Raw genomic sequence first — 144,179 nt, 5'->3', positions numbered from 1 at the left:
TGTGGCATTTGATTTGGCGTGTTTGCAAACCAGAAAATTTTTATATGAGGTCTGACAATTAAGTTCGTGAACTCATCCTAGAAAAAACACTACATACCTCATTGCTGAATATCACTATAGTCACCTTTGAAGTACTCCCCTTGGGAAGCTATGCACCAATGCCAGTGCCTTGTCCAACCTTCAAAGCAATTTTGGAACTCTTTCTGGAACAACCATCAGAGCTGTCATTTTATTACCCTTGATGTCCTCAATGTCATCAAAATGTCTTCCTTTCAATATTTCCTGTACCTTTGGGAAAAGAAAGAAGTCACTGGGGGCCAGATCAGGTGAGTAGGGAGGGTGTTCCAATACAGTTATTTGTTTAATGGCTAAAAACTCCCTCACAGACAGTGCCGTGTGAACTGGTGCATTGTCGTGATGCAAGAGCCATGAATTGTTGGCCAAAAGTTCAGGTTGTCTAACTTTTTCATGCAGCCTTTTCAGCACTTCCAAATAGTAAACTTGGTTAACTGTCTAGTTGGTACAAATTCATAATGAATAATATCTCAGATATCAAAAAAGGTTAGCAACATCATTGCAACAAGTTTGAGAACTTAATTGTCAGATCTGATATAATCAAATTTCTTTATCTTTCCATTATGACTTTTGTTTTGGTTAGCATTGCAAAGACAAAACAATTGAATAAGATAACCACTCCTGTGCTAATTAGGGAACAGGCTAACTTAAAGAGACCCCAAAATATAAGATTACAGTGAACTTCTCTCTCATGAAACAGTCTGGTCTTAGGATGTAGCTCTGCACCTGAGTGACCCAGGCCTTCCTCTGTCATGGGAAGAGAAAGGGAGAACATGGACAAGAACATGGGAAGGGGAAGGGAGAGGAAAGAGAAAACAAGCAATTTCCCTTAAAAGAAATTAATTCATTTCCAATTAAATTCACTGGAACTTATTTACTTGGACACACCTGAGTGCAAAGGAAGCTGGGAAATGTAGTCTCAAGCTGGGTGGCCTGTGCCCTGCTGAAACACTGGGTCTGGCAGGCAGGGTCCTGGCTCTTGTTCTAAAAGAAAGGAGAGAGTACCAGGTAACAACTGGCAGTCAGGACCACACCTCCCCAAATCCTATGTCCTTGTATGTGAAATCTCTGTCTTGCTGAACTTACTTCTGAAAAACTTTTGCTCAGCTGCAAGAATTCCAGTTCTTATAGATGCAGGGCTTTTTTTTTTTTTTTTTCAAGCTCTTTTGTTGGGGATAATTATACGCGGTAACTCAGAGTTAGCAAAAGAAAAGAGAGATAATACTCCTTGCCTCCTGAGGGTCTTGGCAAATTCTCCTTCCTGGGCCTGGACCACCTTCCCAATCTTTCAGCCAGTTAATTGCTACCTATTCCTCAGATGCCAGCTCAAAGCCCCATCCTCAGAATAGTGGCCCTCACATCTTCCTTCCCCACCCTCCCAAAGTAGGTGAGAGGTCTTTTATAATCGCCTCTTGTTACTTTTTATTCATAGCAGTTTTGCATTTGGTAATTAAGATGTATTCATGTGAGCATTTGGTTGACGCTTGCACTGGTGCCCCTGCACTGTGGATTTCAGGGGACAGGGGCTGTGTCTATTTTGCTCACCTCCAGGCATGGAGCCTGGCACTGGGCACAGAGTGCTCAATAAATGTTTGCTGGATGAATGGATGAATGTTGAGAGGGGAAGATGGAAAGCTCTGAGTGAAATGAAGGAAGCTAAGACAAAAAATAGCTTACATCTTAGCATATCAGTGAAGGTCTGTCCGAGGGTCAGGACTGGGCTGAACTTGGGAAGGGGGCAGGCTGAGCTAGGACAGGCCTGTTGGGTGCCAATGAGCTCCATAAGCTCTGTACTCCAGTCCGAAGTTGCCCACAGGCAAGGCTAAGAATGTGAAACCCCTTTCTGGGAGGGGGGGTACTGATGAGAAATGCTTGCTCAACTCTAATGCCAACAGGCTTGAAACCTCTGTCTCTTTAGAAGAGGCATGGGCATTTAATTGATTGTCAAATTAGTGAAATGTTACATGCTGGAATTTTCCTAGCCTTTTTGGTGAAATAAAATTACTTCCCATGACTTCATTAATTTTTCTGGAATGAAGCTAAATCCTCTGTCACAGATTTATTTAGACAATTTGGTTTCTAATCCAAAGTGACACTGACATTTAAAGAAAATCTGTACGGTAGACTCCCTTATGTGAGGAGGATACATTCCAAGACCCCCAAAACCACTTTGGAAAGCATACAGAGAAAGTAGTTGATGTCGAATCACTTATAAGATGGAAACTTACGGAGTCTAACAAACGCGCACCTTCGGTCAACCTTTGCTTTTAAAAATTCCTCATTTGACTTCACGTCCCACTGCATATAGAAATGACAGCTGCTGAGAGAGGCACAGAGTTGGAGAAGATTCCCAGAGAATCCAAGGGTTCGGGTAATACTCTGGCAGTTTCTTAATCTTCTCTTCCTTGGTCTCACTTTCATCTCTATCACCAAGGAGTGTGAATAGCCCACGGCAACTGGCTGAGTGCAAATGCCCTCCAAGGGTTTCACTTCTTGAGCTGCGTCTACCTATCTATTATTGACGAACGATGAATTTTTGCATTTATTCAGTTTGGAACACTAAAGCATTTTGCAATAGACCATCTTACTGCCTGCTGTTCAGCTTTTCTCCTATTAGATGATCTCAGCTTCGAGAAAATAAAAGCCAGAATGGATGAGTCAGCAGTTCTTCAATCCTCAGTCTATTCCATTGCCTAATCGATGCACTGTTGGCTCTTGCAAAAATTATTCAAAAAAAGATGAGATTCTAACTTTCCCATATGAACACATCTCTAGATTTTATAATTGCCTGAATTTAGTCCATTTTTATTGTTGACGCTATTTATGGAGAGTACTTGGAGGAAAGCCATTTGAAAATAATACTGGTAACATTTATGTGATTCACCTGATGAGGCTGTGTCGTAAGTCTCTGACACAACATTTGACTTGCAGCCACATCAAAACAGGCAGTGTCTCTCCTACAAAGTCTGTGACAATGCATCTCAGTGTCACTGTATATTCAAATCTTGTCTGGCCAAAGACTTAGGTCTGAAAAGAGAAATAATATCAAGTTTGAAGAAAGCATTAGGACAAAGGCCAGGAGGACTAGGGCTGCAAGCACCAGCCTCAGATGATTTACACCTGAGAGCTGTCTTTCCATTGGCAGCTTTATGCAGTAAATCAGAGGCTTGGCTTAATCTGCATCTCTAGACTTGAAGGAAGCACAGAGACGAAGTTTCCCACTTGGCTCTTCACAAAGCTCAGAGAAACCTTGGCATTCGCCCCACACCTTTGTCAGCTGCGCTTTCTCTATTGTTCCCCAAATGGCCAGGGATTAAGATGAGGGGGTCAGAGTGGCAATTTTTTCACGTTTCTTCCTAAGCCAGAAGAGACACTTTTCTTAGAGAGCTGTGGAAAGGAATGCATGCAGACTGCTGAGTGCTTTGGGAAACTTGTTTCAAAACACCTGGAGTGTCTGTCTAGTCCATACTTTAAAACAGCTGACTTCTGTTTCCTCAAAGCCGAACCCCTACCCAGCCCTACCCCTTCCCTTTCACACTGCTATTCTTCTGGCCTCCAAAGCCTTGCTCTTTTCATGTTAGGACTAAAAGGAGTCCCACTGCCCACAGCAGAAAACAAGATGCACTCACGTTTATGAATGTGAACTGGAAGCTGAGTCACCATCCACCCCCACTGCTGAGGTTCCAGTCAAGGAGGAGAGAGTTCGATTTCCAAAATGATCTACGCCCAGCCTCTCAAACAGACAAGGTCTACAGTTCTGACTGTTTATGCAAATGTGGCCTCAGGATTCTGGGAAGTTAGGAGACTTGGGGTCTTGTTGGAATTATTATTCTTCTTCTTTAGCACCTTGAAGCCCTCAGAGAAAGGCCCTATAGAAATACAGGGAATGGAAGCTGGCTCCTTGAACTGAACATGGCCACATTTTATGGTCAGTTTACTCCCTCAGAAACCCTGTGAGCCAGAATAGAGATTACTGTATGACACACAACATCATTTTAAAATTTAAAAATGGATAGGATTTAAGGAATCCCTCCCCCGTCAATTTGAGGTTAGTAAGCTAGGCATGCAAATAAATCTCATATACAACTGGCTTCTCTATAAACCCTAAGAAATAATAGTTACCAACAGGAATGCTTAGGGATTTAAGGCTGCATTTAAAAAGGTTTTAAACTCCTCAGAACAATACTGGTTCCGCAACTTAGTATGTAAAGGATTAGAATCAGTCCTGCCTCAGAGAGGAAGTAAAGGAAGCAAGATGGCTTCCAACTGGTCATCTCTACTCTGTCCACAGGGTGCAAAGAAACTCAGTTTTCTTTGTCTTGCGAAGTTCCCTTGCCCCAAAAGGTATGTATGCAGTGCCCAGACAGCAGTCCAAGGTGGTTACCTGTGGAGAGCCCTTCACTCCCTGATTATCATGCTAACTGGAGGGCAAGCGCTGTGACTGCTGTGTCCCAGCTAACGCTGAGCCTAACACATAACCGGCCAACCCAGATTGCTTGTTGATTAAATGCTGCTGGTGTATCTTGTTATTAACCAATTAGAGGGACTGTTGACACCGTACCTCCTCAGGTGTGCTCATTTAGCTTGTGAAAAATCTGTTTCTGTGAAAAGCAAGGGGTGTTTATTTTTAATCCCAAGCTTATCCTTGAAGGACCCTATAATTGATGATGGCACTGAAGGTTGTGGTTTGCTTTTATTCAACTGTTTTCACCTACAAAATATGCATCATGGCTTATTTGATGATGGCCCTTCTGTGGCAGGCCATGGGCATTCTGTAGGAAATAGGCATGTTCAGATGTGTGAGAAAATTGCATGTTCTCAGTCATTTCTCCACTCTTGATCATCCCTATAAGTCCTAAGTCTTTTTGCTATAAAGATTTTATACAAAATGAGGAATATTAAAGCCATTTTCCTTCTCAGATCATTCAAGGTTTAAATTTTAAAATAAATACTTTCAATGAAATGAATAAACATTATTCAGTTAACGCAGTACTTTGTAACATATTCCAGTGCACACATAAGATGAATCCCTATGCATTGTATAAATTTACAAATGCATAGGAAGAAACTACTGTATTTAAGTTGACATAATGCAGGGCTCTGCCATCCATGGTTTAGGTTTGGATCCCTGGAGTCTCAGGAACTGGATGCAGCTGGGTTGCAGAACTCAAATCTAATTATAAATTGAAATGGAGAAGTGACTACTATACCCTTATCTCCTGTATAGAAAAAGAGAAAATGTCATTGTTAGAAAAAAATAACATGCAGAAACTATGAAAATGCAACCCAGTGGATCTCTCTTACCAAGTAGATCTATATTCAGTGTATCTCAACTGATGCAGTGTCTCCAGAGAAATTCAGAGAAGAGTTATAGATAATAACTAGTTTGTTATCTAATCAAAGTTTAACCAATAGTTCTGACATGGTCCTGCTGCCTCTACCTGGGCAGCGAGAGAGAGAGAGAGAGAGAGAGAGAGAGAGAGAGAGAGATCTGGCTTCTTCTATAAGGACAAGAATATTTCTTTAGAAATGTCTGAAGAAACAATCAACTTTGTGAAGCACCGTCTCTAAAATACAAAAGAAAAAATAAAAAGCAAACTGAGAAAATTAACTGTGTTTGATTGGCTAAGATGTGATATTCTCCAAGAGGCCTCCTCAGCTGAAAATGCAGAAGAAAATTCAAAAGTAATGTAGAAAGAGTGGTAGGGTCTGTCATCCTTCAGTAGAAATGTTTATCTCTTAAAGATGCTGATTGGGGTCAGAAATGGCAGTGTGAGGAAGAAAGAAAAGTAAAATACGTGACTGGGGAAGAAGTAAAAAGACACTGATGAGCAGTCTCTTACAAGGGACACAGGCTCTGAGAACTGTAATTAGCCAATATTTGAGTTCAGTATTTTCACGGGCTGTATTAGTAGCCTAGGAGCAGGCTCGGATTTGATGTAGAGCATGTCTTTTATTATAGAATGCATTAACATATTACAGCTTTTATTTTGTAATAAACATAATTATGACAAAAAGTAAATCAAGCTAGCCGTCCTAACAGCAAATTTGAAACATAGGAAAACATAACTGGCGATTCTGGGCTGATCACAGTGAGCAATGCAGAATACTGAAATGTACCGTCATTTGCTTCTATTCCTTACCCTGTGGGAGTTTGTGGCAAAGGATGACACAGATTGCCCCGAAATGTTGTGATTTGTCCACCTCAGTGCTCAAATCCGCTTTCATGTGATGCAAAACGTGGCCTGACTGTCATTGCAGCAGTGCAGGGGACTAGACCTGACAGACGGGGAGTAGTTTAATTTCCCCAAAGCATAGATGCAGAATCTCCGCACAGGTGGTAGTCCGTACAGGGACTCTGGGGATGAAACCTGTCCTTTGTCATCATGAAGTTTGAGTCCACTGATTAGCATAACCATAATACCAACAACAGGGTCCACCACTATCCCTATGGCTCCCTCAAACATTGACATGGGCTTTTACAGAAGAAAATTTTGCTGCCCTCCAAACAACCCTAATTAAGAGATTTGCCTAAGGGACCAGAGCGGTGACCGGTAGAGCTGGGAGTCAGAATGAGGCCTCCTGACTCCAAGACCAGTGGGACAGCTGCCCAGGGAGACTGGTTCCATGGGAAGACTAGATTTTATGTATTGTATTTGTTCTGCTTTTGTTTTTCTTGTTCCCGTTTCTTCTCTCTTTCCTCCCTCTCCTCTGACTCTTTTTCTTTCCTTTCTCTTATCTCTTTTTTCTTCTTGTTTTGCCATTGTAATTGACACCCATCAGCAGCACATATTTAAAAGGTACAATTTGGTCAGTTTTGACATATGTAGGCACTGGCAGAACTATCACCACAGTCAGGATGGTGAACTATCCTGCCCCCTCCCCAGTGTGTCCTTCAGCTTCTCAGCAGCTCCTTCCTCCCGCACCTCCTGCCAACCCCTTCCCAGGCCCCCACTGATCTGCTTTCTGTCACTATGTATTAGTGTGTACTCTCTAGAACTTTATATAAGTTGAATCATATAGTGTGTACTCTTTTTTTCTCAGTCTGACTTCTTTCACTCAGCATAATTATTTTTAGATTCATCCGTGTTGGTATGTATTTCAGTAGCTCCATAGTTCATTCCTTTTTATTATTTTATTGCCGAGTAGTGTCCCATTGTATGAATATACCACAATTTGTTTATCCTCTCACCTGTTGATGGACGTTAGTGTTGTTTCCAGTTTGGGGTGTTACAAATAAAGCTTCTGTGAGCATCCATGTACGGGTTTTTGTATGGACTTGTTTTTCTTTCTCTTGACTAAATACCTAGGAATGAAATGGCAGGTGTATGCTTAAGTTTCAGAAACTGCTCAACTCTTCCAGAGTGGTGTACCATCTACATTCCCAGCTGCAGTGTGTGAGAGTTCCAGTTCCTCCACGGCCTCATCAACATTTTATGTGGACAGTCGTGTTCATTTTAACCATTCTAATATGTGTGTAGTGGTATCTCACTGTGGTTTTAATTTGCGTTTTTCTGATGGCTAATGACGTCAACTCCTTTTTCTTTTGTCTATCACTTTTTCCAGTGCACATGCAAACTTATATTTAAAACTTGTTATGTAATTGGACTTCATGCACGTACATGCCTTTGTGATCTTTTCCAACTACATTTGAGGATCCTACTGGATGAAAAAAGGCAACACATTTTTCCTTTTCTGCATCATCCCATCAGATGGTAGTACCAGGAGGAATGTTTCATAGGAAATAGACATATATCAGCATTCCTAGGTTTCAGATGTTCAAAACATACTATGAACAACAAGTCTGGCCTGTTTCAGTATCCACACATAAATCCAAAAAGGGAATGACTTTTAATTCATTCCCATGAATATTTTTGAGTCCCTATATGAGCAAGATGCTTTTAGGAGGCACTTATGGAGATGAAAGCCTGACTAATGAAATAAGTAATAATAATGATAATAATTATTATTATTATAAAATAATAATAAAAGCATGATAATATCCTCTCTGAAAAAATTACCTGGTGAAGGTTTCTGTATATTTGTTGTTGCTATTTTAAAACCTAAAGAGACACATTTTCCTGTGTTCTGTGAAGTTGGGCACATCCTGAAGGCAGGCCATATTCCTGAACTGATGTAGCTTTCCAGGTGCTCTTGCATGGGAAGCGGGGTCTGGGGGCAGGGACACAGCCTTCACTGCCTCAGCCTGCAGCCTTTGAGGGAGCAACAGCTAGTTTCGTGATGATGGGGTCTGTGTTCATGACTGTCCAAGCTGGGGCAGCTCCCCGGTGGTCAGACTGATCATCAAACCCTAACAAGTGTGGCGACAGCAATGCACCTACGTGTGTGTTTGGGAGAGATGGGCTGGATGCTCAGATTCTCTAAGCAATATATGGGATAAAATAAATACCAACTAACCCCAGTACTAAGCAGAATGAGATAAGCCCTCCAGAGCAGTGCCAATCAAAGTAACTAGTCCACAGCTGTTTGTGATTGGTCTGCCATAAAACAGAGTTTATGATGGAATGTAAATCAATGCACTGCTGCTTTGATTGAGAAAGTATTGCTACTTAAAAAATAATAATAAAATAAATACACACATGTGTACACACACACACACACACACACACACACACACACACACACTGAACTAAAGGGCATGTTTAGTTGGTTGATTGGTTTGCAGTCCCCTTTGAGCTCCTCAACTGCCTCCTTGCAGACTAGTAAGGACCAGGTCGCACACGGCCCTGGTCAACAGACTTCATTTAAGGTGGCTTCGTTCTAGAGAGGTACAAACAGCTTTCAGTGTGAGCACAGAAGGGAGAGTGGTTACTTCTGAAAAGTATGAATTCACTCCCTAGCATTTATGACATTTGTTAATTGACCTCAGGGCAAGCCAGTATGTTTTAGGAAACTGCAAAGATCAAAGCACTTTAAAATTATATGTTCACTTTAAAGTTAAAACACATGAAAATTAACTCTGCATGAGTGTTGTAAACAATAGGGAATTAAGTATTTGACAAATGAAGTAAGTGTATAATAAACATAGTAGTATTTTTACTTATCAGCCTGTGAGGACTAAATGGTTTATGTCAATAAGACATTTTATCAACATCCTCCTCCTAGCAACGTGGGCACTGTATTTACCAAGCACGGGGTATCATCTCACACTGTACAGTACAGAGGGACAATGTTCCCACCAACCTGGCAAGAGACCTGTGGCAAAGATGTCCACAGACCCTGGAACCTGGGACTATGTTACCTTCCTTGCTAAAAGGGATTTTGCAGAGTCATTAAATTAAGGATCGTGAGGTAGGAGATTATCCTGGATTACCCGGATGGGCTCAATGTCATCACAAGGGCCTGGCAAGAGGGAGGCAGGAGGCTCAGAATCAGAGATGTGAGGACAGAAGCAGAAGCTGGAGTCATGTGTTTTGCAGATGGAGGAAGGGCCAGAGCCAAGGAGTACAGACACCTTCCAGGCACTGGAAAAGGCAAGGAAACAGATGAGCTTCTCCCCCAAAGTCCCCGGAAGGAATGGAGCCCTGTGAACACCTTCATTTTAGGATTTCTGACCCCACAACTGTCAGATAATCTGTGGAGTTTTAGGCCCCTAAACTGGTAGAAATTTTAACCGCAGCAATAGGAAACTAATAGCAGAGGGTAGGGGATACTAGCGTGCTTACTGACTGCTTGGCTAGGCCCTGCTGCAAGCACTTTCTGCATATTAACACTTCTAAATGTCACAAGCACAACATGAGTGGCTTTTATTATTAACTGCATTTTACAGATGAGGAAATTGAGGCAGAGGCATTAAGGACCAAGGTCCCGTGGCTTGTAAGGTCAGGGTCAGTATTTGAAGCAAGTCCCTCTAGCTTCAGAACGTGTGCTCCCAACCACCTCACTTCACCGCTTCTCCCGATAAAGTGAAAGGCTTCAGGGATGGTCAGCAAGACGGAGAGGAGAGTTACAAACCGTGTCACTCCTAGAGGACATTTACACTATACCTTTACCATCATTTCCCACAAAATATTGTATAGAACAAGACAAAAATGATAGTCAACTTACCCAAGTGACAGGATAGCCAAGTATAAAAGAACAAGCATGCTGGGACCTTATTATACAAAAAATAGATTATGTTATTATTCAGCAGAAGCTGCCTACAATTTAGGGCAGGTCTCTCTCAAGGATGAAAATGAGACAGCCAGGCAATGAGTTGGAGAAAAAACATTTTCAACTACACTGCACTGGAGGTAGGCACTTCACAGGGGAGGAATCCAGCTGCCGGAGGTTGAGATTGCTCAGGTTCTGCAGCCTTCAGGTGGCAAAGAACACCGCCACCCCCACCTTCCACCCGTCTTGTCCTAGCCATGCTCTGTCTGCCACCCACTGTGTCAGCTGGAAGTGAAACTGCAGAGGACCATGAAGTCAGACTGGGGAGGGAGAGGGATCCAAGTTGAACGTTAAAGGATAGGAAGGAAGTAGAAGTGGCCCAGAGAAACAGGGTGGGGATTTCAGCAGGGGTCTTCTTCATTCTCTGCTGTTCTCTGGTCATCTTTCCCCAGGCATTGCATTTGGTTGGAGAAGATAACCTCTCCAAAGAATGGAGACTTGTTCTTGCACCAAAAGAAGGCTTGAATACAACATGTTAGTGATTTTCAAGCATTTGGGAAGTGTGTGGGAAATATCCCTAGCCATGTTTGCTGGCCAGGGATGCTTGTATCTCCTTACCTGTCCTTGAAAAGCCAGTGACAGGTGGTGGAAACAAGCCTTTTTAGGTGGCCGAGGAGTGAGGAGGGAGGGAAAACACACACCTCTCCCTGCACAGAGGTAACAGAGAGGATGGGCCCTCATGTTGTGCCTGCAAACATTAATGCACATTCATAAAAAGCTGGGCTTTCACAAAGCGTGAGGCCCTCAGTCTGTCATCAGCCAGGCTGGGAAACTGGGATCCCACCTGAGCCATCCTTCTTCTTCAGGATACTTCACCAACCGGGCCTCTGAGAACCATAAATAAAGACCACTGCGAATGGCTTTTCTGTCTGACCCTTTAACCTGAAATAAAAATAAAGCTTGGAGAATGTAATCCTGACTCAAGGCTCCTTCATGGACCGTTCCTTCCCTTACCTGTTGACAGGAACCTGCCAGACCTCACAGTTACCTTTGATTTAGCTGTAATGGCATCTCCACACTTAGCTGAGGTCTGCCCTGTAAGCTTAAGTCAATTTATATGGTAACCTGAGAGCCATTTCTTGCTTCCAGATGATGTCACTGTCTGTTAACACATCCTGGAATGATCACTAAACCCATGCTTAGGGCAGTGGAGCGGTAGATCACTCTCTCAAAGCCAGAGATGGGTTGAAACAAATGTTAAATGAATTTTCAAAATAAAAAGGAAGCTTTATTCCCATACACCTTTTTGTCAACGCCTGAAAGATTTCAATACTTGTTTTCAGAGAACCATAAGTGGTTTTTCTGAATCAAAAATCTGTGCCTATGAAGTTTGTTTATGGAGATATGGGTGGAAAATTTGAAATTGGAGCAGAAAATCATGGTCATAATACTAATCAAAACCTCCAATTGAATATTAAAACATGTATTTTTCTCAACTCAAACTCTAAAATGAGTTTGCATTAGTAAAGTTACCCCTAGCATTTGTTTGTTTGAGCACAGTTCTGAATAAAAAAGGATTCTAAGTTTCTTTGTTCCCAATTTATATTTGGGGCTCGGGAGTGAACAGAGTAATAATTTCTTTGTGTTAAACAATATCTGCCAAACACAGTAAAATTATCATTTTGTTATAGGACAGATGGACTATATCGGTTGAACTACGAACAGAAATTTGTGTTTGTTCACACTGTATTGTTTTAAATGTTGGGAAATGATTAAAATAAGAATATTTGGCTTTAAATTAGATGGAATACATCAATTCCAAAAAATCAATGTTCTCCTGCCCTACCTTATTTTCCTATTGCTGCTGAAATAAATTACCAGAAACTTACTGATTTACAGCAACACAAATGTATTCTCTTACAGTGCTAGAGGTCAGAAGTCTAAATTCAGTGTCACTAAGGCTGAGCTCCTTCTGGAGGTTTCAGGGATAATCCACTTTCTTGCCTTTTCCAGTTTCTAGAGGTCCCTGCAAAGGAAGATGGTCCCTTTCTCCATCTTCAAAGCACATCACTCCAACCTCTACTTCTGTTGTCACATCTCCTTCTCTGACCGATCCTCCTGCCTCCCTCTTACAAAGACCCTTGTGATTACATCAGACCCACTGGATAATCCAGGATAATCTCTCACCTGGAGATCCTTAACTTAATCACACCTACAAAACTCCCTTTACCATGTAAAGTAACATGTTCCCAGGTTCCAAGGATTAGAACACATGCCCTCTTTGGGTGAATGGAAGGGGCGGGCGGGGGGGAGGACATTTTTCAACCTACAACACTTAAGGTCACAGGTATTTTCGACCCTGTGAACCGATCCTGTGATCCAGAAGTAGGGCTTCCATGGCAACAACTAAGATGCAGGTGAAGAGCTGTTGACACACTTGAAGTGCTCTCCTCACTCCAGAATGAGCTTATCTGTCTAACTCTTGGGCCCAAAGCCTTCTCCCTGATGAACCTGGTGTTAGAAATTGCTGTGGGATGGCTGAAAGGGTGTTGTTCAACTCAGAGTGACTGTTAACCTCTCTGAGAATAGTTTCCTCATGTGTTAAGGGGAATAACAACATACACTCTTCATCGCCTTGAAGGGTGAATGAGGTTGATGTTAAGAGTGCTTTATAAACCATAAGACTTTGTAAATGTATCTCCAATGGAATTATTTTAGGGTAGAAATTACATAACCAAGAAATTGTCAGACACTGAAGAGACCTGTGATCCATCGTTCCAAACCCTCAAGATAGATGTGATGTCTGGGGCTTGTCTGGCTTCACAGGACACACATCTCGTTACTGGTTGGCCATGATTGGAACCCAGATATTCCGATTCCTGGTTCCATGCTCTTTCCATTGCATCCCAACATAACGGTAACGTGTTGAACTCAGTACACAGTGATCCGGTCACTGGGCTTTTCTTTCCAGGTTTGTCCTGGGTCCCCGTCCACCATTACTGAAACTGCAGAGATAGCTCAGACTGGCTCTAACCTGTTTCTCACAAGATACACTGAATTGTTTATCAGAGACAACAGACCAAAACCACAGTCACGCAGTTGAAGCATGTGCAGAGGAATTTTGACCTCCGGTTGTACCTGGAACTAAAGTCTTGCCCCCTCCTCCCAGAACCAAGGTCCTGGGACTCAATCGGAATTTGAACACCAGAATCCTTTCAGAGTAAAGGGTGTGCCATCCAGGAAGCTCTGGTGCTGAACCCTCTGACTATATCTTACCATAAATGGCCAAGTTCCAGAGCCCCCCAATCAAAACCTGCCCAGCAGCACTTCCACATACCAGCCTGTTTCCCTATCCCCTTAAAACTCGCCCCAAACTCTGGATTGTGTACAGAGTTGAGCCTTGCCGCCTGTCTCCTTACCAGTCGACTTCTCAATGAAAGCCGTTTCTTTTTTCTCAGGAGCCAGTGCCATAGTATTGGCTTCTATACACATGGGCAGTGACATTACCACCACCCGACCTCTGCCATCACCCTCACGCAGTACTGACTGAGAGTCATCAAGGTCCCATTGTGGCAGCCCCGCAGGGTACTCTCTCAAGTCTGTGCCTCTCCTCTGTTTCTCACACCTGGCTTTTAGTCGACCTTCTCTTCTCCAACTCCTACTTTGCCTATTTCAAACCCTTACCTTGTTTTTCCCCATTTGCAGCCTCTCCCTAGCTGTCCCTGCCTCCAAACCACTTCAGTTGTCACCTATGAGATAATTAGTTCCTAATATAAATTAGTTGCTTTTACACAGCTCTGGTATTTGCATGTCAGACTTTGTTTTTGCATTTATTTATTTTTATTAAGTTAGAATTTATATACATGAAACTCACCATTTTTAGTGTACAGTTCTGTGAGTTTTGACAAACATATATAGTGGTGTAGCCACCACCACAATCAATAAATAAAACAGTTCTTTCATAGGTAGTGCTTTTAGTGTCATATCTAAGAAATCTCTGCCTATCCCAAAGTTACAAAGATTTTCTCCTATATCTTTTCTGGAAGTTTTGTGGTGTTAGGTGTTTCATTTAGGTCCATGATCCATTCTGAACTGATTTTTGCATAAAGTCCAAGGTGTATATTGAGATCTTTTCTTTCTTTCTTTTTTTCTTTTGGCATTGGGAGGTCCAGTTGTTTTAACACCATCTGTTGAAAAATTTTTTCTTTTTTCATTGAATTGCCTTTGCAGTTTTGTAGAAAATCAATGGACTATAAATGTGTGCTTCTGCTATTGTATTCTCTTTTGTTCATTGATTGATCTTGATTATTGTAGCTTCACAATGAGTGATGAAATCAACACTCCTCCAACTTTTTTTTTTTAATTTTGATTATTTCAGTTCCTTTGCCTTTCCTCATAAATTTAGAATCAGTGTATCGATTTTTATAAAAACTCTTGCTGGAATTTTAAGATTGAAATTGAGATGAAGCTATAAATCAGAATTGGCATCTTAACAATATTGGATCTTCCAATCCATGAATACAGTATTAATCTCCATTTATTCAAGTCTTCTTTGATTTCTTTCATTAGTGTTTTGTAGTTTTCAGCATACAGACATTGCATATATTTTGTAGAACTTATACCTAAGTATTTGATTTTTTTGATGCTATTGTAAATGGTAATTTTCAAAATTTCAATTTTGAATGTTTCATTGCTAATATATAAAAATATGATTGACTTTTGTACAATGACCTTATGTATTGTAACCTTGCTAAACTTACTTAGTTTTAGGAGCTCTTTGTATATTTTTTGGGATTTTCTCCATAGGCAGTTATGTTATCTGCAGAGAGCAACAGTATTATTTCTTGTTTTCTAACATATATGCATTTAATTTCATTTTCTTGCCTTATTGCGCTAGCTAGGACCTCCATTATGATATTGAATAGGAGACATGAGAGTGGACATCCTTGTCTTGTTTCCCGTCTTTGGGGAAAGACATGTAGTGACCCATGTTGTACATACATTGAGCAGGATGTTAACTGTAGGTTTTCTATAGATTATGTCTTTATCAGATGGAGGAAGTTCCCTTATAAGTCTAGCTTGTTGAGAGTTTTTGTCATGAATATATATTTAATTTTGTTAACTGTTTTTCTGCATCTGTTGAAATAATCATATCATTTTTCTTCTTTAGTCTGTCGATATGGTGAATTACATTAACAGATTTTCAAATGTTAAACTTTGTATTCACAGCATAAACCTTACTAATCCTGAAGTGTTATTATTTTTAACATATTTCTGGATTTCCTTTTCTAAAATTTTTGTAAGAATTATTGTGTCTATGTTCATGAGGGATATTAGTATGTTTTCTTTTCTTGTAATGTCTTTATCTGATTTTATTATAAGAGTAATGTAACCTCATGGAATTAGTTGGAAGGTGGCCTCTCCTCTTCAATTTTCTGGAAAAGTTTGTGTAAAATTGTTATTATTTTCTCCTTAAATGTTTGGTAGAACTCACAGTGAAGCCATCTGGGACTGGAGGGTTTTTTAATGGGAAAGTTTTTAATTACAAATCCAATTACTTTAATAAATATAAAGCTATTCAGATTATTTACTTCTTCCTGAGTAGCTTTTGGTAGTTTGTATCTTGCAAGGAATTTGTGTATGTCATCTGAGTTGTCAAACTTACTGACATAAAGTTGTTCATGTTATTCTCTTATTATCCTTGCCATATTTCTAGGATCTGTAGTGATGTCCTCTCTCTCATTCCTGATCATTGTAATTTTTATCTTCTCTTTTATTTTCTTTATGAATCTGGTTAGAGATTTTTCAGTTTTGGTAATCTCCAAACCCATCTTTGGTTTCTTTGATTTTTTTCTCTATTGTTTTTCTGTTTTATATTTCATTGATTTTTTTTTTTTTGCATTGAACTTTATTTTTTTCTTTCTCCTGATTATTTTGACTTTAATTTTATCTTCTTTTTCTAGCTTCTTAAGAGCAAAGCTGAAATCATTGATTTAGATAGGTTTTTAATGGAATACAGAATGCTTAATTAAATTTTAATTTCAGATAAACAACGAATAAATTTTTAGTATAAAAATAAGTATATTCCAAATATTGCATGGGGTATACTTGTACCAAAACAAAAAAAAAACAAAAAAATCTCTGTTTTTCTGAAATTCAAATTCAGCTGGGTATCCTGTATTTTTATCTACTAAGTCTGGCAACCGTAACTGAAGACTTTTCTTCATTTAAGCTATATATATTTAATGTTATAAATTTCTCTCTAAGCTCTATCTGTATCATATAAATTTTGATGTTATCTTTTCATTTTCATCCAGTTCAAAACACTTCCTTGTTCCCTTCTGGTCTCTTTCTGAGTTATTTGAAGTGTGTTATTTAGTTTTCAAATATTTGGAGACTTTCCAAAAATATTTGATTTGATTTCTAATTTAATTCCATTGTGGTCAAAGAGCATGCTTTGTAGATTTGAATCCTTTTAAATTTATTGAGATTTGTTTTATTGCCCAGAACATAGTCCACCTTGATAAATGTTCTATGTGAACTTGAAAAGAATGTATATTTTGTTGTTGTTGGATGGAGTGTTCTATAAGTATCAATTTGGTCAAGTTGGTGAATCATATAGATCAAGTCTTCTATATCCTTACTGATTTTCAGTCTACTTGTTCTATCAAATATTGATAGAGAGGTGATGAAATCTCTATCTTTAACTGTAGACTTATTTACTTCTACTTGTAGTTCTCTCAGTTTTTACTTTAGTATTGAAGCTCTGATATTAGATGCATAAACATTTAGAATTGTTTTATCTTCTCAGTGAATTGGCACTTTCATTATTATGAAGTGATTCTCTTTATCCCTGGAATCTGAAATCTTCTTTGTCTGATATTAATATACCCATAATGACTTTTATTTTTAGTGTTAGCATGGTATATATCTTTCCATACTTTTAATTTACTGTATCTTTATGTTTAAAGTGGGGTTTTTTTTTGTAGGTAACATATAGTTTTTTTTTATTCAATCTGTCTCTGACCTTTAATTGTGATGTTTAGTTATTTATCCTGTATTTACATATCAGACATTCAAAGTAGCTCTTTTGCCTGAAAGAAGAAATATCAAGATACATAAATTGGGTAAAAGTATTGAGTACTATAAAAAATATGTTTTTAAGATCCACATTTTATTCTTGGTGTATTTACAGGTGGTCCCCAACTTAGGATGGTTCAACTTACGATTTTTTTACTTTACCATGGTGGGAAAGCAATATGCATTCAGAAGAAACCATACTTCAAATTCTGAATTTTGATCTTTTCCCAGGCTAGCATTATGTGGTACAATACTCTCATGATCCTGAGTAGCGGCACTGAGACGGTTTTGCTCAATTGTAGGCTAACGTAAGTGTTCTGAGCACGTTTAAGATAGGCTAGGTAAACTTATGATGATGTTCAATAGGTTAGGTGTATTAAATGCATTTTTGACTTCCAATATTTTCAACTTTCAATGGGTTTATCACAATGTAAGCCCATTGTAAGTTGAGGACCATCTGTATTTATTTGCATTTGTTCTCAAACTTGAATGAATACAAAAATCACCAGGTTTTTAAAATTCAGGTTCCTGGGTCCCACCACCAAAAAGTCTGATGGGTCTGGGTTTAGTCCTGGAGCCTGTACTTTATGATACACACACTGCCTCTCCCTCTGCCATTATCCTGGTCACAGGAACCCAGGAACCTGAATTTTAAAAACCTGGTGATTTTTGTATTCATTCAAGTTTGAGAACCAATGCAGAAGGTTCTCATATCACAGCTGTGTGGAAAGCACCCAGGTCTACTGTGTGGAAAGCAGCCAGGTCTACTGAATGTGCTATCATCTATTTTTCTTTTTTTGAAGTTATCAAAAGATACTGAAGAAATATACTGGGGTTGACCTTCCCACTCTTAGCAATATGATAGCATGAGTCAATTTCCATTAAACTCAAGCCAATTTCTATTGACATAAATTGAGTCCTTTAGGGAGGTAAATTTATTCTTCAGGGTTCAATCTTCATCCTTTAGCAGAAACTATGATACCAAGAAATGGAAGAAGGCATCTATTCAAATGAAATCTGAATCTACTGAGGACAAAAGATTTTGATGAATTCATTGCAACAATAAGAGCATGTATAACCACAGGAAAGTATCCTGTATTCACCAGTCACCTATTTTGAAACTTTTTTCTTTTTTCTTTTTAAGTTAGAACTTTTTTTGCTCATTCTTATTCTTACCTCTGAATGTCCCTTTTGCCTCTCCCCTCTCATGGTTCATCGGAATCCTGCCCATTTTTAAAGATCAGCCTAACTAACTCCTTTTCCACAATTCTGCCTCTCAGATTAAAGCTAGAGCTTCAGCAAATTGGTTATCTGGTAAATTGATTTTCAGCCAGTTGGTCTCCCGGACTCATCATATCACAAGTCAACCTTGGAACCCAGATGTCAAATGAAGAGGAGAAATTATATCCCAGGCCTATAAATGGAAAAAAAATGTTCTCCAGAATTGGTTCCTTGGATGCTAGGATGGATGGGAAATCTCACCTGCCAGAGCAGGTACTGAGAAGAAGCAACAGGTATGAGGAGAGAGTACCCCCAAATGCAGAGCACTAAAGATTTTTTTTTAAATTATATTTTTCTGCTAGTAAATATATGTAAATAAATTCAATAAGCTTCATTTAACATTCCAGCAGCAAGAAATCATTTAGCATCTCAATGTTAGGAAGTCTCAGCCTATTTGGGACAGGAGGCAAATAGTAAGCAGACACTGCAGTGAAAATCTGGGGCAATCAGAGAAGACTTCTAGGGGAGGTGATACTTGAGCTGGGTGGCCTCCAGAGAAGGAAGGATGGGCATTTTGGACAGACTGAACAACACAGAGGCAAAAAAAAAACACACCACAAAACCATGATGACAGCTGGTGAAGAGAAAGAATCACTTTGTGGGGGTGTATGGAAGTGACAGATGAGACTGGAAAGGTGGGAGATTGGGTTGGGACCAGACCAAGAAGGGCCTTATATGTCAGAGGTTTAGAAGTCTTAAGAAGCCAGAGTCTTTCTGTTTGGTGGTAGGACCTCATCAACTCATCCAGGGTCTAATGGGAACTGTTCAGAGATACAGAGACAATATCTTGCATTGTATAGCAATTAAATAGGCATTTGATTTTTTTAAAATGTGTGTTGAGGTTTCTATGCCATTTCATGAACAATTGGCAGTGATCCGTGCACAAACCAAGCAGTGCAAGAAGATAGATCACTAAGAGAAGGGGCTCTGTTTATCGTCAAACACCTTGACAACTTGTAGTGATGGAAAAGGAGACACAGGCAAAATGGCTGGTAGAATAGGAAACAGTCAATGCTTCTTTTAACTCTCCCAACTTTATTTGTTCTTTTTCTTGCCATGTTTCTGCAGTCTTGTGACTGCTAATTTTCTATGTGAAAAACACGAACGCAGAGATATTTCAAAGCATTATTTTGAGCAATTGTTATGTGCTACTGAATATAAGCCAGGCAGTTTCAAATCCAGGAACACACACTGGAAGAGAAATAGGGATTTCCCCAGTTTCTGAACTGCATCCCTAAAATTTGTGCCTCGGTGCAGCATCTCCTCAGCTGTCATTCAAAATGGTGCCCAAGTCCTTTTCTGGTCCTCATATAACTCAGAATGTCTCACAATAGTCAATTAAAAAGGACTTCTTATGATGTTTTTTTGAATCTATGCCGGATAGTAGGCTACTCCTCATGGAAATATAAAATGAGGAAGACTACGGAAGAGAGTACTGGACAGAATGGAGGCTTATATATTTTAAATACTTAACATTGATTTAGATGATTAGTGAGTCGTTTCTTTAAAACTAAAGTCTATAAAGTGAAGTATTATAAACAAATACATGCACTTTATAGAAAACTTTTAAAAAATATTCAAATATTGAAGGAAAAGAAATAGCACATAGTTTCACCAGTCTAATACAATGATTAATATTTTGGCGATTTTCTTTCAGACTTTTGTTTTTCCACACATTGTTTTGAAATTTTTCTTAAATAAGAAGAAAATAAGCTTTTGTCAAAAATGTCAGAGGAGCAGTAGGAATCTCTGAGAATTGCTTTTTAAACTGTTCTTAGCCAGATGACATCCAGCTTCTGGAAATGCCAGTAGAAACACTTGAATATCCAGAAGTCTTAAATGAAAATGAATTTGGGTCCTTATTTTCTTAGCCAACATTGAGCTATGGTCTGACCAGTGCTAGACACAGGTAACTTAAAAACCACCAAATTCTCCAGATGGCTAAATGTGAAAAACAAGAAGATTCACTAAGCCAAAGCTTACAAGCACTAGAATTCAGGAGTGTTCAGTATGCAAAGCTGCCAGTTGAATGAGGAGTTGTGTGAGGACAGGGACGGTGATCAAATCTGGAAGATAAATGGAAACCATGGAGAGAAATATTTTCTTAATTAAAAAAAGAAAAACAAACAAACAACAAATAGTATGTGGTTAAGATATAACATGCTGTAAGGGCACAACCAAATTGCCCCGTCAGGTAGACTTCTTCCAGCTTCTGCCTAGTGAGTGGTAGAGGGAGGCCTAAGCTCGCCAGTTTCCTTCAGAAGAAGACTGCTTGTTTTCCCAACAGGGAGTGGTGTGGAGACGATGCAGCTAGAGCCCACCATCAATTCCTTCACCTCTTCCCACAGCTAAGCTGGGTATGAATAATATCACCCACGTTTATTGATGGCAACTGACGTACAGAGAGATCGAGAACCCTCTGCAAGCCCACAACATAGCCCAGGAAACGTGGAGGCCAGGATTCAAACAGCCCTTTCTTCTCTTGCAAAAAGAAATGTTTCACCCTTGGAGCAAAGGCACTGTACTGTTGGCAGGGCAAGAGAATGTATCCATCACATTATCAGGTTCCTGAAAAACCATATCTACAAATCAAAGAGCCTTATCTCCATGTTTTAGTCAGCTAGACCTACGGTGAATAGCTAATCGCTTGAATCTGTGTCACCTTCCAATCGTAATGGCAAATATTTTATTTCACAGTTACACAAGATAGTAAATAAAAGCCTGGAGTTCTACAGAGCCAATGTTTTGGTCTATAGTCTACTGCTTCCAGGATACGAGTGACATCTCTGCTCAGTTCTAGGACTTCTGATTTATAAAAGTACGTTTGACTCAACAAAATTAACAGTTCCTGGAAGAGTGGCTCTGGTTCCCTAGTGGCTTATCTCTGCTCTGCCTGATTACTTTGAAATTAATGGGGCCTCCAGGCCTTGCAGTTAGCTGTGGCACAAAGATGCACAAAGAGAGAATTTCAAATTTTACTGCTTTGCCTATGGTATGACGTGATAGGAAGGAAACAAACAAAAAGATAAGCTTTAAGACTAGAAAAAGTCATTGGAAACCATCTCCATTAGCCTTTCCCCTCAGTTCCCAAGTCAAATAAAAGCCCTCTTTTTGCCTAGGTGTATATGAGGATCTTCAATTTATAGTGATAGTCACAGATTAAGGGACAAAGGAGGAAGTTGTAAGTGAGGGGTTCAACAAAACGCTGTGATTTTCATTTAATATTGTTATGACGATGATTTTCAGTAGTACAGAGGTGTTGCATTTGGATTCTGGTACCAAAAGACTGAAACTTTACTACGTTATTAAAAAGTAAATCAGAGAAGCCTCCAAAAACAAAGCCCACAGCTTGTTTCAGAGCATGCCGATTTCGTGGTATCTCAGAAGGCAGTGACTTCATTTTGAGCTTCTTAAAGTTTTGGGAAGGGCAGCAGAAGAATGCCAGGGCAGCCTCATTAAGGAATAGTGAGGGTAGATTTTCACTAGAGAGGAAGTGAGACGGGATGTCTGGGGAAAAGCAAACACTTCACACTTCAAGGTGGACTGAAATTTCTCTCTTGCCCTGCCCCTCTTCTCCCATGACCCCTAAGATCATGATGAACCTTAGCTGAGTACAGATCAAAGGGAAAGGGTGACTCTTGACACCAACTGAAACCATCTAGTTGTTTAATTATTTCTTGATGCTGAAGGCCAGGTCTTGCTTTGCTTGTCCTTCAGTGTAGGCAGGTGGCTGTTCAGTACCATGGCGTTTATTTTCCAGGTTTATGTTACCTAACAGAGCAAAAGTGAGCCAATGGTAGAAAGCTTTGGACTTAATTACCCATTTTGAAATGAGTCTTGCAGACAAAAAACAAAAATTAGGTCTATGGAATGTAGGCTCTACACTTTCAATTTGTAATCTGACGCTAACTGCATGCTGAGATTTAAAAAAAAAAAAATTCTACAGTCAAGTTGCCAAATTCCTTACTTTAACATTAAACTAAAATATTCTCTGCCTGTTCTGCTTGCGCGTACCCTTCATCAGCTTCAAGTTTTAGGGATGTGAGGAGTTTCAGTATAGGCATCCCTTATGAAGGATAAAGGAACCATTTTTTTTTTTTTTTTTTTTTTGCATGGGGGGATACTCTATAAACATGAGTCTGAGTCCAAATTGAAGCCAAAAGCCAGAGAGCAATGCGGTAGCTGAAAAAGAGCATACTTTTAAGCCAAGTAAATCATGGGCCACTCCCTAGCTGTGTGAGCTTGAGTAAGGTATTTGAATTCTCTGGTCCTCAGTTTTCTCATCTATAAAACTGGCGTTGTGGGGATTGTTGTGGGGATTGGTGAGAATATCCATGGAGTAGGCAGCACATGATCGCTTTGTAAGCGACCTTGGGTAAAGATTATAATCATAGCATATTCTCAGCGTTATAGCCTATTATACCATATTATAATTCATCAATCAGCACCCTAATTTTATATGTAAATCCAGTAAATTTGGGGATCAAGAGTTGTGTATTCATATTAAATTTGGACCCCCCAATTAGGTATTACGCTGTAAGTGAAATGTACACCAAGTACTTTTAAATCCAAGGTACCCTGCAAACAGTAATCAGAAGAGATGACTATATTGTCAACGATTTGTATTTCTCTTAGCTGAACAAGTAGATTACTTATGTAGCAAGGGTGTAGCCTACCCCAGCTGCTCCCTCAAATGGCTCTGGTTTGATAGCTCTAGAACTACAGCAACACTGAACATAAGCTGCAGGAAATCTATAAATCGGTTCAAAGGCATGATCAGGTTGAAAATTAAAGGTCTGCACATTAGCTATGGCAACAGTGCAGCCAAATGATGTAGCTCAAATTTTGTTTAATTTATGTTTTGTGAGATTGAATGGTTTGTTATGGTAACATTTGGTTGAAACACAGTATATAAAAAAGGAGCTACTACTCTGGTGATAAAAAATGGTGAGGTGTGCCAATTTATGAGAGAATGTATTGTGATATATGTGTGTATGGAGGGAGACAGAGAAGAGAAGATAGTTATAAAATGCAAGTCGGAGAAAGAACATTTACTTCACAAAGGATTCCGCATTTGTAAATCCACAAAACAATTTCTTATCACTGGGGTCAGTGAACAGGCATCAGGGCCTCTGAGAACTCCTTAAAGGTGTAGGTATGATTTTTTGCATGTAAGTATCCACATTTCTGGAGAAAGAGTCCACGGCTTTCAAGACATTATCACACACACACACACACACACACACACACACACAAAGTGTGTGGAGGGTAGACAGTAACTGTTGCTTTAAATATTGAACTTTTAGAACTATTTCAAAGAGTTGTGTTACTTATTAATGGGGATTGTGAAAAATGACTGCTAATAGCCCTCAGATATGGTTCATCAATGAGCACTTTAATTTTAAATGCAAGCCCAGTGAATTTTGGGATCACAGGAGTTGTGCTCTCATATCAAGTTTGAGCCACCAGTTGGATATAATGCTGTAAGTGAAAAAAGAAGAGGGAAAATATATATAATAATGGTTTATATTGTTGCTGATGATACGTCAGATGATGTAGTCAGGACAAGCACACTTTTCTCAGCAATGGTACAGCATGGTGATCGAGACCCAGAGAGCTGAGATGAATTCCTGCCTCTGTTACTGTTGTGTGACTTTGGACAATGACTTCCCCTTGCCAGGATAATAATAGCTGGTTCTCATGTAAGAACACTGTGAGGGTTAAAGAAATAGTGCATGTGGATTGTTAGAACTGTTCCTGTCTCAGAGCAAAATGCTCATAGATGTCTGCTCTGTTTCCCCTAAAGCAGTAAATGGGGAAAACCTTGGGCAGGAAGTGCCTAGGAGAAATAGCAGGGCATTTTCCTTACTACCATCTTTCTCTGAAAATAAGACCGGGTCTTATATTAATTTTTGCTCCATTAGGGCTTATGTTCAGGGGATGTCTTATTTTTTCATGTACAGCAATCTACATTTATTCAAACACAGTCATGTCATCTTCTTCTGGAACATCGTCATAACATACTAAATGCATCCATCTGGCTGAGATCTTAACTGGGGCTTATTTTGGGGGTAGGTCTTGTTTTTGGGAAAACGTGGTATCTCCTGTGAGCTTCAGGGTCTAGTAAGCTGCGCATTCTCAGTTATTTTAGGCTGAACAAATAAAATTTAGTTAGTGGTGTGTAAAATGTAATTGTCCCTGCTGGAATGCCCACCGCCATCAGCAGCCTCGGCTTCTCAGCGAAGCTCACACTGGATTCTGAGTACACAGGGAGCAGTGCCCTGGACCAGCACAGAGACGCCTATTGACACTGGCTAGCAGAACGCAGGAACTGAATTCAACAGTGTGTTTGGAGGCCACATAGCAGAGCGGCGAAGTCAACCAGGTTTGACATGCAGTGCGACCCTTCATGCATTTTGCAGCTTAGGGAACGCTACATAACTCTCTCAGCCTCAGTGTCCTGCTCTGTAGGATGGGCTTGATAAGGGGAGCTGCTCCTCGGTGCTGTCCTGAGGAGGTGTCGTGAGGAGGCGAGCCTTGCAGAGTGCTTTGCAGTGTCTGGCACCTGGTATTAAATGGTACATATAAGTAGCATGAGTTAAAAAAGTGTTTACTGCTATAACAAGAGGCAGAGAAGGACCCAGTAATCCCACTTCTGGGTAATTATCCGAAGAAACCCAAAACACTTCTTCTAAGGGACACGTGCATCCATATGTTCATTGCAGCATTGTTTACAATGGCCAAGATGTGGAGGCAGCCTGGGTGTCTGTCGATGGAAGAATGGATGAAGAGGAAGTAGTATTTACAGAGGGTGCCAAAAAAATGTATAGACATTTTAAGAAAGGAAAAAAACTATTGAAACTGTAATACTCAATATATATGGATAACAAAAGATGAACACAAGTCACGTTTGACTTCTGCAATTACAAGAGGTGCTCAAAGTATTGCCATCAGCATCCAGACACTTCTGATTATGGCGAACTACTACTTGAGCAACGTTGACCAAAGTGTCCCCTTGTATACATTTTTTGGGGCACCCCTGGTATGTACACTGGAATATTACTCAGTCAGAAAAAAAAAGAGAATGAAATCTTGCCATTTGCAATGACATGGATGGACCTAGAGTGTATTGTGCTGAATGGAGTAAATCAGGTGGAGAAAGACAAATGTCATATGATTTCATTTATATGTGAAATCCAAAGAACAAAATAAATGTACAAACAAAATAGAAATAAACTCATAGATACAGAGTACATTCGGATGGCTGCCAGATGGGAGGGCGTTTGGGGGTAGGGAGCAGCGTGAAAAGGGAGAACGGATTAAGAAGTACAAATTGGTTGTTGCAAAATAGTCATGGGGATATAAAATTTAGCATAAGGAATATAGTCAATAAAAGTTGTAATAACGCCCAAAAAAAAAGTGTTTTCTGCATGCTTGGCCCAGTACCGAATTTTCTTATCTGAATTAGCATTTGTAAAGCACCTCAAGGTAGGTATTAGTAATATCCCTATTTCAAAACTGCAGAATCCAAGAAGAAAGTGTTTGAGAAAGTTGCCCAAGTTCAGACAGCTGGTGAAGGACAGAGGCAGATTCGTTTCCAATGATCCCCACGGAACCCACTGCACTCCCTGGCCTGGTCCTCATGACATCAAGAGTCTCTGTGCCCACCACCAGTGTTCCCAATTGTGTCTCCACTCAAGGTGGTGGGAAGGGGAGGGACCACATCCCTCGGCCCAGAAAACTGTCCCTAGGTTACTCCGATCTCACAGAATGTACCAAATGACACAAAACAGTGATGTCCTAGGTTTTTCTAACATTTTCTATGCATGGGCACGTACAAATATATGCATAAGACATTTGTGTGTTAGAGGGACCTGAGGAGGAGTGATGCTTTAAACAGCTGTGTGATGAGAGGGTCAGAGCACTTGGAGGAAAAAGATAACCTGCAGCATTTAGGTAAGAGTCTGACATCAAGGTGTGCTTTGCCTGGGGCACCGTTTGAAGGTTTTAAAGGAATTGCAGGAGGGGCTCCGCACACTGTCCCACAGCCAGATAGATCCTGGGTGCCCTCAGTTAACAGTAGGGGGTCTTTTGGTGACTTGTCCCAGGCCCACAATCCTATCTCTACGGTTATTAGTGGCACTGTCAGTGTAAATGCCTCACAGAGAGGGAGCCCTTCGTTTGACCACCTGGGCCGGCCTTGTCATTCCAATGAGATCAGTGCTGTCAGAACTGCAGAGATGACACCCCTCCCAGCCCTGGGTCAAAACAGCATTCCATGTTAGCTGTTCACATGCCCTGGTCCTAAAAACTAAAAGAACATGTACTTCTGCAGTAATAGATATTCTGCACACCCATTGATCTATTGCATTATGTTCGAGTTATTTTTCTGGACATATGTATGGAAATTAACTTGATATTTTAGACTCCAAAAGCAGTCAAATGAAACAAAGGAAGTAGCAAGGCAAAAAGGACATTTTAGCAGCAAGTCCTGAAGCATTTACTGTGTTCTTCAAATATTTATAATATCAAAGTATATATTATGTTGTCATGGATGTCTCTCCTTCCAGTCTCCAGAGGGGAAGATGTTGAAGGCTGTGAAGAGCTGGCCATATGCAACAGCCTTCCAAAGGTGCTAGAACAAACTTTAGAGCTCTTTGAATTCAAATATTCACTTGAGTGTTTCATGGCATCTCAAACTGAACATGACCGAGGCATACTTGGGGGGGGGGGCAGGGGGTAAACTTGAAAGAAAATCAAGGACACAGTACTCTAGAAATCAGGATGTCCGTTACCTCTGTGGGGATGGATATTTGTGATCAGGAAGAACCCTGGAGGGGTGGGTAACTGGCAGCACTGTATTTCTTGATCTGCATAGAGATTACATCCATACGATGCATTAGAATAATTCATTAAACAAACTGCATGTGTATATTTTAAGGATGTTTTTTAATGTAAACTTTTTATAATGAACAAGAAAAAAGATGTGTTATCCACACAAGCCTAAAGCTCCCCACCCCCCACCATTTCAGTAGTTGGTGGTACCACCATCTCTCCGGTTACTAAGGTCTGAGACCTAGCGTTCTTCTTGACTCTCTTTCCCTTCCTTTCCTTCTACCCTTCCATCAATTCCATCAGCAGCCCCCAAAGTTCTCTCCTCCCCCCAGGCCTCACCACCTCCACTGCCACCACTGTCCACCCTCCATCCTGTCCTGTGTGGATAGCTGGGCTCCTCACATCCACTCTTCCTCCCCACACAAAGACAGTGAACTTAAAAAAATAGTTTCTATTTTAAATGATGATAGATTCATAGGAAGTTACACAAATAGTACGGAGAGGTCTCATATACCTCCAGTTGCCCCAGTGTTAACATCCTATATTACACGACAATACCAGGAAATTGATGTGGACATAATTACAGAGTTTATTCAGATTTCACCAGTTGTACCTGCACTCGTTTGTGTGTGGCGTGTGTGTGTGAGTGGGAGGGAGCATGGCTGGGGTCGGTCTGTATAATTTTATCACAGGTGTAGATTCGTGTAGCCACCACCACCACCGAGACACAGAACTGTTCCATCGCTGTGGAAAACTTCTTTATGCTTCCCTTTATGGTCATACCTTGTCTTCCCCTCCTCACCCCTGCCTCTGACCCCTGGCAACCACCAATCTGTTCTCCATCTTATAATTTTGTCATTTTGAGAATATTGTATAAGTGGAATCATGTAGCATGTGGCCCTTTGAAATCAGCTTTTCTTTTTCACTCAGCGTAATGCTCTTGGATTCCATTCAAGTTATATCGATAGTTTTGTTCTTTTTTATTGCTCCATAGTAGTCACGGTGCGGAGGTAATCTTTTAAAAACAGAATCTGTCACTTCCAGCTTCAGATGGGGCTTTCCCATTGCACTGAGGCCAAAATCTAACTCCTCATCTCCAAAGCCTCCCCACTGGCCTGGCTGCTGCCTTTTCTCACTTCTCCCCCCACCGCCTCCCCCCACACACACCCCTGTCCCTCCTAAAACCCACCCAGCTTGTTTCTCTGTGCTGTTCACTTGGGGTGACCTCCCCATCTCTCCTTGTCCTGTGGGTCCCTGCTTAAGTGTCACCTCCTCAGAGAGGCCTTCCCTGCACCTTCCTATGTACAAATGCTGCCATCCACCTGTTTTACTGCTTATTTCCTGCCTTGCACTAATTATACCCAGTAACAATTTTTTTCTTCCTTTGCTTACTTATTTAGTGTCTGCCGCCTTTCCCCCAGCACAGTGATCAGTGTGTAACAGACACTAACAAACGAGTGAGTTGAATAAAGGAGTTAATTGGTCTCTGAAAGAGAATGTTGAAGATTACTTATGTACTTGTTTGTACCTGGCCTTCTTCCAGAAAGGGATCCAGGATGGCTTGTAAAAATATAGACAAGGCAAGATAAAAACTGATGAGAGGAAAGAACAATAGGAAAAGAGCCCACAGCCTGTGGATGAGAAGCAAGCGGGTTCCACGCCTGGCAGCCGGTGCAGGAAGTACAAGATGACTGCTCTCCTCACCCTTGAGCAGGCATTGGGACACCGTGGTGCCAAGCCCAATGGCAGCAGGACAGCAAGCGAATAAAAACACCAGCAAGGTAAAAAAAAAAACAAAAAAAAAACACCAGCAAGGTAATTTCAGGTTGTGATGAGGGAGATAACGAAAATAAAAGTTGGGCGGCCGGTTGGCTCAGTGCTTAGAGCACGGTGCTCATAACACCAAGGTCGCCGGTTCGATTCCCACATGGGCCAGTGAGCTGCTCCCTCCACAACTAGATTGAAAAAACAACAACTTGACATGGAGAGGATGAGTCCTGGAAAAACACACTGTTCCCCAATATTCCCCAATAAAAATTAAAAAAAAGAAAAGGAAAGTTAAACATGGTCATATGATTTGCAGGATCCATGAAATTAAAAATATGTCCTTTTATTTTTCCTGAAGGAAAACAGTTATTCCTGATTCTGAGAATTGAGAGAAAAATTCATCATGAGTCCTAATATTTTTATGCTATTTTTTTTTTGAAAGCAGCATGGTTGGACCCTAAGGATATAACGGAGAAGAAAAGGACCAGTTTCCCCTGCCCTCTAGGTGTTTATGTGTCGTAGGGGAGAGAGGTTCCAGGTACTGCCTTCTCTCATCACCAGGTCCTGTTGCTTCTTCCTCTTTCCTGACATCTAAAAGATTAAATGAGCCGCCCAGAGAAACATAGCTGGTTAGTGGCAAGCTGGGCCAAGAAAACCAGTGTCGGGAGAGTAGGTCCACTTTCTTCCCGTAGCATCCTCCGTTCTGGGCAATCCACTATTGGGATCTAAGCTGTTACAGGCCTGGCCTTGGCCTGTAATTCAGTCCACGTGAATATCAAATAGCCTCCAATGAGGGGGATGATTCAGCAAAGACTAGCCTTCCTGCTGAGGGGTGTGTGTGAAGGAGAGGGCCCTTGCCAGCCCACCCCACCCCCACTACCACACTAGGGCTCAGCTCCTCCAGGAAGGTGAGCCAGGCGTTGGGGCACCTGGTGGCAAGTTCAACGGCAGCTGGATGATAGACAAACAAATACACAAGCAAGGTAATTTCAGGTTGTGATGAGGGATATGAAGAAAATAAAAGATAAACATTTAACTTTTTGATGCACTCACCATCCCCACCGTACACAGTTATTCTGCGTTCCCAGCCCCTCCTCTGGGTTCCCTTTAGGACCCTGTGTCAGCCTTCTTTCTCTGCAGTGTAATTACCCCTTGAAGATGACCCTTTGAGGTCACTGTTTCACTGAGTACAGTTCAGGTAGCACCGACAATAGAATCCTCCGGGTGCCTGTTCAAAATGCAGACCCCCTGGCCCTTCTCCAGTCTCACCGAGTCAAATTCTCCGGGAGTGAGGCCCAGGAACCAGAACTTCTAAGAATCTCACTAGGCAATTCTTAGAAACTGTGTCTTGGTTTCTGTTTTATTCTCAGGTTCAGCTAGACTCTATGTAGTCTCTTCAGACATGCTTGTCAATTCATTGATTAGTAATAAATAAATGTGTATGGGGGATTCTACACAGACAGTGTGACGTGGAGTGTCATATCTTTTTTAGCTCCAGGAAGAGTTCTGGCCTTATTGTGACTTCTCTTTGCCAAGAAGCCTGTCAGAAAGTGCACAGACTTAGGTTTTAGGTGGTGTCTTGGAGCAGCATGGTGGAGGTGGATTAGGAGAGCAAAACTAGAAGTTTCTTCAGGAATCCAGGGCAGAAGAGCTACTGATGAGAACCAAGGAACATTGTGAGGATGGAAAGAGATAGAGGGTGGGGGAGGGGCTTGGGGCAGAATAAGGCAGAAGAAATAGGATCTACTGATATGGGAGAGAGGAAGGATGAGGCATCAAACCAATTCCCAGGCTTACGGGACCAGTGAGACCTTTTGTAGAGACCAGATCAGTCTAAGTTTTAGTCACCCATGTGAGTCTGGATAAATTACACAAGTTCTCTGAGCCTTAGTCACTTCACCTATAAGAGAGGGCTTATTGCAAGTGTGAAAGTGCCATTAATAGGGCTACAACGCCTGTTGTAGCATCTTAGAAATGTGTAGTTATAAATATTGGTGTTGTCACTACCACTGTTACTTCCAAAGTGGTACTAGACGTGGTTGGCATTGCCGAGGGAGGAGGACTCTCGGTTTGGATTCGCTGAGTTTCAGATATCTGTGAGGCTTCCTAACAGAGATATTGGGGAGTTCTGGGCAGGGGGTTGAGAAAACAACAGTTGGATGATCTGAATTTGGGATTTTGTTGAGGTGTTGCAACACATGAAGACTGTGGGAAGGGACCTTGAAGACAAGGGAGTGGCTGAAGTGATGGGCTATGGGGCTGAGGCTGGGAGGGAAGAGACGGAAATGGAAGAAGATTGAAAAGGAAGTGGGTGAGGGACTGTAGTGGAACTGATAACAGTGTAGTGTTTTCAGAAGAGTGACAAAGCCTGAAGGAATTGAGTTTCTGGTTGGGGCTGTGCAGTGTTGTTGTTTAAGGTTTAAAGGAGATGAGAGAGGACCTTGAAGCTAAGGCGGAGGGGAGGAGAACTTGACTGGCACGAGTTGGTGATGGCATGGCTTGGCTGGGCTGGGGGCTGGATCCATGCCTGACTAGGATGGCGAGGGACAGAGAGGAACAGCTGTGCTCAAGTCTGCCATGGTGGGCAGAGAAGGGGACACGTTGGAGTTTGAGAGGTGCAGCCAGGCGCAACTGGCCTCAATGAGCAAGGCCATCCACAAGGGCAGAGGAGGAACACTCCAGAAATGCTCCTCTGGAGCTGGGGGCCTTCCCTGCCTGGGACATTCTGGAATGTGAAGCCTAGAAGAATGAAAAGACACACTGTCTGAGATGAAAAGGGGGCTTCACAGCATCTCCACAGGTCCTGCCTACTCTGCCCCTCTATGAGCTGAGTGTAGGGACAAAGAGGATATGGCACCGCATTTGCTAATGTGTGGAAGCTGGAAGGTGCAAGCAAGAAGACAGGCAACTTGACGTGCAGCTGAGGTGTGCACTATCCTTCAACAGCCAGCCTCAGTGTCCTGCAAGGGCTGCCAGGTAGTGTTTAATGGTGTTGCTGTGGCAGTGGGGGATTTTTCTTTTTAATAGGGTCCCCAAAATTCATGTGTACCTGACCTCAGAATGTGACCTTATTCGGAATCAGGGTCCTTGAAGCTATGATTAAGGTAAGGATAGACATGAGATCATACTGGATTAGGGTGGGCCTGATGAGAGTATCCTTCTAAGAGGTAGACAGAGACACACAGAGAAGATAGCCACACAAAGACTGAGGTAGGCAGAGATTGGAGTGATGCTGACACAAGTCAAGGAACACCTGGGGACAATAGAAGCTGAAAGAGACAAGGAGGACCCTCCCCTAGAGACTTTGGAGGGAGTGCAGCCCTGCTGACACCTTGATTTGGGACTCCTAGCCTCCAGAACTGTGAGTAAATTGCTGTTTAAACCAACGAGTTTGTGGTGGTTTGTTCTGGCAGCCCTAGGAAACTAACACAGGGATTTCCCACTGAAGGGAGTTTGAACTGTTCGGACCACCACCACCACCGTACACAGAAAGCTGGTTATGGCAGAAGAAATAAATGTAGTATAGAGCTCTGAGACAGTGAGTGCCAGGTTAGGTGAGGGACAGCGTATGACTGTACACATTATGTACCCATCCATTAATAATTACAGAAGGAAGCCTCATTCTGCAAAGCTTATTGGAAGAAAGCAACATTTTCTATGACAATCAGATGATCAAGGCTCATTACTACCAGCAGAATCGGAGCATTTGCAAGGCAGTAGCCTAAGGTGGTGGTGATCAGGGACTGAAACGAGCCAGGTACGTTTCAGCCCGAGGAGGTGAAGTGAAACACTCAGAAGAGGGGCACAGAAGAGAGACCAGGTAGAAGTAGACCCGGGCCAGCTCCAGGACCGCTCACTAGCCACCTGGTTAAGGTTATCGCCAGGTCCTCTGTGAGAAGAGAGTGGACCTCCTTGCATGGATTGACACATATTTATTGAGCACCTACTTTGTGCCAGGCCCAGGCCCAGCATGGAATATTGGGGGGTCCTACGCAGTTCTCGCTTTCAAAGAGCAGATAATGTCTCAGTTCAGAAGATTTTGGTCGCAAATAACAGAGAAAATAACATAAATAAAAGGAACTTATTAATTCCAGGAACTAAAAAGTCCAGGGATCTGAGTCTTCCAACACCATTCAGCCAAGACTCTACTTTGTTTCTCTGTGATTCTCTTGGGTTCCCCATCTTCTGTGTATCACTTCCAGCCTAGGGTTGACTTCTCTTTTACTCAAAAGAACAAACCATCTTGCACAGTGCAAATGGCCCCTGTCAAGCTCTTGTTTTACATTCAGGGAGGGAGAGAGCTGCTCTCCTGCAATCATCCGACCATCAGAAACGCATGTGTTCATCCCTGATTCAGTCATACGGCAAAAGGAAATAAGACACCTTGACTGGCTCAGACTAGTGCCACTCAGTGTGGTCAGCAGCATCCCCTGGGAATTTGCCAAACGTGCAAATCCTTGGGATGAGAAACTGTAACTAAACTCTGGGGGTGGGGTCCAGCAATCTGTGCTGAACAGGCCTTCAGGAGGTTCCAAAGTCGGAGGACTGCCCTTGGATGAATCAGATCCCTTCTCTGCAGCTGGTGGTCGAGGTTATTCTGCCCAAACTGCATGCAATGCCCAAGGGTAGGCTGGTTATTGGGGAGGTAACCATAATGGCCACTACTCTTAGGATGATGACAACTGTCATAACTGCCAGAATTTATCCTCGTTATGTGCCAGGTCACTGCACGGAACACTTTACACGTACGAACTCATTTAATCCTCACTACGCACCTGTGAGGTAGGTACTATTATTATCCATGACAGCTGAGGAAACTGAGGCCCAGGGGAGTTTGGTAAATTTATTTAGAGCTTTACGGCTAAGTATCAGGATTGGAGTTTGAACGCCAGCAAATGACCCCAGAGGCTGTGTGCTAATAAAGAGCCAGCTGCCAGAATGCGTGATAAGCATCATGACAGAGGAACATCAGGTACATTGGGAGCAACTTGAAAGCAACTACATGCTCTACTTGGGGTCAAGGAGGGCTTCCTGGAGGAGGTGACAAGCTGAGGGGGAAATTTACTAGCTGGATGAAGAGGAAGAGGAAGAGTGTACAAAGGCCTGGAGTCCAGAGATGGTTTGGCATGTCTGAGGGACTGGCTTCAGTGTGATGTTCGGAGTGAGAGGAAGCAAGGCATGACCAACAGGTGGGCCAAGGCTGGAGCTAGAAAGCGCCTGTGGACTAGGTGAAGAGGTTCAGCTTTTTCCTAAGGGCAGTAGGGAGCACAGGGTGTTCTGAGCCGGAAATGAGTATATTGGACTTGGCCTTTAGAAAGATGATCCTGCTTGCAGGTGGAGAATTGAGCAGAGGCAGAAAAGCTAATTAGAAACTCATTGCAGGAGGTCATCTCACTTAAACTGATGGTGGCTGGGAAAAGGGCATGAAGATGAACAGACGGATTTGAGGACTTGGTGATTAACTGAGTGGCTCTTGGTTTTCTAGCTTCAGCTGATGTGTGACCCTTTGCAGAAAGATGAGGAAGAGCAAGTTTTGGGGGGAGTGAAACTCAATTTTTGACCTGATATATTTACCAAGAATTACAATGAATTGTAAATGTGATCTTTTTTTTTTTAAATATAGGGTTGTGTTTCTTTGGGGGTGGGGAGAGTAGCTAACATTTGTTGAGTGTTAACTGTGCACTAGGTAATTTATATGTGTGTATATATATATATATATATATATATATATATATATATATATATATATAATTATATATTATTATATATTATATCTACTAATATTACATCTATTCTTATATATATTATCTCTAATCCATTCAACTACTCTGCACAGTAGGCATTCTTATCTGCATTTTCTGTAAGAAGATGCAGAGCTAAATAACCTGCCTAGGAATCCTACAAATGGCAAGACAGCTGAATTGAACCTAAATGCCTGCAGGCAGTCCGGCTGTTTACCCAAGACATAACCACCTGTAGGGACTGCTATGGAGCTGGTGTGTTCATGTGTTATTTCTAATCATTTATATAGTAGTTAGACTTATGTGATTAGTTGTATATAACACCCATCCCAGAGAGTGGGATCACAAAGCATAAGACACGTTGCATGGTCACTAATATATTTCCAAGCCTGGTACAGAGCAGATGCTCAATAAATATTTGTAGGGAGAAAAGAAGGAAAGGAGGGAGGCAGGAAGAAAAGGAGAAGGAAGGGAGGAAAAAAAAGGAGGAGAGAGGAAGAAATTGGTAAAAGCTTCCAAGTGTTGTTACACATAGGTGGTTCACTGGCTTTAATGAATGAAACCGTTTCACTAAGAGTTTGGTAGACAGAGCAGGGGAAAAAAAAAATTCCACCTGTTATACTACATGTTAAAATGAATATAAATAGGGAGGAAATCATTTTTCCCAATTTTTAAAGATTTTTTAAAATTTACAAATTCTGTATATAGCTCTGAGCTGCTTAATAAATGTTTGCTAATTGAGTCAGTAAATAGCATGTATCTACACAATATGTCTTGAAGTTTTCTTGTTTTTAATCCTTAATACTGGTTTTGTCTTATGTCTGATAGTGCTGGAGTATACACAGAGGGCTCCACTTAAATCAGGCTTTACTTATTTTTTTTTTAATTGGGGAATATTGGGGAACAGTGTGTTTTTCCAGGACCCATCAGCACAGAGTCAAGTCATTGTTTTCAATCTAGTTGTGGAGGGCACAGCTCACTGGCCCATGTGGGAATCGAACCGGTGACCTTCGTGTTATGAGCACTGTGCTCCAACCAACTGAGACACCCGGCCAGCCTTCACTTATTTCTAATTATTCTCTATACCAGGGTAATGGAATAGATATAGGGTCACTTGACTGCTGGCAAAAATGCTTCACACAAAAGTATAATCAGTCCTAATGGGATCCTGAAAGACTTGCCTATGGGCAAAATATCACCAAGGTCTCCCTCAGTTGTCCCCAAACTTCAGGGTACAAAAGAGTCCCCTTAAGAGTGTGTTTTACATGCTGATTCCATGCCTGACTCCAGCCTCCAGCCTCCAACCTCCCCCATTAATTCTGATTAGGAAGATAGGGAGTGGGGTCTTGAGATTCTGTATTCTTAGCAATCACTCACAGAAGTCTGAGGGCCACCCTTTAAGATCCACCAACTTATCTTGGAAGTGTTTGTGACCAAAAAAGTCCATCTTTCTCCCAACCTCCCACTGCCAGGCTTTCCTTACGAGGTCTGAGGGGAGCTGACCTCAAAGTGACTGACCGATCTGTCAACGCGACTCCTAGGGAAGGTGCTCCTTCGTCACTTCATTCCTGTGTGATGGCATGAAGGGAGATCCTCTCACAGATTACACTGCCAGTGCCAGGTCAGGCAGGGAGGGAATGGGGGTGTGACTTACTGATCACCGTGCCCTTTCAACATCTAAATGGCCCGACCCACTATTGACCCCGGACTCATGGCCCAAAAAGCATTTGAAAGAATTTAGGAAAGTTGACAAGAGGTACAAAGAGACAAATTAAGCACTGCTAATATGTTGCAGTAACTATTAGGCAGAGTAAGATATTTCAGACACAATATTTTTCTTCTCATTATTTTGGGCATAGAATCTTCACCATAACCATCTCCATCATCATCAACAACAACCATAATCAATAGTTATCGAGTACTTAAAGAATGCATCTTAGGTTGATTATGAGAGAGACCCTGAGGGTTACAGTTTTCCTTTCCATTTTCAGGCCTTTGGGCAATGAGAAGCTGATAATCTAGATGAACTTTTTTTTTATGGTGTTTTTTTTTTTAATGTATTGGGGTGACAATTGTTAGTAAAATTACATAGATTTCAGGTGTACAATTCTGTATTATATCATCTGTAAATCCCATTGAGTGTTCACCACCCAGAGTCAGTTCTCCTCCCATCACCATATATTTGATCCCCCTCACCTTCATCTCCCACCCCCAGATGAACTTTTTAAAATGTTTTTGAGCATTGCTGAAAGAACTGAAGGTTTTCTGAACAATAAAATACAACAAATTAAGAATTGCTGTCTGAGCTCGCTCTCTTCCAGTCACCATGCTACACCCCGCCACGTGTTCTGTTCTCAATTGTCCTCAACAATTGTTGAGAAATTGTTGAAATCGATTGTTCTCAACAATTCTTTGGTGTTGGCATAATTCTCACCCACACTTTTATGGAGAATTCTTTCCACTTTCTGTGGAGGCGATCACAGAAACACAAAAATGAAGCAGCCAAAGATGATTCTACTGACCCTTTCTGCAGCCCCCACCCTGTCACAGCCTGACAAAGGTTCAGCTTCTGAGTGGGAGAGGGAGTCTGGGAAACAGCTTGGATCCTGAAACATTGGGATTTCCAATGAGATATCACTGACTTCCATCCAAAGCCTATCAGGAACCTTCCTGGAATTGAAAAAGTTGGGTTTACGTCCAGTTGCAAGGAGAGAGGCGACACATATCAGGGAGCTGTTCGAATGTGCTCTCAGAAAGCATTTATTATAGAAGTCGGGCTTGTGCTAGGGTATGTGGGGGAGGGCTCAAGGAAGTGGGGCCTTGCTCTGGATTGGATGCTGTCGGCAGAAAGCAAAGGACTGTAATTCTTGCCCTCCAGGCAGGAGGAGTAAGCTGAGGCTAAAACAGCAGCAGTGGCTCAGTAGTCAGGATGGGACGGTGTTCCATCATTTTTGTGTCTTGTACAGTGTTCTTGCTTTGTGTGTGTTCAACACAATTGCAGAGGGGTCTTGTTTCTGTCTTGGCCCATTGTGGTCACAGTGGACTCATCTGATGTGGGTGTTGTGTGAAATTGTTTATGTTTAACAGGAGAACACCGCAGTCTAGCGGTGGGTGCCAGCCCCCAGATCAGGGATCGCTTTTCACGTTCTCAGGGAATTTCAGGACATTGTTTGAAATGAAGACCATCCCCCAAATTCCAGCATGTACACTGCCATCTTATTTCTCTCCAGGGGCACAGAGGCCATATGGCCCAGTGATTGGGAACACAGACTCTTGCCCCAGGAGGTGGGGGTTGGGAGCCTGCCTCTGTCACTTATTAGCTGTGTGAGACCCTGAGCAAGTCACTTATCCTATGTGTGCCTCATTTTCTTCACTTACAAAATGGGGAGAATAAAAAGGATCTATATAGCAGGGTTATGGTGACGCTGTGAGGATAGTACCGAGCACAGAGAAGTGCTTGTTGCGTCGTTATCAGATAGCCAGTCAATTCTCAAGTGCCCGGCTGAAGGCGGGAGCCTCCAGCTGTTGTCATTTCTTCTGCACTCTCCTTTTTTCCTGTCTGTGCTGCACACTTTCCCCACACTAGTCTTCTTTTAAAAAGTCCTTCTCATCCGTGTTCTGTTGAGTGACAAGTTTCACGCCCACTCTCGTTTATTGAGCACGCTGCGGAGCAGAATGGTCACAGCATTTTACTCCATTCCCCTGCCAGGCAGGTATTTTCATTCCCATTTGACCACTAACGAAGGAAACTGAGAAGCGAATACAAGGCACTTACCTAAGGATGGACACATGGTTTGTAAGTGGAAAAGCTGGGTTCAAATGCAAAATCATCTAATTCTCAAGCTCTTTCTTCTCTGCGCACAGCCTCTCTCTGAAAGTTCCAATCCTTAGCCTGGCATCGAGGGTCTTCAGTGTCCAGCCCCAGCCTGCCCTTTCAGCCTGATCTTAAAAATCCCCCAAGCCACCAAAGAGCGGTACTGAGTGTCTAGCAGTTACAGGACTAGTCGGGTAGGCTCAGAGGAAACCAGAGGCAAAAGGCAGTTCAAATATTTTGTTGAAGTAAAAAAGGCATAGCTAAATCAAGACATGGAAATGGCATCAATTTAGTAACAAATCTCTGCTGGAGTGTCATCAATATTCAGAGAAAAGGGAAATGGACAAGTAGGAGTGGGCAGGAAGTGGTTCCCACCAGAAGTCAGGTGTTGGCTGAACTTTCAGTGACAGGTCAGATTTGGACAAAAGGAGGCTGTTCATTTAAGACTCGATTTCATCACCTCATCTCTCCTCTGTTTCTCGAGTCCCTTCTCTATACCCGATGGCCCTTGCTTCTGCACTCTCCTACCTGTTCTTCCTCATTCCTCTTTTTGGGCGCTTCTTCCCTCCTCCCCCTCAGCAGTGCATACAGTGCTAGATGGCAGGAGCCTTGTGTTTTTCATCTTTTATCATCACCCCAACAACACCCCCTTCCTGCTTCTCCACACAGGACACCGAGCCACACACACTTTGCTCACATAAGGCAGCCAGTACTTACATGTTAACCAATGAAGCCAAAGAGCCAAACTCTTATGTCAATTTCACAACTTCATGGGCTCCTTTGGTACCATTTCTCATATTCTGTGCACATCTCCCGCCCCATACGCGGCACATCCCCTGCTGGGCCCTGCTTGGCTGTCAGCCGTTGTCCAAACAAGTCCCTGGAAGACTCTGGGATACAGCTGCCTCCCCTCTGTGAAGAGCTGGGGGTGGCCCAGCCACAGTTTCCTCCTCTGCCTGCGTAAGAATCTAAAAATCACCATCAGGGAAGCTTGTTAGAAGGTACGTTCTGGGGTTGGCTTCTTCTCCCAAGAGAGTCTGACACAGAGGGTGGCAGGCAGCAGGGGACTTTGAAGCCAATGGTCACTGGACTGCTCTTGGAGAAACCCTGCACTAGGTGGCCCTCCAGTTTCTATGAATCTAAAATGGAAAAGGCTGGCAGAGCCTGGGTTTGGGACTGGTGACGGCATCCCAGTGGGGACAGACCTCTCTCTAACACAAACATGTCTTCATCTTCAGAGCCATCCACTTGCAAGCTAATGATCTAGCTGAAGAGCCAGGCCGTGGGACAATTTAGTACCTTGCCCCCTCCTGAATCAGTCATGCTTCCGAGGGCCCGTGGGGCCCGCTGGGCCCCAGGGGCTGCTTCTGATTAACTCAGCCTCTGTTTTTGTTTGTTTGTTTGTTCTTCACGTGAAAGGGTTTCTATTTCTGCTGAGGGCCCTCCTGGCTAAGGCACCCCGTTTGGGAAAAGGCAGCGTTTGCTAAGCCCTGGGAGGCTCCTGGCTCCCGGAGAGGGATCAATAGCCCCGTGGTCTGGGAGGAGGCCTTTGTAGTGTCGACTTGCTGTTTGTGTTTCAGGCTCTAAGGGAAGGTTTGCTCCTAATTAAAGGCGTAAATGCTTTAATCCCTGGCCTGAGGGCTTCCCATAGCGCATTAGCGTATTAGGAAGGAAATGGATTGTAATCCCTTTAATATAAACCTGGAGGAACTCGAGGGCTTCTGGTTTGGGAGAAGAATTTCCTCCTGTGATTTAACAATATTAACAACCTGAATTTGCATAGACAGAAATGTGGGGTTCAGCTTTCCCTCCGGGGAAAGCCAAGGGAATCTGTCTCAGATGAATGAAGGTTGCAGTAATTAAACTCCTACAGCATACCAGACCATAGATCAAGTCGTTGCACACGTTTTTCTCCTTTAGTTTTCCCATCTAACCCTTGTGAATATGTACTGGGCCAACTATTTTATCAATAAGGAAATGAAGATTTAGAGGTGAATATCCTCACTGGGAAGATTGGGGACGATCTTGCAGAGAGCCTTTGGTGTGCCCTGTGCTTTCTATACACTTTACTGAATCCTGTCCACACAATCTTTTTGCGTGCTTTTAAATATTTACTTCACTTGAACCATGCTTTTAGAAATACACTCACATTGGTTTCTGTTACACAATTTTGTTTATCTTACCCGACACAATTTAAAGCCAACTCTTGTATGTGATTTAGATTTAAAAAAAAAAAAAAAGCAGGACTTATTTTCTGGTTTATTTTTCATCCCTTATAAATGTTGAGAAGATCTGCCCTCACATGCTGCTAAACTTCCGTGTGCTTTGTTCTTTAGGAAAATAACATGTACCGCACTGTCAAAGCTTAAAAAGTGGCACAGCGTGACATTTTGCAGTGTTTCAGCCAAGCTTACAGAAGTTCGCAACTATGGTGTCGTCGGGATGGAGGAAGCATTTCAATTCTCCACGAAGAACAGAGGCCACAGAGGCTCCCGAGGAGAGCGCCACCCCCCACCCCCCGCTGAGCGAACCCTGCTGCGTTAACTGAAGGCAGGAGATTCGGCAGAGACCCCCTACAGCCAAGGAGGCAAACACAAGAGACTAAAAAGAGGCCTGAGTACATGGACCCCCTGACCTTTTCAGTTCTCTAACACGATTTCCCCTCTGTCAGCCCTTGACCGCTCTTTTAGGGAGGCAACCAACGGATGTTCAGCGCAGGGCTGTGTGGGAGGCTACGTGAGGGACCTAAATACGGCCAATTCTCTCCGTTAGCTTCAAATGCCACCCATAGGACCAGCAATTCCAGAGTGTGTATGACATGTCCAGAGCTTTCTTCCCTGAGCTATAGATCCTTTTACCCAGGTGTGAACGCACCTTCTCCACTTGGAAGCCACACAGGCTGCACAACTGCAATAGATGGTCTTACTCTCCACATTGGCTCCTCTGCCAGCATGTCCCACCTCATCAAAGGACCATCAACCCCCAGGGACTTACTCCGAATATCTGGGAATCATCTTGTACCTTTCTGTCTTACCCCCGCTGCTTCCTAATACTGATTGAACTCTAAAGAGTTTCCTTCCAAACCAGCTCTTGCATCTACCCACTCCTCTATATCTAACCTCCATCACCTCCTACCTGTCCCAGCCACCATCGTCATCCAGTGGCCTTCGAACTTATCTCCCTGTGTGCTCTCTTCCTCCTCACCCAGACAGCTGTCCACCGCGATCTTTTTCATGTGTGCATCCTCTCGCACCATCTTTCTGCTTAAGCTCCCCAGTACTTCCCGTTATTCTCAGGATAAAGTCAACTGATCCCCCTGTACCCACTAGACACAGCCCTCACCTCCCTCTCCAGCCTCCTCTGGAGCCACACTTATCCCACCTCACTCTGCCATAGCAGAGCAGCTCTCTCTTCCACAGGAGACCGGTCTCCTTCAGCTCTACAGCAGTCACACAGGCCAGAGAATCTCCTTCCTCTTTAGGACTGAGTTAAAATGTCACTACTTGAGGCAAGTCCTCCCTGACTAGCCCCCAACACTGATCCAGGTCCCCAAACACTATATGTCCCCGTCACAGCACTTGTCACAATTGTACTTAAAGACTCACTTGTGTGATTATTTATATATTTGTCTCCAGTTGTACTGTAACTCCATAAAGGCCGAGACCGTCTGTTTTATTTCACTGCTATAATTGTAGCTCTTTGCGCAGTACCTGGCATAAAGTAGGAACTCAGAACATACGGGTGAATATTGGCATGAAGAATGCCAAATACCTTCACAGACTCATCCATGTGACTTCCTACATTCATTTTAGGTGGCTATTCTATGCCTGTGTTACAGAGGATCAAACTGACTTCTTCTGAACTTACATGATTTACCCAAGGATCTGAGGACAGTTAAGTCTCAGGATTTGGAGTGAGAACTCCAGAATCAACTTGGTAATATTTTCCTGGGGGGAAAAAAGTGCATGTGTGTGTGTATATATATATATATATATATATATATATATATATATATATATATGATTTTATTGGGGAAGAGGAACAGGACTTTATTGGGGAACAGTGTATACTTCCAGGACTTTTTCCAAGTCAAGTTGTTGTCCTTTTAGTCTTAGTTGCAGGGGGCACAGCGCACCAGCCCTTGTGGGAGTCGAACCGGCAACCTTGTGGTAGAAAGGATGTGCTCCAAACAACTGAGCCATCTGGGAGTTCAGCGGCAGCTCAGCTCAAAGTGTTCAATCTTAGATGCGGGGACGGGGAGCCCACCAACCCTTGTGGGAGTCAAGGAATCGAACTGGCAACCTGTGGTTGAGAGCCCACTGGCCCATGTGGGAATCGAACTGGCAGCCTTAGGCGTTAGGAGCACGGAGCTCCAACCACCTGAGCCAGTGGGTCAGCCCTCTGAAAAATATATTCTTAAGGAACAAAAATCACTTGTTTGGGCCCAGCTGTCCCCTCTACAGCCATTCTGTTTTTTAACCTGTTCTTTGCCATTTATTTCAGTTTTATTAAATTCACAAGCACTTCTTAATCCCTAGGCTTAAGTGACAGTGCACAAGGGATAAACTGAGAAACAATTAGTTCTTTGCCATAAGAATCCCATAGTCTGTTAGGAGAAATAACTTCTGTAGCTCTCCAAACTTGAATTTGTTGAAACTGCTTCAGCTGTAAGTTACATAAACTCAACTAAAACTGGCTTTAGCAAGAAAAGGAATATATTGGGGCTCACATAAACTGCAGTTTCTGTGTCTATGCAAGCAAGCTTCAGGCATGGTTGGATCCAGGGGTTCAGTGTCTTCATGATGTAGTTAGTTTCTGTCTCCATCTATTGGGTCTTCTTTCCTCTGTTGATTTTATTGTTGTCCAAGCTCCTTCCACATGGTACACAGATGGCCTCGGGCAGCTCAAGGCTCCCACGGTTCTTACTGCCCACCATCTCAGAAAGAGAGAGACGCTTTCCCAGGAGTTGGGGATAATCGATCACTGTGGCCTAGAGGATGGAATATTCTGGGGACAAGATGCTATTTAGAACTGCAGCAGAGTCAGCACCACCCAAATCACACGATTCCCAAAGGAAAAAACATAAGATTCCTAAAGTTCTCTAAAAGGGAAGTTGGTATGTCACTATGGAAAGAAGGGGGAAATCGGAGATTCACAACAGACTGCCTCTCTTGGCCTTGTGTCCTCTCCCACTCCTTTCCTTGTCCCTTCTTGCTCCAAGGTGTCCTGTCTTACAGGCTTTGCACTTGCTGATACCCCCTGTGCTAGGATACCCCCTCCTCCAGATCTTTGCGTGGCTGATTTCCTACGTTTCAGATCTCTGCTCTAACGGCACCTTCTCAGAGAGGGTTTCTCGGGCCTCCTATCTCAAGTGCTGACTCCCACTTTCATTTTCTTACATGCCCCTTCATTGATTTGCTGGAGGCTCAATGGCTTATTACTTTGTTTACTGTGTCTTTTGCTCTCTCCAGAATGTGAGCTCTGTGCAAGCAGGGGGTTCCATCTATTTTGTTCATTGTTGAATGCACAAGATTCAGAACAGTGCCCAACAAAAAATAAGTGCTCCATAAAGATCGATTGAATAAATGAAAGGAGTCTGTGAGAGACCAAGGAGACCAAGGAGAGCATCTAGTGAGAGACCAAGGAGAACTTCATGGAGGAAGTGGACTTTAAATAGAGGAGCCTTTTTAAAAATTATAAAAATAGGTAACAAAATTTACTATTTCAACCATTTTTAAGGATACAATTTAGTGACATTGAGTACATTTATAATGTTGTGCAATCATTACCACTATCCTTTTTCAGAGTTCTTTCATCTTCCCAAACTGAAACTCTATACCCATTAAACAATAACTCCCCGTTCCTCACTTGCTTTTGTCTCTAACAAGCACTACTCTACTTTCTGTCTCTAGGAATTAGATAACTCTAGTACCTCATGTAAGTGGAATCATACAGTATTTATTTTTCATGGCTAGCTTATTTCACTTAGCATGATGTGTTTCATGGTTTATCCATGTTGTGGCATGTATTAGAATTTCCTTCCTTTTTAAAGCCTAATAATATTCCATTGTGTAGATAGGCCACATTTTGTTTATCCATTCACCTGTTGATGGACATTTGTGTTGCTTTCACCTTTTGACTATTGTGAATAATGCTGCTATAAACATGGGTGTACAAGTATCTGTTCAAGCCCCTGATTTCAATTGTTTTGGGTGTATAGATACTCATAAGTGGAATTGCAGGATCATATGGTAAATCTATATTTAACTTTTTGAGGAACCACCAAACTGTTTTCTATAGCTGTTGCACCATTTTACATTCCTACCAGCAATGCTGGTTCCAATTTCAGGGGTTCCAGTTACTCTACATCCTCGCCAACACTTGTTATTTTTCATTTTTGGATTACAGCCATCCTAATGAGTATGAAAGAGGGTGAAATTTTGACAGATGAAAGCGGGATGAGCCAGCTTTTCCCTGGAGGGGCTATGGTATAAGGTAGATTCGGTCACTCACAGTCTGATGTCATAATTCACATGGGGTTTGTTTGACTGCGTCCTGTAAATAGATAGATTCTGTAGAGTATTGGAAAGCCCTTGCCTCCCAGGTCCCTTCTGATGCTGGCTCAGGTGTCCTAGGACACCCAATCACAATGACCAGGGACTGTGACCAACACAGCCTGCATCATGTAGGTCAGGGCTCACCTCAAAGACAGGTGTGGCAGTGGGACACAGTGGCAGGCCTCTCCATGCAACAGGGGCCCCTGGCGTTAGGAGGGCAGGCGCGTCATCTTCCCCTTGGCAGAAGGAAGCATAGGTGCTGTTTGCACTGAAGCGGGTCCCCAGTCCCCGGGAGGTGCTGTCTATGCACAAAAAGGAGTGGACACTGGGGCCAGGTGAGGTCTGGCAACCACCCCTTTGGGACACAGTCCACTGAATGGAGTCGGGGCTCAAGACAGGGTTCCAAGGGAATGACATGAAGTAACGATCAAGACCCTAGGGGTCCATGAATATAAGACAGGGTGAAGCTCAGGGAGTTCCCCCTTCCCCAGGCAGTAAAGCCTCTCCACAGGACTTCAGGGCTGGGGGTCAGGGGCAAGCTTGGAACTACACACGCTATCATTTCCCTGGGAATGCAGAGCCTCACAACTGTCTTCACCCTGGATACCCCCAATCTCCACTAGAAAACTTGCTGTGCTTCTGAATCAGGGTGCCACTAAGTCCTAGGCTTGACCCTTGCTTCCTCGAGATAGTTCAGAGCCCCGGTTTGGTGGGACTTGTGTACTGGAGTCAGATCCTCCTGGCTCTAAGAGCCCATTCTATACACGTCTTCAAAACTCTGCATCAGCAACACTATGTTGATAGCTCAACATGAGCCAAGGTGGGAGCATTTACACCACAGAAATTGGCAAATGCTATGAATTGGGGTTTATTTGTCCTCCAAAAATAATTGTTGAACATTTACCAGCACACCACTTGCCTTGCTAGTAGACTCACCTCTGCTTAGGAGGCAAATTTGATGTTCTCAACAGCGCTAATTGCTTCCAATTCTTGGCCCCTTTGTCCCAGGGCCGTTGTCCACCAGCTCATTTCTCCCTGCTGTCATCACTAACCCCTGGGTGGTCGAGTACTTACAGGACGGGGCTAAAGGGACGGGGAAGTCATGCTTGGTTGGCACAGCTTTGTGGACAGTGGCTGCTTTCCTTGCCTGTGGCAGAAGCAGGCCTAACAAACTTTGTCTGTACCTAGGTTGTGTCCTATGGCAGGTGTGGTGTACCCCAGACAGGTGAGTGTTGTGGGCTTCTGTCCCCTGTGACCATCTCAAGATTGGGCAGCAAATAGCCCCAGGGGTGGGCCAGGCTCTTAGGCTCTTTGGGTCTCCCTCTGGTCATCATTTTGAAATGGTTTTCCTTTCTTTTTTAAACAGGTAGAGGAAAGCTAAGGGTTTACCATTTTCTGGAGGTTCATTTATTTATTCAGCATGCATTTATTAGACCCCTTTGGTGTGTCAGACACTGTGCTGGGCTTTGAGGCTGCAGAGATGTCTAAGATTAGGTCCTAATCTAGTGCATTTCATTAAATCAATTATAATACACCATATTAAGCGCTATAGTGCAGGATGTTAAAGGTGCTTTGAAGGCAGAGGAGAAAGAGTTTAGTTCCTGGGAGGTGGAGAATAAAAGGGCGGGAGAAATGTTTTGGCAGAGAGATTTAATCTGGGTCTGGGAGGATATGTAGGAGTTGGCCAGTCAGTGAAGAGTGCAACTAGCATTTCCAGCAGGAGATGAGAGCATGTGCCAGGTACATGTGAAGAGAGGAAAGAAGTGAGGCTGGAATACGGATGGTATGGAGGGGAGCCCAGGGGTGAGGTGGGAAAGGCCAGTAGAAGCCAGATCATGAAGGACTATGAATGTCAGGCCACTGATGCCTTTATATGGAGGTACACACAACGGGATCTCTTGCTTTGTATTCGCCCTTATCCTCTAGGCCCCTGTGGATTTAGACATATATCAAAGCACCTATATGGTCAACTATAAACCCTTTGGGAAGCACAAGTACTCCAGGGTCACACCACAAGAGGTAAGAAGTTACTGAGTCCTGTCTTCCATTCACTTGCTCAGTGAAATCATCTTTATTTCATTTTTATTATAAGTGTGGACATTGGAGACACTTATTTAGAATAATACCTGATGCCAAGAGATCTAAGAGGTCTTTTACGTGTATGTGTGTGTATGTATTTTAAAAGGTACATCAAATATATGTCATGTATACAGAAGAGTGTAAATAATATACACTTACGGTTTAAACAGCACTGATAGCAAATTGTTTAGACTTGCCTTTTACGCACTTTATTATATATTGAATCATATTATTTGTATTCTTCTGTGACTTTTATTGTTTGCTCAACATTATGACATATCCTTCATTTTCTGCTGTAGAGTATTACACTGCATGAATATGCCACCATTTATTTGTCCCTTCTCCTGTTGGTCAACATTTGGGTTAATTACTTTTTTGTGACGCTCCCACTCCCAAACGTTACAATGAACATCGTCACGTGCACAAGTTCACCCATCGCAGAATGGAATGAGGGACTTGTCGTAGGGCACATCACTGTTTTCCAGAACAGCCACTCTCTAATCTTGCCATTACTTACTATTATCAGACATTTAAAATGTTTGCCAATTTGGTGGGTTTGAAACAACATTTTCCTGTCGTAATTCTCATTTCACTGATTATTAATGAGGTTCAGCATCTTCTCACTTGTTTATGAATATTTATTATTCTGTGAAACATCTTTCCATGTCTTTTGTCCAGTTTTCTAGTGAATTGTTTGTCTTTTTCTTATTCATTTGCAGGAGTCCTTTAAATTCTGGCATCTTTCATTTGTCAGCTATATATGTGGCAAAACTCTTCTCCAGTTGGTAGTTTGTCTTTTCACTCTGTCTTCCAGTGAATAGAAATTCTTATTTTAATATAACCAGATGTATCAGTCTTTTCCTTTATCGTTTAGTCATTTTAAGTCTTGTTTAAGAATTCTTTTCCTATCTTCAGGTATCTCCACAAAAAATAATAAGATCTACACAAACAAAGGTGGAACAATTTCTGAGATACAGTATTTAGTGGAAGCGAAGTGCAGACTGGAATTATAATATGAGTCATTTATGTACAAACCAGGGCCATATATATATACATATATATTTACATGTACAGAAAATATTGCTAAAAAGATACAAAAACCTCCGATGATAGTGGTTGCCTCTGGATTTGGAAACCAAGGGAGGAGGAGGGTGGGAAGGACAATTTTTCATTATTAACCCTTTTGTATTATTTCAGTATTTCCCTCTGTTGTGTATATTATCATGCAGAAACCAATTTAGAATTTTTTTTTAAATAAAGAAAAGTATGCTCTGTTTGGGATACTTCTAAGGAAGCTGCATTGCTTTCCACCTCTCTCAGCCCTCCATTTGTGTATGATTTGTTCCCACAGCAAGTGAAGCTAGAGAACCAACTCCGGGAAAAAGAGTTTTATAGGCCCATCCCTAACCCCAACCCCAAGCTAGAGGATGGATACCCCACCTTCAAAAGACCCCACATGACCGCCAAAGACCTGGGGAACCCCGGTTTCTTCCCATCACTGGACCGTGTGACCACAGCAGAGGAGGAACACAGCAGGCTCACCAGCATCTGCCCGTCGGTGTACCCAGCTTCCCACGCTCTGTACGTGCCCCAGGGCGATCGGCGCCGGGTCCACCAGAGTGCCCAGTTCCCATGCCTCCTGGAGCCTGAGCGCCAACCTGCTGCAGAAGAGGGCAAAGGTTACTTTCTTCTGCCTGGTTGCCTCTGTCCTTGTCACTATACAGTCAGGGTGCCTATCTTGAACCGATGGGGACCCCTGATGCCATTTTACCAGTAGGAAGGGTGAAAACACCTTCCATGGTCACTATGGAAATCCCTCCCCCTCCCAAGGAAAACCCCACTCTGGCCTTGGATTACAGAGAGGAGACTAAAAATAAAACCCTGGAAAGATGATCCAGCAGCACCAGGCTGTACTTGTTGTACTTTACTCCCTGGCCTGCCCTGGGACACAGCATCCCCACTGCAGAATGAGGGAGGGAGGAGGGGAAAGAAGGAAAACTGGTCTGGAGGGAGGGCTGGAATTGGTGTGATGCTACATTATAAGTAAGAGTCCCACTATAAATATTCTTGCTGTTTTAGGCCTTTGCTTACAAAATGGGAAAAAAGTATGTTTCTCATAGTCATCGGAATGTTAGGTGCGATTGTAAAACTTGAAATGCTGTTCGATAGCTTTTCCCCTCAAAACTCATATTTCAGTTTCTTCACCTCTCCTACCCTTGTAGCAAGCAATAGTAACCCTTTAGAAGCCATTATTTTATACTTTTCTTCTTGTTCCTTGGAACCTTTGTAAATATATACATGTATGAGTCAGTTAAGAAGTAGGCTAAGTTCCTGTAATGAAGAGAACCAAAATATAGTGGCTTGGACAATATGAGGTAGGTAGACAAGAAGGTGGGGTATCTTTGCTGTTGGCTTCCATCTCTGGCTCTAAGGTGGCTGCTATAGACTAAATTGTGTCTGATACCCATATTCATATGTTGAAACCCTAACCCCCAATGTGACTGTATTTGGAAATAGGGCTTTTACGGGGTAATTGAGGTTAAATGAAGTCATAAGTGTGGGACCCTAATCCCATAGGATTGGTAGTCTTTAAAAAGAGGAAATTTACTTTAAAATGCTCTCGCAAAATAAATAGTGTTGGTAAAATAGGGGACTAGGTGAAACAACACCAGTGACAAAATAAAAGTTATAGTTGGGTGATGGGTACATGGAAGTTCATTATCCTAGTCTCTGCTTTTGTGTTTGAAACGTTCCACAATAAAATGTTAAAACAGGAAGAAAGAGAGGGAGGGAGAGAGAAAGACAAGAAACAAAGGAAAGGAAAGGAGGGAAAAAGAAAGATGTACCCCTTTAGACTAATACTAGACATTTATAAGTGTCTCTAATTAATAATATCCTTGTCGTCCTTCCTATGCTCATTAAGAAAAAGAAAGAAAAAAAAGGAAAACTAAGGAAGGAAGGAAGGAAGGAAGGAAGGAAGGAAGGAAGGAAGGAGAGTGAGGAAGGGAGGGAGGGAGAAAGAAAGGGAGAGAGAAAGGGAAACAAAAGTCTATTTGTTTCATAGTATAGTCTTTTCGATTCCTAGTAAGGTTGAATAATTTTGCAAATGATCTTTATCTCTTCATCAGGTGGACGAGTATTTCAGTGTATTCCCTTCTCCCTTACCTGTTACAATCTTTAGTGAATCTGTTCTATCCATAATTCCTTCTAGGGTGTCTATAATAGAAAATGTCTGTGAACAAAAGTTCACTACCTCTCACTAAATAACACTTTTTCAGTGTTGAGTCATGTAGATCAGTTGACAGTTTTAACAGTTATTTCCACAAAATGATTCAGTTGAGGTGAAAACAGTAATAACAATAGCTACTCTTTATTGATCACTTATTATATACCAGGCTTTGTGTTGCATACATAACAATCATTACTTCATCCTTACGTATAGTTGAAGAAAGAGAAGTTCAGGGAGGTTAAGTGCCCAGCCCGAGGTCACACATGGCAAAGCCAGAATTTAAATTCCAGATTTATCTGATTCCAACCCCGAAGTTTAGTCACTTTTGGAATGTTGTACAAGGTCAGACAATGAAGTTCGAGAACGCATCCTAGAAAAAGTGCTACCTACCTCATTGCTGAATATCACTACGGTCACCTTCGAAGTACTCCCCTTGGAAGCTATGCACCAAAGCCAGCGCCTAGTTTATGCTTCAAAGCAATTTTGGAATTATTTTTCTGGAATGGCCATCAAAGCTGTCGTCATATTACCCCTGATGTCCTGAATGTCATCAAAATGTCTTCCTTTCAATATTTCCTTTATCTTCGCATAAAGAAAGAAGTCATTGGGGGCCAGATCAGGTGAGTAGGGAGGGTGTTCCAATGCAGTTATTTGTTTACTGGCTAAAAACTCCCTCACAGACAGTGCTGTGTGAGGTGGTGAATTATTGTGATGCAAGAGCCATGAATCGTTGGTAAAAAGTTCAGGTCGTCTAACTTTTTCATGCAGCCTTTTCAGCACTTCCAAATAGTAAACTTGGTTAACTGTTTGTCCAGTTGGTACATAGTCATAAAGAATAATCCCTCTGATATCAGAGAAGGTTAGCAACATCATTACAACAAATTTTCGAACTTAATTGTCAGACCTCGTACGTCATTTTTATTCTAAATAAATGATGGGAAGTCCTTTAATGTAATCGTTGTGTTGCTCTCTAAAATCCAAGTTTCATTGATTAACCATTCATTGGTGTGAACAACGGCCTAGACCAAGAAGATGGGCTGGATTCAGAGCTCTCCTTCAGGCGATCTTAATCCAAGTTGTTCAGGAGCATATAGCCTTCATCACAGACTTACAAGGGGTATGACTGGCTGTGCTTAAGATGTAAAATAGATCATCGAGACATGCCACGGGAGTGGACAGAGCTAGAAGGCTACTGTAACCTGGGTCCCTTGGAGCAGGAGAGGGCAGCGACAGGGGAAAGAACCACTCAACAAGGGAGGATGAGTTGAAACCCCAACACGCTGCATTTGAGGCGCTTGCTCTTCCTTCCAAACGAGGTGCCTGGAGGCTGATAAACTGGGCTGTGTCTGGGCAAGAGCCACTGAAGTCCCGAGATTCTGCCTCAGAAATCTCTGTCTGACTTGACCTTCCATCCAGACCCCACTGCCACCGGCTTTCTCTGTTGGCACCCAGAAGCGCCCCCTGCTGTTCCTCCCATGTTACCCTAGGTAAATCAGAACATGCATCTGATTCTTTCTCATCTCCCTGCATAACATCTCTCTGGGACCTTCATATGTGGCACCAACACTTTGCACCCCACCTCCCTGCCTTCCTTACATACATACTCAACATTCCCACCTCTATGCCTTTGTACTTGCTGCATCTGTCTGCTAGAAAGCCCCTTGTTCTGCTTTCTCCCAGCAAAATCATTACCTCTTTGGAAATGCCCATCTTGATGAACTGTCCGTAACAGTTTGCTGCTCCTGTGTGTCCCCACATCTCTTCATTCCTACACCTCTTAGAGGGATGCTGTGAGGATTACATGAGTGAACACCTCGAGCCTGGCAAATAGTGAGGGCTCAACGATTGTTAAATCTTTCTTATTTTAATTTTTATTATCTTTAGAATTATTACTGTTTCATTTGTCTCAGAGAGTGTTTTGTTTATCTTTGCTGCTCCCGGAAGCTGGCATATAGCGGGTGTTCAAAAAACTACTGAAGGACTGAATGGGGATGAGAGGGAGAAAGGGCTTTCCAAGAGGAGGCACAGGGATGAGGGTGCCCCAGGTGTGACCTCTGGGCATTTTCTGTCACAGCTCTCCAGGCTCTTACCTCCAGCAGTTTCAGGCACCCACCACGGCTGTGTGTCCACCTTTAGCCAAGGCAGCCCTCAGTACCTGGCAATGTCAGGTGAGGGTACCTGGGGAGACATCCCTGACTTTGGGGGTCAGAAGTCCAGAACTTTGACCACTGAATTCTACTCTCTACCAATTGGAGTCTTCTTCGGGAAGACAGCAGCATGGTGGGAACTCCAAATTGGGTTTGGCACCCCCCTCAGTGCCTTCCTGGTCCCAACTCTGCCCTGGTCTAATAACCGTGTTTAATCAATAGATCTAGGAGAAGCCTGCTTTGTTCAACATACATTTTAATATTCTCAAAAGAAGACTCTTAACTCCTCACTCAGTTTATTCCTCAGGCAGAACACAGCTCGATGCCAGCAGGCACCCCCATTGTCTTTATTTCTCTTGCGTTTTTTACAGGCCCCTGAGGTCCCTCAACATAAAGGTGAGAACATGGAATTTGGAGCAGGTGCTGTGGAGGTACACCCATGGTACCACCAGGATGTGCCAGCACCGGTGTCAGGCATGGCACATACGGACATTATCTTACTAAATACCCATCATAACCATTGAGTTAATACAGCTGTCACCCCCATTTTATAGCTGAGGAAAACGAGGGCTCAGGTGATTTGGCCAAATGTCACAGAATTTGAAGCTTGGCTTCTTCTATGAAATCTCACTTCCATGAAAACCTTCAGTTTTCTCATCTGTAAAATGAAGATAATTTCACCCATTTCACAATGTACAGATCCGAATGTAAACAAATACATTTAAAAATGTTAAGGTTAATAAAGTGTTCTTTTTGATTATTAACATAAAAGAGAAGGAACTGACACCGGTTTTGCTGCACTAGCTTGTAGATTGGCCACAGCCAACACTGTATTCCCCCGCCCATTGAAGGGATGCTTTTGTCATTCCATGGCCTGGGGAGGGGCCCTAATGAGGAGGCTGCAGAAACCGGACTGGGAGGCTCCGAGATAATGCTACCAGCCCTTACATGTGTATATTCTTCAGAGTTTACAAAACACAGTCCCAGATGGTATCTCCCTTAATTCTCATTTCATCTCCCTGACATAGGAGTTCTTACCCCCATTTCACAGAGGGGATAAGTAACCAAGGCTGAGTGAGGATGCAGACCCCCAGCTTGTACTGCAGTGTGCCGTCTTCTGGACCAAGCAGCCACCCCCCCACCCCCCCCCGGGGGGATCACTAACTCTGAAAGAGTGTCTAGCAAGGGATCAGGACAGCACCTTGTAAAATGCTGATTCCTTGGTTCCATCAGGTCTGGATGGAGAATGCCAAGGTCAGGAGCAAACTCCAAGCTTCTGCATTTTATCCAGTTCACCTGGAGGCCGGTGCCTCTGGATCACACTTGAGAAGCAGCAGAAGATGATGCAGCATTCCTAGAAGTCTTGAGCACACAGCAGTGAATCTCTGCTGGAGATAAACTCATAACTGGGCAGAGTGGGTGGAGGGGTGGGTGTGGGGGGATCAGCGCATGCATACACTGAAATATCTCAAGAATGTTTTGGCCAAGCAACACGCCAGAATTTGTACATTGATTTCCAAACATTAAAAATATATATATATATTCCACTTTTATGAAGTACCTAGAGTAGTGAAACACATAGAGACAGGAAGTAGAATAGTGATTGCTCAGGGCTGGAAGGACCAGGGAACAGGATGATGAAAAAGTTCTGGAAATGGATGTACAATCTGAATGTACTTAATGACTCTGAACCGTAGACTTAAAAATGGTTGAAATAGTACATTTTACGTTATGTGTATATGTTATCATAATTATATTTATACACACACATACAAAAGGGAAGCATCTCAAAGTATGACATAAGACCTGGAAAATATAAGTTTAAAAATTATTACGTTGCATACATCATAATAAAAATTTCTGCAAAGGGATGACATAACCTGATTGCTATTTTTAAAGAAAGCTTTTGGCCTGGTTACAAAAAGACTAAGGCGCCAAAGTCAAAGCAGAGAAGTGGGTTAGGATAATGTAGGCGGGAGTTGGTGGCGATTTGGACCAGAGTGGCACTTGTGGACGTGGAGGCTGTGAGAAGTGGTTGGCTTTGGGGTGCATGTAAAGGGTACAGCCAATGGGATCACCAACAGATTGGCTGGGGGCATGTGACAGAAAGACCTGAGGTGGCAATGAGGGCTTGTGCAAACTGGAAGGTAAGCTGCTTTTCATTTAGGTGGAGAGGATGACAGTCAAAATGGGTTTTGAGGGAAGATCAGTTTGGTTTTGGAAATGTTAAGGTTGAAACACCCCCGGGACATCTAAGTGCAGATTTGAGAAAGCAGTTGGCTACACAAGGGAGAGGTCAGGAGAGAGGTCAGGCTGGCAGGAGATAGAAACTTCACAGTTAACAGCCTCTGGATGGTGTTGAATACCAGAAGACCTGACCCCATTGCCAAAGTGTGGAAGTGGTTCAAAGACTGCCATCTATAGGGCGGGTCAAGGTTGAGAAGTCAGGGAGAAGGAGGAGCTTGGAGGTATAAGGAAAAGCAGGGAAGTGTGGTGTCCTGGAAACCAGCTGAAGAGAGGTGCTAGGGAGCCATGAGTGGAAGAGCAGCGTCAGCTGTTGCTGCTGGGCCAGGAAGCGTAAGGACTGAGGACTTAGCACTGGATACAGCAAGAAGGTTAAGGTGACCTGGCAAGGAGCCAGGGGTAAGTGGGGGAGGGGAAAGGGTATCAAGAGAGAATGAGACAGAAGAAAAGGAGGCACTGAGTATAGATGATTGTTTAGTAGCTTTGCAGTAAAGGGGGTGCAGGAAAATAGGCAAGGATATAGAAAGTTCACAGGAAAAGGAATACACGTGGCTTTTAAACATATGGAAAGAGACTGAACCTTATCATCCAATAAATGTGCATGTAAACAACAAAGAGATGTCATTTTACGCTGACTGACCGAATTGGGGGAGACTAGAAAATTGGTACTATACCGTTGGGAGGGCAGAGAAGCCAACTCTTATCCACTGGGGTGAGCACTTTATTAGTAAAACTTTTCTGATCAGTAAAAATGAGGTTACGCTTTAGCCCAGTCACTCTATTCCTAAGACTTTGTCCCAGTGGATAGACTCACACAGGTCCTCAATGGCTGTGTACAGGCCTATTCACAGCATTATTATAATTTGTAATAGGAAATCCTGGGAGAACGCCAAGTGACCCTGACGGTGCAGCCTAAATGCAGCACAAGCTGCTGTAGGTACAGATGCGGCATCACCGTACGGACTAGTAAACAGAGGAAGCAAGTGTATATCATCTCTTCTCATGTGTTACAAGAGGGGATACCCACACGCATGCCTGTGCAGGTCTTCGAGATTTGTGGGAGCAACTGGAAACAGGGGTGACCCTGGGAGGGAAGACTGAGGATCAAAGGTGGGGAACATCGTATTTCATATCCTTTGTACTGTTCGAAATTTTAGCCACAAACATGTAATGCTAAGAATTATATTTAAAATGAAAACTTATATAGTGCGGTCATATGTAGAGTTAGAGGGGCCTTTCGGGTCATCCAGGCCGGAGGTTCCCACCCCCTAGTCCGTGGCTGGGCTGCATCAGAAGCAGCTGGTGGCACGTTAAGACACAGAACTGATGTGCAGAGTCCCCATCCGGGGCCTGGGGTGGGGATCTGAACTCCAGCTCCTCAGGCCTTTCTGAAACAACGGACTGGATATACAGCGGGTTCTGTGATATACAATTCTCTGGAGAGACTAGGGGCCTCCCAAGTGTCGGCTGTTTTCCCTACAGTGAACAGCCAGGCAAGAAGATCTCAGGGAGCTTCCCTGCTGGTAAGAAGAGACAGGTGAGAAAATGATAGAATAGCTCAAATGAACTATTTTACAGAAAATAACTAATGCTCCTAACAACCCTATGAAAATGGTCACTGTTATTATCCCCATTTTATAGAACAGAAAGAGAGGCACAGAAAAGTCGCACAGCTAGTGATTGGGTGAGCTAGGATTTGAACCACAGCAGTCTATAGCTTAAGATTATAAATACAATAAATAGATTTTTATAAAGGATGCGTACTGGCACAGTGGGAGTGCACCTCTGGGTTTGGTGGTCAAAGCAGACCTCTCGGAGACCCAAACAACAAGGGAAGCTCTGGGGGCTGAAAGACTCCTGGCAAACACAAGACCATAGGATGGAAAAGACATCTGGGGTTGCTCACGAAACAGGAGGAAGACCAGTGTGACTAGCTATGGAGATTGAGAACGAATAACTGAAGGACAGACAGTGAATATCTGATCTCGTTAGAGCAATAACCCTCTCCTGATGTGGTTCCATCTTCAGGTGGCAGGGAGTACATTGCCTATTCCATTACATGACAGTTCCATTCTTCAGGGGATTCTTCCTTGACTTGAACTCTGCTAAATTTCCCATCATAGCCATTTCTCTTCTATATTAACAGGACTGCTACGTTTTTTAGTTGGGCTATGGCCACCTAGAATAAAGACTAGCTTTCCCAGCTTCCCTTGCATAAAACATGGTCATTCGACTAAGTTTCAACCAGTGAGCCATAAGCAGAAGTGATATGTATATCTTCCCCTTCTCTATCCTGCAACTTGGACAAGTCCTGAGCCAAGGTGGACCTTATAGGTGGGCTGACAAGAGAGAAGAAGGCTGGATTCCCGCGTGATACACAGCAATAATATCACCTCTGGAATGTCCCACGGAGAGAAAGAAACCAGTGGTTCTTGACCTTGACTGCACATTAGAATCACCTGGGGAGCATTTGAAAATGCTGATGATGACTGCCCTCTTCTCCTCCGTTTATGATGTAATTGGTCTGGGGTGGAGCCTGAGCACTGGATATTCTAAAAGTTCCCCAGCCAAGGTTGAGAACCACTGGTTTACGGCACGACTGATTTGGGTTTGTGTTACACACACCTAAACCTGTATCCTAACTTGTCCAAGCTCAGGTGGGTTTGGGCTTTTAGAAGCTGTGCCCAGGGAACATCCATATTGCTGTTGCTGGATAGGTCTTCAACTCCAAAGTCAGGTGGCACACCTCCTCTTAATGAGCTTTTCACTGGGATGAGAGATGCTCAGGAGGAGATTCACAGATACCATAATCTTGACCCTTAACCTGGGATGGGGAGTTTCCAAGGCGTGAGGGTTACCATGGGTAGAAGGAGTAAAAAGGGGGTGACAGAGAAGCTGAGGAGCATGGCAGCTTGGGGAAAGGCCAGCGGTTCAGTCATTATTCCTGAACAGAAAGTGTGCACGTGGTGGTTATCCAGGGTTGAGGCTTAGCGGAGTCAGTTAGTGGGGGGCCTTGTATGCCAAGTCCATGTGGATGAAAAAGGTGTGCTGTAATAAATCTAACGAAAAGTGACCTCACAGGGTGATCTGATCATAAATTCCTAACCAGGAAAGTCATTGTGGGTAGTCACGCCCCAGTCCTATAACTTCTTTACTAAAAGGCTTAACTTTGCCTTAAGCCAGCCCTGTCTATTGCTTTTGTGCATCTGGGTTAACACACTTTTGAAATGCCTCTTTTTCAGACCCCTTGGAAGTGTAACCACCTCAAGAGAGTACATCATCTTGTTAACTATCCTGTAATCCAATTCCCGCCTTGCTTTCCCCCACCTCCATGTAATTTTCCTTAAATTCCCTCCTTAATTCCAAATGCATAAAAGAAACTACAAAACAGTCATTCTCCAGAGCATCTGAGATATTGCTTCTCAGCATTGTTGTCAGTTTGGCTCAAATAAACTTATAAAATTTCTCTACAGGTTTAGGTGTTATGTCGACGCTCATGAGTTTGCCTTTTAACCTCAGGATAACCAGGAGCTTTCAGAGGATGGTAAACAGGGAATAAATAGCATGGCCAGATTTGTGTAAAACATCCTGTCATGTCAGCATGAGTTGGTTCAAGATTAGAGGTGAGGAGACCAGTTTTGAGGTCCAATGAGGTGTGATGGAGATCAATGAATGCAACATATGAATCTGACATTTTGCTAAAGGCCTCATATTGTTGATTTACTTTAAGCTTTTAATCAACCTGAAGTTCTGATTGTCTGCACTTGTACTGTTTTCAGGCCACTTCTCCCTCAATCTCTGCTTGTGCAGATTCTAGGGATCTGGAGGAAAAGCTATAGCTCCCTCTAGAATAGCCCCTTCCCCATAGCAGTTGCTCAGGAGATATGACCGTGTTTCCCCGAAAATAAGACTTAACCAGAAAATAAGCCTTAGCATGATTTTTCAGGATGACATCCCCTGAACATAAGCGCTAATGTGTCTTTTTGAGCAAAAATTAATGTAAGACCCAGTCTTATTTTCGGGGAAATACCGTAGTAGAATTGCCCATGGCCCAGCTGCTTTTTATCTTGTTGCTGCCAGCCCAAGAGTTCCAGCCTGCTCTCTCAGCAGTCAGGCTGGGGAAAGGCTACAGAAAGAGTGTTGAAATAAACCTAAAACTCACTCATAGTCTATCAAAAACATTAATGTGCATAGAATCACTTGGGGGCTCCTGTTAAAATGTGAATTCTGATCCAGCAGGTCTGGGATGAAACTGGAGAATCTGAGTTTCTGCCTACGTGCCAGGTCCAGCAGCCACACTGCGAATGGCAAGGCCTGTGGTTCTTAGCCTTGACTGCACCTGGGAATCACGTGGGAACTTTAAAAAATCCCTATGTTGGGGCTCCACACCCAGAGGTTGTGATTTCTGAGGCTGGAGCGCAGCCTGTTGGCATTTTTTTTAAGGGCCCAGTATTCTAAAGTTCCGTCAAGATATAGAAGTGGTGCTTTGGAACCAGAAAGGGAGCTTTTTTAAAATGTAGGTTCTAGGGCAAACGCCCCTAAAGCTTTTGATTCTTTACATCTTGGAAAAGCATCCCCCTCCTAAATGTGCATTTTAGCAAGCATCCCTGGAGAGTCCGCTGCAGGTAAACAGCACTCACTCTGGAGCCAACCCCTCCCGAAGAAGCCCCAGGGCAGTGATTATTGCAATCAGATGGGGCAGGATTGGGCCCCAGGCTGCGGCAGGGTAACAGCGGGGAAATCACTTTTAAAGAAATAATCCCTTAACTTGCCTTTCCCACTAAGGTTAATATATCTGTGTGACTATTTCTGTAGAATAGATCCCCAAAGGGGAATTACTGCGTGGAGAGGAATTAGCCTTCAAATTTACAGTTCCTGACCAAAAAATCCATTGAAATGCATCTCAGTTTCTCACATTGTATGGAAGAGAGTTTCTTGTCAACACCCTTTCACTCACACAGATAAATCTTTTACACTTTTGCTAGGTAATAGTGGAAAACTGGAATTCCATTTTTGCTTACATTTGTATTTTCCCGAGGAACAGCGAATAGCGAGGTCCAGTTCTTTTCATTCATTTATTTATTTTAAAATACTTACAATTCACCAGTGATTTGCTGATTATACCCACTGAAGTAAATCTTTAGTAAGCCTCCGTTTTCTCCTCTATAAAATGTGGGTAATATTTCCCAAAGTTGTTGTGAGGATTAGATGAGATTTCATGAATACACAGTGCCTAGTAGAGGACTCGGTATGCAGCAGGCATTCCATTAATGTTTGCCTTTTAAACTCACGAAGGAGCCCATCTTCTTGCTGCCCAGCAGGGCTGCGCCTGGGCTAGGGTGGAAGGCGGATGGTACTTAATGACCGAGAAGAACTGCTCCTCACACTCACCTCCCTTCCTCCGGTGCAGCCTACACCCCCGCCACCCGCCTCCCCGCCGCCGGCACCGCACCTCCATTGGCCACTGCCCACTGTACTCACGGCCCAGCCAGCCCTCCTGCATCTGCCCCACTGGACTGACTCTGACACCCAGGCTCCCCAAATCCCAAGGCGCCCCAGCCTTTCCTCGGTGTCTTGTCGCCCCCACGTGGCCAGTGAGAGGTCTTTCTCCCCAGGCCCTGTCTTTGCACCAACAATTCTTGGCGCCGCTCCCAGCCGCGCGGGAGCCAGATTCCCCGCCCCAGCCCAGAGAATGGACACCGCAGACACAGATCTTTGATCTCCAAACCCTGGGGCCACACTGCGCCCCGGCAGCCCGCGGAGTCAAAAGAGGGAAGACTCGCAGGATGCCTCCTGACCCGCAGTTTAGGGTCAAAGTCCTGGAAGAAAGGAATTCCCAGCACTCCCCTCTGTCTCCCCCAAGGGCAGCCCCAAACCCCTCAGTATAACAAAGGACATTTCTTGATTACTTTAATAACCATTCTTTCTTATTAGCATAACACGTTTTCCACACATAATCAAATGCCAGCCTCAGGTCCTTGTCATATGCATGTTCAATGTCTGCATTTTTGCAGAAACAAAGTTTCATTTTGCACACTTACCTTGCATATAATCGCATATTTTACTGAGATTGGTTTTCTTTTCCTCCTTCACCTCCTGTTTTCTTCCTCTCCACTCCTTGAGTACTCAAGGGGAGGGGGTTCTTTCTGTACCTTCTCCTGATCATTTAACCATAGATTTTGCATATATGTACATATTTGTATTAATCTAACCCAGTTACGTCATTTAATCCTCACAATAACTCTTGACCAATTATGCCCATTTTAGAAATGAGGAAACTGAGAATATGATTTCATTTTAAGTCTATTGAGTACTTACTGCTTACCAGCTTCTATGCTAAACATCATCTATTTTATCCCTTAATCTTCACAATGTGCTATTTGTAGTTAAGGAAACGGATTACAGAGCTCAAGGAAAATTGTAAACAAGTAAGCAGTAATGCAGCAGGCTATGATTGCAAAGCCAGGGCTATCTTGTTCCCTGTCACTCCTCTAAAATGCCCTCTGGACTGAAGGGAATTCAGAGAAGTAAGAATTGTTATGCTAATAGAGGAGTGGAATGATAAGTGGATTATTACAAGCATCCTGTTATGTTACTGTAGTTATTTTAATCATTGTTTTCCTCACATGTAAAACAGCAATGAAAATATCTGAGTTTCAGAGGTGCTAGTGGAATTTAAAGGAGACCACGTTAAAGCCTTCTAAACTATAAGGCAGGACACAAAGAAAATATCAATTAAAATATTGTAAATGCAGTTTATTGGTTTTCTTTTTCTTGTTTTACGAATGTAATATTATTAATCCCCAAAGCAGTTCATCCGTTGGAAGAAATAAAACAACACTGAGATGCATACTGAAGTTCATCATCTTCTCCCTCATACGTCCTCCCCCAACTCCTTTCTCCTAAGGTAACCAGTATGGTGTTTGGTGTGGATACTTCTAAACTTTCTTTGTGCCCATGAAAATATTTCATTTAAACAGATATAGAAGCTGTCTTGTTTGGTTGCAATTGAACTATGCATGTTCCTCTGCAACTGTTTACTAATTCCACTCAGGCTGCTGACTCTTGCACAACATCTATAGTATGAATGCGTCGTCATTTACTCAGTCATTATCCTGAGTATTTCTTCCCCCTTCATTACTTCTCACAAACACTCTCACTCCCTCTGAGCAGGTTTGTGACCTTTCTGGGTAGTGAAAATTCTACCAGGTGCCTGAGCTCTGTGCCAGCAAGCTCAGCCTTGTTCCCAGTCCTTTTCCTACCCACCCTGTGGCTGCTAGCTATAGAAGCTTACCCCAGCATTGCTGTCATTATTTCTGACAATGCTCGCTGGGTGCCCTCTAAAAACTCACATCATTTCAGAAGGCAGCAGTTAGGGAGCCACGCACTGCAGCGGCCCCTGAAGAAATCCTTCAAAACTCAACACTGAAGGGCAATGACAGAGGACGCCCCTCTGGGCTGCTGGGGCTGGACGCGGGATGTCTTCGGCTCCTACTGACATGGATAAAGTGGCCTTCTGCCTGCTCCTCTGTTCCAGCTCCTTCTCTCTCCACTCAACCCTTTCTTCCTCACCTGCCACAGTGATCCTAAAATCTCACCATGTCCTTCCTCAGCTCAGAAACTTGCAATGGCTTCCTGTTTTCTCTGGAATAAAGCCCTACCTTTTTACCACAGAGTTCTGGGTAACTCATCATTTTCAAAAGAGAACACCTGCCCTCAGACCTCACCCTCCTTCCTCTGGATGCCAAGCACAGGAAAGCCAGAAGCCGTCTACTTCTCCTTCACCTATATTCAGTTAGTTCCAGTGTCATGGCCTTCCTGCCTCAAAAATAATTCTCAAATTGATCTATTTCTCTGCGCTCACACTATTGAGAATGCCTTTTCTCATCCCTCGCCTTTTCCCACAAGCCTTCCCCTGGGCTGTTCCTGCCCCTTGCCGGTCTTTCTTTAGCATCAGCCCAAGCAGAGGAACCCTGCTCCAAGCAGGGGGCGTGAGTGAAGTTTAGGGAAACTACAATTGTTGGCAGGAGCTGGGGCACACGTTGCTCTTGTTTATTGTTTTAAGTCATTGTGGGGCAGAGCCCCAGAAAGTAGTTTCCAGGCTCTCGGCCTCACATAGAAAGGTGCTGGCTCAGGTAGTAAATGGCCATCAATTGTGATTGCATGGCCATCTGCTGTGGCTAGTTGGCTGTCAGCTGTAACCAGTGAGCCATTGGCCACTAATATAACTGCTGTGGCTATGCTAGCAGCAAATGGGGGCTAGCAAGAAGATGGTGGCTGAGCTAGCAAGCGCGGATTGCAGTTAGGATGGTGGGTTGCGGACAGTGTGGATCCAGCCTCCAGTGAGACTATAGTGCCGCCAGCGAGAATATAGTAGTATGACTCCCCTATCTATGGCTCTGTAGGTGTTCCTTTTTGGCCTCATTATATTCTGCGTTCTTATGTGGGGAGCGGGACCAGAGACCCCGCAGGCCGCCCTGCACGACAAATGGCGCAGCAAGCAGGGTGCCCCACATGACAAATGGAGCAGCAAGCAGGGTCTCCTGCACGACAGTCATTGTCCACTTGAGGTTAAATTTAAAGGCAGTTTATGGCAAAAACATTGTCATGCAGGGTGTCATGCGGGGTCTTTGGTCCCGCTCCCAATAAGAACACAGGATATGGTGAGGCCAAACAGGAACACCCACAGAGCCATAGATAGGGGACTCATACCACTATAGTCTCGCTGGCAGCTGGGTTGGAGAACAGGAAGCAAGAGCCACAGGATCTGCAAACTGCCGTCTACTTCTCTCTGCCAACCAACCTCACTTGCTAGCTGCAATCCACCCTGCTAACTGCAATCCGCTCTTGCTAGCTCAGCCACCATCTTGCTAGCCCCCCATTTTTCTGCTAGCGTAACCATGACAGTTATATTAGTGGCCAATGGCTCACTGGTTACAGCTGATGGCCAACTAGCCACAGCTGATGGCCATCCAATCACAATTGATGGCCATTTACTACCTGAGCCAGCACCTTTCCACATGAGGCCGAGAGCCTGGAAACTGCACTCCTGGCTCTGTCCCCACAAACATTATGCAACTTGGTATGGTTGAATTTTGCCGTATCTGTTATGTTCAGGCCAGTCACCTGTGGTCACACTTGTTATGTTGTTCTCATGATGTGTTGTATGTTTGGAGGAGGGGAATATCTTTACAGGTCGAAGAATGTTTTTTTTAATCTCAGACCTCACCTGATTTCTTCTTGGGGGAAAAGGTGAAAATGAGCCCCCTGGTGACAGCTACTGTAGTTGCAGGGATAGAATCTCCACGGGGAAGTCTCCTTAAACAGTGCCTCACAAATCTAGTTATGGAAAGAGGAGGTGTCCCAGAGGTGGGCCAGAAAACATCCAGAACTCCTGCTCAGCGCTAGACTTCTCCAGGAGTAAGACTGAGTGACTCTAGGGGCAGCCGGTTAGCTCAGTTGGTTAGAGTGCGGTGCCTGGAACTGGGGAGCGTGTGCCCGAAAGAAATCAACTGGATCCCTGGCTGGGTTGAAGAAGAAAGGAGTTCAGGGGGCAGCAACTGAAGCAGGCTGACCAAGAAATGAAGAAGAAAGGGGGACACGGGCTGGCTAGGGCCAAGCAGACCCTGGGAAGAAAGACAATGTCCATGCTGTGCTGAGAAGGGAGGGTCTTGATCGATGGTGTACATACTTGGGACGTGATTTTCCAGCTTACAAACTGCTCATAATTTTGTGGAACAGATATTACTTGTTTGTAAAATGGAAGTAATCATGCATTTGGACCCTTAAAGATTGTATCTAGCTGGTTTGTACCGAGTCAGCCCAGCATGCCACATGCCTCCCTGTGGCACATATCAGACACACCGTGCTATCAATACAACTAGCACTGCCACAGACCTCTCTGTGACGTCTCCCTTTAGGGCAGGGTCCTCGTTATGTCCCCAGTCCCTGGCACAGAGCAGGCACTGAGCAAATGTCTGTAGATTGCGAGCCCGGTAAATTCTGAAAAGGACTTGGTCAAGTCTTTGGGAAATAATAGAGAAGACACTTGTTTGGAACAGTTTTGGAATCAGCTTTCTTGAGGGTGTGGTTTAGATGTATGATCGCATTTTATAAATTTGAAATACTACCATTTTCGGGCTAATTCCCCAAAATAAGAGTCAACTATAAATAATTAATAAAAGTTTTATTAAATCATTTAGACTTGAAAGAAGTCACAATAGTTAACACACTTAAGTGCGTTCTGTATACCACCAATCCAAATGGATTGAGTTCAGAATTTTTATAAATAAAAAATAAACGTATTTACAGTGAAAAAAAAAAGTTAGCAAGGTAGATGATTTAACTGTTATCTATAATCAGTTTCAGGACAGTACCAACCTACAGGATTACATATAAGACATGTTAAGATTTTATTAGGTTTAAAAAGTCCATAATTAAAGAAGTTAGTTGTAATATGTGATTCATTTCTTACTACGGCTTTTTTTCATCCCAAACCTGAACTTCTGACCCATTTACATAAAAAGTTTTATGATCCCTTTTTTGGAGGTAAAGTACAAAAAGCTCTTAAACTCTCCCAAAAACCATCTAAGGAATAAAGGTATTCAATGCTACAAATGCCACTATAAAACTAGCTGTGGATAGAAACCATTATACAATTTGTGCTACTTGTCCTCCAAAATATTGCAGATTCCTAATTTACCCACCAGGGACAAAAACGGAGTCAGCTTTTTTGGAAATCAGTTTCAAAATCACCACTGTATCTCTAGAAAGCATATTTCTAGAACAACACAGTTACCATATGTAGGGACTTCAATTATTCTGTACTATAAAAATATTCCATTTTAATTCTCTATATACTTTAGGAATTGCTTCCACCTCCCCAGGCAAAAGGTGAGGGCTGTAAAGTGTGGCCAGCCAGTTTCAAGAGACCAACAGAGAAAAAGGAGCGCACGTGAATTCGTGATAGTTGTCTCAGAGTACACCAAAATCAAGAGTTGGCTCAAATTCGGTTACGCCCCCAAATGCAATCCAGTTTAGTTTTGACTTAGAAAAAGTAGTCTGAAATAAACGAGCAAAGAACAAAGTTCTCAAGTCCACAATTCTGGAAAGTCACATTCCTAAGAGGCAGGCTATTCTGTTTGGGGTGCAGGCACGACATAAGGCTAACTGCTTGGCAAAGGGTTCTGGGAGTTGCTGGACTGTCTTGAATGTTTCGTTCCTGATGAACTCATGGAGCGAGACCTCTGTCTGAGCACTGTTTTTCCTGGAAACTCCAAGTCCTCAAATACAGCATTTTCAATGATGGTTGTCGCTTCAGGCCGTTCCATGGGGGATGGAGAGAGCATGTCTTGAACCATCACATACTGAAATATAAAAATTGCTTTGTGATAAAAGGGCCAGGTTTAGACCACTTAACAGTCCCTTAACTCAGGAGCCAGCAAAATTTTTCTGTAAATATATTAGGTTTGTGAGCCAGCTTAATGCAACTTCTCAACTTTGCCAATGAAGTAAAGGTAGCCGTAGACAGTACGTAAGCAAATGGGCATGGCTGTATCCCAAAACTTTATTACAGAAACAGATCTGGCCTGGGGGTCAGAGTTTGCCAACTCCTGCTCCAAATAAATATGGACCATGTAATTGCTTGTTTTCTAATATATAAATCATATCCTTGAAACTCAGACATAATCTGACTTTAAAAGTAAATTCATCTTACGACTACTTATGAATGTACTATTATCGCAATAAAAACTTAAAATATAATCATGCCAGAGATAAATACCTAACACCCTTTTTTTACTTTTTTGAACCTCTATTAATGTAACATATTCTTACGAGTCACCTTGGGAACTGATTCGTTAAATTTGCAAAACATATAACAAACTAACTTCTAGTAAAACATTTCATTTTAGGTTGTTAGTGTACCTCTATATCATTATAAAATTCACTTTAATGCAATCCTTCATTATACTTATAATATTAAAAGATAACTTTAGCCTTTTTCCAATTTGATAATACAAGTCTAATTTACTCCAACTTAATTAAGGAAATTCAAGATTTATCAATGTATACATTTTAAAATGAAATAAAAAGAAACAAAAGCTGCAAAAAGAAACTTCAAAGGTTAATTACAAATGAGTTTCACCATTCAAGACTAGCTCAGTTTTCCCTTCCCACTGTTCTGAACCATTTACTGTGTCACTCGGAGTGGCATAAGGCCAACACACATAATCAATGGAAATTAGTGTCCCCCCCCCCCTTAAAGAAGCCAGTTTTTAAGATCGCTCCCAAATTCACTAAGATAAACAAATTCATGGCATGATCACAACAGCAACTCCGTTCCTGTGAGGGTGTGCTGGGAGCTCGGCCTTCCGGAAGTGAAAGGCCGCCACAATTCCCGTACCGGATGTCACGCAGCGGGGCACATGCGCACCAGGCCCGAGCCCCGGCCTGACTTCCGGTCTCCGCTTCCGACAGGCAGTGTGTGCTGGAGGTCAGGGCGCTTTCCTCTCTAGACCTTTGGCTTCCTCTTCAGTAAAACGGGGAAAATAGTGAATTGACTGCTAAGGACCTTTTAAGTTCTAAGTGTGATTCTAAAGAAAATAAAAGATGAGAATTATACAAACCTCGTGAGGATATTTCTGAGCAAATAGTGGTGGAAATCTGAGATTTCTTAGATCAGTTAAGACCTAAAAAGAAAGAAAAGTTACTTACTTTAAACCTATTTTGATATATAGCTCTATTTAAACATAAAAATATTTTTTGATACCGTAACAGAGTGACTAAGGAGAAAGATTGAATCTTAAACAGATGGAAAACTTATCAATAGCTTTTCCCGACTTGATCATTTATACATAAGTGCTTCCTGTGCTCTTGCCATCTGATGTACATTGCATCAAATCATCAAAATCTAGAAAATAATTCAGGTATAACTGATTATGGTTGAATTGTACATATGATACTGACAGCTGGATTTTAACTGAAAATAGACTGATTTGTATCAAAAAATTCAGTCATTCATGAATACACTTTTCTGTCCTTACGTGGACAACATTTTCTGTTGGTCTCTAACCTTTTTGCATTTGATAAAAAAGAGCACATTCTTTTTCTTTCTTTTCCTTTCTTTTTTCTTTTTTATGAGTGAAGAAAACCAAGTCAATTGTGCTAAATACTGAGCATAAAACTAAGTTTTTGAAAGTTCTTTGGGAAATTTTCAAGTTACTACTTCCTTCATGTTCTGGTTTCCTTATCTACAAAACAAGGATAATAGGGCCCCCCTTGCACCAGTTTTGAGAATTAAATGAGGTAATTCAGGGAAACTCCTTAGCATAGTACCTGATATTCCTTTTGTAATGATGACAAAAACCAGTTTTGAGAAATAAAATAAAACAAATAAGTCTTCATAGTTCTTGAGAAATAAGCTGTAATGTACTTTTGAAAAAGCAAGAGCTGGTTGGCATTTGTTACTTCCCACTGAAGAGAAACATAAGCTTAACTAGAAGAATCTATCCTGCAGGCACTGGAGGGAGGGTTTCACTTGCTGGGAGATAGGTCCCACGAAACCAAGCGCAGATAAATGCCTGAGCCTGGATTCACAAAGTGATTTTTAATCACGTAGCATTTTTTAAACAAAGTTTTTTATTTTAAAACTTAGAATTGAAAAAAGGCCTTGGCTGTAATTCAATGGGAGAAAATAGTCTTTTCAACAAAAAGGATAGCATAAAGGAAGAGACTGAAAAAGTGAACTCCAAAATTAAAACTTGCTGACCTTTGAAAGACACCATTAAGAAAATAAAATGGCAAGCCACAGAGTGGGAGAAAATAGTCACAATACCTCTATCTGGCAAAGGACTTGATGATGGTCAAGTCCTAACAGATTAGTCATCAGAGAAATGCAAACTCAAACCACATCATGATTCAATTATACCCATACTAGAATTGCTAAAATTGTAAAGACTGAAACGTAAGTGTTGACAAGGAAGTAGAGGAACTAGAACTGTCATACACCGCTGGTGGGAATGAATGTAAAATGACACTTTCTTATAAAGTTAAAGCACTTACCACATAGCTTATCAATGCTACCAAGGTGATGACCCAAGATTAATGAAAACATGTCTACAAAAAGACTGTTCACAAATGTCATCGCATCTTTATCCATAAATGATCCTCCATAGGTAAATGGATACATGAACTGTGCTATATATACAGTGGAATATTATTAAATAATAAAAGGAATGAACTGCTGACACACTTGAGTAACATGAATGAATCTCAAAAACTTTATGGTGAAGTCAAAGAAGGCAGACACAAATAGAGCATATACACTGAAACAGTCCATTTATATGAAACTTTAGAAAAGACAGAAAGTAGAATAGTTGCCTGGGATGAGGACGGGCTGGAAGGAAAGGGGATTGACTGGGAAGGAGCAAAGGAAGCTTCCTCGGGCGATGGAAATGTTCCATATTTTAAATGTAGTAGTGGTTACATGGGTATATAAACTTGTCAAAACTCATCAAACTGTTCACTTCAAGTACATACATTTTATTGTTTGTAAATTATTCCTCAATATAATTGAGTTAAAAAAGGACCTCGGTCAAATCATTGAATAGTCTGTTTTACTTTCTCACTAAGAGAATTTCAGAGAGGTTCTGGCTAAACATAGCAGATTTTCTACTAAATTTTAAGTAAACGTTTTCACTAAAGCAACTGCAAAAGGATGTAAAAAACATGATAAGTCTTTAAGGATGAGTGCAATGGAAGGAAAGATCAAATTTTTGGAAGAGAGAAAGTGGATGCAAGCACACCAACGTCCTTAGCAGAGCAAAGGACAGTAAGCCAGGGTGCCTAGAGGGATAATGCCAATGGATAGGGAAGTGACGAGCTGTGCAGAAGTACAGAAGGTGGGGTGAGGCTCAAGGAGGACGATAGGAGAACTGTCTGAAAGTATGTGTATGGAGTGACACACATAAACATGTGAGTTTCATTTTCTGGTAAAACTGGACCACGAAAATGCAAGATTTAGGGTCACTCAACAAAGAGGAAAGGTATATACTGGGGGGGGGGGGGCATGGAAAACAGTAGGATGAAGTGAAGAGCTGCATGCTAGGACAATAAGACACTCTCCATTTGCCACCCCACCCATCCATACTCTTTCTAGGCAGGAGAATGAAAGCTACTTCTCTGGAGAAAATGGTTCTAGAGAAAAGGCCTACAGATAGATGCTGACATGTGGGGAGTTCCCCCCCACACCCCAAGGTAAGAACTAAATTGTAACCCTTACAGAGAAGTCCATTCTAGTCTCCATTTCAGCCCTATTCTTAAGTATGACTAAACAGCTAAGGATCTCATTATCAACATGAGAAAAAAAAAAAAGCATTAAAAACTCCAGAGTTAGAGATGTTGGTAAGAAGGGAAATAAAGGGATAGTAGGAGGGAATTGTTTTGTGGTGATGGAACAGTTGTGTATCTAGATTGCAGTGGTGCACACAAATTTATACATGAGATAAAATAACATGAAACTATATACACACATTGTAGCAATGTCAACTTCCTGGTTTTGATACTTCACTATAATTATGTAAGATGTAACCATTAGGAGAAATTGGGTGAAAGGTACACTGAATCTCTGTATTATCTATGCAACTTCCTGTGGATCTATATTAATTTCAAAATAGAAAGTTTAAAAAAAAGGATCCAGAGGACAAGAGACAATACAGGGAGAAGAAAACTTAAAACATACCTACACACAATTGAGATTCTCAGAGATAAGTGAAGATAAGAAATCCATGTGCAACGAGTGAAATGCTATAAAAAAGGAAGAATCTTGGACAATAAAAACAGGATTGTCAAAATCAAAAAGTAATTAGGAAAGCTGGAATAACAAGTTAAGGCACTCTTGCAAAGAATAGTACAAAAAAACAGAAAAATGGAAAATAGGAGGGAAAAAGGGGGTTATTTATAGGATTAAGTGTCAGGGGTTCCAAGAAAATAAAATAAAAATTGGAGAATAATTTATAAAAAGTAATATAGGAAATTTACTAGAACTGAAGGATTCACATCTTCTAACTGAAAGGACCTACCAAAGTATTAAGTACAGGAAGTGAGGGGGGAAGAAAGATCAATGAAAGGACTAAATTTCCTAACAGCACTGATGAAGGTCAAGTCCTAAAAGCTTCCAGAAAGGAAAATAAAACAGGTCAAACAGATTCCATACAGAAAAACCGGGCATCAGATTGATACGAGCTTTCAATAGCAGTGCTGTAAGTTGCAATGTTCTGAGGGAAACTGGAATCTGGCCAATGTATTAATTATGTGTGAGGAAGGAAAAGAACACATTTTCAGATACCTGGGGACTCTAAAAGCTTCTCTCTCATACATTCTTCCCAAGGAATTTACTACAGAATGTGCTCTAGCAAAATAAGAGAGTAATGCAAGAAAAAAGGACAACATGGATGGCATCTAGGAAACGAGGTATCCAAGCCAGGAAAGTAGGGAAGCACATCCTTTCTTGACAACTTACAGAAGGTTGAGGCGGAATCGTAACACACTGGAGGACAAAAAGCATTGAGAAGACTCCAGGAAAAAAAAAATCTATCTAGAGAGGTAGATAGACTGATAAGCTATACTGGAAGAACAGAGAAAATATTGTTTGATATGTGACAGATTGTGAACATTTGTTAAAAATTACAACAAACGTTCACAGAAAACTAAGCAATTGAGAAAAGGCAATTCTGAAAAAAAGGATTTTATCAGAAAGAAAAGAAAGTCAATATATTATTTGATCTAGCACAAAACAATATCTGCATGGTCAAGAAAAATACTTCATTTAATCCAATTGTTTTTACATAACTACATTTTTTTTACGGAAATAAAATTCACATAAATAAAATTTACCATTTGAACCATTTTAGAGTGTACAATTCAGTGGTTTTTATTCTATTCACAATGTTGTACAACCGTCACCATTACCTAAGTCCAAAATATTTTCATCACCCGAAGAGAAACCTTGTACCCATTAAACAGTCACTCTCCACCCCTTTCTGCCCCCAACCCCTGGCAACTACTAATCTACTTTGTTTCTACAGACTTGCCTATTCTGGACATTTCATTATCAATGGAATCATATAATATTGGTCTTTTGTGTTTAGCTTCTTTAACACAATGTCTTTAAGGTTCATCTGTGTTGCAGCATGTTATCAGTATTTCATGTCTTTTTATGGTTAATTAATATTCTTTTGCATGTGTATGCTACATTTTGTTTTGCCATTCATCAGCTGTTTGGGTTGTTTCTACTTTCTGGCTATTATGAAAATCCTCTCATGAATGTCTGTGTACAAATTTTTGTGTGGACTTATGTTTTCATTTCTCTTGGGTCTGTACCTAGGAGTGGAACTGCTGAGTCATATGTAACTATGTTTAACTTTTTGAGTAACTATCAAACTGTTTTCCATAGCAGTTGCACCACTTTATATTCCCACTAGCAGTGTATGAGGGTTTCAATTTCTCCACATCCTTGCCAACACTTATTATTTTCTGTTTTTGTTTTCTTTTTAATTATTACAGCCGCCCTATATGGTGTGAGTTAGTATCTTATTGTGATTTTAATTTGCATTTTCCTAATGAATAATGATGTGCTTATTGGCCATTTGCACATTTTCTTTGGAGAAATGTCTATTTAAGTCCTTTGCTCATTTTTTAATTGGGTTGTTTGTCTTTTTGTTGTTGAATTTTAACAGTTCTTAATATATTCTGGATACTAGAACCTTATCAGATATATGATCCACAAATATTTTCTCCCATTCTGTAGGCTGTATTTCTACATTCTTAATAGGGGCCTTTGATCCTTTACAAATGTTGGACCTGTTTAATATCCCTTTCTGGAAGCTTTTAGGGTGTTCCAAAATTTAGTCATTTTGGTAGGTCCTTTGGTTAGAAGCAATGAGCCCTTTGGCTCTATGTGAGGACTACATCCTCTTCTACCATGGCTAGGAGTCAATAGGTAAGGTATAAAACTGTTTTGTTTGTTTTTTTGTTTTTTTAAATGGTGATAAGGGCACACGTTTTGGAAATATGAAGGTGAGTACCAGGGCCAACAGCTATTACAAAAATTGAAGGTGACTTATGAATTGGGAAGAATGTGACAAAAACCTACTTTTAAAAGACTTTCAGTACTATCTTCCTTGAAAACCATGGTCATGGTTTATTCTGAGAGGAAAAAATTAATTATGCTTAGTTTGCCAGCTTTTAAGTGTATGAGTGTGTGGCCACTTGTCCTCTGGAAAATTCTCCTCTGACCAACCACCACCATCACTCCCTCTCTGCCCCCACCCCCATTACCCTGTGGTTCCCCTTTCTTTGTGCTTATTACAAATTTACTGATACTGTTAAGTTATGATGAATTTTAGCAACAACAAGGAACAAAAATTCAGCTAAATAATTTTTGAAGACTGAGCTTTTTGAATGGAAGCAAATAGTCTACAAATCCTCCCTATACAGCTCACATGACCCTTTTCACTTGTAGTTAACTGCTGGTATTAAGAATAACTTATTCTCCTTCTAAAATTGTTCTTTTGTAAATTTCAGAGTATCTTCTTTCTCCACCTTTTCTGAGGCAGGGAGAACTTACCCTGACTCTCTCCATCTGGGTGCCAAATGGGTACAACAATTCAAACAGGATGAGGCCTAAAGAAAAGATGTCCACTTTATGCGAGTAGTTGTTTCCATGAATCTGAAATCCCATACAAAGAAGAAACATTAGAAAAAAATTAACAGAGACAATACAATTGATAATATGGCACTGGTGAATCCCAACGTTGACTTTAGTCACTTCTCTGCTTAAATGTATTAGGTTGGTGCAAAAGTAATTGCGGTTTTTGCAGTTATTTTTAACCTTTTGAACCGCAATTATTTTTGCACCAACCTAATAATTGTATATGTAAAAATGGTAGCAAAGAGTTAATCTCTCGAACCTCTTTTCTTCAACTCACTGCAGCAAGAGTAATTAAACTACTCAGCATCACAGAAGGAAAGCCCAGGAAGGGCTCTGAGATATGCATCAGTAAAACTGGCCTGGCAGAAACCTGGAGCCTTGCAATGGGAAAGTTTGTGGAAGCCAGTAAGAGCTGCTCAACTACCCCTGGGGTGACGTTTTTCAAAGTGAACACTATCTAAAGCAAATCTCTCATTTCTAATCACCTTAGTCCTCACCCATTTTTATGAGAAAATGCTCATTACTCCAAACCACTAATCAACTGTGGTTAGCTCTCATTACACCACCTAATTACGGACTACTTTGCATTCTTGGTTGTATTTTTCACGTGTATATTTCTTATTTTTCACAACTAGATTAGGAAGCCCTGGAGGGAATAGAACTGCTTCTTTTGTATTCCCACCATCCAACACTAGGTAAGTATGGAGAAGGCCCTCAATCAATACTGAGTTGTTAAAATGAACAGATGAATTACACCCCAAATACTCCATTAAACAAAGCCTCATTCAAATTAAAAGTGACCTGGAGGGGTGGTTCAAGAGAACCCTTTTGCTTGTGACAATTATTTTAGGTACATAACTTGCCATTTGGCAAAACTAAAGAAGGGCAGCATTTTGCGAATGATCTATACTTTTTCATGGGGGAGTCCCAAGGTCGTGGCTAGGATTACAAACCCTTCACTGCCTCCTCTCTGAGCTGCACTTGGTACGTTTCCCTGGTTACTCCCACAACCACCTGCCTTTATGCACACAGAATATAGAACATCAGATGTAAAGTTTCAAAGATGGTATGAGCTACATCAACTTTACCTCTTATCCCTGGGGTTTGGGAAATATTCAAAGAAAATATGTTCAAAAACAGAGCTTACCAGGGTACAGTGAAAAGGACATCCTCATACAAGAGTGGAGAATATAAACTAACACACCTTCATGATAGGCGACTAGCAATAAACTCCTACTCCGACTTATGGGCCTAATTAATTTCATCTACCCTAGCATACATGGACATGTGGACAGAGATTTGTACACAGGGATAGTTATCTAAGTGATAATCCTAACAGCAAAAATTACAAGTAACTAAAATGTCCAAAACAAATGTTGAGTAAATTGCCTAGCTGAGAGAATAATACTATGTAGCCAAAAATGTTTTGAAGAACATTTAATAATGTGGGAAATGCTTACATTTTATATTGTATCCAAAATTTTACAGACTAGAATCCAATTTTTTTCCAATAAAATATGTATAAAATGTTATAAGATGTATGTATATACTCCATTACACAAAAGGAAATAACCACTGTTAAAGTTTTAGAGATCTCCTAGTAAATGATTTTTCTTTTTTGTTTTTACATTCCTGTATTTTCCATATTTCCTACCCCTACATAGAGGATAGATTAACATATAATGAGGAGGGGAAAGCATTATTAAATACATTTAAAAAAACAAGTGTAGCTTCATGAACATAAAGCGATCTTTACAGAATATCTGAAAAATAAGGAATTAAGTACAAATCTCAAGGGGGGCAGAATGTAATATACCCTTTCAGAGTTTAAGCTGATTGTTTTATCACTGTGTAATACTAGAACGTGGCCTGTGTTTCCTGGTGATTACAACCAAGAACAAAGTAACTATGGTCTGTGCTCATTTTCTCCTAGAAGGATAAGAAAATTAAGAGCTTTGATAAAAAATATTTTAAAACAATGTCTTAGTACAGCTTCTGAAACTTGGGTAAGACAATTCATACAGCCAAAGTATTTTGAGAGACTTCTTAAAGGGATGTTTTATAAAGTGACAGTTTTTGTATTTAAAAATACAGAGGCATAATAAGAGGTTTATTAAGAGAATTAAGACTGTCCATTTTTAACTACCGTATTTTAACTATCATACATTGCCATGACAAAATTTCTGCAGCTACTCTTGATTTTCTGGCATTAACAACAGTAACAAATATTGTGGGGCCGGCGTGGTGGCTCAGGTGGTTAGAGCTCCATGCTCCTAACTCCGAAGGCTGCCGGTTCAATTCCCACATGGGCCAGTGGGCTCTCAACCACAATGTTGCCAGTTCAATTCCTCGAGTCCCGCAAGGGATGGTGGGCAGCGCCCCCTGCAACTAAGATTGAACATGGCACCTTGAGCTGAACTGCTGCTGAGCTCCAGGGTGGCTCAGTTTGTTGGAATGCGTCTCTCAACCACAAGGTTGCCAATTCGACTCCCGCAAGGGATGGTGGGCTGTGCCCCCTGCAACTAGAAAACGGCAACTGGACCTGGAGCTAAGCTGCACCCTCCACAACTAAGATTGAAAGGATAACAACTGGGCTTTAAAAAAAAGGCCTGGAAGTACACACTGTTCCCCAATAAAGTCCTGTTCCCCTTCCCCAATAAAATCTTTCAAAAAAAAAAAAAATATATATATATTGCATCCCTTGTCATCAATCTCTTTCTCAGATGGCAACCCTCACCTCCAACATATGTACACACGTGTGTAGACAACACACACACACACACACACACACACACACACACCAGTACAAGCCCAAATACAGTCAGCACAACAGTGGGGGGCGGTGGCCAGGATTACCTAGCTGGTGTTTATCTTTTCACTGACATTCACATTCACTCATCTTCCAAACATTTGTGCTGAGTTTTAGGCATTGTTTTAAGTGTTGGGGATAAAGTGAAAAAAGAGATAAGCGAGGCCCCTTTTCTGATAGCTTATATTTTAGAGGGGAAGAAAAACAAACACTTTCAGAGAGTAAAAAATGCTATGAAAAGAATAAACAGTATAATGTGATAGATCCTAAGGGGAAGGGCAGGCGAGTCATCTATTTCAAACAGGGTTGGGGGTGGCAGGGACTCATCTAGGGAGCCCTTCATTCACAGGCATATACATCCAGGTAGAATTCCACTTATTCAGTCATTCCTATTTTGTTTTCACAGTACTTAAAGTGTGAAGGTATATTTCCAGCCACTTGAATAATGGTGAATTTTAAAAAATGCTATTAAAAACATTTAGTATCAATTCTGACACGCCTACGTAGAAAAATTGGAAAACACAGAAAAGTCCAAAATACCTTTCAAAGCCCCCTACACAGAAACAGTGACTGCTGACATTTTATGGCTCTTCCTTCCTGTCTTTTTTCCTATGGATATAAATATGTATTTACAGTACTTTGATATTTCGTCCAATTTTAATTTCTTCTTTCACCAGGTCCTGGCCACCTCATTGGACAATGACTCAATTACTTGGGCCAGATTTCTTTTTCTACTCAAGCCAGTTTGGAAACTTTTGGTTGTAAATGATCAAGTATATATAATAATCTCTTATAAATTAAAACCTCTGCCACATGTGTCATTTCTAATTTCTAAATTGATTTGTGGTTTTCCCCCTTTAAGTAGATTTGCTAGAGAGGATTACCTTTTTTATTAAACTACTTAAAAATTTACCACAATGTTGTCGTCTTACTGTTTCACCCATGAGTTTTCATTCCTATTTAACATCTTACAACTCCTGCCCCCCCTCCTATTGAGCTGAATCACTTACACAGTAAAGTGCTTCTACATGAAGGCTTTTCAAATACATTTATCTCCAAATACAATATTGGTAACTTCCTATGAATGTCAATATTTTTCATTTCTTTCATTGTTTTCTTAATACTCTGCATGAGTATTTTTATTATTCATTCAACAGTTACTTAGGAAGGTGTTTGAAATGTCCAGCTAGCCAAAACAGAAGCAACAACAAACAAAAACCCCAAATCAAAACAAACCACTATCATCTTTTTTTATTGCATTGTGATCGCAGCAAGACATTCACAAGTTCTGTTTTCAAACACACTGATGCTTCTTTGTGGTCCAGAAGTTTGAAATGAAAGTGTATCTTATTTTAACTTGTTTATCAATAAATGTTCAAATGCCAACTATATATAAGGCCTAGTATATTTTTCAACTAGCTTCCCTTTTTAACCTTTCTTTTTTGGAAACACACACACAAACACACACACACACACACACACACACACACACACACACTTCTGAAACTTCACACAATCTGAAGTTTCCCCTTTCAGGGGGAAATTTAAACACATTTATTTATTTATTGTCATAACTAATATTTGGCTTTACATCACTTTAAATTTTGTATTTCCATACCTTTCCCTTTTCTTGTAGTTTGCTTTTCGCTTCTGTAGTGATATAGAAGGCAGAAATATTATTTTTAATTCTATTTGCTGAATTTAGGTGCATCAAAGGCAACTCCTTACTCCTATCTTTACTTTCTCTGTTCTTACCACCTTCTGTTTCCTAATCATTATTAATTTAATATGGGAGTGACAGACCCAGATTATTAGGATGACTATATATAAAATTACAAAACTTTTACTATTTTACATTTTGTATTCAATTTTAATTTGGTATTCATATTCATAAGCCATTGACACATATAGTGAATTGGTTTAGCTGTCCACTGCCAATATTTTTATAAGTTTCCCATTCTTAAATTCACTTTCAATAGGTAACATATTCACATGGTTCAAAAAGAAGCATATCGTCAAGTTTCCCTCCCACCTGTCCCTCATATGACCAGTGCCCAGCAGCCACGTCCTGTCTGCTGCTCCCATAACCACTCGTTACTGGCACCTCCTTCTTTACCTAAACATAAGCAAATACACACCTAGCCTCCCCTCCTTTACACAAACCGTTGTACAGTACACTGTGCACACACTTCTACACCTGCTTTTTCCACATAAGAGAATCTTTTCTTTAACTCGTATCTATCTAAAAATGTCTGTTTTCTTTGTACATGAATAACTCTACGACCAGAAACAAGATTCATGGGTCACAGGCATTTTTCTTCAAAACTGTACATGCTGCTTTATTGTCTTCTGGGGTTGAGTCCTATAGAAAACAAACTCTTTAGCTATAAACGTTTCTTTTTCCCTACCTAAATGCTTATACCATTTTCCCTCTATCTTTGAAATTCAACATGTCAAATTAGAGGGTTCTTCTAAATATTTTTTAATTAAATAAAAAAGGAAAATTTTAAACACAACAAAGAAATGCTTGAATAATGTAAAAAACTGAAACAGTACCATAGGATACTGCACTACAGTAAAATAAAGTCCTTCTTCTCAAAGGCAATTCCTATGACTGGTCTCTGATATAACTTCCAAAGATAATCTAATCCAGCCGTTTCACAGAGTGTGGTCCATGGATCCCTGGGGATCCCAACATCCTTTCAGAGGAGGTCTGCAAAGTCAAGATTCTTTTCGTATAATACTAAGACATGATTTGCCTTTTCACTGTGTTGACCATTACACTGCTGAAACCTTAGTATGAATCAAGACAGTGGCAACAAACTGTATTAGCAGTAATTATGTTTTTCAGTGCCACATACGGATAGTTAAAAAACAAAACAACAAAAAAGATAATTTCACTTAAAATGTCCTTGCTGAAGCAGTAAAAATTATTAATTTTATTACATCTTGACTCCTAGGTACACATCTTTATAACATTCTGTGTGACAAAATGGGAAGTAAGTATTCATAAAGCATTTCTGCTCTAAACTGAAGCACAACGGTTGTCTGGAGAGAAAGCGCTTGTGCAGTTGTTGGAGTTACAATATGAACGAGTTGCTCTTTTCATAGAACACCATTTTGACTTGAAAGAACAATTGGTAGACAAACCACAACTACTCTGACTTGGATACTTGACAGACACTGTCTTAAAGATGAACCATGTGAGAATGGCACTTCCAGGAAAACTGGAATTTTGGAAAATTCGCATTCACCATGGGGACCTGATAGGTTCCTAATCCTTAAAGCTTTTTCTGGTGAGATTGGTGGTAATATTAACCAAAGTGATTTTAAAAAAATATTGTATAATGAATTGTGACAACTTTTGGAAAAGTTGCATAACTTATGGAAACAATAGTTGCCAAATTATCAAGGCACAATGTTACAAAATCACGCATGGGTGAAAGATCCCCATTCAAAGTGCAAAATGAACTAAGGATGTTCAAGTAACAGAGCACAAAACGCTTGATGATATGGTTTTAGATTCCACAGGGCAAATGACTCCTAAGAAATGATCACTCACTGAGTTTTGATGTACTATCAAAGAATACCCACAGTTACCTGAAAATGCTATTAAAAAATTCCTCCCTTTCCAACTACGTATCTGTGTGAGATCAGATTTTCCTCATTTACTTCAGCCAAAATAACATATTGCAACAAACTGAATGCAAAAGCACATATGAGAATCTAGCTCTTTTAAATCAGATATTAAAGAGATTTGTAAAAATGGAAACAAATGCCACTTTTCTAACTTTTTTTGGGAAAAACATTTATTTATCATAAAAATATCTTTAGGATGGGACCGGTGTAAAATTGTTATTTTTAATTTAATTAATAAAATTTTATAAATTTCCCCTTTTGAATCTCTAATATGGCAAATACCCATAGATAAAATCCCGTAAGAAGGGGCTGGCCCGATGGCTCAGGCAGTTGGAGCTCTGTGCTCCTAACCCCAATGGCTGCCAGTTCAATTCCCACATGGGCCAGTGCCAGATGGCTCAGTTGGTTGGAATGCATCCTCTCAACCACAGGGTTGCCGGTTCGACTCCCGCAAGGGATGGTGGGCTGTGTCCCCGGCAACTAGCAACGGCAACTGGACCTGGAGCTGAGCTGCGCCCTCCACAACTAAGACTGAAAGAACAACTTGACTTGGAAAAGTCCCTGAAGTACACACTGTTCCCCAATAAAGTCCTGTTCCCCTTCCCCAATAAAATCTTTAAAAAAAAAAAATCCCATAAAAAAACTCTTAGGTTCTCAATCATGTTTACAAGTATAAACAGGTACTGAGACCAAAGTCTGAGAACCGCTGATCTAAGCACATCGAAGCTTGTGCGTGTCATTAGCTGGGTGGTGGCTGGGCTTGCTGCACTGGAGCTCCCAGGATGCCCATCACTCTTCCAGTCTCTGTCCTGTTCGTCTGGAGACAAAGCATCCCACAAGGCAAGATATTCCAGCCTAACTACCTCTATTTCCTGCCATGGTACTTGGGGAAGTTGCCTGAGAATTACTGTGAGGGCAGCTCAATACAGTACCTCTGGCTCAAGCTGGCTCTGAAAAGTTCCTCCAGTTCACACAGGGCAAACTGGAGTTAAGCTTGGGAGGGGGGCGTTCAAAGCATCTTCTTAAGTTTCTGGTTGCTGTCAGGTTCTGGTTCAAAGGGTGAGCATGTTTTATGCATTGTGAGTGTTTCTTTTCAATCCATCCCCAATTCAGGTGGTAGAAACTGCATCCGAGCTGTGTTGCCTGGGGAACACTACTACCAGTTTTCATACTTTTCAGATTTTACTTCAGCAGAACATGGAAGGAGAGTCATGGGGCACATGTAGCTTGCTGCCATGCTAACTAAAAATCTATTTTTAATTCAGAAGGAAAACAAAAAAACTCACCTGCTCTGGGCTCATATACAGTTTGGTCCCCACTTGTCCCGTGTGTCTGGCATATGCTGGCATCGGGGTCAGAACCACCTGATCTTCCTCGTCCTGGTCCATTGCAGTCACCAACCCAAAGTCTCCCACCTTGACCACGTCGTCCAGTGTAAAGAATATGTTGGAAGGCTGAAAATGTCAAACCAGACAAAAAGCACAATGGGTGTGTATGGAAAAGGAGAGAAAGGGAATTTACTTAATTAATTAGAAACTAGACATTCTCAAGCATGTTTCTCTTTAAAATGAGCTAATATGAAAATAAGAATAATCTTTCCATGCTACACGCCACACAAGTACCATGAATAAAGCAAAGGGAGTTAGCATTTACATTTTGCCATTTAGCTCATGAGTTAGCAAACAGTTAGCATCTATTTAAACCCTTAGAGACTGACATTCCCTAGGGCATTCTACTTAATGCTCAATGTTATTATTCTATGTACTCTCCCTCTGGTAAGTTTCTCTACATTTATGACTTAATTTATGATTATAACGATAGTAAAGATAATAGCAAATGCATCTATCTCACTTGCAATATACCAAGAGCCATCTGAGCTGTTTACTACTATTCACTCATATGATACAACCCTGTTAGTTCTATTAGTCCTTCACTGTACAGATGTGAAAACTGAAGCCCAGAGAAGTTAACTGCCCAAGGTTCCCAGGCCGTGAGTGGTGGGGCAGAGATTCAAACTCAGGCAGTCCGGCTCCATGAGAAAAGGACTTCTGCTTCGCGACCACAGGTCCAGCATTCTGTACAGTTCGCGCCCTATGGCAGCCGATCACTACTGTCTGTTGAATGAATAGCACAGCTGGCATTGGGGTTTGCGTCTGCGAGCGGAAAGGAGGCTCTCATGGAGAGTCAGAGCTCTTAATACTCCCTTGCACTGCCTCTTTGAAAACCCACATGCTCCCATATATTCTAAGACCTCTGTCCCGAATTCTAGACTCTCATGGGCAACTGTTTAGAACATACAGCTAACCAAATTTCTCATGGGCTCCTCAAATTCAAAGTCCCCTTCATGAAATATATCATGTTTGCCTCAGAACCTACTCTACCCCCTGCTAAGATGACCACCATTCATAGCCCTTGAAATAAGGCAAAAAGAAGCCATTGAGCTCATGAAATTGAATTTCATCAGGCTTCAAATACTGCCAGATAAATAACATTTTATTCCCAAACTCCAAACTACCACTATATAATTTTGACTTTGAAGCAATGCATGAGTTATTGCACATAACCAGTCTATGATAATAACCTCCTGCTCTCCCACAAATAACCTTGTATGAGAGGCAATAATAGACGATGCTGCCTTACATTTCATCGTTCTTCCCCTCTCCTATCGTCTGCTATTCTTTACCGAATACTGCAATACTTTTAAAAAAATGATTTATTTTTAGGCTCTCCAGCATCTATCCCCATGCTTCCACCAGAAGTATCTTGGCTTGACTTTGGGAACTCTCTTCTTCCCTACTGTGCAGCAACGCCATGCTTCTGGTGGAATGTATCGGGAGGTGGCATAAACCCAGCAGCTTAATCCCATCGCCTGGTCAGGACACTGGTTTAGAGATGGGTGTGTGTCCTTGGCCCATAGCAATTGGAAGGGAACCAGGCCTTCCGGTCAATAGTAGGGGAAAGAGCTACTCATACTTTCCCCCCCACCTCCACCCACTACTCCAAACGACGTAAAACACGTGGCCCTGAGACTCGCTGGCAGCAGTCCTGAGACTGGGAAGGGAGAGCCTGCTTGAAATGGAAACAAGAAACGGGGTGAGAGGCAGGGGAACCACGTCCTGGCCACGTCACTTGATCCTAGATCAAGCTTTACTTGGATCTTGGACAGTTCAGTTACAAGGGCCAATAAATTTCCTTTTTTGATTCAATTATTACAAATGATTTTGGTTACAAACAAGAGAATATTCAAAATAAAATGATATGAGCACACAGAATGTCTCAGCCATTGTACTAAGGATACAGTGGGTGAACAGACATGGCTCGTGCCCCTGTGGAAACCAGGGGATACATAATATGACTGTGATAAGAATTATGACGGAGAAATACCAGGTTCTATGAGGACACTGTATATTTAAGGAACTGATAAAAAAATCCCAGTGTAGCTTGAATGAAGAGAAAAATTAAGATCAGAAGTCTGGAGAATCAGGGGCCAGAGAGTGCTGATGACAAAAATGTGACCAAAAAATAAAGTGGGGAGAGAGCCTAGGAGGCTTAATGTTGAGCTCAAAGACAGGTCAGAATGAACAGAATGTATAACTTTTTCAACTGGGAATAAAAATCTTGGGGGAATTGTTTTTCTGGCTCACTAGAAATCTTTAGAAGGAATTTATCTCTAGAAAAGAATAAGTTTTTTGATTTCTAGAAAAAACCGGGAAAATCAACATTCTTCTTGAAATTATTTTGGTGCATGGAGAAATACAGGAAAAATCTTTAGACAACATTTTTAGCATCAAACAAATATTCACCAATATCTCATTAACATTATAAAATCAGCAGAATATTTAAAATTAGTAAAAACATAATTACATGCCTTTCAACTTGGCATTCTGTGTATATAATAAATGTTAAGTACAAGAAGAATGTGTGTATCAGCTAATAGGGTTCAACCAAATGATAAATGTTTACCGTATTCCAATAGCCAGCACTCTTTCAAGTTAGGGGTATCTAGCCTCCTGGTAACCTTCTCCCTTCTAACCAAAATAAATCATCTGTGAACTTCTCATTCAGTGAAGAATAATTCTTGGCAATCAGTTTTGGCCCATATCAAAATCGCTGAAGCATAGTGATTACGTATAATTCACAAACAATTACTTTGGAAAAGAGGAATTATTTCTAATTTTTCTCCCTGCTATTCCAAAATCTTAAAATATATTCAAGGATTAAAAAAACCCACTGATTTTAGAAGAAAATAACTCACCCAAATAGCTACTTTAGTGCCTGAAACAAGTTTGTGGTTACATAGAACAAAACTGAAAGTAATTGAGTCCAAATCTATCAAGAATTTAAGCTACTTCCATCAGAAAAATATTGACATATTCACTACACATCAACGTTTGCTATGATGATCTCTATGAACATATGGAATATGGCAGAAATCAGTTAAATAAAAGTTCTATGTCCTTATTTCAGAAACATACTGAGGAAATACTGCATGTTTTAGTAAGAATCTTATGTAACTTAGCATAATGCTTTGCTACAATATCCAATACTGTATATATTGAAAATAGATTCAAGGGTTCTAGAGCTGTAATCCCCTGGCTAACCATGGGCCATCTTTCATCACCCAACTTCTCACCTCCTGCCCCAAAGCCTAAACAGTCCGGGAACAGGGGTAAAAAGCGGGGCAATTTCATAATGCTACCTCAGGGCCCCATGGGAACCTGTGTCAGGGTTACTCAAAGCCGTGAGAAAAAGTCTATTTGCTCATGGTAGATTTCACACATATATATTTTTTTCCTTCAGGAGATTGGGAATACTTTTTACTATAGCATGGACATAAAAACACATTATAGAGGAGAATTCACGATTTGCCTGAGGTTTTTAAAACATGAGATTTCTTATTTTTGCAGCAGGCCCCTTCAGGCCACTTTCCCAGACCTCTGCTCCCAACACCTTCACTCTCCTCCACTCTTACGGGTACTTCAGTTAAAATCCACAAATACTGCACATACTGCACAGAACGTCGGCTGAAACCCTGGGTGATGGCTCATAAGTACAGACCTTGAGGTCCCTGTGCATGAGCCCTTTGCTGTGCAGAAACTCCACCGCCTCTGCGATCTGCAGGAAGATATGCAGACACATGCTCCTCTCTCTCTCCTCTATGGTGCATCGGCTGTTCATCCAGTCTTTGAGGTTTTCCTTCCTACACAGCTGCATCTGAATGTAAAGGTACACCTTTGGTGAGCTGGGCTGGAGTTTTGCCGCAGTGTTTTTAGTGAGATCTAGACTCAGAGTGGTTGGTCTTGGAAGAGAAATAGACAGAGTGGGTTCCGAAGAAGATTTGCTACTGGAATGCTTAGTAGCAGGTAGTTTGTGAGCATAATGGTTGCCAACATGCAGTTGGTTAGTTTTGAGCTCTTCTTTAGTGGACGCATTATCACAGCCTGAATCTTCAAATACTATAGAAGAGGAGGTTCTCTCCCTTGACCTTCCATAAGGAGAGGCTTCAGAAGGACAAAGTTCAAAGGTGTGCCCGTCATCACTGCCATCCACAGTGCCACCTTCCAAATCACAATCTGTAAGGCAGCTGTCCTGGAGGTTGTGTGCTGCATCCACTGACTCGCTGGAGTCTCCACCGTCCGTTCCTGAAAATTCTAGTGGAGAGAACTCGCTCTCAGATGAACTTGTGTGGCCACAGGAAATCCCTACTGAAAAAGACCTGCTTCTTTGTGGTAAAGGATCTATGATTTCAATGTGTTCCTTTGTAGAGAAAGGATCCATTCTGCGTATTTTAACTGATGGTGCATCCATTGGGCTAGGAGAGCTGAGAGGCCAGTCTGTGCTAAAAGTGGGAGAAATACAAAGGGATGAGAGTGAATATGTGTGGATTCAATTATGTGAACCACATCCTTAGTTTTGAAAGCTTCAACTACAATAAAGCCAGCTACCAAAAGACAAACAACATACAGATTAAATAAAAACATGCTATATGAGACAAAGAATATCACATTCTATCCATTCTTTCTAAAAAACTAAATTTTCAACGTTAATTTTCAACTTGGAAAGATTATCTAGGATAGTCATGCTAGGGCAGCCAAGGTCTTCATGCAAAACACAAAGCACAGAAGGAAAAACAAGGACAGGACCCCTCAGTGGCTGTGACTCTGAAGCCCTAGCTCACAGGGCCGGGAGACCAGGGGTCCTGTCACGTGATCCTTCCTTGGGTTGCTTATTGGCCGAGTCTGTAACAAGTGTCACTGTAACGAGGGCTGTTTTTGGTGCTTCTAGACAGGAATTTTACTCTAGCTGTTTTCAACCTGCTTCCTCTTTGTTCTCATTTAGTAGTTTTTAAAAGGGCCTTTAATACAGCATATTTAATATGGGAATTACCTTCAGGTTGCATAAGTTTATGTATTTTTAACTGAAAATAGTTGAAAACTACTTGAAAAGCCACTGTAAATCCCTCAGTGAATTACAATTCATAGAGCCCTATCTACTAATAACTTTAAAAATGTATGTTCTGTATTAGTGTTGTCAGCAGCATGGTGGCGTGCGGACCTCCAGGTGTCTCCTCTTGAAGTTACAACAAGTTGGACAGCTACGATTTAACAAAGGGTTCTCTGTTCAATACACAATGTGTCTGACAGATGTGCTCATTGAGACTTCTTAAGGTGGTGGGCAAGTCAGGCAGAGTGGGGACAGGACAGGGAAGGACAGAGATAGGAGCTGCAGACCCAATCTGGTGCTTGCCAAGGCCCCAGCAGAGGCGGTAGCAGTGATGGGCTGCAGTATAACCCCACTGGGAGAACTGGAGGGGCAGAGGCAGCAATTGGGTCTGGGTGGCCGGTACACGTTGAGGCTGAGCCCAATGGGGGCAGAGAAGGATCAGGGGCAGAGAAGCAGTACAAACGGTGGCAGCATTCCACAATCCACCATCACTAGACAAAGGATTCTGCAGATGGAGGAACCCACCCAACCCATCCCCTCCTGCCCCACCTGGCAGTAAAATCCCTACTTGGCAGATTGCAAAAGGGCAAGAAAAACTTTCCAGCCTAAGTGGTCTGTACTCATTGCAGCTAAACCCACTAGAAAGAACAGAGCCACAGATGTGCGAACCCACTTCCCACCGCCCACCCCACCCCTACCCATCCGTGGACCCTGATAGAGGCAACTGAGTCAATGCAAACAGAGCCGCTTCTGACTACAGGAAGGTGGCTTCAGAAACACACAGGTCAGGAGACCATAACCTGCCATATCCCACCACAGAGGTGGTGTCCGGAGACCAAGGGAACTGGGTTGTAAAGGTGAAGCCCACCTCCTCAGTGAGTATGGGGTGTTTTCCACTACAGAGGCGACACGGCCCCACAAAGATTCCCGAAAGCACCAGCAATGCAGGTAAGAAAAAATAAAAACTTGTGCTTCAGCAACACCTACTGGAAAACAAAGAAAAACCTCTACTTATCAACTTGCTACACAGTTAAGAGTCAAATACTTTAAAAATAATATTTCATTCCCACAAGTGCCCAAGCAGAGAAATAATCCATCAAGCACCATGAATAACGAAAGTAACAAGGGAACACAGAAAGAAAATGAAAAATCTCCAGAAAATAAAATTAAAGACACAGAAGACTGTGATTTAAATGACAGAGAATTTAAGATTGCAGTTGTAAAAAAAATTCAGTACACTATAAGAAAACTCAGAAAAGCAATTTAAAGAGCTCAGAAAGAAAAGCAAAAAACAACAACAAAAAATTACTTCACCAAAGAGATTGAAACTATAAAAACAGAACCAAAAAGAAATTCTGAAGTTGAGGAACTCAATAAATGAAATGAAGAATGAACTACCAAGTTTAGGAAGTAGAGCAGATCTAATGGAGGCAAGCATTAGTAATATTGAAGATAGAAACCTAGAGATGACTCAGATGGAAGAATAGAAAGAATCGAGAGAAAGAAAGAAAGGAAGGAAAGAAGAAAGAAAGAAAGAACTCTACTAGAACTATCTGACTCCATTAGAAAGAGCAATGTAAGAATAAGCATAATGGGTATACCAGCAGAAGAGAGGGAGAAGGGAACAGAGAGCCTAATTCAAAAAATAACTGACAAGTACTTTCCAACCCTATGTAAAGAACTGGATCTTCAAACCCAAGGAGCTAACAAAACACCTAATTATCTCAATCCAAAAATGTGCCCTTCTCCAGGGCACATTATATTAAAATTGTCCAAAATTAAAGACAAAGAAAGAATTCTCGAGGCAGAGAGAGAAAAGAAGACGGTAAACCCTATTAGAATTTCATCAAATTTGTCAGCAGATACCTTACAAGCTAGGAGAGAGTGGAACCAAGTATTCAAGTTATTAAAAGAGGGAAATCACCAGCCAAGAATGATATATCCAGCAAAGTTATCCTTTAGATATGAAGGAGAAATAAAAGCTTTTCCAGACATATAAAAGCTGAGAAAATTTACCACAAGAATTGCATTACAACAAATGCTGAAAGAAGCTCTTTTGCCTGAAACAAAATACCAAAGGATGCAAAACTGTGAGTAAGATGACTGACAGACGGAAGCAGAAATTACAACTCTAGTTCAGAATAGGCTATTAAATACTTAAATATAACAAAGATTAAAGGAAGTAAAAGCATTTAAAAAAATAAAAAAAACAACAGCTACTTCAATTTGGAAATGAACACACAGCATAAAAAGGGATAATTTGTGACAACAAAAACATAAAGTGGGGGGAAGGACTGAATGAAGATAAGATGCAATCAGAAGGAAGAGGACTACTGTACTGTACTAACTTTTTTTTTTTTTTTTAAGATTTTATTGGGGAAGGGCAACAGGACTTTATTGGGGAACAGTGTGTACTTCCAGGCCTTTTTTCCAAGTCAAGTTGTTGTCCTTTCAGTCTTAGTTATGTTGGGCGCAGCTCAGCTCCAGGTCCAGTTGCCATTTTCTAGTTGCAGGGGGCGTAGCCCACCATCCCTTGCGGGAGTCGAGGAATCGAACTGGCAACCTTGTGGTTGAGAGGATGCGTTCCAACCAACTGAGCCATCCGGGAGCTCAGCGGAAGCTCAGCTCAAGGCACCGTGTTCAATCTTAGTTGCAGGGAGTGCTGCCCACCATCCCTTGTGGGGCTCGAGGAATTGAACTGGCAACCTTGTGGTTGAGAGCCCGCACTTCAACCAACTGAGCCATCCAGGAAGCAGCTCAGCTCAAGGTGCCGTGTTCAATCTTTGTTGCAGGGGGCGGAGCCCACCATCCCTTGCGGGACTCAAGGAGTTGCAACGGCAACCTTGTGGTTGAGAGCCCACTGGCCCATGTGGGAATCCAACCGACAGCCTTCAGAGTTAGGAGCACGGAGCTCTAACCGCCTGAGCCACCGGGCTGGCCCTGAAACTTTTTTTTTTGCATAAACCTAATGGCAACCACAAAATAAAATTCTAGAACTGAGGCACATAACATAAGAAAGAAGAAATGGAGGACAAAATCATATAATACCACCAAACCAAAATAACAGAAACACAAGGGGAAAAAAACAATGGAGACACAGAACTATTAAAAACAAAAGATAAAATAGCTATAGGAAATATTCATATATCAATAATCACCCTAAATGTAAATAGTTGAACCCACCAGTTAAAAGGCACAGAGTAGTGGGATGGATTAAAAAAACAAAACCTAACTATCGGCTGCCTTTAGGAGATACATCTCAGCTGCAAAGACAAACAGAGACTCAAAGTGAAGGGGTGGACTACGATATTCCATGCAAATGGCATCCAGAGAAAAGATGGTGTAGCCATACTTGTAGTAGACAAAATAGATTTCAAGATAAAAAGGGTAACAAGAGACAAAGATGAACATTTTATGATGACAAAGGGGACAATACATCAAGAAGACATAACACTTATTAATATATATGCACCCAACCTGGGAGCACTAAAATATATAAAGCAATTACTAACAGAACAAAAGGGAGGAAAATGACAAAAATACAATTTTAGTAGAGGACCTAAGTACTCCATTGACAGAAATGGATAGATCATCCAAATAGAAAATCAATAAGGAAATACTAGCCTTAAATGACACATTAAAACAAATGGACATAATCGATTTTTATAGAGCTTTTCATCCCAAAACATACATTCTTCTCTAGTGCACAAGAACATTCTCAAGGACAGACCATATGGTGGGGCACAAAACTAGCCTCAACACATTTAAGAAGACTGAAATCATAACAATTATATTCTCTAACCACAACCCTTTGAAACTGGAAATCAACTGCAAAAAGAAAACTGGAAAAACCAAAATATGTGGAGATTAAACAACATGCTATGACTCAGTCAAAGAAGAAATAAGAGATCAAAAGATACATAGACAAATGAGAATGACAATATGATATAGCAAAATTTTGAGGATGCAGCAAAAGCAGTAATAAGAGGGAAGTTTATAGCATTATAGGACTACTTCAAGAAACAAGAAAAATTTAAAGTAAACAATCTAACATTCACCTTAAAGAACTAGGAAAAAAAAGAACAAAGCCAAAAGTCAGTAGAAGGAAGGAAATTAAAAAAAAAATTAGATGAGAATAATTAAATGAAATAGAGAACAAAAAGACAATAGAAAAATTAATGCAACAGAGAACTGGTTCTTTGAAAATATTAATATAATTGACAAACCTCTGGTTAGACTCACTAAGGAAAAAAGAGAAAGACTCAAATAAAATCAGAAATGAAAGAGAAGTTACAATGGACACCACAGAAATGCAAAGAACAATATAAGAATAATATGAAAGGCTATATACCACCAAATTCAGTAACTTAGAAGAAATGGATAAGTTCTTAGAAATATATAACCTTCCTAGACTGAATCATGACAAACTAAAATAGAAAAATCTAAATAGAGCAATCAAAAGTAAGGAAATTGAAAATCATCAAAAGCCTCCCAAAAAGTAAAATTCCAAGACCTGATGGCTTCACTAGTGAATTCTACCAAACATTCAAAGATGATTTAATACCTGTCCTTCTCAAACTCTTCCAAACAATTGAAGAATAGGCAGTATTTCCTATCTCATTTCATGAGGTCAAAATTACCCTGGTACCAAAACCAGGCAAGGACAACATAAAAAAAGAAAATTACACACCAAATATCTCTTAGGAGCACAGATGCAAAAATCCTAAACAAAGTACTAGCAAATCAAATACAACACCCAGAGGGGAAGGGGTGGGGGAAAGATGAAGAGTTAGGTAAAAAGGGTCAGATATACGGTGACAGAGGGAGACTAGACTTTGAGTGGTGAGTACACAGGGCAATATACAGATGCTGTATTATAGAACTGCACACTTCAAACTTATGTGATTAACCAATGTCACCCAAATAAATTTAATTTAAAAAATTCATATTCTAAACAAAAAAGAAGAAAAATTCATGTTTAAATACTAAATGAACTTTCACTTAACAAGTGACTAGAGAACGTTCCAAAGTATGATAAGAGTAATTTGCTGTTATTTTTCTTAAAAAAAAAAAAAAAAAAAAAATCACCTCTGAACTTTTACAAATGATATTTTGTTCACATAAGCAAAAAACTAACCTGAAAGACAAGTCTAGTTTTTATGTCTATGTCTAACAATGTTACCTTTCATCTTTCAGCCAAATTTCATCCATTTTTTCTTGCCATTTTTCTGGTGGTGCTTCCAACCAAGCATTGAAATATCTAACAATTCCTGGGTGTTCAAGCTTGGCTAAGGCTTTAACTTCTCGCATTACCTTTTCCCGAGCCAATTCCCTGAAACAGAGGAAAACAGGAGACACTGAAGGGTGCTCTGATCTGCAGAAGTAATCATATCCAATAATGAGAAATAAAATTCTCCCTTGAATGTAAAATTAGAAACAGATGAATTAACCTAGTGGATGATTCTAAAAAGCCACATAGTAAGTCCTGCAGTTAAAAAAATACATGTCATTTTAGGTTTTTTGGGTTTTTTTTCTTCCAAAAGTAAGCGCTACAAGCACATCTATTGCTTCATTCAAACGTTGGCTGACTAAAAAGGAATGACTACAGATCCTTAAAGATTACTGCTTAATGTTTGTTAATGAATAGAAGGATGAAGGGGCATAAGTGAAGTATTCAGAAGAAAGAACTCAGCATCACAGCTCTGGAGGATGGAGAATGATCCCCCAACAAGGGACATATTATAATCCAAAAAGCTTGTCCTAGCACAAGTTTGTTTGTTTGTTTGTTTAAAGCAAGCCTCAACTTGCTTTAAACATTTAATCAATATGAAATATCATTTATAGGCAACGAAGTTTAACTAGAAAAGCATCTGGATTTGATCTTTTGCCTTGACAGCTTTACGGATGAATCTAATCACATTTCTAGGGACCCCACTATCATCTGAAACAATATAATAAGTACAAGTTATACCCTCCTCCCTCCCCAGGAGGTGGTCAGCTCCTCCCACGTTTCCCGCTGTGCCTTGTTGTTTGTCCCCACTCTCTGAGAATCCTGGTATGCTTCTGAATTCACTGCCTTCTAGGTCCTCACATTCTTACCAACTCCTACCAGCTCTTCCTTTTCAATTCCTCATACTCATTCCTTTCTCATCCGTCCCCACTGCTGCTGCATTAATATTCTGTATCCTCTGTATCCTAAATTTTTGCCAAAAGAAACCTCCTAATAAACATTCTTGTCTATGTCCCTTTCCTCATACCAGCCATCGACACACCACCTCCAGAGTCACCTCCACTTCGATCATGTCATTCTTCTTGCTTGACATTTCAGGTGCTGTACCCAATCTTTTCCATCTTCTCTCCCCTCTCCCATACTCCCCCATTCTTACCCTTTGCTGCACCCATGCCAGAACACTCACTATTCTCTTTACCACCTTCGCGTGTTTGCCCAGGCCCTTCCATGTACTTGGCCATCCTTTCCCTACACCTCTGTCTACTGAGATACAAGCTACTCTCGAACATTCAGCACAGACGTCACTGCCTCCATAAAGCTCGCCTTCCTTTACTCCCATTGGGCTACATCTACGCTTTCTTCATGAGAAGCTGTTTATTTAGCAAACCCACGGGTCACAATCTTCCTTGCACTGCAATTATTTGAATATATATATATATATATATATATATATATATATATATATATATATATAAATACGAAAGCATCAAATAGTTATAAGTTCTTGAGCACAGAAGCCTTTCTTAATTGTACACCCTAGGAGGTGCCTTGCACATATGAAACATTATAGACCAAAGAAAATAATTAGTCCCGCAGTACTCAAACCATGCCGTTTCTGTGTCCCCATCTATTGGACAGAGCATTTAACTACCAGTTAGAAGTACAGCCCCGCTGGTGCACATTTAATCAAGAATCCACAGGAGCCTTCTATAATCTGTGGGAAGCAATGTATTATTGGAAGCTCCTTTTAAGCATCACAGTATTCTGGGCCACAAATCCTACTTCTAAGACTCTACCCTAAGGAAGCAGATGTGATCAAAAATTTATATAAAAGGTGGACACTGCAAAGTTATTTTTAACTGCAACAAATTGGAAACCTAAATGTTTAACAATAAGAAACGGTCAACCATAATATGGCACATGTATTAACTGGACTATTATCCAGCCATAAAAAAACTTTTAATGTATTTTAACATTTTAATAAAATACTCTTAATAACATGGAAAATGCTGAGGATACAACGAAGGAAGCAAGAGCTAAAACTGTACTATATTGATAATTAGGCTACCAATTAGGTAAATTTATGACCAGAAAACAAATCAAAAGGAAATATTCTAAAATGTTAACAGTGGTTATTACTGGGAAGAGTAGAGAAGATACAGATAATTTTTGTTTTAATACTCTTGCTTATTTTCCACAATAAATATACATTCTTTTTCAAATGGTGCCATGTATTAAAGTCTATAGTTATTAAAATTCACTATGGGAAAGTCCTGAGTTGTTAAGAATCAAAAACAAAGGCAGATTTATTTTTAAGTAGATACAAAGCAATCAAAGTAGATCACATCTTTTAGACATCTGGTTACGTGGTAGCACTCACAACAGAAGATTCAGAAAGTCAGAGACTATGCTTGCTATAGTCTCTATGGAGTATAGTAAGAAAGGACATATTGCCTATGGGGTTAGATAATATAGTGCTAACTCCACGTTTAGCAGCAGTACCATCCATTACCTGTTGGGGAGACGGATTCTCTTGATAGCATAATTGCAGTCATCTACTTTGTTTCTAGCTTCAAAGACAACTCCAAACCCACCACGACCCATGCACTGAATTGGTTCAAAATCTGTTAGATATCTGAAAAAATATATATATTTTTAAAAGTTTGCAAATAGTTTAAAATTTTGTAGTATGGTAATAATCAGTTCAATCTTATTTTGTGATATATAAAAGTGTATAAATTCAGTAAGCCTCACAGAACTTATTTTAATAAAGAGTGTGAATTCTACTAATAGCATTCTTTTATTAGCAATTCTGTTTGTATAAATTTAGCAAACACATTCTAATTTTTTTCCTAGGAAATTTATAAAACGTATAAAAGCTTCTGCTTCACTAGGAATCACTTGTTAATCACCTGCTCTTAAACCAACTGTACTACTACATCCAATACTGTCCAACACCTACCCAAATATTCTGTCCTTAATGTCAGTGACTGTAAGTTTTATGGAACACATTTAATCAATCCTGTTACATTTCAGGACTTTTTCAGTCAGAAATTGCTCTAGGAACCAAAGCTACCTGAAATTGGCTGGGTTGCCTCACAAGTCAGTATGCTCATCACCAAAGGTATTCAGCCAGAAGCTAACTCGCTGTCTGTCACGGATGGACCTCCACACTGTAGCCTACTCCCCACTTTAACACCTGACCTCACTGATCTGCACTGTCTATTCCAGCCAACTCCCACCAGGCTCTCCCACAATTTCATAGCTTTTGCTTCTGCTATGTATTTGCTCTCCCAGGATGGCCTACTTTTTTGCACTTGATGAAATTCTATTCTTCCTTCATTCTGCTCATCTCGCCACCTCTGTTAGGCCTTCCTAGACCACAGACATTAATGTCCTCATAGTACTGTGTACATAGTACTGTGAACTATTTAAACTTAATCTCAATATTTTGCAGTTTTTGTATGCAGCTCACTCTCTCCAATGCCACCGAATTGTGGGGTCCTTGAATGCAGGGACACATTCCTATTTCTCTTTGTATTTTCAGAGTCTGGGTTTACCTGGCAAACAGAAGACCTAACAAATATCTATTGAACAATGCATGAATAGATGAATAAATGAATGAATGAATTCATGCTGTGGAAGTTGTTTTTCCAGCCATATCAGGGAAGAGTTGAATTAGATTATCTTTAATGTCCCTTATTAGGCCAAGTTTATTACTTTATGATTTGCACACTCCTATTAATTTAGTAGTTGGCTCAGCTGGCTAGAGCATGGAGTTAAGGAGGACAGGCAACAGATCCTAGCCCTCCATGGACCAATTACCTTCACAGAGAATGAAGAGTAATCACCTGTATCCCTAAAAATAGCTAGTCAAAGTACTTCAGTACAAATCCATCTCCCTAACTGCAAAAGCCCATCAAGTTCCTGTCCTACTCCTGGATGGCCAAGTGAGTTATCTTCCTATATTAAAGAAAACATCCATATGAAAATGGATATATCTTCTGAAAAGAGAAACATCTTAAATATGATTACAGACTCTAGAAATGAAAAGTATCTCCTTGCCTAAGGTCCCAACTGGTAAACGACAAAAGTTGGGACTGGGACTCATGACTGAACCCAGAACTCATGCTCTTAATAATGTGCAGAATCTAGCAGACACCTAACAATAAACATTAGGTATTATTACAGAGCTTCTGTACTTTAAAAACAATCAGCTGTACTCTTCATAATGACTAAAATGAAATTCAGTCATTAATTTTAGAGCACGTTATTCTAATTCTTTTCACAACATCCTTACAAATATATATTTATTCAGCATAGCTCAATCCTCCTGTCTCTATGTACCTCTTACTCACGCATGGCTTAAGGTTCGATTAAGATATGACCTCACTTATGATGCATTCTTGAATCATCACAGGCAGAGTTACTCACTTAGTGCATGGCTTTTTCTTATGTTTTTGTTGTACCCAGTATTAGCTTCCCCCATAGACTTTAAGCTCCTCCAGGACAGGCCCAGTCTTTTGTTTTCTCCCACAGCCTGAATCACTGTCCTACACACAGTTGCTCAGAGGAAATACTGAATGAACAATGAATGCCTTCCGTAGTGGAGTACCCGCCAGGAGTTGTCGGGTCCCTTGCTCGCCGTCTTGCTCACGGCCTGCTGCTATTGCCAGCCACGGATGCATTTGTCAGCATCTTTATTAGCAAGGCTCTTAAAGCCCTTTCCATTTGTGAGTCACCCACCCAGTAAATTCTGCTTTGGGAAACTAGTAGTTAAAACTTGATTATAGCAAATTCTCAATTTTTGATACTACAGTATGAATGCAGCTTAGATAAATGAAGTCCACAGATAATCAAAACGTCACACATTTTAGCCATAATTTTCTATCTCTTCTGTCATAAAACCATTCACCTAGACATTAAGCAGTAACATGCCATATCTTTTCCTTGTTCCTATATCACTGAAGTGCTAAGTATGATAACAAAACAAAGGGTAAAAGTACCAATACTCCATGTAATATGAAAAATGAACCACAGCACCATTTCCTGTACCACAGAGCATCAAAATCTGTGCACGTGACAGATTGATAACAGAGTTCTTACTTTTATTTTACTTTCAAATGATTTGAATTGCCTTTTTAGGTAACCCACCTGCCTCTTCTGCTTTCAAAAAATGATCCATCCTCCCCATTTTATAGTATATTTCCCCCATTTTTCTACTTTTTATTCTAGACAGAATAAAAATGAAATAAATAATTAAGGATTAAGTAACAGATGTAGATTTATATCATAGGCTAATAACACAATTATTATTTGGTATTATTAATAGCTGAGCTTAGTACATGTAGACCCTCAATAACTAAATTATCTGATAAAAACTTAATTTGGTGGCTGAAATTCTAAACTTTCACAACACTCTATTTTTATCCATTTTTAGTGTACATACCATTCTGAATAATTTTAAGTTACTTTAGGGTAAAGTCTATGTTTTATTTACATAGATATACACACATTTAAAAATAAAACAACAGTTAAACAAGATCTTATTTTAGAGGCCATTTCTTCTTTGATCCAAACAGTTGCCACGAGAAGCTACAAGACACATACATATTTTATGACAAGACTCTTACCGTGATACATATCCAGAATTTTTTATGTCATTCCAGCTACTGTCATTAGATTCCCCACTTGCAGAATCATATTTACTTTCAGTTTGACACTGAGTTTCAGATTCCTTCCTTTGCTGATGAGGTGGGAGAAAAAAATCACTATCAGTACAAAGCTAAATGGAAGTTTGCTAACAATTTTAGTCTTTAAGATAACATTGAAAACTAAATAAATAATATTGAAAAAAATAAAAGCATTAGAAGAACACAAAATACCCCATTTCTCTTGTGAAACTAAAGGGGAATGATGAGGTGGGAGCCAGACTGCAATGGATTGAGGAGTAAATGAATGGTAAGGAAATAGAAATGATGTATGGGCAACAATGATTATTTTATGATAAAACTTACATAAATGTATCCCTCGGCCCCCCACCATACACACAGTTAGGTTTCTAAATTCCCAACACTTTGAAATAAATTAATTCTAAAATATGTCTTACTCTGTGAGGTTGAGGATGGAAAAGTCTACGCACAATAAAAGTTGTTGCTATGATACAAAACAGAATAGTTGCAACTATTTCTTTCCACCAGTGTAAGAGGAGAACAGGATCCTTTTTGCGGATGTTCTTGTTGTAATTTGGGTTGTCGAGAAATCTGACTGTGATTTTTGTGTTCCAGGTGCTCCGTTTGCTTCTTACCCTCTGGTAGTATGGTAGATAATAACCATTATCTTCAAAAACAAACGTTAAAAGTTTTTGTTTTTTTTAAAAAAAGGTAAACCAAAATAGATTCATCTTTAATTATTAAAATTATCTATTTTCCTATGACTTACAACACTAATTAATTCATTTTGTAAAAGTTTCATCTCTTCTTTAACACATTTCAACAGCCTATTTACCCTGTTTTTTTAACTATGCAAGTATATTTTCCTTTATTCCATAAGTATCATATGTTTTCTTTATACTGAATAATAAGACTAGAAAAAATTTAATGTCTGTCTCATTGATTACCTCATTAATAATTCAATCCTTTAAATACAAGAAAGCATTAGTACTCAAACTTCCTTCAAGGACTTTAAATTTTACTTTCATTTAGTATCAATCAAATACCAAATTTTATCATGAATCATTCTTCGCAAGCTGAAAGGAAAACATGTCCACCAGGCTCCTGGTCCATTTCTGACTGTCGAAACGAGTTGGTCCTAGAAAGCAGCTTGTCTGTTTTGTCTTTGTCTGTTTTGCACCAAGTGAGCAGATCACACAATTCTCCTTTATCTTGTATTTTGATCAATATCAGATAAAGACTGCTATTTCTAGCTCAGAGCCCTCTGCTTTTTATCAATTTAAGTTCTATAATAATTTTCCAGTTTGAGCATCTAGGGTAACTGATGAGAAATCTATGTTTTTGTCTAATGCAGATTTGAGGACTTTTTTATATCTAACTGTTCAAAAGACTTTCATAACTAAATATACCCCACTTTAAATACATAGGAATGTATTTCATGCCCAAGTTCACCTATTCGTGACTTTTGCACTAATTTCCCTCGTCTGTGAACAAAATGAAAACAATCTCATTTTGTAGCATTTTCACACAGCTCTATGGGGAACACCTGCTTTCTTCATTATACAGATGATTTTATATAGACTACGTGGACTAATAATTAAATAAGAACGAATAACAAGAACTAACGCTTATTAAACACTTATGTGCCAGGCATATGCATTATCTCACGCAGACCTCACAACAACCCAATAAATATATATGAGGATTACCATCCTTGTTTCACAGATGAAGGAACCTAGACACAGTGACGTTAGGTGTCCCCAACCTAGTATGTGGCAAAACTGGGATGTGAACCCTGATAATCTGACTTTGGAGCTTGCACCCCTGGACACCATTCACAATATTACCTCATAAGATATTTTGTTTCCTACCCTCCAATTGACGACTACGTTTCATTTGAATTCTGTTAATTTCAAATTAATACATAAAATAAATAAAAAATAAAACTCGGCATTTTCAATCCAAGAATAATCACACTTACCATATGGATACTGCAAGATTGAAAGTGCTCCATTACTGTACTCTTCATGAGAAAACTTATCATTACTAAGGCATTTGTCAAACTCATCAGACCCTACTAAGACAGGAGTTCGGGAAGGAGAATCTAAAGGAAAATGTAAAATCTTAACTGTTATGACTTTAATGAAAACACATGTACCTCATTCATTCAAAAAAACACATTCAGCCACAGAGTTCTGTTTAAGCATGTTAAGTCAAGCAAACAGTTCACGGTTCTTTCCCTTGAAAAGCAGTCTTATAGAAAAGATGAAATCGTCTAAATAGTAATTAAAGTATGATGAGACACGTGTGATAAAAACATACACAAGGTATGAGAAGATAACTGAAGGAACCAGGTGGCCTAGTATTTGATTTCAATTCGTTAAATGTTTCAAAGAATATGATGGGAAAACAAGATAATTTTTCATAAATAGTCTTGATATAAGTAGGTTAAGAGCTACATTTAGGCATGGTCAGTGAATGGTTAAGAGTTTTTCTAAGTTGTATACAGAAATAATTTAACATTGAGTTCTAGAGAAGCAACTGCTGTTTCAATGAAATCATGTTCTAATTGATAATTAAAATTCATTAACATCTGAAATACCCTCCTAATTTATCAGAAAATATAGAGTACTTCATAGCTGTGGTCCTGTGATATTCAAAACTAGGGCAAAGACATTCATGATTAGGCCTCTTAACATGTTAAACTTTATGAAAGTTTATAATTCACTTACGAATTAAGGGTTTCCATTTGATTGTTGGCAAAGGAACAATTGCATTTTCATTATTAACAGATTCCAAGGCCTTTGGATTCGTAGGAAACTTTTCTGAAATTCTGACTGATGACTGCAGATAGAGCTGGCCTCTGTACATTCCTGAATAAACCAGAACATTATCAATTATGTTTAGGCTCAAGCACCAATGATGTTTTTCAAAAAGATTCATTTTGATATAATAAAATTAGATTAATTCCAGTTATTTTTCATGTGTCACATAGCTCTTTTCAAAGAAGAATCATGGCTGAAGCACTCAAACTTGACCCAAACGCTATTCAACAAAAATAAAGGAAGTAAGTTACATACAATTTTCTCACTGATTAATAATTTTCCGTAATTACTGCAAAACTCAACCAGGTGGAAAATTCAAAGAAAAGAAGTCACTGTACTCTTATGAGACTAATAGCTTAGATTAAGTAACTTTCTGCTTCAGAAAACCTAAATATCCATAATTCCAGAGATATTGCTAACAATTCAGTTAAATATTATCATAACACATGCATGCCATGTTAATCTTTCAAATTCTTGTGTTTCATTTAAAATGAGGGGTGGGTAGCACATTAATAGAGCTTAAAGAATTTTGTGAGCATTGGACCACCGAAACTAGTTCAAATAATTAGATTCAAGGTTTTTCAAAATTTGTTATATTAAAGGCCTTAACTGCCCAGAAGCACAACAAAATTTTATTTTTATTTTACAGATAGGTTGTACAAATGCACACAGAAAAATAAACATAATCTTTAAGGGAGGAACAAATTGATATAGACGCAAATACAAATACGAGTGTAGAAAGTTTTTGACTTTGGGGATATATAAGTAACTTGAAATCATGCTATATAATGGCAACATTTTTAAGCCATTCTAATATAGGTTTCAGAGGAAAAAAATATGCTACAGTAATTAAAAGTTTCAGAATTGGATAAATGAGAAAAAAATTGCAGGAATAGATATCAAGGTATAAATCTTACGGGCAATCTAAGCCAGAGAATATATTTAGGAATGAAAACTACTATAGGCACACCTGAAGTAGGCAGGAACAATGTAGGAGTGAAATCTACATGTCGATATATTTTATCACTAGATAAGAGACATCTCCTCACCCAAGTAAACGCTGTTTTCTGTGGCTCCTCGAGCAGCTTCTACAATGTCTTCATCTTCTAAAATGTCATTATTAGATGCATAACTTGTATCATCAAGAAGACTGATGGGAATGACTTTGCCTTCCTTAACCAACCAGGCAGATGCAATGGGAGTACAAAACTAAACAAAAGTAGTCAAGAAATTTTAAATAATTTCAAGCAGTATTTATGTATTCCAACTGCTAAAATACCATTTAAAATCACAAATTTCTTTTTAATTTTTCTTTTTCCAGCTTTACTGAGGTATAATTGGCAAATAAAAAAGTATATATTTATGATATACAATGTGATATTTTGATATATGTATACATTGTGAAATGACTAGCACAATCAAGCTAATTAACATATCCATCACCTCACATAGTTATTTTGTGTGAGTGTGTGTGTGTGTGTGTGTGTGTGTGTGTGTGGTAAGAACATTTAAGATCTATTCATTTCACAATGTATATGTATATCAAATCATCACAATGTACACACCAAATGTCTAGTTTTCACTTGTCAATTATACCTCAGTAAAGCTAGAAAATAGTTTTTAAAACAAGAGCTCTTTTCTCAGCATATTTCAAGTATGCAATATAGAATTATTAACTATGCTCATCACCATACTGTACATTAGATCTCCAGAATTTAGTCATCCCACATAACTGAAACTTTGAACCCTTTGAACAACATCTCCCCATTTCTCCTACACCTCAGCTCCTGGCAATCACCATTCCACTCTCTGCTTCTATGGTTTCACTTTTTTAGATTCCATGTATAAATGAGATGGTGTAGTATTCATCTTTCTGTCTGGCTTATTTCACTTAGCATAATGTCCTCCGGGTTCATTCATGTTGTCACAAATGACAGGATTCCCTTTTAAGGCTGAGTAATATTCCATTGTGTATATATACACACATTTTCTTTATCCATTTATCCACTGATGGACTGATTCCTTATATTGGCTATTGTGAATAATGCTGTACTAAACATGGGAGTGCAAATATCTCTTCAAGATACTGATTTCACTTCCTTTAGATATATACCCAGAAGTGGATGGCTGGGTCATATGGTGGTTCCACTTTTAATTTTTTGAGGAACATCCATACTGTTTTCCATTAATAGCTATGCCAATTTATAGTCTCACCAACAGTGTACAAAGACAAACTGTTGTACACTGTTCACCAACATACTCACCAACACTTATCTTTCATCTATTTCATAATAGCCATTCTAACAGATATAAAACCTCAAATTTCTAACACATAGACCACAAGTTAAAAATATAAAATGGCAGTCACTTCCCTCTAACTAATATGCTTTGTCAAACTGAGAAAGGAAGAAACATTTCATAAATTCTCAGTGGTTTTTGGTACCTGATATTCCCATTCCAGATGTCCTCCCTTCTTACTAAAGGCCATAACCTTCCAATCAGCAACTGAGATTTTTATCACTGTGTCCATCGTGGCAGCTTCCTGTTCTTCCACATCTGAAATAATTTTAGACTCTTCTTTTTTCTCACTGGGTGTTAAGGTGCTTTCAATAAATTTGGCTCTAGTTTCCATGTCTGGAATATACCGAAGTTCAAAGTGGCCAACACTGAAATTCCACCTTAAATTTACAAAGGCATGTTTTAGAAATTTACACTTAAATAAAGGGACCAAATAAAGAACTATTCTAGAGTGAAAAAGCAAACATTCAATTTTTGTAATAAGGAACAACTTAACACAATCTTCTGGAAAGGAACGCTCTGCTAGTTTATGCCACAAGAGGGCATAACTCTGTCCTGACCTTTTAGAAACAATGATTCTGAGAGTTGTGAGCTGACATCAGCTAAGGGACAGATTTTCTCTCAAAACTTAACAAATGTTCACTTTTCCAAATCAGAGCGAATTTTTCAAAACATATCAAAGCCACTTTAAAATGAGGTAGCATGCAGTCTGCCTTCTTAATTAAAATCTGGGACATTTCATTCAAGTGCAGAGAAATCAGTATGTCCTAATAAACCAATATAAACAGGCAAGCTGAATACATTAATTTTAGATTTATATGAAACCATGTTCCCAAAAGGCAACGTGACCCAGTATCCCCAAACTGAAGGTCATCCCACCTCACCTCCAATCTCTACTGACTGAGATCTGACGAGTCATTTAAGCTTTTTTGAGTTGCAGTGTCCTTACCTATCAAGTGGCAATAATAATGTTTCCTCTATAATTTATAGAAAAATCACTTAACTATTGACAGTATAATATCTTGTCACTTAGATATAAAATGGCCTTAGAATTTCAATGTCTCTTTAAAAATATATTCTTAAGGAACATGGATCTTAGACCCTAGACCAGGGGTGTCCAAACTTTTTTCAACGGTTTTCACCAAGATATGCGGTAAAATACACAAACAGCTGGGCCACTCACTCAAGGTGAAGTATGTATTGCCTCACCTGGTTTATTTAAGTAAACTAAATAAATTTATGGAATTTGCTGTGGGCCAATTAACAATGGATTGCGAGCCGCAGTTGGCCCGAGGGCCACAGTTTGGACACCCCTGCACTAGACCCTTCATATTCTGGTAACTCAAAATTCTAATTAATTTGAACATCTGCTCTTAAGTGGCTGAGCACCCAGCAAGCACTCAAACACTTAAAAAAACAAGATCCTATCAGGATATAAAGAGATCGGGTTGCCAGCAAATGTAAAGCCCTACTCACAGTTCAGCGAACATAGAAAAAAATATATTCTTCACTGAATTTGAGAAAACCGTTTTCAGAAAAGGAAACTAAATTACATTGCATCAAATTAAACTAAATATGAAAGTCTGTTTCACTTTCAAAAGAGAGAGATGAGATCTAAAATTATTTTTACTACACAGGCAATTTAAAATTTAAATATTAGGTTTTAAAAAAAAATCACACATGTATATGATTTAGGACCAGCATACCTTATCCAATCATCTAATCTTTAATCACATATTTACATATTTATATAAAAATTACATCAGGAATTCATTATTTGAAAAAGGAAACAACAAAGAATTTGACCAAATAAATTATACTTTAATGCTTTAAGAATAGACTAAAATATTATTTTTAAGTTGGGGTAATTAGAAACTATTAATCTACACACCAGAGAGAACTACAGAGTCAAACAGGTCCAAGCTGAAATAAAGCACAATTAACTTTGTCTAAAGAGCTTTTCGCACTCAAAAAATTGTTATCAGTGAGGTTGCTATGAAAATTATCATTAACCTAAGACTAAACTAATACAGTCATTGTATGGGACTCCTTCTAGTTACCATATACTGAGCATATGATGAGAAGTCCAGTTCAGAATTTGTTAATAATTATGAGGCCATTTTCAATTCAGGGCCTACATTTCTCTTAAATGAGCAGTATGCTTTTAGAGCACTAATATATTATATTGTTTAGAAAATCTCCACAAAGAAAAATCTGGGAAGTTTTGGCCTTGGTTTAGTTGTAAATAATATCAACATCCACATTATCGGAATACACACTTCTCATTACCACTACGAGGTCCGACAGCTCTAACAGTTTTCTGGGTACGTTGAAGAAGCAAGATGTCTTCTTGTTCCATTTCATCATCATCCCATCGGCGACAACCCAAAGCTGAACAGATGTACCTCACCTGAAAAAAAATGTATAAAATTAGTTTTAAAAACAAAAAAAGGCAAGTTACATGAGACCAAAGACTCTGTATAATTTATATATAGAAAAAGAGGAAATGTGTAAGAAGTTCCCAAGTACTCCTAAGGAGTATCAGATTACCATCTCCTAAAATGAGTTATTTAGAATCACAAAAGCACCAATGAATATTTATTTCTGGGAATGATTTTTAAGGATATAGATAATTTTAGTCTTACTTTGACCATTTCTTTGGAGTATACAAGAAGAAATGAATAACCAGCTGTGATATCTTAGTAATAATATCATTAATAAAACTCCAGATGAATTTTTAAAAAACAAACCTCAGGGTTTCCACATAACAGAAGTACTGTTTTTTTTAAAATTCGAACCTTTCCTAATAGCTGCAGTATTTAAAAGTACCTCGTTCAAATCTTCATTGGAAGAAAAAGGAACTCTAGGTATGAGCCAAACTAAAACCCTCACAGAAAGAAGCATACCTGCTAGAATACCAGATTTTTGCCGAAGCTCATCAAATCAGAGAACCAAGTGACCTGGTTCGATTGTAGCATTTTACAGATGAGAATACTGAAGTAAACAGAGGACCACAAGGCCTCCTCAATACAATGCAGAATCAGATGGCAGAGAAGCAGAAAAGCATCTGCAAGAACAAGATGGGGCTATGGGCCTAACACTTAGATAAGGGATCATTAAAGTTTGAAAAATTCAAGGGTCAGAAGATAATTTTTCTATTCTTCCTTGTTTTAGTCTTAAGTCTATATTAAAAATATTCACATATCCAGGTGTTAAAGGGTTAAAAAAGATTTTTTTTTCTTTCTTAAAAAGATGTTTTTTAGTTAGTTACTCCCAATAATGGATTTATATTACAAGACCCAATCTTAAAAGATTATGATGACATCCTAAGAGCTAATATTAGAGAAAGTCTAGACCTTAGGACATATCTAAACCAAATCTGACCTTGGAAGTTTCTGAACCTTTTAAAGTCTCAGTTTTCTCATCTGTAAAATGAGTGCAAACTTTCTTCTTGGATCTTATTATTATAGGATCAAACTAGATAAATAAATGAGTAGTAGCAATTATTCTTATTAGGATTGTTATTCATCTTGGAGGGTTCCTCATCTGTCCAAATGGAAAAATATGTAACCCTTAGTAATATTGTGAAGATTTCAAAATAATGTGTGAAAAATGCACCTGACACACAGTAGAACATATCTATTGTCTTCCTCCTGCTATCCTGGCTCTGCTGCTTATTCTTATGTTGGAAATATAGTTTCTCTTAATATTTTCTAATTTACAGTTCTTTTATTAAAATACATGATACCCTCAGGGGGGAATTTCAATAAACCTCACCCAGTAATAGTATAGTTTAATAAATTATTTCTTCTATCCTTAGTTATTGTGATTTCTCCCCTATAAATAAATTCAACAGTTTCACTCACCTTTCCACTATATGCACTGAGTCCATACGTAGTGAGGGACTTTCCTCCAACCAAAACAACATCATCTCCAAATTTATAAGAAGATTCAAGAAGTGATTCAACTGTGAAAGGAACTGTTTCCATGCTCTCGCGGTCTCGGTCCCACTGGAAGAGGTCTCCATCCAGGGAAGGAATGATCATCTTATTCCCAAATACCTAAAATAAAAGCTTACTGTTAAAAGGATCTTAACTGTCAGAGTAGTAACTAAGAGCTGGAGTCTTGAGCCTGACGTCCTCTAGCCTACTTCTCAGCAGTGAATGAAGCGGCACAGGTCATCGACCAAAAGCAGTGTAAAGAAACTGCCAGTCTCCCAGGCGCCCACATGGAGTACTCCAGTATGGTTTCTCCCAAACTGTTTGCCAAATGTCCCACAATGCAAATGAGTCACCAAAATAGAGTTTTGTGATCAAGTGAGTTCAAGAACAGGTACTATAGGAGTTCTAATAGTGATTAATAGTCTAAATGTGCAATATGATTTTCTAGTAAAGGGACAGTATATGCAGTACTTTCCAGGCCTATTTTATTCAGGCCAATTAGGCTCACAGGCTCAGATCCAAGGAACACAGGTTCTAGCAGTATCCCATCCTTTCTGTACTTACTTTCTCAAATCTGCTATATGCTAGAAGCCTGGTAACCAAGCTTACTGGTTTTATGCTCTCAGTTGTCATTCCTTCTTAACAACATTTACTGAGGGCCTACTATGTGCTAGGTACTATTCTGTTACTTAGGATAGACCAATGAGCAAAACAAAAATTTTTTTAAAATCACCGCCATTGTGGAGCTCAAACTCTGGTGTCAGGAGACAAACAGCATAGTGTATAAATTGTAGGGTATGTTAGGAGATAAATGCCGGAGGGAAACATTGAACAAGAAAAGAGGGACTAGAAAATGTGCATGTGGGAGGGGAGGGGGCTATCAGTAAGGAGTTCAGGGTAGACCCCATTGAGAACGTAACATTTGAGCAAAACCTAAACATGAGAGCTAACCATGCTTACTTCAGGGGAACACCCTTTACTGAGGCTTAAGGTGGAAATATGCCTATCAAAAGGAAAGTGAACAGGCTATGGAGGCAAGGGCGGAGGCAGGGAGACAGAGTAGACGGCAGGAGAGGATGTTGATGGTTGATAGCAGCGGTGTTGTTGAAGGTGGTCAGATTTGGAATATAATTGGAAGGTAAGGCCAACAGGATTTCATGGTAGATTCCCTCTATGAAATGAGCAAAAGAAAAGAGTTCAGCATGACTCTAATAGTTTTGGCCAAGAATTATCTTGTTTCTTGAGACAGAGTATTAGTGCATGGATTGGTGACACTGACCCGTTGGCAATTAAACACATACACAATTTGATTTACTTCAGCAATTGACAAAACAATTTTCCTGATCATCCAGGCTCAGAACTTTGGAAAAAGGGAATATGAAACAAGTAGGAGTTTAAGAAACAAAAATAAGACTGCAAACAAATGATGGCCTTAACTTTTTTAAAACAAATTTTCACTATGCGCGTCTTTGTTCTTTAAGCAGCAGAATCTTCTCTTTAGAGGGATACTTACTTGGAAACTCCCATATGGTCGGTATGAGTTCTAGGTTGGTGCCCAGATCACATATCCTTCCCTCCCACCAGCTTTGTCCCACACCCCTGGGGTTCTGGAGGACAGGCTAAAAATCACTATTCTAATCTACTACTTTCTTTCACATTTTTTAGTTCAAACCTTTTTATCTCCTGCTTGAACGATTATAAATAGCCTCTTTACACTTCTTAACTGGAAATTACCTCAATCTAATCTCTCCACATCTTATAATCTAAGGAGTCAGAGTTAAGCTTGTTATGACACTATTCAAAAATCTTCAAAGCTCTCTATTATCTTCTTATTAAAGACCCCAAATCCTAAGCTTGGCATTTAAAAGTCCTCTTTAAACATGACCTCAAAGAACCTTTTTCCTCCTTGTCCTTCACTCTCCCCCACCTGGGCAGAAATCAGGCATTCATACTTAAGCTTGATATTTAACATGGCTGTTATTGCTCAGCTATGTCATTGTCAATGCCATTCCTCTCCCCGGACACACTCCTGTACCAACACTGCCCACTGAAACTCTATCTAGTCTTCACGGCAGCATCACTTATGGTTTTGCTCTGGAATCCAAGAAAATCTTGGCAGCGCAAATTTGCTGGCAAAAGTCTTCCCATTCCTTAATACTGTGCTTACTTTTTGCTGTTAACTATAAACTGAGATACCATTACATTCTTAAAAATTGTTTGTCGTACCTCTAAGAAATATTTACCAGGTATGCTAATGATTTCACCCTAATGTTTATACAGTGGCTATAAAAGTAATGCTCTCAAATCTAGTGACCAGATTTTGTTACCTAAGTCCACTCCCCACCAATGGAACCACAGCTTCTCAGAGAAATGGCTGATCACAGGGCTACAGGGTAGGTGCAAGGTGAGCCTTCAACATCTTATTATTCTAGAAAGTAGGGACGTATTTAAAAAAAAAAAATAGATGGAGTATGCCACTCACCAAATCTGGAAGAATTTAAGCACCAGAATTATTAAGCACTGTCCACACTGATAACAAAAAAATATGGCAGAGAAGGGAGGGCTCTTACTGCAATAAAATGCCAACTGTCTACTGACAAGTATGACGAGAGGGCTGCAGGTGGAAAAATTAGCATTTTGCCATAGACTGTGTAGATGCATGACAATGCCCTGTACACCTAAAGTTGAAGTAGAATAATATTGCATGTCAACTATAATTTTATATATATGGTCACGGGAGGTAGAGTATAGCATAAGGAAAAAAGTCAATGGTATTGTAACAGTTATATAAGATGTCACAGGGGTAGTAGCTTGGGGGAGGGGAGTTATCACTCTGCGAGGGGTGTAAAAGTCTATTACATTGCTTTGTACATCTGAAACTAATACAAATAAAAAGAAAAATTAGGGGCCGGCCCAGTGGCTGAGGCGGTTGGAGCTCCATGCTCCTAACTCCGAAGGCTGACGGTTGGATTCCCACATGGGCCAGTGGGCTCTCAACCACAAGGTTGCCAGTTCGATTCCTCGAGTCCCACAAGGGATGGTGAGCAGCGCCCCCTGCAACTAAGATTGAACACGCTGCCGCTGAGCTCCCAGATGGCTCAGTTGGTTGGAGCTCGTCCTCTCAACCACAGGGTTGCCGGTTCAACTCCCGCAAGGGATGGTGGGCTGTGCCCCCTGCAACTAGCAACGGCAACTGGACCTGGAGCTGAGCTGCACCCTCCACAACTAAGACTGAAAGGACAACAACTTGAAGCTGAACGGCACCCTCCACAACTAAGATTGAAAGGACAACAACTTGACTTGGAAAAAAGTCCTGGAAGTACACACTGTTCCCCAATAAAGTCCTGTTCCCCTTCCCCAATAAAATAAATAAATAAATAAATAAATAAATAAATAAATAAATATAAAAAAGATTAAAAAAGAAAAAAGAAAAATTAGCATTTTGCAATCATCACAGTGAAGACTGCACCAGGCAAAAGTCAGTAATGGTGCTAAATCTAGGTGGAAATTTTGATGAGGAGCAGGATACTTGCATGGTCTTAAAAGTATTTACCCAGAGACTGCTTATTAGTAACAAGAAAAAAACCCCAGTAATTATATAGGGGAGAATTCAGACAGTACCTTAACTGGAAGTCCAAAATTAACATCAATGAATGATAGACATGATGTCCTAGGAGAGGACACAACACCAGCTATGCAGCATTCCCCCGCCAAGAATGCAAAACCTAAGTCTAATCACAAGGAAACACCAGATAAGTACAAAACGGGGACATGTCAATTCTTAAATAAAAGGGCAGAGACTGTATTCTTCAAAACTGCCAGTGTCATAAATGGCAAGGTCTGTGGATAAATCCAGATTAAAAGAAGCTAACATGACCAATAAAGATACTACCTGACCCTAGACTAGATGCTGAACTGAGATAGAGGATGCTATGAAAGACCTTATTAGGTCAACTGATAACACTGGAATATGAATGTAGACTAAAGTAACAATATAAATTTATGAAGTTGATAACGGTACTGTGATCATGTAAGAGAATCTCTCTATTAGGAAATACACACTGAAGATTTAGGAGTACAGGGCCATAATGGCTATTTAATTTCTTTTCAAATGTTTCAAGAACTAAAATGTGTTTGGGAACAGGGGAGGAGAGAAGGGGGGACGGAGATGGAGAAAGAGGCTCTCAAATGATAAAGCAAACAAGGAGGTTTCGGTAGGTAAACCTGGGATATAAGGATGGGAGGGTTGGTACCACTTTTATTTGTGCAATTTTTTTTTAGTTGAAATTGTTTCCAAATAAGAGGTTAAAAAGAAACGAAAAGAAAGATACTCAAGAGCCTTGTGGGAGCTCTGTAATTAAAAACAGGCTATACCATTAAATTGAAGGTCTATCATCATTCTGGGTATTTAAAGATCTCCAATTATTACTCTTTATTTAAAAACGTTTGATTTTTAATAAGCTTTCAAATGACATCAGTATATATCCTGCCTCTTATTACCTTAGAGTTTTAGCATTACTGTTTTATTCTTTGCTTTCTTATACTTCTTAATAACAACAGATAACAGATTTTATTTTTTAAAAGTTTAAACTTTTCTTTTTCTCTTTTGTAGACGGTCCAACTTGAAGTTGCCACTAAGAAGAGACATAGGTCATAGTGTACATACTGGATGGTAACCATATGGAGCACTTGGCCAATATGATCTCCCATTTTGAGTTACATATGTTAAAAATAAAGTATTTATTATTCTCTACTTTTTATATTATGTTAGGTATTCAATATTCTATGTACCAGAACAGTAAATTCATACTATGAAAAAGTTAAAAAAAAAAAGGTATTTCAGTTGTGCAGTCAGGTCAGCAGTAGTGTTAGGTAAGCACAAACCTGGAAAGTAGGTGTGTATCACTGAAAGGAAGAGGAAGAGGAGGTAATGGGTCTGTGGTGAAAGGGCACCATTAACTTGTTTCCTCTTTCATTAAGAACCTCTTTCCCCCTCAAGCAGTAACTGGTCCTTAGGGAACACAATGGCTCCTAAGTGAAAAACAAACAAACAAACAAAAAAAAAACCAAACAAACAAACAACAAAACCCCAAACAAACAAAAAAAACCCCCCGCAAACTATCAAACTAATAATACAGATTAAAACTTATCTTTGCTTTAAGGATAATCTATACTCCTCTGAAAATGTAAAAGAAAACAAATTTATCTGCAATTAAAAATATGGTTTAAGCAACCAAGATGATTTGATATGCTTAACCTTATTGTGAAAAACTTTATTTTAAAAGTTCAATCTTCACCAGCATTGACTCAGTGAGAAAAACAGAAAACCCAAACAAACATCCGGAAAAGCATCATGATTCAATACTGAATCATCATGTCATATTTCTGGATTATGATTTTAGAAGTTCACTCTTAAATAGCTGCTCTTCACTAATTGGCCGCCTATGAGTCATACACATGGCTGCTAACCTTTGCACCCATCTTTGTGAAATCTTCCAGGCTGCACAACGGAAAGCAGATGGTGCTTTTCCTTGAGAGCCACAAGAAGCATTATGTGCATTCAGTTCAGGTAGCAATGACATCACCCCTCACAAGAGCATTACCTCACCCTCCCAGCACAGGAATGAGTCACCCGGATGGTTAGCTGCAAATCTCTTGGTAGAAAAAAATGTAGGTTACAGTGATGAATTTTCACATTCCACTGATTTGTCCCTGTGAGCAGCTATTTGTTCTGATTCGTTGCTCTGCATCTCAAACTAATTGTGTGACTTCAGTCATTTTTAAAGTCCTATTAAAACCAATCTATCCTTCAGCATTTTTTAAAAAGGAAAGCATATCTTTTTTTTTTTTTTTTTGAAAGATTTTATTGGGGAAGGGGAACAGGACTTTATTGGGGAACAGTGTGTACTTCCAGGACTTTTTTCCAAGTTAAGTTGTTGTCCTTTCAATCTTAGTTGTGGAGGGTGCCATTCAGCTTCAAGTTGTTGTCCTTTCAATCTTAGTTGTGGAGGGTGCCGTTCAGCTCCAGGTCCAGTTGCCGTTGCTAGTTGCAGGGGGCACAGCCCACCATCACTTGCGGGAGTCGAACCGGCAACCTTGTGGTTGAGAGGATGCATTCCAACCAATTGAGCCATCTGGGAGCTCAGTGGCAGCTCAGCTCAAGGTGCCGTGTTCAATCTTAGTTGCATGGGGTGCTGCCCACCATCCCTTGTGGGACTCGAGGAATCGAACTGGCAACCTTATGGTTGAGAGGACACGCTCCAACCAACTGAGCCATCCAGGAGGCAGCTCAGCTCAAGGTGCTGTGTTCAATCTTAGTTGCAGGGGGTGGAGCCCACCATCCCTTGCGGGACTCGAGGAATTGAACTGGCAACCTTGTGGTTGAGAGCCCACTGGCCCATGTGGGAATCGAACCACCAGCCTTAGGAGTTAGGAGCATGGAGCTCCAACTGCCTGAGCCACCGGGATGGTCCCCTTAAGCATTTTTTCCCCCTGTTTTCTCTGACTTACCACTTTCTCTATCTGATTTTTTAAATGTCAGAGGTTCTAAAATTTTGGTTGTAGGCTGTCTTCTTACCCTACTCTCTTTCAAGGTGATTGCTCCTCTCAGTTCCCATGACACTAACAATTCTGTTTTTTCCTTCAGCCCAGACCTTCCCTCTGTGAGGGCTAGGCCTGTACATGCAAATGCCTCCTTAACGTCTCTGCTTGGAGTGTTCTCACAGTCATTCTGAACTCACCAGATCTAAGTAAATTCATGTTTTTCCTCTCGATACCTGTTCTTTACTACTAAATTCTTTTTTTGGTCTTTTCATTCCATAAAGCCTTAACTCCTTCAACTTCTCTTAAATCCATCACTTACTTCACTCCATTTCGTCTGTCACTACCCAAATCCAAACTATCACCCCATCTGTACTACTTCTATGGAGTCTCTTAACAAGTCTCCCCACTTCTGCTCTGTCCCTTTTGCAAGCCCATCCTCTACAGTCAGTACACTACAGGAGAGATTGGTTTTGGTAGGATTTTAGGGACTTTTCTGCTTTCTTCCAGCTATTCCAAACTGCTAAGTTAGTGTGAATACTTTATAAATGTGTATACACAGAAATACTTCCACAATTCGAGAAAACTGGCTTATAATACAAATGCCTCACTGAGACAATCCTTTGATTGATCAGCGTCTCATTGAAAGTCTCACAGTAAATGGGAACGCCAAAACCCCTTTCTGTTTTGACTATGGAGGAATCTCTCCCACTGAACATCCTTCATTGGTTTCCCATGCCACAGGATACATTCCAAAGCGCTTCACATACCTTCCTAGACCCTGAAGACCCTGGCCTGGGCCTTCCTCAACAGCTTTATCTCCAATAGCCTCCCCAACTCATCCTGGCTGCCATTCTCACCTTCCTTCAGTTTCCTGAGCATACCACGCTCACTCCCTCTGAAGGCCTTGACTCAGGCTACTTCCTCTTTCCAGAGCAGTCCTTCCCTGCCTCGCTACTCATCTCTTGCTTGCCTAGGCAATTCCTTCTGCTCACATGATCTAAGCTGTGAACATCACTTCTGAGAAACCTCTGACCTCCCAGCTAGGTGGGTCTGGTATCCTTGCTAAGTCTCTGTTGGTTACACCCTTCCTGTAGCAGTTACCAAAACTCAATTACATTATTTGCACTACAATTATTTCCTATCTGTCTCTCCAGCTGGCTCCGCATAGTGCCACGTAAGGTCCACATGGGTAGGGACCTCATCTGTCCTGGGCATTGCTGTACCCCAGCACACAACGCTGCAAGGCTCCCCCCAACCCCCTTCAAGATGAGTTGTTTGTTAAGTTCTCCCACCAGGGTTGTTGAAGAGGCAGTTAAATGGTCACATGTGCTGAGCACTATGCTAAGTTGGCTACCTACATGATGTCTTTGAGTAATTATTCTTGATAAAGCACATTAAGAATTATACTTGTTAGTACAGGAAACACAAATACACTGGTAAGTACTGAGGTATTTCAAAAAACATGAAATATGGGAAAGAGAGCAAGGAGTAAGTCCAAAGACCTGGGGCTGAGGCTCACCTGTACTACATCAAACAAATCTCTGAACTGTTTTGAGTTCAAATTTTCTCATCTGAAAAATGAGAGATTAATAAGAATATTTACTTTTCAAGGATATGTTAAGGATTAAATAAGAATTGGTTTGCTATCACTTTGCAAAATCTAAAGTGTTAATCAACCAATAGTTGTTATGTCGATGTAATGGTCCAGGGCTGCTATTATGAGCCTCTAATTCATGTGTGTGAGCACATATATGTATACTTATTAAAGAGAAATGTTAAAAATAAAAATATATAAATTCATCATGAGCCTTTTTTTATTCTCTATAAGAAAACTTCAGAAAATAACTATGGTTCATTAACACCAAATTTCAAAACTTTGAAAAGAAATTTTCAGAATTCAACTAGTTGCTCCAAAAGTAAATTCAAGGAATAGAAAGCTTAACTATGCCATGTCAGTTATTTCTTTCCCAACCCTGGACCCACAACATTCATTTAAAATCAAAGCCTCAAAACTAAAGAAAGATGAATTCAATGTTAAGAATTAAATATATTAAATGGTTACCAGTCTTTGATTTACCAGAAATCTCTATCAGCCCTATAATGCTGCTTTGATTATAATATATATGTTCTGTAGGATCGTAAAGTACTTTATCACAAAGATAAATAATATTAAGGGTGTGGGGACAGAGCCCCAGAGAGTAGTTTACAGGCTCTTGGCCTCACGTGGAAGGGTGCTTGGCTCGGGTGGTGGATGGCCGTCGGCTGTGGCTGATTGGCCGTCGGCTGTGGCCGGTTAGCTGATTGGCCGCTGGTACAACTGCTGCGGCTAGGGAGGAGAGCCGAGGATTGCCGAGGAGCCGAGCAGAGCCGAGGAGAGCGGAAGAGGAGAGCCGAGGAGAGTGGAAGAGAGGAGAGGAACAGAGTCGAGACAGTGGAGGAGAGTCGTCAGTCGGTCGGTTGGCGGAAAGGCGGACGGCAGGTCGCGTGTCCAGTGGGCCCAGCCTCCAGTGAGACCATAGTGGTATGACTCCCCTACCTATGGCTCCGTGGGTGTTCCTTTTTGGCCTCACCATATCCTGCGTTCTTGTGTGGGGAGCGGGACCAGAGACCCCGGAGGCCGCCCCGCACGACAAATGGAGGAGCGAGCAGGGTCTCCCGCACGACAAAGGGAAACTTCACGGGCGTATTTTTTCATATTTTAATTCTTCAAAAATAATACACTATGTATAGAACATAAAATGGAACTCTTAATAAACCAAAATGAGCAACTGACCAGAGATGCCAGAATTGACTATTTGTGGCTAAAACAAAAATTTTCCAACATTTTTGAGAAAATACTTTTTTTTATTTCCCTGAAAACATTTAAATTACCATGACAGGGAGAGGAAAGGAAGATTATATGCTAAAATAAAAGTGTTCCTGGGAATCATACATCAAAGACTAAGGAAGATGATCTAACATGAGGGATTATGAGATCTTTCAGTAGATCTGACTGAATATTAGTTGGAGAAAGCATCCCATGTGACATGCTTAAAAGGAAATATAGACTTAATAAAAAAGGAAATGCAGAAGAAAATACCAAACCCTCAAGTGATTTGATATTTATTATCTTCAAAGATTGTTAATTAATGCCCAAGAGCAGTGAGATACCAAGCAGATAATAATTGTTTCATTCTCTTTTTCCTTAACCTATAGTCAACCTACAAAACAAAATATGTCAAGGAAAATTACCAGGGTAACTTTTTAAGCATATTTTTCACATTCATGATGAAAAACACAGATTTTAGAAACAATCTCTGCCTTCACTTAGATTAATATATTTATAAAGTATATAAACAATGTGCATGATAAGTCAATTTCTTATAAAACAGGGTCAAATCAATTTCTCACTTGGCAACACGCATGCTGGAATAAATTGGTTTGGTTCACAGCATTGCTTTCAGTCATGCTGAGGGATTAATAAAACAAAATTGAATCAAAGCACTGGTTCATTCCTATAATTAAAAGAAAAGCAATTAACCTAAGCAATTATTTAAATATTGGCTTGCTACGTGATTGACAGTGACTTTTCACAATAAACCACCATCTTAGATGACATAGCCAGGCTTAAAATGTGCTAATTTACATACAAATGAAAAACTGCAAAATGACCCAACATCTTTCAGTATAAGTTTGAAAATCTTTAAAATAGATTACAGATCTCCTTTTAATAAAGCAATACTCAAAAGGGTCTACTAATGGACTCTTGGTGAACAAATCAGTAACCATGGAAAGTGTACTCTTTCCAAAGGCTCCCCCACCTTTGAAGGCCCTTCTTAATAAATGCAGTCTGATGCGGGTGGGGAGGGGGTTGGAGCATCAGGGTTGTCTGTTTTTGCACCTGTCTGAAACAGAAAGGCGGTATCCCTTGGGGAGGAACATGCCTAAAATAAAACAAAACCCCAAACTCTAACTATAGAGTTGTTTGTTCTTTTTAAGAGGAAAAAAAGGCATTTTAACAGAAAACTGAAACAAAAAACAAATATGGTATCTCTAAATAAAGAGGAGACAAAGATACCATCTAAGGACAGACCAGTTATATACACACAATTATAATATGCACTCTAAATAAAGAAAAGGAAGGTCTTTGTGTTTATGAAGGTATTCCAAGATATAGCAAAGTAATAGTTCAAGGATACTATATCTACTTAGATTTGGTAAAGTGTGGTCCAAATGCCACCCAAAGACCCCAAAGAAAATCTATGCTAATATGTTAAAAGCAAAATAAAATTTTAAGACAATGAGGAACCACAGCCAAATCTCCTTAGTGCTTTTTCAAAGTTTAAATCTGCATATAAATTACCAGAGGAAAGCAAATCAGGTTTCATTTCACGTGGTCCTTCTGAAAATTAAAAACAAAATTCTTAGCTAGTATCAAAAGTATTAGTAGGGCACGTCTGTTAAAGCTAACAGAGTACACCTTAGGTTCATCATTTATTCTAACATGCACACTCATTTTTAGCTTGGTTTATGTCAGTATTCTTTTGAGGAGTTTGTAAATACCTAGTTAAGAGGAAAGAATGGCAAATCAGATCTGTGTCCCCAAACACCTCAACCTTCCTGCAGTATACAATTGATTCTAAATATAATGCAAAACACTTGTTTTGAATATAACCATCAATCTCTCTTAGCCTCTGGGAACTTATGTTTTCATTGACATAAACAAAACACCATTAAAGCAACACAATACACTATTTTATATCCCTTTTGGATCAGAAAAGGTTAAAGACCACATTAGAGCAGTAGGAGGCAATGAGATATGCACCTAATGGTAATTTCTGAAGAATTTGTGCTTTATTTTTATAAGAATCCTTAAATGTAGTAAAAGTCCAAAAATTCCTCTAGATAATTTGGGTGTTTTATGTATTTGATGTCACCTGATTCCTGAAATTAGAACAATCCTTATGGATTTAGTCCAATCTCGTAATTTTACAGAGAAGGAAACTAAAGCTTAATTTAGCCAGGTCATACAGTTAATGAAAGAATCACAACCAGAACGCAAGCTCCTGAATCCTAGTCTCTCCTCCACAATATCACACAGCCTGAAAAGTCTTCGCACTGCTTTTACTTTATTATTCCAGCAAAAGTACATGTGATGCATGACCAACCCCTCTATTATTAATAACTGAAAATTATTACCGTGTTTCCCCGAAAATAAGACCTCGCCGGACAATCAGCTCTACTGTGTCTTTTGGAGCAAAAATTAATATAAGACCAGGTATTATACTATATTATATTATTACATAAGACCCGGTCTTATATTATAGTAAAATGAGACCGGGTCTTATATTAATTTTTGCTCCAAAAGATGCATTAGAGCTGATTGTCTGGCTAGGTCTTATTTTTGGGGAAACACAGTATAGTCGACAAAATCCTTTATGCTTCAGCTTCTCATTAGGATAACTGCTGTATAGAGAATACACCTTCTCTGGCCTTGTGGGTTTAATATGTTTCACCTTCATACCACTCTTGATGAAAGCTTGGAGAAACTGATCTTCTAATAAAGGAGTCCCCAAATGAAGCCATGGGTCTGCTCATTGCCATCTGGGTGGCACCTGCTATATATCTCCACACCAGTTTCTCCTGCCTGGTGGACCTCGCCCTTCTCTCTACACCACCCTTTCCTACCAAATGCTGGGCTTCAGACAGAGAAAGTTAACTACTTCTCATAAAAAGTTACAGACCTTCATAAAATATTGTATTAGATACACTTAGAAAAGTATTATTACTCTATGCATCCAATTCAGAGCATTCCAAATAGCAGTTTTTGTTCCTTGTTTTGTAGTATTTTGTCCAACTTCTGAACACAATTTCTAGATGCTGAGCAACACACACCTTGCTGAGTAACAGATGACTCAAGCTCAGAATACAATTCCTCTCCTTGTTACTATGTTTATAATTTTACAAATATTCTTATAATATTTCTATTATATTCTAATCAGCAATTTTCAAAGTGTGGTCTGTGGACTCTTTGAGATGCAGAAGGTCAAACAATTTTCATAATAAGGTGCTATCTGCCTTTTCACTGTGGTGACATTTGCACCGAGACTGTGAAAACAATGGTGACTAAACTGCTGGCACCTTAGTGCAAATCAAGCTCCAAACCGTAGTCCCTGTGTTCTTCACGGTCACATACTCACAGCCAAAAAAGAAGAAAGACAATTTCCCTCAAGAATGTTCTGATAAAGCAATGAAAATTATTAATTTTATTAAATTGTAATCTGAATACATATCTGTTTACTATTCTGCATGACTAATTAGGAAGTATGCTTGAAGCAATTGCACCACGTACTGAAGCATGTCTCAAGGAAAAAGCACTTATGCAACTGAGTTTTGTGCTGAACCAGTAGCTTTCTTCACAGAGATCCATTTTTAACTTGAAAAATTAAGAGAAAAACTATGGTTATGAGACTCGGGTATTTGGCAGACATTTTCTTAAAAACAAACAAAACGAATCTCTCACTATAAAGAAAACATTTGTGATAAAATTCAAGTTTTAATGAAAAACAAATTTGGAAAACTTGTATCTACCAATGTGAGCTTGACAGCTTCCCAGACCTTAAAGATTTTTCTGAATAGATGAGTGGCAATAGTAACAAATTTGATTTTTTAAATACTTGGTGAGTCAACATTTGGAAGATCGTTGTAACTCAGTGAATCAATTTTCCCAATGATGGTAGAAAATCATGTAAGAGTAAAAGACGACAGACGAATGGATGTTAATGTAACAGAGTACAAAACGTTCATTAATATGGTGTCAGATTCACAGTGCAACTGACCTTTAAGAAACTTTCACTTATTTTGGTATCGTGTTAAAAAAATGACCACAATTATCTAAAAAAGCTGCTAAAATACTCCTCTCTTTTCCAACTACTGCATATGTATGTGTCTGGATTTTCTTCTTCATATAGTTCAACTGAAACAATAATGCAATATATTAGATGCAGAAGCAGATACAAAAATCCGACTGTCTTCTACTAAACCAGAAATTAAAGAGAGATTTTCAAAAATATAAAACAATGCCACTTTTTTCATTAAACTTTTTTGTATTGGAAAATATAGTTTTTCTACATAAAAATACGTTGTTTTTGCTATTGTGCAATGCGTCCACTGGGTTTTTAAAAATGAATTAACAAATAAGTCTTTTTAAATTTTCTGTTTTAATTTTTCATATAACTTAAGTATAGGCAGATAAAATCCTGGGGTGGGGGGGAAGCTCTTTGGAGCTCTCAACTTTTAAAAATGTCAAGGGTCCTGAGGCTATAAATTTGCGACACGCTACACTAGGTGAACAGCCCGAGCCTCTAAGAGGAGGTACAGACAAGATGGGGAAAGGGCTCCAGAGCAGACAGAATGGGGCACAGTCAGCAAGCCTAGGTTCAATCCCAGCTTTATCATCTAGTCAGTTTGTGACTTCAAGCAAATAACTTCTCTGCTTCCGTTTCCTAGTCTACAAAATGAGACCAACACATCAACCTCAGGAGAATCACTGGTGAGGATTACGCTGCTAGTAAAGTATGAGGACTGTAGACAAAGTACATCCCATGTGTATTACACTGCTAGAAACAATGTTGTCGTCATTAACATATCTACATAGTAAACACATAGTCTCAAGAAAAGGTCCCACAAACTCAACTCAGGGCAGCAGTAAAATGTAGTAAACCTATCATGCTATCACAGATAGTTCAGTACTTTTAGATTTTGTTTCTTTTCTATAATAAAAAGTATAAAACTTAAATCTAAGTAGTGCAAAGAGGTCACAGGATTCTTCTCTGCATAAAAGGTAGCCAGTGAGCTTTTCATTCATTGTACAAAGGTAACACAGTTTAACTTTTTAAATATGCTTGCCATTCAACATTTCAAAATGTTCTATCCAAAGGATTAGAGATGGGGGGGGGGGTCGGTAGGAAAAAGGATATTTAAAACAAGAGAGCCCTAATAAACCACAGAAAATAGTAAGAACTAGTGAAGATGAGAAAGTTCAACTGTAGTTGAAAAAACAGCTAATATGGAGGCGAGTCCAAGATGGCAGCATAGGAGGACACTGAGCTCACCAACTCCCAAAAACACATTGAATGTATACCTATGTTTACAGTTTCTCCTCCTGAGAAACAACTGAGAGCCAAATGAACAGCTTCTGAACAACATACAGAGAGAGAGAGAGAGACCGCATACAGAAGGTTGGGGAAACATGAGAGCTCTTTAGGAGCTGAGAGTACTCTCCAGGATAAGAGAAACTGGTGAGCAACCATTGTCTATGTTTCCTCCGCACTTGGATAGTGAGCAAGAGCTCTACCCAGGTTCTCTGGCCAAACTGTAGGGTGCTGTAGCACGTCCTCAGCCACCCCTGCCGGACCTAGATCCAGCAGGAACAGGAGGGCGCCATAGTGCACAGACAAGGGGTCCCTCTACCTGGAGATTGATCCAGTGGGTTACAGCAGGGCGCTGCAGGGTGCTGCAGTGCCTGGAGAGGGCACAGAACTAGCAAAGTGCAACACTGTGTACACGCAGGGCTGCCCTATCTGGAGAAAGTGTGGAGCTAGTAGGGTGGTGTGATGCACACACTCAGAGCAGCCCTGCCCAGATCTGGTTCAGGCAACAGACAATTAAAGCAACAGGTCATGCCCAGTGCACTGGACAGACCCGCCTGGACCAGAAAGACAGAAAGTGTGCACAAACCAGGCTGCCCTGCCTGGAACCCATACCTTCAGACCAGGCCACACACCAGGTACCACACCACACACCCCAACTACAACCAGCCTGCTAAAACCATCCGGCATACAGTCTATACAGAAGCCACCTTTTCAAGATTGGGATAGCTGTCTCATCTAACTCATAGTGACAAACACAAAAAGTCAAACAAAATGAGGAGACAGAAGAATACACCCTAAATGAAGGAAGAAGAAAAAAAAACCCAGAGAAAAACTCTAATGAAACGAAGATAACTAATTTGGCTGACAAAGAATTCAAAGAAACGGTCATAAGGATGCTCAACAAACTTGAGAGTAGAATAGAGGCACTCAGAGAGCACCTCAACAAAAAGTTTCAACAAAAATCTAGAAAATGTAATAAAGAACAAATCAGAGATAGAGAGTACAATAACTGAAACGAAGAATACATTAAAAGGAAATGAAAGCAGATTACTTAATACAGAAGAAGGAATTAGCTACCTGAAAGACAGAATAGTGAAAATCACTGAATCAGAACACCAAAATGAAAAAAGAATTTTAAAAAATGAGAATAGTGTAGAGGACCTGTGGAATAACATCAAGAGTTCCAACATTCCCCTTATAGGGTTTCCAGAAGGAGAAGAGAGAGAGAGAAATGGGCAGAAAGTATATTTCCTAAATGTGGAAAAGGAAACACATCCAGATCCAGGAAGCAGAGAGAATTCTAAATAAGATGAATCCAAGAAGGCCCACACCAAGTAATATTGTAATTAAAATGATAAAGGTATCGATAAAGAGACAATCTGAAAGGCACCAAGAAAAAAACAAGTCACATACAAGGGAAATCCCATAAGGCTGTGAGCTGATTTCTCAGGAGCAACTTTACAGGTCAGAAGGGAGTGACAGAAAATATTTAAAGTGCTGAAGAAAAAGAACCTACAACCTAGAATACTATATCCAGCAAGGTTATCATTCAAAATTGAAGGAGAGCTAAAGAGTTTCCCAGACAAGCAAAAACTAAAGGAGTTCATCACCATTACACTAGTTTTACAAGATATATTAAAGGGTCTTCTTTAAGCAGAAAAGATCATAACCAGAAATAAGAAAATATAGGAAAGAAAGAAATTTCACTAGTAAAGGCAACTATATAATAAACACAGTGAATCAGCCACTTAAAAAGCTAATATGAAGGTTAAAAGACAAAAGTAGCAAAATTAACTGTAGCTACAGTAAATAGGGACACACAAAACAAAAAGATACAAAACCTGACATCAAAAACATGGTAAAAACATAGTGCTTTTAGAATGTGATTAAACTTAAATGACTATCAGCTTGAAACAGAGTGCTATATATATACATGGATGCTATATATATATATATACATGGATGCCATAAATATATGTGTGTATATATATGTATATATGTGTATATATACATACATATATACATACACATATATGTATGTGTGTATATACATATACATATATATATATACACACTTCATGGTAACCATAAACCAAAAATGTACGAAAATACACAAAAAATAAAGAGAAAGGAAAGCAATGAAAACACTAAAGAAAACTAGCAAATCAAAAGGAAAAAGATTAAAAAAAAGGAAAGAGATCAAGTGAAGAAGGAAAACAACAAAAAAACAATGAAATGGCAATAAGCACATACCTATCAATAATTACTTTTATTGCAAATGGACTAAATGCTCCAATCAAAAGACATAGGGTGGCAGAATGGATAAAAAAAACAACTATCGATATGTCACCTAAAAGAGACTCACTTTAGATAGAAAGACACATATAGAGTGAAAGCAAAGGGATGGAGAAAGATATTCCATGCAAATAGAAACTAAAAGAAATGGGCAATTATTACATCTGACAAAATAGACTTTAAAACAAAGAATTTAAAAAGAGGCAAAGAAGGACTTTACATAATGATAAGGTGGTCAATCCAAGAAGAGGATATAACAATTGTAAATATCTACATACCCAAAACAGGAGCAGCCAAGTATATAAAGCAAATATTAATGGACATAAAGGCAGAACTTAACACTAATACAATAAATAAGAGTTGGGAACTTTTATGTATTCCATTTCCCTCAATGGATAGATCATCCAGACAAAATTAATAAGGAAATAGGGCCTGAAATGCCACATTACAGCAGTTTGACTAAATAGACAGTGATAGAACATTTCATCCAAAAACTGCAGATTACACATTTTTCTCAAGTGCACACAGAACCTTTTCCAGGATAGACAACATATTAGGCCACAAAACAAACCTCAAGGCCTCTTGAGCCTTGCCTTTGTTCGGCCCGCTCCAAACTCTTTGGAGTGTACTTTCTCTTCTAATAAGGCCCTTGAGCCATTCTCTACTGCTCAGATCCACTATTTCTTTGAAGTGTACTTTTTCTTCTAAACTGCTTTTTCACTACTTTAAAAAAACAACAAAAACAAACAAACAAAAACAAACCTCAATAAACTCAAGATTCAAAGTATATCAAGCATATTTTCTGAACATAATGGCATGAAACTAGAAATCAATTACAGGGAAAAACTGGAAAAAACACAAATACATGGAGGTTAAACAATATGCTACTGTACAACCAATGGATTAAGGAGGAAATTAAACAGAAAATAAAAAACTATCTTGAGACAAATGAAAAACACACCTTTAAAAATGTATGGGATGCAGCAAAAGCAGTTCTTAAAGTTCATTGCGCTGCATGCCTACCTCAAGAAGCAGGAAAAATCCCCAATACACGATCTAACTCTACATCTAAAGTTAACTAGAAAAAGGAAAACAAACAAAACCCAAAGTAAGTAGAAGGAAGGAATTAATAAAGATCAGAGTGCAAATAAATGAAATAAAGACTAGAAAAACAAAAGAAAAGAAAAGTGAAATTAAGAACTGGTTCTTTGAAAGGATAAATAAAATTGGCAATCCTCTAGCAAGACTCATGAAGAAAAAAGAGAGAGAGCTCAAATAAAATCAGAAATGAAAGAGGAGAGATTACAACTGATGCCAGAGAAATACAAAGGATTGTCAAAGAATACTATGTACAATTATATGCCAACAAATTGGACAACCTAGAAGAAATGGATAAAGTTCTATAAACATACAATCTTCCAAGACTCAGCCAGGAAAACAGAATCTAAAGAGACCGGTTACTACCAATGAAATTGGAGCAGTGATTAAAAAAAAAAAAAAAAATCCCAACAAACAAAAGCCCAGGACCACATCGCTTCACAGGTGAATTCTACCAAACATTTAAAAGAATTAATGCCTACCCTTCTCAAACTATTCCAGAAAATTGAAGAGGAAGGAATGCTTCCAAACTCATTCCATGAGACCAGCATTACCCTGATACCAAAACCAGACAAAGACATTACAAAAAAAGAGAATTATAGGACAATATCCCTGATAAACATAGATGCAAAAATTCTCAACTAGCAAACTGATTCAACAATAAATTAAAAGGATTATACACCATGACTAGGTGGGATATATACCAGGGATGCAAGGGTGGTTTAACATCTGCGAAACAGTTAATGTGATTCATCACATCAACAAAACCAAGAATAAAAATCATATTATCATCTCAATAGATACAGAAAAAAGTATTTGACAAAATTCAACATCCGTTTATGATTAAAAACTCTCAACAAAGTGAGAATAGAAGGAACCTACCTCAAAATGATAAAGGCCATACGTGACAACCCCACAGTTAACATCATACTCAATGGTGAAAGTTGAAAGCTTTTCCTGTAAGATCAGGAACAAGACATGGATGCCCACTGTCACTATTATTCAATATAGTATTGGAAGTGCAAGACACAGAATCAGACGAAAAAAAAAGGAAAGGAAGAAGTAAAACTGCCACTGTTTGCAGATGACTGATAGTATATGTGTGTGTGTGTGTGTGTGTGTGTGTGTGTGTGTGTATCCCTAAAGAATCCACCAAAAAATTAATAGAATAAATGAATTCAGTAAAGTAGGATACACAATTAATATACAAAATCCATCACATTTATATACACTAATAATGGTCAGAAGGAGAAATTAAGAAAACAATCTCATTCACAATTGCATAAAAAAATACCTAGGAATAAATTTTACCAAGGAGATGAAAGACCTCTACTGAAAACTATAAGACATTGAAAAAGAAACTGAAGAGGACACAAATAAATGGAAGGATATACCATGCTCGTGGATTAGAAAGATTAATATTGTTAAAATGACCATACCACCCAAAGTAATCTATAGATTCAGTGCAATCCCTATCAAAATACCAATGTCATTCTTCTCAGAGCTAGAACGAATAATCCTAAAATTCATATGGAATCACAAAAGTCCACAAATAGCCAAAGCAATCTTGAAAGAGAAGAATAAAGTTAGAGGAATCATGCTCCCTGATTTCAAACTATTCTAAAAAGGTATGATAATCAAAACAGGATGGTATTGACATAAAAACAGATACGTTGATCAATGGAACAGAATAGAGAGCCCAGAAATAACCCTCACTTATATGGTCAATTGATCTATGAAAAAGGAGGCAAGAATACACAATGGAGAAATGACAGTCTCTTCAACAGTGGTGTTGGGAAAACTGGACACATACACGTGAAAAAATGAAAATGGACCATTCTCTTACCCTGCATATAAGAATAAACTCAAAATGGATTCAAGACTTAAATGTAAGACTGTAAACCATAAAACTCCTAGAAGGAAACATAGGTAGTAAACTATTTGACATCAGTGTAAGTATATGGATATGTCAAACTTGAGCAAGGGAAATGAGCGAAAATAAAGAAGTGGGACTTCATCAAATTAAGTCTTCTGCACAGCGAAGAAAACCTCAACAAAACAAAAAGACAACCTACTGAATGGGAGACTAAATTTGTAAATGATACATCTGATAATGGGTTGATATCCAAAACACAGAGGGTGCCAAAAACATGTATACACATTTTAAGAAAGGAAAAAACTGTATTAAAATTGTAATACTCAATATATACTGCTAACAAAAGATGAATACAAGTCATGTGTATACATTTTTTGGCACCCCCGATATATAAGGAACTCATATAACAAATAATACACAAACTAATGGAAAAATGAGCAGAGGACATGAAGAGACATTTGTCCAAAGAAGACATATAGATGACCAACAGACATATGAAAAGATGCTCAACATCACTAATCATCAGGGAAATTCAAATCAAAACCACGGTGAGGTATCACCTCACGCCAGTCAGAATCGCTGCTACCAAAAATTCAACAAATAACATGTGTTGGCGAGGATGTGGAGAAAAGGTGTGGAAGATGTGCACTGTTGGTGGAACTGCAAACTGTGCAGCCACTATGAAACACAATATGGAGATCCTTCAAAAAACTAAAAATAGATCTACCATACTATCCAGCAATTCTGCTTCTGGGTATTTGTCCAAAGAAAGCGAAAACATTAATTCAAAAAATATTGCACCTTTATGTTTATTGCAGCATTATTTACAATAGCTAAGATATGGAAGCAACCCCGGTATCCATGGATAGACGAATGGATAAAGAGGTGGTGCATATATACCATGGAATATTACTCAGCAACAAAAAAGGATGAAATCTCGCCATTTGCAACATGGATGGACCTACCGTAGAGGGGGTAGTATGCTAAGTGAAGCAAGTCAGACAGAGAAAGACAAATACCATATGGTTTCACTTATATGTGGAATCTAAAAAAAGACAAGCCAACACAACAAAATGAAAACAGACACACAGAAACAGAGATTAAAGAACGGTTACCAGAGGGGAAAGCGTAAGAGATGGATGAAAAAGGTGAAGCAGAATATATTCAATAACGTTGTGGTAAGTTTGCATGGTGACAGATAATTACTAGAATCAGAGGGGTGATCACATTGTAAGGTATAAAAATGTTGAATCACTATATTGTACACCTGAAACTAACATAATATTGTATACCAACTGTACTTAAATTTAAAAAAATTTAATGGAAAAAATCCCAGCTAATATAACTGCTATTTATGAGAAAACTTCAAAGTACGTCTAGCTGCTTATAATTCAAACACAATCAACAACACTCAAGTTATTACAACTATTTGAATTCTACTGTCATACCATGCAATTTACCTTGTGTGCGTGTCTATATTTTAGCTTGCAAACACACACATGCTTTGTACCACTACAACACACTGTAATATTACCTCAGATGCAAACAGCTTACAATCTTCTGATTTTGCTGATCGTCTTTTCTGTCTAGCTTAAAAATAAAGCAAAATATGCATACCCAAGCATAACCCCAGCAGAACACAAATAAATGAATGTTTAATTTCAGTAGTGATCGTTTGAATATTTTACCTGATTCAAAATTTTTCATGTCATTTAGAATCAAACGGCTGCTTGTTTTAACAATTCACAATATACCAGCAGTTCACTATCAACAGATATTTTCAGTATACCGTCTGATCAAGGCTTAGCACACAGCAAATGTGGAGATGAGGCAGTGCCCTCTCCCTAAGTACCTGCCTGGGAGTGCCAGAAAAAAATCCAGGCTAGGTTTACTGGAAAGCAGGTGGGTCACTTAGTAGCAGTTTTCCCATCAGAAAATTTGATTATCACTAATCAGGTCATTCAAGCCCCTCATGTTAGGTTTCGTCTTTTTCAAACTTGATACTAGCTAAGAACCTTTTTGAAAGAAAATGACTGATGATGACAGAAAAATAGAGTACCCTTGGGAGCAGCCCACAGGAACACGTTGATAAGGTAGAAGGCTGAGGGTAGTCTAGAAAACAGGTGACTGCTTCCATGTCAGCAGTGACAACTCAAAAGAGGGACTCATTTAAAATGGTTTAAACAAGCAGATAAAGCTCCAGAAAAGGAGTGAGACTTAACCTATCAGAGCCAAGACTAAAGGTGAAGAAAATAAACTTCCCTTATTTACTTGCTCCCCTAACCTCATCAAGGTTGACAGTACCTTTTTGTTATTTAGGGAATATGTGACAATAATAACCAATGATGACCATGTTATAGCTAAGATAGTGAATGAGCTATGCTGACATAGCAGATAGTATCCTTAGTTACTGATTAATATGATTAATTAATTTAATGCCCAAAACGGTGGTAAGAAGTGGGTAATATTACTACCTCATTACAGGAGGGGAAGTGAGGAACAGAAAAGTTAAGTACAAGTAACTGCCCCAAGGGGACATACTTTGTAAGAGGCAGGCAGGCCTCACACCTAGGCAATGGGGCCCTGAGCCCCAGCTCCATGCAAACACATACTATTTCATATCAGTAATTGCTCATTATAACTAGTTTTCCAATCAACATTTAACAGAAAGCTCTTACCTCTGGTTTGCTAAGGCTGGACGAAACCAAGGAACCAGATCCCACGTCCAAGTCCCATTGCTTCTTGCCATGATTCTCAGGATCCAAGGCAGCAATTCGCCCATCTAAAGTGCTGATAATCACTAGTGATCTGTAAATTTAAAAATTAACAGGACAAAGGTTAAAAGATATCTAAGATAGTGAGCACTGACTCCAACCCCGTGAAGGAAAACCAGCCCCTCCCCAGGCCTCTCTCTGTAGGAGAGAAGCGGGGCCTACCTTCTCACGACACTCAACTGTCTTGCCACCACTATCTGGCTTTAGCCTTCCAAGACAATTGCACTATGTCCTTTACCTGTTATGTCACATATGAAAAGTCCCAGACTCCTAGGTCACCCCTCATTCCCACACTCTAACCCCATATGGAACTCAACATTCCCTGCTTTGTCCTTTTCTCCTACCTTTCCCCAACTCCTGAAGTCTTTCCAGGATGTTCATTTTCCTTCTCGCTCTAAATAGAAACCTGGCTCTCCCTGAGGCCATTGCCTCAGAAGCCATGTTTTCTCCATAACCCTTGACCACTGGGCCTCGTAATGGGGTAGGTGGACCTTGCCCCTCCTTATCATTCCCAGACTACTTTTTTTCTCTTCTCTCTAAAAATCTTCAGATTGTTCCATCTGAAGATGGAATAATCCCTCCTAGTAATTGTCTACTGCTCCTTGGGTCACCAGCCCCATTCCTTGAGGATTGCAGTTTCTGGTTTACTGTGACTATTAACAAATTCTTAGGTTTTCATGATTTGGCAACCTTGCTTCAGCCACTCCCATGGTCACACTCTTGTGATTACCAATCACAATGTCCCTGATCCACGGAAATGTCAAGCATCCCACCACCAGCCACCAACCCCTTTCCAGCTCACTTCCTCTGCTTCCCCAACTCCAACAAACCTGACCCCACCAGACCCTACAAGCCATTGGTCAGCCCTCCTTTACCCAGACCTGCACTACCGTTACGCCTTCACTTCTTCCTTACCCAGTTTCAATTCCATAGCCCTTCATTTTAAGCACTTCCTTTCTTGCACTGTCTCTCGCATGTCACACTTGACTGGCAGAGCTCCAACCCTGGTTAAATTTAACTTTCGGCCTTTTCTCATTCTTGCATCTGTGCAGTTGAATGTGGCTGAAGAAAAACATAGTCGTGCTGACTGGTCTCATTTTCATCATGACCACTCACCTCAAACAGGCCACTCATGATACTTAACAATCATATCCACACTCCCCTTGTCCATCCACTGGCCCACTGTCCTAAGGTACCTATTTCATTTCTCCTTTCTCCTCAAACTTCTGACATCAGCTCTTCCAAGCTCATGCACCTCAGGGACTGTGTTACCTATTTCTCTGAGGAAAACAAATATGTAACCAAACGAGATTGTTGCCCACCATCACCTCTCTCTGTTTCTCAGCACCTGGGCCCACGTATTCTCCCTTCCCTCCTGTCACTGCAGGTGAACAGTCCACACTCACCACCCACACTTCCTCCTAGGCAATAGCTCTCTCCCGCATACACACATCAGGACTCACTCCTGCAAATCTCTCCTCTTACTCTCACACCAATTCAATTATTCCCTCTCTACCAGGGCATTCCACTCAGTATTCAAATCTGCTATTATTTCCCCCAACTTAAAAACCAACCCAGATTAAGCAGAATCAACCACTTACCCCCCTCCAGCTTCCAATTCCTTCCTTCCCGCTTTCCAACAAAATTCCTTGAAAGAATTGTTATGTACTTTGTTTCCAAATCCTCTCCTCCCCTTGTCTTGAACTATTTCTAATCAAGTGTTTGCTTCTACCACTCCACTGAAAAAGTTCTTGTTGGAGTCACCAATGACCTTCACATTGAAATAGGCTGTGGTCAGGTGTTGCTTCACCTGACCAGCTACTTCTGCCCGCCACGAAGCACACTCTTCACGCAGTTACCAGGACACCATACTCTTCTGATTTTTTCCCCTTACTTCTGTCCTACTCTTTCTCATTTACATTTTCTGGTTCCTCCTCATTTCTCCTCTCTTAAAATATTCTCTACCTATGTGTACTTTTCTGGGTGGTCTTATCCAGTCTTATAGCTTAAAATACCATCTACATGCTGACAACTCCCAAATTTTTATCTCTGGTTCCAGGCCCTTCTCTAAACTCTAGCTTTATGTGTCTAACTGCCTTCCAGATTTAGATTGTCTAAGAGGCTTCTCCAAGTTTACATATCCAAAATGAATACCCCCCACACTGACTCCCCCAATTCCTAAAACACATCATGCATGATTTTCCCACAGGGCCTTTGCAGCTATTGTTCCGTCTGCCTGGACCATACATTCCCATATACATAACAGACTCTCAATAAATATTTGTTGAATGAAAGAATGTGTTGTACAGTTGTTCTAGGAATTCATTAGGTACATTTGTCTGCTTCAAAGACCATGCAAATTCCAAGCACATATACTTAGTTATGTTCTTGGTTAGAATAAACACAAATTTAATCTTTTGTCTCTCACTTGATGAATAATGTATAAACATTCAAAGTAAATCTATAAGTTGAACAAGTCAAAGAGTTCAAGTAAACTCATTTGAAACCTTTCAAAGAAATTAATTGTTTGTTAAATGAATGAATTTATCAAATGAATAAATAAAACGGTTAATTTAGTTCCCAAACTACACACCAATTCTCACACTGAATTTTTCAAGTGGTAACTTTTAGTCTAATTTGTGAAAGTAAAAATTTTGCTGCACTACAAACTGTAATTTTAGGTAACAAACCAAAAGAAAGGGCACAACTCAACTCCCCCTGCCTACACATTGTCCTGCTTTCTAAAGAAATCTATTGGGAGCTGGGGGAGGAGAAAGATACCTCAAGTAAGAAAATTATTTTATAATGAATTTTATAAAAATTCATACTTATATGTACCACTTTACAAATAAAAGCAATAGAATCTAATTAACTTAGAGATCCAGGGTTCAGAGCCAAGTCAACCCTTTCCTAGCTCTACTACAGAAATGTCTAACTTTTATGTTTAATAATCATTAACCACAAATAAGTGGCTGAATTTAAAAACACTAATTGAAAAAAACTTAGTATAAGCACTGTTAACCCATGAAAAATTAAGGAGACCACTGGAACACTTCAGAAGCTGTTTTTTAAAAATTCAGAACCCACATTGTTCATTTATTATCCTAGGAATTCTATTTATAATAACAACAAAAAACTATAATTTTTCTGCGTATGTAGCTGTTTATGCCAGAGGTATATACAGAGAAGAATGATAAAATTCTAGCTTTCATCTTCAAAACAAAGAAAAATCCAATGGTATGCATATGTGTGTTATGTGTATATAAGAACACATTTCAATAAGTAATTTGGAGTCTAACACTTAACTATTCTTTCACTGAAAACCTATCATACGGGGTGCATTTAACTGACTCAAAACTTTTGCTTTTTAAACTAAACATTTTCAGATTCTGAACTACTGTATTTAGACAGTATGTGTACATTTGAGCAATAATTAAAAGAAATACAAACGGGGGAGGAGCAATTAAGTACATCACCCTCACTACTATTGATATTTAGGTAATCTGGTTCTTAGATTTGAGTAGGGTACCCTTATTTTAACGCCCCCTAACAAACTCTGTCAGGTGTCAAGAAAAAAATATCCTTCACCCTCTTATCTGCTACAAGTTCACTGACATAGTCACTATGGGCGCCTTCCCAGGCATGTCTCTGGGAGGTACCCCTTCTCTGTGGCTGGAACTGAGACGCATAACTGGGGCAAAAAAGATATGCTACAATTTAGACCATGATTATCTAATCACAGTCTAAGAGAGATGCTCATTGACATGTTACCAGCTGAAAAAAAGCATCAAATAGATCCTGCCGAAAATCAAAGTCCTCAGGCTGAATGCAGCAATAATCGGAGGGTAGCAATGATGTTTAGAATAAACATCAATTAGAGATGAAAAATGATACCCTCCCCCCCCCCCCGGGGACAATACAAGGCCATTTATCGCCCCATGATCCATCACCCTATTTTGAGGTTACTATGAACAAGATGAAAAACGTCAACTTATTCAACAACAATGGAACTGCACAGGCAGCATTTCCAGCGGAAAGAATCAGAGCTTTGAAGTCCTGAGTGCATATCCCAGGGGCTCTGATCTTGTTCTCCTCGTGGCTTCTTCACTCAACTTGTTTTTTCATAAGTAAAATACAGACACACCACATTTTATTGTGCTTCACAGATGCTACATTTTTCACAAGTGGAAGGCAAGACCCTCCACCAGGAAAAAGGTTATGACTTGCTTTATTGCACTACTCGTTTTATTGCGGTGGAACTTGATTGTGTGGAACTGAAGCCGCAAAATCTCCGAGGTATCCCTGTCTGGGTATTTCACCCAGGTTGGCACAACTCAAATTTGCCTGATCATAAAAATAATCTGGGTGCTTGTTAAAAACCAGTAAAGGTTCACAGGTGCCATCCTCACAGGGGCTTGGGAGAATATAGCTTAACAAGTACCCTAAGTGAGTCTCATGATAAGACCAGTTTGTCAAATACTGATTTACCTCAAAAGGCTATCTCCTTAGAGTAATTATAGTAATTATTATAATGTATTACCTGAATGAACAGGGCTTATTGATCAAATCTGTCAGTAAACTGGGAACTTCTAGCTTTCACTTACACCTTGCTTTAGTTTATAAAGGTGTTTGTTTGGATGACTAAACAGCAAGCACTGTTCGTTGGCCCATAACCTGAGTCTTTGAGGCTACTCTCAGTTGTCGGTCACCTCCTAATGGCCAGACCCATTCTCCTAATCAGGTTTATCCCTGCAGCAGCAGCTGAAAAAATGCCAGGCTCCTCATTCTGGGCATTCTCCTCCCTGGCTTCCACAGGACTGGTCCCTGCCACCCCATCCTCATCTGTCATTCTCATAGCTGTCAATCACTAACAAGCAGGCCAGTGCCCACAGCTTCACCTCTACCTGTAATATGACAGCTCCCAAACCTATACAGTATTTATAGTTCATCTCTCCCAACCCTGGTTCTGCAGTTTCAGCAAGACACATTTGTCATTTGCTGTAAAGTGTACAGAAAACTCAAGGGCTCTCCACATATTTCTCCATCTACACTGTCACTTAACATTTAAATCAGAAATCAACTCTACCTTCTCCCTCACACTCTACATTTAGACAATAGTCACTGTAATGCAGGGACTCAGCTCCCGCTCCCCGCACAAGAATGCAGGACATGGTGAGGCCAAAACGGAACACCAAGAGAGCCATGGATAGGAGGTTCATACCACTATGTTCTCGCTGGCAGCTGGTGGAGACACAAAAGCAAACATCCGCCAGTACCCCAACAAGGGGTCTTCCTACACCCCAGTCTCACTGGCGGCCAGGCGAGACATAGGAAGTAGGATCCACACGATCCGCATCCGCTGTCCACACTTGCTAACCCCACTTGCTAGCCGCAATCCGCCGTCCACTTCTCTGCCAGCCAACCAACCAACCCCCTAGCGTAGCCATGGCAGTTATATTAGTGCCTAATGGCTAACTGGTAACCAGCTGTTGGTCACCCAGCCACAGCGGATGGACATCTAATAACCAAACCAGCACCTTTCCACGTGAGGCCTAGAGCCTGGAAACTGCTCTCTGGGACTCTGTCCCCACAGTCACGTACTCTTGATTCTATTACTGAAGCTTCTTTAAAATTTTTTCCTTCTTCATTACCACTTCCCTTGTCCTAGAACAGATTCTCTTTCTCCTCATAACACCTGCAAAAGCCTTTCTGACGTATTTCTGACGTATTTCCCTGCTTCAGGTCTCTTTCCCTTCTGCTCTTCCAATAGTTTTGTTTCTATAAGAGATCCAATAAACCCTGTGCCCACTAAGGCCACGGTATGGTATGGCACATAAAGCCTTTCATAATCTGACATCATCTTTCCTAAAACTAATTCTATCATTCTGTTAACTGTAAGTTTATATGTGATAACTACTATAATGCTACAATGTACAGCTTTTATTCCTTCCAGAAATTTCATCAATGTCATTTATCCTGTTATGCCTGCAACTGAGCAAAAATGACCTTATTCCACAACGAGCACACAATTTTTAAAAAGTTGTTTGCTCTGACATAAGTTACCCAGAATACCTGCCTACTTGCAATTAAGTTTATCAGACTCTGAATTCCGTCTTTTCAGTAATGTTAAAGGAGGCTTACTGCCTGTAGAAATTTCCTTGTGAAAGAGAAGCAGGTGACAGGAGAACAGTGTATGGATTGAATAATGTCTGTATTAACAACTGCTTATTTTAAAGGTTTACATTTCTTTTCTTGAGTGGGGGTGGGACTCTACAAAATTTAAAAGGTGATTTGGTCTAATCTGTTTTTGCTGTTGTTGATGTATCCAAGGATCCCCTCCCTAAACATATGTTCTCACTCAAGGAAGCACATGTTCTCAAAAACAAACCAGTACTAATTGGACTTTACCCTTAGGCCTCACCTACTAAGTAAATCTTCAAATTTAACCTCCTTTATTTAAATATATCACAAGACTAGTCATGCCGCAAGTCAAAACAAATACAATAATGTCAAAAGTTACCAATGATACTTAAAGAACTTTGACATACCAGGTAGACCTTAAAGAAGTACAATCTAAGTTTTCAATGTTACAGACAACATGAGGGTGAGATACCCTTTTCCTACTAGATTAAAACAATTTTGGAAGCAAAATAGTTTTTCTGCTTTATTCTACAAAACATTTTTTTAATCAAAATGGTTATTTACAAATAGAACAAGGTGAAAAAAATAAAACAGGAATCTCCCTCTCTCACATTTAGTTTCGTAACCTACAAATTCTCTTCTCTGTGCGCACTAAATTTTATTGTGTAATAAAAATATGCACACAGTTCCTCTTACAAAAAAGAAAATGAAAACAAAAACAAAAACAGATGGAGTTCCCAGGCAGTACTTAGAGAATGAAGAGCCATATCCAAACTACAGTTCACAGCAGCTGATAAAGACGGGTCCCCTTTTACAAAACGCCTCAGAGTGTAAAATCTGCCGAGTTCTAATTCAGTCCAGAGTCCCCTCAATCTTGTCACATATATCTAGAGTCCAGGAGTCAATTAAGCTAAAAAGACAACTGTAAGACAGGAAGGCCTAATGTATCTTTATCTTGGATTACAACTTGCCTTGAAAGTTATACATAAATTCTTCTTTAAATGAGTTTTAGTCAATTTTAAAAGTCTGGAGTTGGAAGTGAGCAGTGTTGGGAACAGATGACTAAGCTCCTTTTCAACACTGTATTCTGAGATTCTATTGTTCAATGGTCATATTTTTAAAAATCATGATTATAAATCTGAAAAACCAAGGAAGATGAGATTTCTATACCACTGCTTAGCATCGGATCAGTTTGTGAAAGGAGAGAGAAATAAAGAGGAAATAAACCATCTTAACATGTGCAAAGTGTTTTCATGTTATCTCAATAAATTTAAAAACAAATCAGTTTACAGATGCACAAATTGAAGAAGTGCCATAGATTATTATAAAATTTAGTAATACTTTTGTTACAGAGGAATTATAGGCACAGGAAAAAGGAACAAATACTTTACAAAATTGTTAAGAGAAAACTAGCTCTTTACAACTTGACTGTCAGAGGTCCTCAATATGAAGATGTCCATCCCATCACAAAAACAGCAAGTTAACACCTGCTATTTGTATGGGAGTCAGGAAACTACTAACTCATAACTTATGCCAACTTGCATAAAACCGTTTAACAGTGAAGTGAGATGTTGACTTTCTTCCCAACTTTCTGCAGTAACCATCCCGTTTAAATTTCAATTAAATAACAGAAGAAGCATTGACAACAAGACTGCTATCAGAAAAACACGTTTATTTTAGCTGTTTTTTAAAGAAAAAAAAATAGTTACTCATTCACATGCTTGAGCTGCAGAGTATTTAGAATGAAGCCAATGAAAATGCCATCAAGAGAAAAACAATGCACTAGTGAGTCTCATATTGCTTCTTGGGCATCAAAAGATAACATGCAAAATGAAGATCTTAATTCCCCACCTCCCTCTTTTTAAAACAAGGACCACAATTCTTCACAGCTGTTTGTAATAAACGCTTGGTTAATTCAAATCTGTTCCCCTAATCCTCCTTCTTGAAACAAACAGGATATTGGTCTATTATTATGGAACTGATATTCTGACTTTATTTTTTAAGAGACTTTATTTTTTTAAGAGCATTTGAAAAACGTCTTATGAACATTGCATATTTATCTCCTGTTGATTCTATCAAGTTACTTAACTGAAGTTTTCTCAAACTTTCCACACTATCTTAAGCTACCAGGCAGATCCTAAACCTGGGCCTAACTCTTCCTCTCCAATTCTGTTTGCCAAAGATCACGTACTCTCTGGCAAATACTCCTCTATTTTCATCTTATGTCTGAGAAAGAAGTGGCCCTCTTGCTTGCCAAGTAGGTCGTCTCCAACTACCTCACCTCCTCCTCCATTCCTTTCTTTTTCAACCCGTCTATATAGGCTCTCTCCTCTGAGTGTATAAATAAGATTAGAGGCCCCGGGTCCTAAAATTTGCCTCCCATCAGGTTTGGCAGTGAGGGACGGAGAGTGTGGGCTGAAAAGGATGAATCCTTAACCTCTCTCTCACTATCTGAATACTCCGTATTGCTTTACTTAAATAAACTCTTTATGTGCTCATCACCAAATCCCTCATTTTGCTCAGTCCTCACCCTACACCCCCAACTTAACCGGCTGTACTGCTGTCTCCTGTGCTGGCTCATCTTCTCTAAAATATAAGCCATTTCCTGAGGATTTACTACAAGCCTCCTCTTTCTCTCTGCCTTCTAACTTCAGTCACTCATTTCCACCTGCCCACCAAGCATCTCTCTCTTGATGTCCTGCCTGGATCTCCAAGTCACCATGTCCAACGCCAAAACCTTTGTCTTTTCTTTGCTGCTCCCCTAAAACTTTCAATTTTCCCACGTGTGCTCTCACCTTCTGGCCACCCACTCTCAAAGTTTGGATGAGACTGTCAAGGGAGGAGGAATCGATTCATTTGCTAGGAACCAGGATTCTACCTCAAATATATCCCCCTCTGTTCTATATCCAACTAACAGTAAACCTCTCACCTGAACTGCTACAACCGTTTCCTTGTGGTATCCTTACCTCAAGCTCTCAGCATACAGTATTGTTAGAGAAATATTCCTTAAGCACAAACTTTAATCAGCCTGGCATTCGAGATACTCTATACATCATTTCTCAAATTATAATGTGCACATAAATCACATGGTGATTGTGTTAAAACAGATTCTTATTCCGTGGGTCTCGGTGGTGCCTGATTCTGGATTTCTAACAGGTTCCCAGGTGATGACCTGCTACTTACTAGTGTAAGGCTATATATATATACGATGCCCCCCACCTATTTTTCTAGTCTTATCTTCTACTCCTCCCTGCCCAGCATACCCATATGTATGTCTGTATCTCTCACACACACACAGATGTAGACAAACAAAATGTTCCCTAATATACTTCCCAGCTTCTGTGCCTCTTACTCTTTCAAGTCCGTGTCTGCCCATCACAATTCTACCCACTTTTCGGGAACCAATTCATTCTGCCACCGCCTTTGCTGATATTCTCACCTCCCTCACCCCCTGTATTCCTCCATTGAATACCACCAAAACCTTCAGACACTGACAGCACTTAATTTGCCCTGCTTCTGCTCTGTAATGTCATTAAGGGTTTCCTCTCTTGAGCCTCACTGCTAGACTCCAGGCTACTCCGGAAGGGCAGGAACTATCTGCCTACCTCTATCTGCCTACCTCTGCAACCCCAGGGCATCATGAAGCCTTTGTAAGTGCCAGTAAGTACCTGCTGCAGTGGCTCTGTAGCCTAAGAAAATGGAAACAAAGTAAGTTACTTCATGTAATTTACTTTGATCAGGTGCTTCAGAAGTTTCTTTTAGATAAAGAAAACACTTCCAGGAAAGTTAATTCAGTAGCAAAACCTATGAAAATTTTGTCAAATGTTTGCTGCTTTAAAAAATATCTAAACATTCAAGGGGTGCTTAGTGAATTTCAGTACTTATTCTATTTATAGTAGTCTCCAGGTATGGAGATCAAGGTTCTGATATTTAACTGAATAGTAAATCTATTTGGTATATAGTAATTACTACATTACACGTTTACAATACTTTTTAATCCACATCTAGCCCTCCCTGGTTTAATTTACCTAATGTTCCTTTTATCATTCCATTTGTTAAATGGGACATCACTTTCTCCCCAGGTGTGCTAAGATAGCTGTCTGCAAAATACTTCACAGTTAAAATGCCTTCCATTGCGCCCAGGCTTTAAAACGTGTATCTTAAAGTAACATTTTTAAGGAAGTCAACCAGCTCAACCAAGACAGCCCTACCGTGTTTCCCCGAAAATAAGACCTAGCTAGACCATCAGCTGTAATGCATCTTGTGGAGCAAAAATTAATATAAGACTGGGTCTTATATTATAGTAAAATAAGACCTGGTATATCATATATCATATCATATCATACATATATGTATCATATCATATCATATCATACTCGGTCTTACAGTAAAATAAGACCGGGTCTTATATTTTTTATTCCAAAAGCATTAGAGCTGATGGTCTGGCTAAGGTCTTATTTTCAGGGAAACATGGTACATTAAATGTTTACATGGTTAAACCCTCTACATTACCAAAACTGCCAAAATTCAAGAACCTACCCACAGCTCTTAAATTTTAGTGTCTTCAACAAATTGTCTGGTGTACGTGTTAAACTTGCAGATTCCAGGTTCTTACCCAAATAAAGTCTGATTCAGTAAATCTGGGGCGGGGCCTAGAAAACTACAGCTACCCAGCATCCCCAGGTGACTCTGATGCAGGTGTTCCGCAGATCTCAGAGAAATAGTGACCTTAACCCTGGTCCGGAGTCACTACAGGGCTGTGTTTAAAGGGAAATGTAGAAATCTCTTTGTAAAGTCCTTTTCCCAAACAGCTGTCACACCCGCACAGACAAGCGGTGATTCACGAAAGAAAAAAAGGGGGAGGAGGGGGAGAAAGTTTTTGGGAGTATGAATAAAGCCCGAAAAATAATCAAAGAGGGAAGCGATGTTTCTTTCCCACCGCTGCGCTCCATTCTGAGAGCATCCCCAAGACACCTACCAGGATGCCGCTCTCGCTCGGGAGCGGAGCGAGGCCCCTCGCTGGCGTGAGGGACTGGGAGGCAGCCCGCTCTAGCCCTCAGGTCGCCAGCTGTCCTCTGCCAGCAAGAGACCGCAGCCGAAGGGGAACCCCAGCCCCTCGATCCTCCGCTGCGCGCGCGTGTAAACAAGTCGCCTCCTGGGGTCCGCAGCCCCGGCGCTCAGCCCTCGCCCCTCACCTGCCGTGCGGCCGCAGCTCGGCCTCTTTGTCGGGTTCCGGTTCTTGTGGCTCCTGCTCGCTTGCAGCCGCCGGCAACGCCTCTGCGTCCTCAACCGTCACCTCAGCCACTGTTACAGCCCCAGTCGCCCGCGCCCGCGCAGCCGAGGTGGGAGCGGCCGCGGCCCCCAGGCCGAATGCAGCCTTGGCGGACGGTGAGGGGAGGTCGCCGGCGCGCCCCGCGGTCACCGTCCGCGCCGCGATCCCCAGTAGCAGCAGCAGCAGCAGCAGCAGCGCCCGCGCCAGCCGCGCGGGGCGGACGGAGCGCTCCATCAGCCGCTGGTCCCGCGCGCGGGCATGGAGGTGCAGTCGCTGGCGCCTGACTTTCCCGCCGTTCCGAGCCCCCGATCAAGGCGAGGAAGTGCTAGAGATCCAGCCACCGCACCGACGGCCTGCACAGCCCTGCGTTCCTCTGGCCACGTCTTAGCTCGGCCTCCGCCACCACCCCCTGAGTGACAGCCTCCCTCGGACATCGCCCATTGAGCAAACTTTCTGCGTGTCTGCACTCCGATTGGCTGCGGCCACCGCCACTCCGGGGACTTAGGCTGGTTTTGTTGCAGAAGGTGGGCTTTCTCCGGTTGTCAACATTACGTCTGCCAATCAAATCGTATTGTCCAAGCCCGAAGCCCGGCCCTCTTCCGGAAGCGGTTACCAATGAGAAATGCCCCTCCCTCCCCGTAGTCTTCTTACCTGATTGGTGAGCTCCACAGTTCTGAGATAACTTCTTCTTGATTGGTTGGAAGCGGCACTTAATACGTGGCGGATTCTGACTGTGGAGAGGACGATTCCTTGTGAAAGGGGGACTGGGAGGCGAGTCCCGGGTGGTCGGGAGGCGGTCGACGTTAAAGGACCTGCGGTTCAAAGGAGCGGTTTCTCTTGTAAAGCCTGGTCTGTTTGGAAAGGCGAAAGCGAAGCAAAAAACGTAAGTGACCGCAAAAACCGTGTGGTCCTGGAAGTGGAAGGGGGAGGGTAGGTTCAGGAAACAATCCTGCGTGTGGCCCCTAGGGTGCTGAGAAGTAGAGGTTGAGAGGCCCGTGATCCCGTCTACCGGACACGCCCCCTGCTGCGTTCTAAAGGGCCCTTTACACTTACGTAATTTGACTAAAGTCACAGAGCCACTTATTTGCAGAACCATGACTTTAAGCCTTCTCACCCTGATCTGGCATGCTCTTACCTCACCATGGGGCTTCACGGAAGGAAGAGATAAAACCGCAAAAGGCAAAACAGGAGAAGATTTGAATGTTCAGCTAAAGCATTGGAACTTCATACAGCACTTAAGGACACCCTGAAGATTTTTGAGCAGATCCGAGGCGTGGTTTAGGAAGATGCATCTCTCAGCAGTGAATTCAAAAAAATAACGTCAAAGATAAGACTCATTGGGAGCTGGGAAGCTATTGCCCCATCAAAACTCTGTGAAGATTTTTTTAAAGATATTGCACAAACATGCTGTAGCTGCTTCCGTCCAAAAGAAAAACAGAAAGCCTCACTTCCCCCTCCGTCTTCCACCACATTTCTTTGCTCCTACAAGTACAGCAAAACTCTCCAGTGTTCTAAACTTCTTGTCTTCAATTCTCCTCAAACACACTAGTCAGGGTTTCATGCCCACAACTCCACCAAACTGTTCTTGTTGAGGCCACCATTGCTACATTCAAAGGACAATTCTTAACTTCTAATCAGCTATATTTAACCCAGTAACTCAGCCTTTCCCATATAAAACATTCGTCACTGGTTTTCTTGCTTCCATACATTTACTAGGTTTCATTTTAACTTAATCGTCTTTTTAAAGGCCTTATCTCCAAATATGGTTACATTCTGAGGTAGATAAAGACTTCATATGAATTTGGAAATGGAGGAGTCACAGTTCAGCCCTTAATACCCAGATAGATACTCACAAGGCTTGTTCCTTCACTTCCTTCAAGGCTCTGTTACCTTCCTAGTTTAACCTCTCTGGACCATCCTTCTTAAAATTGAAACCCCCTCCCCAACCTCACTTATGAAACTCCCTGCTTTATTTCTCTCCTTCGACCTTAAATACTATATTTATGTATTTGTTTTGTTTATTGTCTGTATTCCTCCACTCCTATATGAATTCTATGAGGATTTGCTCATGAATATATGCTGAGCCTAAAACAGTGCAAGGTGTTTGGTAAGCATTTAATAAATATTTGTTCAATGAATAAACACATTTTTCAACAGGACAGAAGGGAAAGAAACAAGTGAAAAGGAAGAGATTGTAGTTGCTGTAGGGTGATTAAGGAAGCAAGATCCCAGAGTATCTGGAGGAAACGGGCATGCCTTCCATGTTGAAAGTAGTGATTAGGAAGTACCCTTGGAGAATAAGTTATTCTGAAATGAAGAGAAAATAGATGAGAAAGCTCAAACTAGGAGATCATTATTTACGCAACGAAACATGAGATAAGATCTCTTGCCTAAGTGAGGAATTTAATAAATAATATGAGGAAGGTATCAGAAAATTAACGAGATGACAAAATGATTGTTGACTACTTATAATTAGCTAGTGTAGATATTTTAGTGAACCTACTGTTCATGGCTTTGTACCTTTTTCAAAATATGACCATGGCATGAGCAATAATCTGAGCTGATAAATTAGGAGTCTCCTTGCCACTTGTAAATGATGTAGAAGTTGTGTTCATTTATTCCTTACCATTCAGGGATTATCTTGTGGCCACCTGCATGTAATGGGAATAAAGATGTGAACAAAACAGGCATGGTCTATGCCCTTCTGAAGTTTAATATCTATCTGGTTAGGGAGACAGACACTACTTTATTAATCACATATATTTATATGTGCACAAAGATAAGTGCTATGATAAAAACGGCCTGGGCAGAAGAGCACAGTGGTGGGAAACGTCAGTAAGAAGTGTCAAGCTTTCTACTCAGAGAAAAAAAAAAGCAAATATTTCCATTTTGGAAAAAGAAGAAACATCGTAAGCCATGGTTAGCTGACTGACTGGTAAAATAACTTGAAGGAGCAAATGGAGAGTCTGAGAGTTTCGTACAGCAGGGAGAGCCGTGGTGACTGCAATGGGAACTCTGGAATATGAATCTGAGGATGTCACGGAAGTGTAAGAAAGTTGGGGCCAGGCCTGATAGCCAATCAATGAGTCCGATCCAGAAAAAGAAGCTGGTGCTCAGGTGCCTGAGCCAGGGCTCACCAGGATAACTAAAACTGCACATGGCCCGCAAGGTCAGGAAAACACATTAGAGATTTAGAATCGTAGACTCAGTTCATTAACAGAGAAAATCTGCATTTGTTGAGATTATATTTGGTTGTCAATAACAAAAATCTGCCACATAGTGGCTGAAACAAGTATGGGATTTATTTTTCTTACTGACATAACACCTCCACAAGTGTTTTACAACCATGCACCCCACAACAATGTTTCAATGACAGACCACACATACGCATATGCTGATAACAAAAGATGAACACAAGTCGCATTTGACTTCTGCAGTTACAAGAGGTGCTCAAAGTGGTTACCACCAACGTAATTTTAATACATTGTTTTCCTTTCTTAAAATGTGTATACATTTTTT

The 144,179-nt window shown here is 40.4% G+C and overlaps 2 protein-coding genes across 2 annotated transcripts; one reads left to right on the top strand and one right to left on the bottom strand.

The window, feature by feature from the left end:
• Positions 1 to 46,461: 46,461 nt before the first annotated feature.
• On the top strand, positions 46,462 to 49,119 carry SPMIP9 (sperm microtubule inner protein 9). Its single transcript, XM_019757037.1, has 3 exons — positions 46,462 to 46,488; positions 47,190 to 47,282; positions 48,694 to 49,119. The coding sequence occupies exons 1-3, from the start codon at positions 46,462 to 46,464 to the stop codon at positions 49,117 to 49,119; spliced, it is 546 nt and encodes a 181-aa protein (XP_019612596.1).
• Positions 49,120 to 65,131: 16,012 nt separating this feature from the next.
• EIF2AK3 (eukaryotic translation initiation factor 2 alpha kinase 3) lies at positions 65,132 to 141,064 on the bottom strand. Its single transcript, XM_019757039.2, has 17 exons — positions 140,584 to 141,064; positions 129,152 to 129,281; positions 106,455 to 106,649; positions 104,868 to 104,998; positions 102,734 to 102,968; positions 101,340 to 101,499; positions 100,198 to 100,338; positions 99,447 to 99,569; positions 97,903 to 98,132; positions 97,427 to 97,539; positions 94,306 to 94,428; positions 91,746 to 91,895; positions 85,178 to 85,958; positions 81,406 to 81,573; positions 73,588 to 73,689; positions 67,589 to 67,651; positions 65,132 to 66,328 (listed from the first exon to the last, which is right to left on the bottom strand). Exons 1-17 carry the CDS (start codon positions 140,892 to 140,894, stop codon positions 66,128 to 66,130), a joined length of 3,357 nt encoding a protein of 1,118 aa, XP_019612598.2. The 5' UTR covers positions 140,895 to 141,064; the 3' UTR covers positions 65,132 to 66,127.
• Between the last annotated feature and the right edge of the window lie 3,115 nt (positions 141,065 to 144,179).

The sequence above is a fragment of the Rhinolophus sinicus genome, linkage group LG05 (genome assembly GCF_036562045.2).
Source record: "Rhinolophus sinicus isolate RSC01 linkage group LG05, ASM3656204v1, whole genome shotgun sequence".
Lineage (NCBI taxonomy): Eukaryota > Metazoa > Chordata > Mammalia > Chiroptera > Rhinolophidae > Rhinolophus > Rhinolophus sinicus.
This window is presented reverse-complemented; position numbering and strand designations above follow the sequence as displayed.

What these genes read in the sequence shown, in the direction of transcription:
- SPMIP9 (XM_019757037.1), top strand. Translation starts at nt 46,462, where the DNA reads ATGGCAGGTGTGGTGTACCCCAGACAG. An exon ending in GTGTGGTGTACCCCAGACAG is followed by an intron (nt 46,489 to 47,189) that starts GTGAGTGTTGTG and finishes CTTATCCTCTAG; the next exon opens with GCCCCTGTGGATTTAGACAT. An exon ending in CCAGGGTCACACCACAAGAG is followed by an intron (nt 47,283 to 48,693) that starts GTAAGAAGTTAC and finishes TTGTTCCCACAG; the next exon opens with CAAGTGAAGCTAGAGAACCA.
- EIF2AK3 (XM_019757039.2), bottom strand. Translation starts at nt 140,894, where the DNA reads ATGGAGCGCTCCGTCCGCCCCGCGCGGCTGGCGCGGGCGCTGCTGCTG. An exon ending in ATTTGGCTGAAAGATGAAAG is followed by an intron (nt 85,959 to 91,745) that starts GTAACATTGTTA and finishes TCCCACTTTTAG; the next exon opens with CACAGACTGGCCTCTCAGCT. An exon ending in CCCAGATGGAGAGAGTCAGG is followed by an intron (nt 67,652 to 73,587) that starts GTAAGTTCTCCC and finishes CTTTCTTTTTAG; the next exon opens with GTCTTAACTGATCTAAGAAA.